The sequence below is a fragment of the Oncorhynchus tshawytscha genome, linkage group LG33 (genome assembly GCF_018296145.1).
Source record: "Oncorhynchus tshawytscha isolate Ot180627B linkage group LG33, Otsh_v2.0, whole genome shotgun sequence".
Classification (NCBI taxonomy): domain Eukaryota; kingdom Metazoa; phylum Chordata; class Actinopteri; order Salmoniformes; family Salmonidae; genus Oncorhynchus; species Oncorhynchus tshawytscha.
Window position 1 is genome coordinate 34,802,693 of NC_056461.1, and position 144,179 is coordinate 34,946,871.

Here is a 144,179-nt window from a genome sequence, read left to right on the forward strand (position 1 = left end):
ACAGAAACTTAGCTCTGGGGTTTTTAGATAAGACAGTGAGTGCATTCCTAGGTTCTGTCAATTAGAACTGTCAGCTCAGTGGTGATCGATAATGTTGAGGGGTCAAAAGTTACCTGGGAGTGTGTTAGTAAGTTAGAATGAACTTTTCACCTCACTTTGTCCCGGTCGAGAGGAGGGGATTCTGTTAAAGCAATGAAATGACGTCATGATCTGTATATAAACTGTTGCTCGTGGTTAAGTGTCAGCGCGCTCCGAGAATAAATTCTGTTACCTATTATTGAAAGACTGCTCTGCGTCTATTTTATGCAAACAAGAATATTATAAAATCTCATAAAATAGATTAAGGGTTTTCAATTGATGAAAGCACATTGGCATAATTAAATTACAGTAACAGATTCTAGATTTAATTTTGGATTGGAGATGCTTAATGTGAATCTGGAAAGGGATTTTACAGTCTAACCAGACACCTAGGTATTTGTAGTTGTCCACATATTCTAAGTCAGAACCATCCAGAGTAGTGACGCTAGACAGGCGGGTGGGTGCGGGAAGTGATCGGTTGAAGAGCATGCATTTAGTTTTACTTACATTTAAGAGCAGTTGGAGGCCACGGAAGGAGTGTTGTATAGCATTGAAGCTCATCTGGATGTGTGTTAACACAGTGTCCAAAGAAGGGCCAGAAGTATACAGAATGGTGTTGTTTACTTAGAGGTGGATCAGAGAATCACCAGCAGCAAGAGTGACATCATTAATGTCTACAGAGAAAAGAGTCAGCCCGAGAATTGAACCCTGTGGCACCCCAATAGAGACTGCCAGAGGTGCAGGGAACAGGCCCGCCGATTTGACACACTAAACTCTATCTGAGAAGTAGTTGGTGAACCAGGCGGGGCAGTCATTTGAGAATCCAAGGCTGTTGCGTCTGCCGATAAGAATACGGTGATTGACAGAGTTGAAAGCCTTGGCCAGGTCGATGAAGACGGCTGCACAGTATTGTCTTTTATTTATGGCAGTTATGATATTGTTTAGGACCTTGAGCTTGGCTGCGAAGATGAACCAATGACCACCTAGGAAACCAGATTGCACAGCGGAGAAGCTACGGTGAGATTCAAAATGGTTGGTGATCTGTTTGTTAACTTGGCTTTAGAAGACTTTAGAAAGGCAGGGTAGGATAGATAGGTCTAACAGTTGGGTCTAGAGTGTCTCCCCCTTTGAAGAGGGGGATGACCGCGGCAGCTTTCCAATCTTTAGGGATCTCAGACGATATGAAAGAAAGAGGGGTTGCAACAATTGCGGCGGATAATTTTAGAAAGATGGTCCGGATTGTCTAGCCCAGCTGATTTGATAGGGGTCCAGATTTTGCAGCTCTTTCAGAACATCAGCTATCTGAATTTGGGTGAAGGGGAAATGGGGGAGGCTTGGGCAAGTTGCTGTGGGGGGTGCAGAGCTGTTGACCGGGGTAGGGGTAGCCAGGTGGAAAGCATGCCCAGCCATAGAAAAATGCTTATTGAAATTCTCGATTATCATAGATTTATTGGTGGTGACTGTGTTTCCTAGCCTCAGTGCAGTGGGCAGCTGGGAGGAGGTGCTCTTATTCTCCATGGACTTTACAGTGTGTCAGAACTTTTTGGAGTTTGTGCTACAGGATGCAAATTTCTGTTTGAAAAAGCTAGCCTTTGCTTTCCTAACTGCCTGTGTATATTGGTTCCTAACTTCCCTGAAAAGCTGCATATCGCGGAGGCTATTCGATGCTAATGCAGTACAGCACAGGATGTTTTTGTGCTGGTCAAGGGCAGTTAGGTCTGGAGTGAACCAAGTGCAGTATCTGTTCTTAGTTCTACATTTTTTGAATGGGGCATGCTTATTTAAGATGGTGAGGAAAGCACTTAAAGAATAACCAGGCAACCTTTACTGATGGAATGAGGTCAATATCCTTCCAGGAAAGCCGGGCCAGGTCGATTAGAAAGGCCTGCTCGCTGAAGTGTTTTAGGGAGAGTTTGACAGTGATGAGGGGTGGTCATTTGACCGTGGACCCATTACGGACGCATGCAATGAGGCAGTGATCGCTGAGATCCTGGTTGAAGAGAGCAGAGGTGTATTTAGAGGGCAGGTTGGTCAGGATGATATCTATGAGCGTGTCCGTGTTTACGGATTTAGGGTTGTGCCTGGTAGGTTCCTTGATAATATGTGTGAGATTGAGGGCATCTAGCTTAGATTTTAGGACGGCCGGGGTGTTAAGCATATCCCAGTTTAGATCACCTAACAGTACAAACTCGGAAGATAAATCGGACGCAATTAATACACATATGGTGTCCAGGGCACAGCTGGGGGCTGAGGGGAGTCTATAACAGGCGGCAACAGTGAGAGACTTATTCCTGGAGAGGTGGATTTTTAAAAGTAGAAGGTCAAACTGTTTGGGCACAGACCTGGGTAGCAAGACAGAACTCTGCAGGCTGTCTCTGCAGTAGATTGCAACTCCACCCCCTTTGGCAGTTCTATCTTGGTGGAAAATGTTGTAGTTGGGGATGGAAATTTCTGAATTTCTGGTGGCCTCCCTAAGCCAGGATTCAGACATGGCTAGGACGTCCGGGTTGGCGGAGTGTGCTAAAGCAGTGAATTAAAAACTCTTAGGGAGGAGGCTTCGGATGTTAACATGCATGAAACCAAGGCTTTTACAGTTACAGAAGTCAACAAAAGATAGCGCCTGGGTAATAGGAGTGGAACGGGGGCTACAGGGCCTGGGTTAACCTCTACAACACCAGAGGAACAGAGGATAAGGGTACGGCTAAAGGCTATAAGAACTGGTCGTCTAGTGCGTTGGGGACAGAGAATAAAAGATTTCTGGGCATGGTAGAATATATTCAGGGCATACTATACAGATAATAGTATGGTAGGATGCAAGTACAGTGAAGGTAAACCTAGGCGTTGAGTGACGATGAGAGGTTTCGTCTCTGGAGGCACCAGTTAAGCCAGGTGAGGTCTGCGCATGTGTGTGGGGTGGGACAAAAAGAGCTAAGGCATTTTGAGCAGGACTGAGGGCTCTCAGTGAAATAAAACAGAACTAGCCAAGACAGCAGTAGACAAGGCATATTGACATTAGACATAAAGCAAACACAGGTGTTGATCAGAAGATCTAAGACAACAATGGGTAAATGGCGATGAATAGGCAGAGCGGGTTAGTGAGGTACATACAAAACCTGAGTTCAAGGCCAACAGGTAAACAAAATGAGGTACTGTGTTATTGAAACAGTCCAGGGGGCGTCAGCTGTGTAGCCGAGTGATTATAGGGTCAAAAGAGCAGCAATGGGTGAGCCAGGGTGCTGTTCGGTAGTCACTACTACGCTAGACGAGCAGGGGACACAGCGTTCAAAAAAGCTAGCTGGCCGGGGCTAGTAGATGGTTCTTCGGCGACATCGTAACAGAATAGCCTGTTGAGACCCTCTCGGACGGTTACGTCGTGATGGATCGGCGGGGCTCCGTGTCGGCAGTTAAAGGGTCCAGGCCAATTGGCAAAATAGGTATTGTAGCTCAAGAATTGGCTGAAGGACCTCTTCGGCTAGCCGGGAGATGGGCCTAGCTCCAGGCAAACTGGTGCTTGATTCGGGACAGAGACGTTAGCCAGGAGAAGCCACTCGGATAGCAGCTAGCTAGCTGCGATGATCCGGTGTAAAGGTTCAGAGCTTGCGGTAGGAATCCAGAGATGTGGTAGAGAAAGCAGTCTGATATGTTCTGGGTTGATATCACGCTGTGCAGAGTGGCAGGAATTGACCAGGCTGAGGCTGGCTAATGTCCGAGTTAACGGTGATGACCTCTAGCAGTGACTAATTGACTACTAGCTAGTTAGCTGGCTAGATTCTGATAAAGTGTAAAAAATAGCAGATCCATACCACATTGGGGGTTGCAGGAGAGTATGTTCAGTTCGTAGATGGAAATTGAGATTAAAAATATATGAAGAAAAATTATATATACACAGGACGGTACAAGACAAATAGACGTCTGCACAAACACACCGTCTCTGGACCAGACAGGACTGGTAAAAAGTGCTCTTCACTGACAAGTCGCGGTTGTGTCACCAGGAGTGATGGTCAGATTTGCGTTTATCGTCAAAGGAATGAGCGTTACAACGAGGCCTGTACTCTGGAGTGGGATCAATTGAGGTGGACGGTCCGTCATGGTCTGGGGCGGTGTGTCACAGCATCATCGGACTGAGCTTGTCATCATTGCAGGCAAAGTTGTGCGTTACAGGGAAGATATCCTCCTCCCTCATGTGGTACCCCTCCTGCAGGCTCTTCCTGACATGACCCTCCAGCATTACAATGCCACCAGCCGTACTGATCGTTCTGTGCGTGATTTCCTGCAAGACAGGAATGTCAGTGTCCTGCCATGACCAGCGAAGAACCCGGATCTACATGAACACATCTAGGACCTGTTGGATCGAAGGGTGAGGGAGATTCACCCCCCCCCCCCCAAAAAAAAAAAAAATGTCCCGGAACTTGCAGGTGCCTTGGAAGTGGGGTAACATCTCAACAAGAACTGGCAAATCTGGTGCAGTACATGAGATGCACTGCAGTACTTAATGCAGCTGGTGGCCAGATACTTTTGACCCCTCCCCCTTTGTTCAGGGACACATTATTCCATTTGTTAGTCACATGTTTTGTGGAACTTGTTCAGTTGTTGAATCTAAGATTTGTGCCAATATTTAAACAGGTTAAGTTTGCTGAAAAGAAACAGTTGACAGTGAGAGGATGTTTCTTTTTTTGCTGAGTTTAGAATAGAATGAGAAGTTTAAGAAAGTTCTTAGCTGTGAGTTGGCCAAGGATTTTAAAACTTGAGGCAAGATAACTACCATCCAATTTATCTAAGTCGGAAAGATCTCCTTTGTGTAGAGGGGGGACATGCTGCTTTCCAGATCTTAGGGAGAACACCCGAAACAATTGTGAAGTTAGGGAATATAGGTGAATGATTCTGCAATAAGTGGGACAGAGATGCACTTAGTACATCATAGATATAAAATGTTTGAAATTAAATGTTTGAAATTAAAATGAGAATGTGCATCTGGGAGCGCATCATTCTCTAGTCCGTTTCGAGGTGGATAAAGGACTCCTACTGGAATTAGAGGAATTTCCAGAAACTTATTTCAAATAGATGGCCAGTTGAGGCAATGAAATAAAGACATTTCAGCAACATGTCATTGTAAGAGCAACAATGTGTACTTAGTCACCATGGACTGGCCACATGGTACCATACCTCTCAAGCGCTCTGAAACAGCAATCACTCCAAATACAAAACACATCTTTATAGGTATAGATGAGAAGCATAGTTTTATAAAACATGACTTCACAACACCATCCAACACATTTAATGTTAACAGGCTTGGCAATTCTATGCAAAGGACTTAAGATACATTCAACTTCATACAATGGCATCAAACTAATACAAACAATTACTTCAGTATAATTTGTGATTTAAAATACATGTAGTAAGTAAACAAAATGGGTATAAAGAGCTGTGGCATTTTTTTAAAGGATATACTGTGTAACTTAATGCCTGGAGTCTTACATTGCATAAACAGTTTGGCAAGACTATTTAATATTGTATTGAGCAACATTAAGTTGAACACATCAGTACGTAAGAGATCAATATCAGTATACATATCAATATTACTGTCTTGAACATGATAATGGTTATTTACTGTCTCTTCCTAATTTTTTTGTGCATAAGGGAGTGTGGGTGCGTAGGAGCGTGTGTGTTAATCACCTGTGTAACTTCTATGTCTTCATGGTTTGTGTGCCCCCAGGTAATGCTTGCAAAGGCTACTACTTGTTCCTTGTTTTATTGGGAAAAGGATCACAAGCAGTGAGTCCTTTGGAGTATTCCATCAGTTTGTGCAGGGGACAGAAATGCATTGTTTTCCCCTCTCTGCCTTTACACCTAAGAGAGAGTAGATTAAGATTTGCAATGATTCTTCACCAGTCTTTCAGTGTTAGCCATGTGGATTGTGTGTGTGTTTACTCACTTTGTCCAGAGTGCCAGGCCACACAGAGACAGGACCACCATGGAGATGATGACCACGATGACCAGCGCACAGACAACCACAGCATCTGACACAAAACCAGGAGGTTGCTCTATAGCAAGGGAAAAAGAGATCGGTTCAAATATCCATTCTTACAGGGGGGTCCAAACATGGAAGAAAGTGCATTGATCCAGTAATTAGTATGAGTTTTGTTATGTAAAAGTGAGGCATTTGCATGGAAGAGGAACAGGCAACTCTATAAATTGCATTTAAGGATATCATTTCTGTATGGAGAAATGTTTTACCACAATGTTACCTGGGTGACAGAACCAACGACTCCAATCACTCCAGAAGCCTCTGTCAGCACAGTAGTGGTGCACCCTGGACCTGACCCGGAAGCAGTGGGCTCCATCCATTGAGAGGAAAGTGAGGGTCATCTCCCTGGTTACATTCCTCTGCTTCTGGTGACAGGAACAGTATCAGATTTTAGGAAAAACTTCAGAAAGTTTGTTCTCTAACCAATAACAATAGAATTTGCTTCTTCAAAGCGTCATCTAAGTACCTATCAATTATTCAATAATGTTATGCGTCAAAACATTAAAAGGTGTGAAAAAAATGTATATTTCTATATGAAGTTAATCCATGCATGTCATAAATACAGGGCGCGGTAAGGGCATACCAACAACTGCTGCCCGCCTACACCCTCGCTGGTTTCCACCTCATACTCCAGGCAGTGGCTGGGGATACTTTCATGGGGTAAGTCCCAGTGCACCTGGAGCCTCCTGTCTAAACCAGCCTCCAGATGCACTACCTCTATGGCTGCAGGCTTCACTGCAGAGTACACACAAAGGAGTCATGTTTTCTCAAAGAAAATTGAAAATGTCATCACCAGTATCGTGCACTGAGAAAAAACAGTTAGTAGGAAAAACAGTTACGCAAGCCTCTTAAGGGAAGGCAACACCCTGTTACACTCAACTCCCCGTGGAGTGAAAGAGGTATGTGATTGTAGGTGCGGGTAAGGATGGCAGAGAATATGACTTTTTCCTGGGAATTTATTTCCTTAACATGGTAATTGTGGGGAAAAGGGGCTGGATGGAACCAAATAAATTAAAAGTTAAGAGTCCCCACTCCTACCTATTTTAACACCACCTGGCACGCTATCCAAAATACACGGGGTGATCCACCCAGGTCTTACCTAGTGTGCATAGACAGAGTACATACTATGGGTATATGTATGCCCGCAGGCCTCTTGCCTAAGCACACCCAAGGTGCCTTCCCCCCTGGGAACAAATAAAACAGAATAATACAAACTTAAAGTGAACAGTTTCAATAATGAAAAACACTGAGTCCTATTGGCACACACCTTAGAAGTAGCAGCTACAAAACACTTTAAACAAGACTCTGAGCAACAACCAACACAGGACATCCAAGAAACACTCTTCCTCAAAGGAACACTGGCTTTTCAAGCTATGAAGGAGTCGGTAATTGCCGACAGCTGTATCCCCTAACAAGAGTGCGGGATCAGAGCTCCAATCTGCAATGGGGCTAACCAATCAGCTGTTTGGAAATATCCAGGAAGCCATTTCCTGAAATATACATATACACAAACAAACCCAAAAACACAGAAACTGGGGAACGTAACACGCTCACTGCAAAATCTGCAAACTCCCAGTTTGCAACAATAAAAAGCAACGCGCATCCCCAGTTAATAAAGTAGATGATATCTGTTTGGATATGTTAACACTGATTAAAAGACGTTATGGAAAGGAACTGTATGGGCAGTTGGACAATGTTTATGGAAAATAGCAAATATCCAAACAATAGCAGTATTGCATTGAAAAGGTGAGGCATATCATGGCCTGATGTGAGTGTTACCGTGGTTCTGAACTTGCAGGGAGAAGAACGCCGACCTCAAAGCCACCTTGGGGGAGGAGCTGTTCACACATATGTTGAAAGCACTAAATTCTGGGATAGATTCCCTGGTGAATGTGCAGCCAGTCCTGACCCCATTGGAGTGGATGTACTGAGGGCACTCCTCAGCCTGCGCCATCTCCCGATGCCTGGAGAAGCACACAGACACCCACAGAATGCAATTTAGGGCAGCATTCACAGAGATTATATTAATCCAGTGAAACCAGTATACACAGGTACAGACATGTAGGTAGTTTATATGGCAGGAGATATGTTATGATGTACATAATGTTATGATAGGGTGACATACCAAAAGTACAGACTGTGCTTGGAGTGGGCTGGCTCCTCTAATCTCACATCCCAGGTGCACTCCATGACCTCCTTCTGGTAGAACACGCAGCCAAATCCCTGGACCCTGGAGTCAACTGGACCTGGTAGGAATTCAAAAGAGATGAAGGGATTCATAGATTATCATGATGGTGCCTGTAGAGAATTCCATCCCTATCATTGATAATTTTCTATATATATATAGGATAATGAGAGGAAAGAAGTCTCTCCCTCTTTCTGTCAGGTTATCGGTGTCATTTAATCCGAACCAAACAACTCCATATTTACAAAAGAATATTGTCCTCCTGACCTCACCTGTGTTATTGGGTGGCAGGACCATCTTTGTGAAAGAGCTCTTTAGCTCAGTGCCGTTAGTGCAGGCTCCCCTCAGTACGGTTGAGATCCGTACCCTGACCTCCTTCTCCAGGTCAAACTGAGCACGGTACCATGTCCGTACAGTCCTGATCACCTATTCATACACAGACAATATTACATTCATGTTATTCATACCTCAGGAACTTGGTCACCACTCTGGTGTAATAGCTATAGACACAGATCATATTGAAAAGATTTGGAAAATCTGAAAATGTATTCATGATTCTCTCATGAACACAACAGTATAATTTAATGGAAGCTAAATGCGGTTATGTCTAAGCAACCACAAATCTAAACAGAGCCAAAGGATAACATTGTAGGGAAATATTCCACCATCATCACAGGCACACTTTGATCCACCCCTCTTCCCTGGCTCCATGTCCTGGCAAATATTACTCCCCCCACATATCCGGAGACGCCAAACTACCCACAGAATGATTGGAAAGGTCCAAAACGCCCCACAACTGCTGCTCCATAAGACCTCCTCAACCCATCAAAAATATGCCTCCCATTAAGTAAGCCAATCTGGGAACACCCACCCAATGACGACTTCAACACATATCTGACCTGGACACAATAATGGGAGTTAATGGACCTGACAGATAAGCACCTCATCACTATCCCCACACAACATCAGTCTGGTTTCACCCACCCCAGGAAGGAATAGTCCACCTTCAATATTTTCAGGACTGGCCCATGCGTCGCCAACCTCCACCGACGGAACATTAAAGAAAGCCCCCAATGTGCCGGTAGGGTGGAGAAAACCATGCGCCACATTGTTGAAGTCTGTCCAATTTACAAACTCAGCAGAGGCCTACTCGCCCTCAACACAGCAGGACCGGAAGCAATTGCTTGGCTAAGGGACTCTGCCTTCTCTAAATAAAATACAGTGCCTTGCAAAGGTATTCATCCCCCTTGGCATTTTTCCTATTTTGTTGCATCACAACCTGTAATTTGAATGGATTTTTATTTGGATTTCATGTAATGGACTTACACAAAACAGTCCAAATTGGTGAAGTGAAATAAAAAATTAATTAAAAAATGTAAGAAAAAATATATATTTTTAAGAAAAGTGGTGCATGCAATATGTATTCACCCCATTTGCTATGAAGCCCCTAAATAAGATCTGGTGCAACCAATTACCTTCAGAAGTCACATAATTAGTTGAATAAAGTCCACCTGTGTGCAATCTAAGTTTCACATGATCTGTCATATCTCAGTATATATACACCTGTTCTGAAAAGCCCCAGAGTCTGCAACACCACTAAGCAAGTGGCACCACCAGGCAAGTGGCACCATGAAGACCAAGGAGCTCTCCAAACAGGTCAGGGACAAAGTTGTGGAGAAGTACAGATCAGGGTTGGGCTATAAAAAAATATCAGAAACTTTGAACATCCCACGGAGCCACATTAAAGCCATTATTATAAATTGGAAAGATTATGGCACCACAACAAACCTGCCAAGAGAGGGTCACCCACCTAAACTCACGGACAAAAAAATAATCCTGAAGGAGCTGTAAAGCTCCACAGCGGAGATTGGAGTATCTGTCCATAGGAGCGCTTTAAGCCGTACACTCCACAGAGCTGGTGTTCGCCAAAAGGCATGTGGGAGTCTCCCCAAACATATGGAAGAAGGTACTCTGGTCAGGTGAGACTAAAATTTAGCTTTTTGGCCATCAAGGAAAAAGCTATGTCTAGCGCAAAACCCAACACCTCTCATCACTCCGAGAACACCATCCCCACAGTGAAGCATGGTGGTGGCAGCATCATGCTGTGGGGATGTTTTTCCATTGGCAGGGACTGGGAAACTGGTCAGAATTGAAGGAATGATGGATGGCGCTAAATACAGAGAAATTCTTGGGGGAAACCCGTTCCAGTCTTCCAGAGATCTGAGACTGGGATGGAGGTTCACCTTCCAGCAGGACAATGACCCTAAGCATACTGCTAAAGCAACACTCGAGTGGTTTAAGGGGAAACCACTCTGGGAAACCACCATTTTTGTCTTATTTCTTGTTTGTTTCACAATAAAACATATATTGCATCTTCAAGGTGTTAGGCATGTTGGATTATTACAATATACAACCCCCCACCCCCAATTTTTTTAATTTTAAATTCCAGGTTGTAAGGCAACAAAATAGGAAAAATGCCAAGGTGGGTGAATACTTTCGCAACCCACTGTAAATGGGGAAATATTAACATTACTGGTCTTGGCAGGCTGTTTATGGATGGTGTACCACATTTTTAAAAATATTATTCTGTGTATAAGAACATAGTGTCCTTGGCCAGGGCCTCAGTGGCCTTAGGACACACAGTCCTGACAGACAGGCAACACTGTACAAGTGTTTCTAGAATAACCCTCCAGTGTGTCAGGTACACATTTGGCAATGTCTAGTTATGTGTCCAGTGACTTACAGTCCATCTGTTCTGGTATGTGTTGAAGTATTCCAGGTGGTATCTCATTGAGCAGTCAGTCACGTTGGTCAGGCTGACAGGAGACGTCCAGTGGATGTCGAGCTGCCCAAGGTGGCCAAGGTCATCAACCCCAACGTTCTCAGGAGGATCCACTGAAAGTCAATGAGATACACAGTATTTCCAGGTCAAAGGTTTATAGAGCAAAGGCACTAAGCTTGCGGTAAGCATTAAAGGGGCAATTGGTACATACATTTCTTGACATTTAAATTATTTTTTCTTTATTTTTACTATTTTCTACATTGCAGAATAATAATGAAGACATCAAAATGATGAAATAACAATTATGTAATCATGTATAATATTTTAAAATGTGTTAAAAGTGTTGTTTTTCAAGAAACAAACATGAAACCCGGTATAAAGACTTGACATCTAGTGGAAGCTATAAGTACTGCAATCTGGGAGGGATTTTCATATATAGACCCATAGACTTGCATTGGAAAGGCTTGTGACCTCCCCAAAACAATTTCCAGATGGATTTACCTTGGGTTTTCGCCTGCCATATCAATTCTGTTATACCCACAGACATTATTTTAACAGTTTTAGAAACTTCAAAGTGTTTTCTATCGAATTCTACCAATTATATGCATATCCTAGCTTCTGGGCCTGAATAACAGGCAGTTTACTTTGGGCAAGTTAGTCAGGCGGAAATTCAGGATACAAGTTAATAAATGGATCACTAGTCACTTTAAATAATGCCACTTTAATAATGTTTACATCGTATACCATCTATTGCATCTTGCCTATGCCTCTTGGTCATCGCTCATCCATATATTTATATGTACATATTATTATTCCATCTCTTTAGTTTTGTGTGTATTAGGTAGTTGTTGTGGAATTGTTATATTACTTGAAAGATATTGATGCACTGAACTAGAAGCACAAGCATTTCGCTACACTCGCATTAACATCTGCTAACCATGTGTAAAATTTGATTTGATTTGCTGAGCACTTGTTGGCTGGTTTCCTTCACTCTGCAGTCCAATTCATTCCAAACCATCTCAATTGGGTTGAGGTTGGGTGATTGTGGAGGCCAGGTCATCTGATACAGCACTCAATCAATCTCCTTCTTGGTAAAATAGCCCTTACACAGCCTGGAGGTGTGTTGGGTCATTGTCCTGTTGAAAAACAAATTATAGTCCCACTAAAGGCAAACCAGATGGGATGGCAAAGTGCTGCAGAATGCTGTGGTAGCCATGCTGGTTAAGTGTGCCATGAATTCTAAATAATTCACTGACAGAGTCACCAGCAAAGCACCATCACACCTCCTCCTCCATGCTTCACAGTGGGAACCACACATGTGGAGATCATCCGTTCACCTACTCTGCATCTCACAAAGACATGGCGGTTGGAACCAAAAATCTCACATTTGGACTCATCAGACCAAAGGACAGATTTCCACCGATCTAATGTTCATTGCTCGTGTTTCTTGGCCCAAAATTTGAATTTCGACCATGAAGGCCTGATTCTCACACAGTCTCCTCTGAAAAGTTGATGTTGAGATGTGTCTGTTAATTGAACTCTGTGAATAATTTATTTGGGCTGCAATCTGAGGTGCAATTAACTCTAAAGAACATATCCTCTGCAGCAGAGGTAACTCTGGGTCTTCCTTACCTGCTGCGGTCCTCATGAGAGCCAGTTTCATCATAGCGCTTGATTATTTTTGCGACTGCACCTTCATGTCTTAAAGTAATGATGTACTGTCACTAGCCTGCTATTCGGTGTAGTGGCTGTGTGGTCCCAAATTTGGGATTACGGGGCTTTTTTCCAAGTTTAAAATTATAAACAATCAACATTGGCCATGGTGTCAATGAAGCATGATTTGTGCCGCGGTCATAACAACTCGGAACTGCAACAACTTCAGTGAGTTCAAGACACACCTCTCCGCGGCATCGCCGGACAGAGCTGGGGCTCTGCGCCTATTGTGGCCAAGAGGGACACCAGCTTCAGTGGTGCCCAGGGTGTCCTAACCTGGGGTGCACTAGAGCAGAGTGGCGGCCCGTGACCTTCTGTCTCCCAGTGTAGGCATGAGTATTCCATCATCATTTTCCGCCAAATCCTTTCTGGTGTCAATTTCACTGGCTGGCTATCCCCCATGGATCTCCACTTTCTGATGGATTTACCACTATTCTGGTTGTTGTTGACAGATTCTCAAAATGATTCCTCTCTCTGGTCTACCTACAGCTCTCTAGTTCGCTGAGGCACTATTCCAGCAAGTCTTCTGGCACTAGGACCTTCCGGAGGACGTTGGTTCCGACCCTGGTCCTCAATTCACATTTCGGGTCTGGAAAGTCTTCATGAAGAAGCTGGGGGCCACGGTTAGCCTCACATCTGGGTACTGGCCTCAGTCTAACACGCAGGCGGAGAGGACCAACCAAGAGCTGGGGAGGTTCCTAAGGAGTCACTGCCAGGACCGGCAGGGGAAGTGGGCCCGGTTCTGTCCCTGGGCAGAATACGCCCAGAACGCACTTCGTCACTCCTCCACTGGGCTGACTCCCTTCCAGTGCATCCTGGGATATCAACTGGCCTTGGCTACGTGGACTCCGAGCCAGACCGAGGCCTCTGCAGTTGACGAGTGGTTCTTGCTTGCAGAGGATTTCACGTAAGGCTCCAGCACACTGTCCACCATCAGAAGGATCAGGCGGATGGCACCACAGTAAGTTTACCGTGTTTCATCCTGGTGATCGCGTCTGGCTCTCCACCAGGAACCTCCTACTCCACCTGCCCTGCCGGTTGCTGCGTACTCAACACAGGGAAGGAATCGGGCCCATTCCCCCTGCTGGTCCTGGCAATGGCTCCTCAGGAACCTCCCCAGCTCCTGGTTCATCCTCTCCACCTGCCCGTTAGACTGAGGCCTATACCCGGAAGTGAGGCTGACCGTGACCCCAAGCTTCTCCATACCCGTCATCTGAATTGGGGTCCACGGTCGAAGACAATGTCCTCTGGAAGACCATAATGCCGGAAGACTTGCTGGAACAGTGCCTCTGCGACCTGTAGAGCAGTAGGGAGACCAGAGAGAGGGCTGAAACGACAGGATTTGGAGAATATATCCACAACCATGAAAATGGTGGTGAACCTCCGGCGCCGACAGAGATGGCCGCCTCGCTTCGCGTTCCTAGGAAACTATGCAGTTTTATTTATTTTTTTAGGTGCTATTTCTTACATTGGTACCCCAGGTCATCTTAGGTTTCACTACATACAGTCGAGAAGAACTACTGAACATAAGAGCAGCGTCAACTCACCATCAGTACGACCAAGAATATGACTTTCGCGAAGCGGATCCTGTGTTCTGCCTTTCAACCAGGACAACGGAATGGATCCCAGCTGGTGACCCAAAAAAACTACTTCGTAAAAGGGGGAAACGGAGCGGTCTTCTGGTCAGACTCCGGAGACGGGCACATCGTGCACCACTCCCTAGCATTCTTCTCGCCAATGTCCAGTCTCTTGACAACAAGGTTGATGAAATCCGAGCAAGGGTAGCATTCCAGAGGGACATCAGAGACTGTAACGTTCTTTGCTTCACGGAAACATGGCTCACTGGAGAGACGCTATCGGAGTCGGTGCAGCCAACTGGTTTCTCCACGCATCGCGCAGACAGAAACAAACATCTTTCTGGTAAGAAGAGGGGCGGGGGCGTATGCTTCATGGTTAACGTGACGTGGTGTGATCATAACAACATACAAGTACTCAAGTCCTTCTGTTCACCTGATTTAGAATTCCTCACAATCAAATGTCGACCGCATTATCTACCAAGGGAATTCTCTTCGATTATAATCACAGCCGTATATATTCCCCCCCAAGCAGACACATCGATGGCTCTGAACGAACTTTATTTGACTCTTTGCAAACTGGAATCCATTTATCCGGAGGCTGCTTTCATTGTAGCTGGGGATTTTAACAAGGCTCACCGCCTGGTACGGCTTTAACTGAAAACACTCCCTAAATTTTATCAGCATATCGATTGCGCAACCAGGGCTGGAAAAACCTTGGATCACTGCTATTCTAACTTCCGCGACGCATATAAGTCCCTGCCCCGCCCTCCTTTCGGAAAAGCTGACCACGACTCCATTTTGTTGATCCCTGCCTGCAGACAGAAACTAAAACAAGAAGCTCCCGCGCTGAGGTCTGTTCAACGCTGGTCCGACCAATCTGATTCCACACTCCAAGACTGCTTCCATCACGTGGACTGGGATATGTTTCGTATTGCGTCAGACAACAACATTGATGAATACGCTGATTCGGTGAGCGAATTCATTAGAACGTGCATTCCCATAGCAACGATTAAAACATTCCCAAACCAGAAACCGTGGATTGATGGCAGCATTCGCGTGAAACTGAAAGCCCGAACCACTGCTTTTAATCAGGGCAAGGTGACCGGAAACATGACAGAATACAAACAGTGTAACTATTCCCTCCGCAAGGCAATCAAACAAGCTAAGCGTCAGTATAGAGACAAAGTAGAATCTCAATTCAACGGCTCAGACACAAGAGGTATGTGGCAGGGTCTACAGTCAATCACGGATTACAAAAAGAAAACCAGCCCTGTCACGGACCAGGATGTCTTGCTCCCAGGCAGACTAAATAACTTTTTTGCCAGCTTTGAGGACAATACAGTGCCACTGACACGGCCCGCAACTAAAACATGCGGACTCTCCTTCACTGCAGCCGACGTGAGGAAAACGTTTAAACGTGTCAACCCTCGCAAGGCTGCAGGCCCAGACAGCATCCCCAGCCGCGCCCTCAGAGCATGCGCAGACCAGCTGGCTGGTGTGTTTACGGACATATTCAATCAATCCCTATCCCAGTCTGTTGTTCCCACATGCTTCAAGAGGGCCACCATTGTTCCTGTTTCCAAGAAAGCTAAGGTAACTGAGCTAAACGACTACCGCCCCGTAGCACTCACTTCGGTCATCATGAAGTGCTTTGAGAGACTAGTCAAGGACCATATCACCTCCACCCTACCTGACACCCTAGACCCACTCCAATTTGCTTACCGCCCAAATAGGTCCGCAGACGATGCAATCTCAACCACACTGCACACTGCCCCAACCCATCTGGACAAGAGGAATACCTATGTGAGAATGCTGTTCATCGACTACAGCTCGGCATTCAACACCATAGTACCCTCCAAGCTCGTCATCAAGCTCGAGACCCTGGGTCTCGACCCCGCCCTGTGCAACTGGGTACTGGACTTCCTGACGGGCCGCCCCCAGGTGGTGAGGGTAGGCAACAACATTTCCACCCCGCTGATCCTCAACACTGGGGCCCCACAAGGGCGAGTTCTGAGCCCTCTCCTGTACTCCCTGTTCACCCACGACTGCGTGGCCACGCACGCCTCCAACTCAATCATCAAGTTTGCGGACGACACAACAGTGGTAGGCTTGATTACCAACAACGACGAGACGGCCTACAGGGAGGAGGTGAGGGCCCTCGGAGTGTGGTGTCAGGAAAATAACCTCACACTCAACGTCAACAAAACTAAGGAGATGATTGTGGACTTCAGGAAACAGCAGAGGGAACACCCCCCTATCCACATCGATGGAACAGTAGTGGAGAGGGTAGTAAGTTTTAAGTTCCTCGGCGTACACATCACAGACAAACTGAATTGGTCCACCCACACAGACAGCATCGTGAAGAAGGCGCAGCAGCGCCTCTTCAACCTCAGGAGGCTGAAGAAATTCGGCTTGTCACCAAAAGCACTCACAAACTTCTACAGATGCACAATTGAGAGCATCCTGTCAGGCTGTATCACCGCCTGGTACGGCAACTGCTCCGCCCACAACCGTAAGGCTCTCCAGAGGGTAGTGAGGTCTGCACAACGCATCACCGGGGGCAAACTACCTGCCCTCCAGGACACCTACACCACCCGATGTCACAGGAAGGCCATAAAGATCATCAAGGACAACAACCACCCGAGCCACTGCCTGTTTACCCCGCTATCATCCAGAAGGCGAGGTCAGTACAGGTGCATCAAAGCTGGGACCGAGAGACTGAAAAACAGCTTCTATCTCAAGGCCATCAGACTGTTTCAACAGCCACCACTAACATTGAGTGGCTGCTGCCAACACACTGACTCAACTCCAGCCACTTTAATAATGGGAATTGATGGGAATTGATGTAAAATATATCACTAGCCACTTTAAACAATGCTACCTAATATAATGTTTACATACCCTACATTATTCATCTCAAATGTATATGTATATACTGTACTCTATCATCTACTGCATCTTTATGTAATACATGTATCACTAGCCACTTTAACTATGCCACTTTGTTTACATACTCATCTCATATGTATATACTGCACTCAATACCATCTAATGTATCTTGCCTATGCCGCTCTGTACCATCACTCATTCATATATCTTTATGTACATATTCTTTATCCCCTTACACTTGTGTCTATAAGGTAGTAGTTTTGGAATTGTTAGCTAGATTACTTGTTGGTTATTACTGCATTGTCGGAACTAGAAGCACAAGCATTTCGCTACACTCGCATTAACATCTGCTCACCATGTGTATGTGACAAATACAATTTGATTTGATTTATGATTTGATTTTGATTTGAAACCGTCAGTGGAGGGGAGATCAGTGACAAAGTCAATGGATGGATGAGACCAGGGACGCTGGAAGGAGTTTCCCTGCTGGAGCGTGCCGAAGGGACTTAGTTTGGGCACACACAGAACAGGAGTTGACGTAGCGAATAACGTCCTGCGCCAAGGTGTGCCACCAATACCTTTTGGAGAGCGATTGTATAGTACGGGTGATCCCAGGATGTCCAGCGACGAGAGATGTGTTTGCCCAGGTCAACAGCCGCTCCCTTATCCCCATGGGAACGTAGGTACGCTCAGGAGGACAGGTAGAGGGTGCGGGTTCCCTCTCCAGAGCCTGGCAAATATCCAAATCTACGTTGCAGACCACAGGGGCTATGATTCGAGAAGGAACAGGAAAACAGGTCCTCCGGCATTTGGGTGACCAGTCCGTGATTCTCATCCTCGACCATGAGATGGTGGGGTTATGGCGTTGCAGCCATGGGAAGCCGAGAATGATCTGGTGAGCTGGTGGCCTAATGATGAAGAAGGGAATGTTTTCCTGATGAATGGGCTCCACGGTGAGGATTTTTTTACCTTTATTTAACTAGGCAAGTGAGTTAAGAACAAATTCTTATTTTCAATGATGGCCTAGGAACAGTGGTTTAACTGCCTGTTCAGGGGCAGAACGACAGATTTGTACCTTGTCAGCTCTGGGATTTAAACTTGCTACCTTTCGGTCACTAGTTCAACACTCTAACCACTAGGCTACCCTGCCGCCCCTAGTGGTGTGGTGATGTGTGATGGTTCTGGATCCTAGTGGCTTATTATCAACGGCTTGAACCAGAAACAAAGAGGAGAGTGGGTATGAGGTGATGTTCAGAGACGAGACCTGGTCAATATATATATATATGGTCAATAATGTTCCCCGCAGCACCGGAATCCACTAGCGCTGTAGAAACAGAGGGACAGCCAGCTATTGTGATCAACACTAAAAAGTGTTTGGCAGAAAATGATGAAGATGGGATACTCACACCTGCCCCAGGAGATGGAAGATCACATGACCGTCCCTCTGCTCTCGTGGATCCCGAGTTGGGACGTACCGGACATTGCTGAAGCTGGTGCCCCCTTGACCACAATAGAGACAGAGCCCCAGCTGTCTCCGTCTACATCGGATGCTGCTACTGTCCAGAAGGTGAGCGTGTACTGGGCAGTGGTCTAGTCATCCTGCTGTAGTTGGAGTAGGCGCTCACCCCTCTCTCTGCCCTCCGGTGGATGATCAAAGATACCTCTGAACAGAGCCATGAACCCCTCATATGAAGCCAGCTCCTCCTCTCCTCTCTCCCAGATGCCTGCCGTCAGCAGAGAAATAATCGTGGCAACCTTGGACCTCTTGGTGGTGGGGAATCCCATCTGGTGCGCAGAATAGAGGGAGCACTGGAATAGGAAGCCACAGCATTTAGATAAAATTCAGTCATATTTATCCCAGAGGGACAAATGGGCATCACTGACCTGGGCAGACAGCTGAATGGACTGGTGTGTTTGCTCGCTGGGTCGACTGGTGGCAGAGTATCCTACGCTAGAAGAAGGCAACGCTACTCAGGTATGTTTGAGACTCGGTCTCAACCTTTAAGTCTTTACTGAAGACTCATCTCTTCAGTAGGTCATGTGATTGAGTGTAGTCTGGCCCAGGAGTGTGAAGGTGAACGGAAAGGCTCTGGAGCAACAAACCGCCCTTGCTGTCTCTGCCTGGCCGGTTCCCCTCTCTCCACTGGGATTCTCTGCCTCTAACCCTATTACAGTGGCTGAGTCACTGGCTTACTGGTGCTCTTCCATGCTGTCCCTAGGAGGGGTGCGTCACTTGAATGGGTTGAGTCGCTGACGTGGTCTTCCTGTCTGGGTTGGCGCCCCCGCTTGGGTTGTGCCGTGGCGGAGATCTTTGTGGGCTATACTTGGCCTTGTCTCAGGATGGTAAGTTGGTGGTTGAAGGTATCCCTCTAGTGGTGTGGGGGCTGTGCTTTGGCAAAGTGGGTGGGGTTATATCCTGCCTGTTTGGCCCTGTCCTGGGGTATCATCGGATGGGGGCACAGTGTCTCCTGACCCCTCCTGACCCCTCCTGTCTCAGCCTCCAGTATTTATGCTGCAGTAGTTTATGTGTCGGGGGGCTAGGGTCAGTCATTATCTGGAGTATTTCTCCTGTCTTATCCAGTGTCCTGAGTGAATTTAAGTATGCTCTCTCTAATTCTCTCTTTCTTTCTTTCTTTCTCTCCCTCGGAGGACCTGAGCCCTAGGACCATGCCTCAGGACTACCTGGCTACAATGCCACTTAATATAATGTTTACATACCCTACATTACTCATCTCATATGTGTATGTATATATATATACTGTACTCATTTAAACTGCTGCATCTTGCTGCATCTTGCCATCTTTATGTAATACATGTATCACTAGCCACTTTAAACTATGCCACTTTATGTTTATATACCCTACATTACTCATCTCATATGTATATACTCTACTCTATACCATCTACTGCATCTTGCCTATGCTGCTCTGTACTATCACTCATTCATACTGTATATCTTTATGTACATATTCTTTATCCCTTTACACTTGTGTGTATAAGGTAGCAGTTGTGGAATTGTTAGGTTAGATTACTTGTTGGTTATTACTGCGTTGTCAGAACTAGAAGCACAAGCATTTCGCTACACTCGCATTAACATCTGCTAACCATGTGTATGTGACTAATACAATTTGATTTGATTTGCTGTATGTCACCTTGATTACTCAAAATTCTCTCAACCTGTGCGCCTACATTGTAAACTTTCATTCACAGGCTAAGTTGTAGCAACCTCATGATGGGTATAGGAAAATGTGAGTATCATGTAGTAGGCTAAATCTATCAATGTTACATTGAGCTGGGTGAATGGAATATGAATGACAGTCATCCAATATGCTGTAATATAAATAAGGTAATGTTCATTAAAAAAAGTACAATCTTCCCTCATCTTAAGCAACACCGACCGCCACTGATTTATTGCCACAGGGGCCCACCTCTTGCCTTCAGAAAGCATTTATACCCCTTGACTTATTGCACATTTTGTTGTGTTACAGCCTGAACTCAATATTGATTAAAAAAATAATAATAATTCACCCATCTACGCACAAGTGAAAACATGTTTTTAGAAATGTTTGCAAATTTATTGAAAATAAAATGCATAAATATCTCATTTACATAGGTTTTCACACTCCTGAGTCAATACTTTGTAGAAGCACCTTTGGCAGCAATTACAGTGGTGAGTCTTACCCAGAAAGTCTCCAAGAGCTTTCCACACCTGGACATTTGCCCATTATTCTTTTCAAGATTCTTCAAGCTCTGTCAAATTGAATTGTTGATACACCATCCAAAGTGTAATTAATAACTTCACCATGCTCAAAGGAATATTAAATGTCTTTTTTTTCTTCTTTTCTTTTTTTACCCATCTACCAATAGGTGCCCTTCTTTGCGAGCGGTTGGAAATCTTCCCTGGTCTTTGTGGTTGAAACTGTGTTTGAAATTCACTGCTCGACTGAGGGACCTTATAGATAATTGTATGTTTGGGGTAAAGAGATGAGGTAGTCATTCAAAAATCATGTTAAACACTATTATTGCACACAGAGTGAGTCCATGTAACTTATTAAGCAAATGTTTACTCCTGAACTTATTTAGGCTTGCCATAACAAAGGGGTTGAATACTTTTTGACTCAAGTTGTTTCAGCTTTTCATTTTTAATTCATTTGTAAACATTTTTAATAACATAATTCCAATTTGGCACTGTGGGGTATTGTGTGTAGGCCAGTGGAAAAAACATCTCAATTTAATTCATTTTAAATTCAGGCTGTAACACAACAAAATGTGGAAAAAGTCAATGGGGTGTGAAAACTTTCTGAAGGTATTGCTGATAACGGGAGGAGTTGATACTCAAAGTAAAGTACATGGGAGGGATCTGAAATAATCTAGTAAATGTCTGTTAAAAAATAGTCTGCATGCAGGGATTCTGTCTCACATCCATGACCTTCACAACAATTTATTTGGGACCAGCTTTTGTTTTAGATCAATCTGATGTAGAATGGAAATCTGCCTGTGATTACAAGTTATTACAGTAAGACAGTGATGAATGAATAGAAAAATACACCTGTAGAGACTAACCTGTCATTTCTTGTGGCTTGATGCACTGACTCCAGTCAGATATAAGCATTAATATGGCTGTCAGCCACCACCCTTTTCTACTCTTCAGCATTCTCTTAACTGGCCCCTGGAACATCATGAGAATTGAATTGTACAATTTAGTATTGATAAATCAATCACATATATCTTATCATGAATTATACTCTCAGCAAACACCAGTATAGTACAGTACAGTACAGTAAAGTATGGCATCTGAAGGGTATGGAATGATCCTGATAAACACAATATTATGTAGATGAAAACAAAAACATGCATTATTTCAAATAAATGTGTAATTGTCTTGATATAAACCTCAGGTACAGTGCCTTCAGAAAGTATTCATAACCCTTGACTTATTCCACATTTTGTTGTGGGATTAAAATTTATTTCACTGTAATTTGTCAACCATCTACACAAAATACTCTAATGTCAAAGTGGAAGAAATCTCCTTTACTTTCTGAAGGCACTGTACCTTTTAAGTCTTAATAATGTGAAGAAAATACATGATAATAATCTATTGGACTGAATGCCATTGAATTCTCTATAGAATATCAATATAAATATACTGTTGTTAATGTACAAAGTAAATGTTTTCAAGCATGTACAGTAGAGAATGCTTACACTATACAGTGAACACAGGCTTTTACATTAAAGCATGTGTTTACAAAAGCAACCCACAACTTGTATGTTTGCTTTATATCAACAGTTTAGCAGAATATAAAAATGCTATAATTTGGATCCAATACAGAGAGAACAGAGAAGATAAAAGTGCATAGCCACAGACAAGGAGTACTTACTGTGAATTGAGTGAGAGAGCTCCTGTGTAGATGTTTGACAGCCTGCACCATCTAATCAGGGCTGTGCGAAGTGCCTGCTTTTGTATTCTCTGGTGAACTACAGCGCAGCAGAAGCAGCAGGGAAAGACTACAGTCTGTCTCAGGGGTCATGTATTGATGTCTCAGGGGTCATATACTGTACTCTGTAAGTCTGGATTCTCTACCAAACAAGGACACTCATATTTAGTGTGAGTCTGCAGTTTTATCAGATTCCTGATGAACAGATGTATAAATAGAATGCGAAAGCCCTGTCAGCCTATCTACCCAGCCTGTGAGTGTGGTCATGGATGTGGTTCTGTGGAAGGGGAGTCATGCTGTTGCTCTGACCTGGATGGGTGGGGGTTGCAGGCTGAAGGTCTCTCATACTAACGGATGTTTTGTTTCCCTTTTCCCTTTTCCCAGGAATCATATATATATATATACACACACTCTAAGTGGCGATATCAAAAATATACAGTATACAGTCAAAGTTTGGACACATTTACTCATTCAAGTTTTTTCAATGTTTTTCTTTATTTGTACTATTTTCTACATTGTAGAATAATAGTGAAGACATCAAAACTACGAAATAACTCATGGAATCATGTAGTAACCAAAAAAAGTGTTAAATAAAAAAATATATAGATGTATATTTGAGATTCTTCAAAGTAGCCACCATTTTCCTTGATGACAGCTTTGCACGTGCTTGGCATTCTCTCAACCAGCTTCATGAGGTATGAGGTCACCTGGAATGCATTTCAATTAACAGGTATGTCTTGTTAAAAGTTCATTTGTGGAATTTATTTGATTCTTAATGCGTTTGATCAATCAGTTGTGTTGTGACAAGGTAGGGGTGGTTTACAGAAGATAGCCCTAGTCCATATTATGGCAAGAACAGCTCAAATAAGCAAAGAGAAACGACAGTCCATCATTCCTTTAAGACATGAAGGTCAGTCAATGCGGAACATTTCAAGAAAGTTTCTTCAAGTGCAGTCACAAAACCCATCAAGTGCTATGATGAAACTGACTCTCATGAGGACCGCCACAAGAAGGAAGACCCAGAGCTATCTCTGCTGCAGAGGATAAGTTCATTAGAGTTACCACCCTCAGAAATTTCAGCCCAAATAAATGCTTCACAGAGTTCAAGTAACAGACACATATCAACATCAACTGTTCATAGGAGACTGCATAAATCAGGCCTTCATGGTCAAATTGCTGCAGAGAAACCACTACTAAAGCACACCAATAATAATAAGAGACTTGCTTGGGCCAAGAAACACGAGCAATGGACATTAGACCGGTGGAAATCTGTCCTTTGGTCTGTTGAGTCCAAATTTAAGATTTTTGGTTCCAATCCCTGTGTCTTTGTGAGACGCAGAGTAGGTGAATGGATGATCTCTGCATCTGTGGTTCACACCGTGAAGCATGGAGGAGGTGTGATGGTGTGGGGGTGCTTTGCTGGTGACACTGTCAGTGATTTATTTAGAATTCAAAGCACACTTAACCAGCATGCTACCACAGCATTCTGCAGCAATACGCCGTCCCATCTGGTTTGCGCTGAGTGGGTCTATCATATGTTTTTCAACAGGACAATGACCCAACACACCTCCAGGCGGTGTAAGGGCTATTTTACCAAGAAAGAGATTGATTGAGTGCTGCATCAGATGACCTGGCCTCCACAATCACCCGACCTCAACCCAGTTGAGATGGTTTGGGATGAGTTGGTCCGCAGAGTGAGGGAAAAGCAGCCAACAAATGCTCAGTATAGGTGGGAACTCCTTCAAGACTGTTGGAAAAGCATTCCAGGTGAAGCTCGTTCAGAGAATGCAAAGTGTGCAAAGCTGTCATCAAGGAAAAGGCTGGCTACTTTGAATCATCTAAAATAAAAAATATATTTTGATTTGTTTAACGCTTTTTTTGGTGACTATAATGATTCCATTGTGTTATTTCATAGTTTTGATGTCTTCACTATTATTATACAATGTAGCAAATGGTAAAAATAAAGAACAACTCTTCAATGAGTAGCTGTGTCCAAACTTTTGACTGGTGCTGTATGTATGCATGACTGTGTCCAAACTTTTGTCTGGTGCTGTATGTATGCATAACTGTGTCCAAACCTTTGACTGGTGCTGTATGTATGCATGACTGTGTCCAAACTTTTGTCTGGTGCTGTATGTATGCATAACTGTGTCCAAACTTTTGACTGGTGCTGTATGTATGCATGACTGTGTCCAAACTTTTGACTGGTGCTGTATGTATGCATGACTGTGTCCAAACTTTTGACTGGTGCTGTATGTATGCATGACTGTGTCCAAACTTTTGACTGGTGCTGTATGTATGCATGACTGTGTCCAAACTTTTGACTGGTGCTGTATGTATGCATGACTGTGTCCAAACTTTTGACTGGTGCTGTATGTATGCATGATGTCCAAACTTTTGACTGGTGCCAATGACTTCCAAACTTTTGACTGGTGCTGTATGTATGCATGACTGTGTCCAAACTTTTGACTGGTGCCAATGACTCCAAACTTTTGACTGGTGCTGTATGTATGCATGACTGTGTCCAAACTTTTGACTGGTGCTGCATGACTGTGTCCAAACTTTTGACTGGTGCTGTATGTATGACTGTGTCCAAACTTTTGACTGGTGCTGTATGTATGCATGACTGTGTCCAAACTTTTGACTGGTGCTGTATGTATGCATGACTGTGTCCAAACTTTTGACTGGTGCTGTCCAAATGTATGCATGACTGTGTCCAAACTTTTGACTGGTGCTGTATGTATGCATGACTGTAATCCAAACTTTTGACTGGTGCTGTATGTATGCATGACTTATCCAAACTTTTCAAATGTATGCATGACTGTGTCCAAACTTTTGACTGGTGCTGTATGTATGCATGACTGTAATAAAGTTAGACAATTATTTCAAAGAAAAAACTCGAAAGTTCGAAAGAATTTCACTTTATTTTCCTTTGCCCTTGAAACAATGTTTCTATTTCCTTTATATAAAAAGAGAAACACTCCACAATTTATAGAGGATATATATTTACATATGAGGTTCAGTCATCTGGGATCATTGCATGCATTTAGTTTCTTTAAAATACAAAACTTGTATGTACAGAATACATCAGAATGTTTCCTCGGCAGTATAACGTGTAGATGATACTTCATGTTCTTTTAATCAAAGATTGAAAGTTTAAAACAGCATGAGCGATGTAGATGTGAGAGACTTGGGAAAGCCGACTGACCTTGTAATGTGGTTGGATGGGGGGGGCAGGAAATAGCTGCAGGGTTTATCTCACATACAGTACACCATGACACAAAGCTTGTACTAATGTTCGGACATGGAAACCACTAGGAAATGACCAATTCATTTGCTATCAGGCTTACAGAAGTATAAGGCTTGTTTGAAAATTGTTTTATGTAAAGGATAAGGAACAATAGCTGATATGTTCTGTCAATAAACAATTGTACATGTTTGTGTCTTGTGTCAGGATATGTTATCAAAAAAGCTCAGAGAATGGATTGTTGTCTCCCAAAAACCACTTGTACAGTTTTGTCATATTGACATTTTGTCACATTTACATTGACTATGAGTTGGCTACTTGATGCCTATAATTACAAGTATGCCTTGTTGAAGTGTTGCCAGATTTTCTTGGCACTTGTCAGTAGACGAAGGGATTGGCTGTTGTTACATGTTTCTGGAATGAGAATAGAGATAGCAAAATGGCAACACAGTCACCTGTTTTTGAGTCAGAGACATCAACAGCTCTGGTTATGATGATGTCAATGCAGTGGGGTGTGGTGGGCGGTCACAGACAGGTGAATGGCCTTCTAAACAGGGGAGGCAACAAAACTTAATACATTACAGAAACCACCAATCACCACATCATAGAAAATAAACTATACAAAGGAAATTGAAATACATCAGAGATTAATTCCCATAAACCTGTCAGAGCAGGGTTCTGTGGCCAGCTCAAATTTCAGTGTGTATTTCTGTATAAGCACTTTGTGCTGATGTAAAAAGGGCTTTATAAATAAATGTGATTGATTGATCCAAGCATGTTCTAATTGACAGACACAAAGCTAACTAAAACAATGCAATGTTCTATATTTGACATGTAATGTACTATATATAGTTCCAGCTTCATGTCATTAGTAAAATACTTGGTACATTAAAAACCAGTGATAACATTCATGAGTTGTACAGGCACTACTAATAAGAGATATGTTTCACTGACAAAGTTACATAAAAAACAGACATCCACACGGGAGTGGACACAACAGAAACACCAGCAACATAAACTGTAGCAGGTGTGTTTGTGTATGAGGAACACAAATATAAATGCAGTGAAGCTCAAATCTATCATTTGGCTCTATACTCAAGCATTTTGGATTGGAGATAAAAATGGATCATATGAGGCAACATTAAATCATTTCACCTTTTATTTGAAAGTATTTTCATACATATCGGTTTTACCGTTTAGAAATGAAAAGTACTTTATGCATCTAGTCCCCTCATTTGAAGGTGTCATAAGTACACTGAACAAAAATATAAACTCAACATGCAAAGTGTCGGTCCCATGTTTCATCAGCTGAAATAAAAGATCACAGAAAATGTTCCACACGCACAAAAAGCTTATTTCTCTCCAATAGTGGGCACACATTTGTTTACATCCCTGTTAGTGAGTATTTCTCCTTTGTCAAGATAATCCATTCACCTGACAGGTGTGACATATCAAGAAGCTGATTAACCAGCAGGATCATTCATTACATAGATGCACCTTGTGCTGGGGACAATAAAAGGAAACTCTAAAATGTGCAGTTTTGTCACACAACACAATGCCACAGATGTCTCAATTTTGAGGGAGCGTGCACCAGAGCTCTTGCCAGAGAATTTAATGTTCATTTCTCTACCATAGGACACCTCCAATGTTGTTTTAGAGAATTTGGCAGTACGTCCAACCGCAGACCATGTGTATGGCGTCGTGTGGGCAAGCGGTTTGCTGACATTGTGAACAGAGTGCCCCATGGTGGCGGATGGGTTAGGCTATGGGCAGGCATAAGATACGGACAATTGCATTTTATTGATGACAATTTGTGGCCCGTTTCAAGAAACTATGTCTTGTCACACATCACTACTTCACGTGAGGGATTTACAAAAAAAATCAAAAAAGTTTTTTTTTGTTGTCAGAAATGCCTTCTGGAGCATTCATTTGCCTTAATAACCCACTTGTATGCAATCTGTAAATACATTTTTTTTTTTAAATAACGAGCCTAGTTGGTTTAGCCACAGAAAAATACAGGAACTTTCCCTTTAGCCATGATTGGCTGAGATAATGGATGGGCTGGACATGCCGAGAGATGAGTTTGAATTGTTCTGCCATGTAGCATGCTTCTGTCTATAAGTATGTGTGGATAATCCTGTCTACCGCTGCTTTTTTTGAAAGATATCATGAACCGAAAAGGTTTTGCTACTGCTCTTAGCATTGCTGCCCTGAAGTTAATAGCGCTATCAACAAAGCTCAGTGGGAAAATGTTGTGATAGACTACTTTCTGGAGGATGATCGTGCCATGCTGACTCTGACTCTGAAAATGAATCAGACACTGAGGAAATCCCTGATTTCGGTAAAAACATTTTCATTGAACCAGACAGTGTAGTCTTCTGATGACAAAGGTGGGGAAGAAAGGGTGTAATTGTGACGGAAGAAGTTGTCCGAGTTTTGAAATCAGTGGAATGCCCGGTGGAATCAAAGAGATGATTGCCAAATGGTAGGGAGTCCAAAAAGAGAACACAGAAAGAAGGCTGTTGTATAAAACACCTCCCTCCAGATTACATCTTCAAACTAAGCGCAACCATAGCATCTATGACAAAGGCAGAAGGGTTCATCCACGTATACGGGTATATGTCTAGCTACATTTTCAGATATTATACATTTCTAATTTTGTCAGAAAGTCAGTTTCAATGCAAATTAAAGCATACTGTTAGCTGGCTCGCTAGCTAATGTTAGCTGGCTCGCTAGCTAACATTACGTGTATGATCTGTGCAGGAGCTCTAGAAAGAGGCCCGAGTTCAAGAGTTGGAATTCCGAGTTGGATGACCATTCAACTGGATTTTTCCCCGTCTGAGTTTTTTTTAGTTCCCAGTTGTTTTGAACGCGGCAATATAATTTGGATTATGGTTTATTGTTTAGCTAGCTAGCTACATGTCTAAACCAAAGACTCCACGATGGATGTAACCATTTCGCTCTAACCGTTTACACCTTCTGTATCCTGTGCATGTGACAAATAAACGTAGGCTTTATTTGATATTGTGTGGGTTTACCAGAGACGGTAATGTGAAGAACAACATGACCTGCACCAAAGTCAGATTAGGATATAGGCCAAGGACTAGATAGTTTATTTCTACTATTACTTTTTGCTACTACACTCACCACTTTTAGTCTTGAAATCTTTGGTTGTTTACTACACAGTGAATCCTTATAGAGATGGGTGGGGCTAAGGCTTAGGAGGGTGTTAATGATGGTAAATGGTTGTAGTCAAAGAAGACCCCTACAGTAGGTGTACCAAAAATATTCACAGACCATTTCCTCAAAAATGGGGTTACAAGTTTATCAACTTTCAAAGCAGAATCATTTTCTCACTGTTCCTCAACAGCAGTGTATGATATACCATTTCCTAGCTCGGAGTCTCTACTTCTATCTCAAAAACATAATTTCAAATTTTGCTACATAGGACTGAATCCAGGTGGTGGGTCACATTTGAATGCATAGAGATACCGCGACAAGAGCCCATAGTCGTGCCATTCATATGCCACTATCACCTCATGTTTCAGCATGATAATAAATGTCCCCATGTCACAAGGATCTGTACACAATTCCTGGAAGCTGAAAATGTCCCAGTTCTTCCATGGCCTTCACACTCACCAGACATGTCACCCATTGAGCATATTTGAGATGCACTGGATCGACATTTACAACAGTGTGTTCCAGTTCCCGCCAATATCCAGCAAATGGGACAACATTCCACAGGCCACAATAGACAGTCTGGTCAACTTTATGTGAAGGAGATGTGTCACGCTGCATTAGGCAAATGGTGGTCACACCAGATACGAACTGGTTTTTTGATCCACACTGCTACTTTTTTTCTTTTTAAGGTTTTTCTTTTTAAGGTGACCAACAGATGCATCATAGATTAGGGCCTAATGAATTTATTTAAATTGACTGATTTCCTTATATGAACTGTAACTAATTGTTGCATGTTGTGTTAATATTTTTGTTCAGTATAAATATTTATCAGTGAGCAACACTGATTCAATCAAACAGACATTGCAGACAAAAATACCATTGTTCCTGTACCACACAAAAATACCATTGTTCCTGTACCACACAAAAGCATATTTGAAGTATGTGCAAAACTAAGTCTACTTTTACTGACAGAAACAAAATGAAACTCCTTTAAGTGAAACTGCATCTGGAACAATTGTTCAGATTTCCTGCAATGTGAGGTTAATTGAATCAGACTTTTTGAGACAATGAACATGTCAACTGTGGCCAAGAACAAACACGAAAGCTTAAAGCAGGAAAATATCACCAGTTTGGAGCTGCAAACTCCTGTCACATAACTTAAGGGGTCGTCAGGGGTGAAAAACAAACAAACAAAGCATATAAATAGAAAACATAAATAGATAAATCATTTTCCTGATTAAATGAGTTCAGTGGTCCGGATTCATCTATGGCAGTGTTTCCCAACTCCAGTCCTCAAGTACCCTCAACAGTATATCTTTTTGTTGTAGTCCCAGACTAATCACCTGATTCAACTCATTGAGGGCTTGCTGATTAGTTGACAAATTGAATCAAGTGTGTTGGTCCAGGGTTACAACAAAAATATGTACTGTGAACTGGAGGACTGGAGTGATGAACGATGATCTATGGGATTTCCTCATTATTTCTGTTGTGTTCCTTACTTTACGTTTTGCAGTTGTGAATCCAACTAGAGGAGCGAGTTATAAATGTAAAGAATAAATATGTCAACATTAAAAGAGAACTGTTTCACTACATCAAATTACCAAGATACAATCTCAGCATTATAAGTGTATATGGTACAATATCCAAACTAAATAACCATGTGCTTTCAACAAGTCCTATTCAAATAAGCACATGTGGTATGATCAAAGCAGTGGGATGGCAGTGGGATGGCTCTCTCGTATACCGTACAGGGGTGAGCTACTAATACCACATCTCAAGTACCTCAGAGCAGCCTCCCTTCACCACAGATGTGCTGCAGTAGAAAATCGGAATCATGGATACCATGCTTTTAAAAGTAAGCTTAGCATTCTTCCCTCGAATGGCACTGTTATTGGTAGTACAATAATTATTCTCAAATGCAGACTGTAAGAAGTGTGTATACCTGTGCTTGGCTACTGCTGGCTCCTCTGAGGTAAAGCACCACTTAGGATGTCCCAAGCTTTACCTCTGGGATATCATAGGTATATTGTGATATAACACAATGATCTTTACAAATATATCCCCTTTGAAAACTAATTTGTTCTAAAAAGAAAAGTCAGGGTGTCAGGACCACTTGAGTGATGTGGTGTGGCTGGTTCGGCCAGCATGCAGTTCAGTTCTCTGAGTGAAAGAGTGAGCACATGCCTTTAAATCTGCTATCACTTCACTACCAATGTCTTCAATACTGAGTGTTGAAAACCCAGTGAATTCAGTGTTCGCACCACTAGGTTCAAAAGTGTCTGAGCATGGGCCAATCAATATCACCATGGGGACAGACAGGTCTTCATCTTCACTGTGATTCATTCCTTAGTCTGACCTCTGATCTGGCTTTGGGTTCACCAGCTCTCATAAAGTCCACACTGTGCAGGTCACACAGGTCACACAGACAGCCACACTGGTACGCTACACACACAGTACAGTAGGGTCCCCTGGGGGAGGACATGACAGTAGCTAACAATCCAATGTATGGGAGGCGGGTCCCAGCTGACATCATATAGGAAGGGTGGGAGGATCTTAGTTAACCCCTCCCTCTCTTGGCTCAGTCAGCTGGCAATGGACTCCCTGCAGCCCCCAGCCCTCGCCCCCCTAAGGGGTCCCTGGTCCCCGGTGATGAGCGGAGCAGGCTGGAAGCCCCCTCCTCTGTGGGGTGAAGGGCTGGGTTGTGGAAGGCTGGACTGGGCTGGGTGGGGGGTTGAGGCAGTGTCCAGGCTGCTGTTAGACAGCAGACAGCTGGGTGGGCTTGGAGGCCGGCAGCTCCAGTAGAGCCTGCACGGTCACACCCACCTTCACCAGCCCACGCTCCTCTAGGATATGGTGGGGTAAACACAGCTTGTCCTGCCAGGGCAGAAACACAACACACAGTCACCACCGGTCCTTTCAAAACGCTTTCAGGTCAGTACAAGTGAATTGACGTTTGGATGCCAGTCTGTTTCTTTGTTAAAATACATTGTCAGCAAGACAACAATAAGGCAGTTGTATCAACCAAAAACAGTGGCACCCAAGCTCAACCTATCCTCTTGAGGTTTCCACATTAGGTTCAGGACTCAGAGAGAAGTTTATCTACAAATGGTTCTCTGTAGATCTTCTCCTGATAAGGGACTGCGCCATAACTGGGAAAAGAGGAGTATCAGATTTCTTGCTGGTAACTGAGAGGACTGATAGACCATGGTGATTTGGTGATGTGTGTTTACCTGTGACACGCCCAGCTTCTTACAGGCATCCAGGAAGTTCTCCACATTCCTGCGGCACTTGGCCATGCTAAGCTTTGGCTGTAGAACAGAATTCGTCAAAAGTTACATGGAAAATTTTACTTTTTTTTTATCCTTATTTGTTCAAAATATTTTTGCCTTTTTTTTCTTCTTGGCAGGTGGTTTGCTTCAGGCCTTAGGGATTTAAAACAACAAGTTTTCAACAGGTACTTACCACTGCTGGGGAGGGTACATGGATGCTGGCCACTGACCGAGGACGAATGTGATTGGCCAGATGGCACAGGACAACGCCATCCATCAGAGCAGCTCCGACATCGTCCGGCAGCAAGACCTTTAGTCTGGACTCCAGGTTCTGAGAGGAGTCACAGAAATAACACACTCAACATGGATCCTGTAGAATAGATCACTGTGGAATATTGTACAACAACTATTGAAACCACTAAGGTAAGATGTATGAACAGTCCACTATAGGAGGTGTTTGGAAATAATATATATTAACAATATAGCAGACACTTCTTTCCAAAGTGACTTACAGACTTAGGCATGACATGCCAACAACAAATTCTGAACCTAGACATCCATGTATAACTGACCAAATTATGAAAGACAGGCATTGTAATTTTGTATTCCGTGAAGTGAATGTGGAAGTGGTGAAAAAAGTGTGGTTGTCTACCAACAATTACAAGCCACCTTGGCCTGACAACTTGGATGAAAAATGACTGAGGATTTTCCTAAAGGAAAGTATGTGCCCTCAGGCCTGAAGGGAAGCAAATGTAATTCCGCTCCCCAAGAATAGCAAAGCACCCTTCACAGGCTCAAACAGCCGACCAATCAGCCAGTTACCAACCCTTAGTAAACTTTTGAGAAGAATTGTGTTTGAACACATACAATGTTATTTCAGAGTAAACAAATTGACAACTGATTTTCAGCATGATTTAATGGAAGGGCATTCAACATGTACGGCACTGACACAAATGTCGACTGAGAGAAATTGATAAAAAGTCAAAAGACACAGTGGCAGAAACATTATTCACCGTGCGCTGCCACTTTAAGAGTGCATCAGCAGTCAGGAATGAGGAAATAAGATAGCTCTTCCAGAGTAATAGCAACATTGTTGCGAAAATTTGAAAAACAAACCATCAGCTGTATCAGAGGGACAGACAGTGTAACTGCAAGCCTGAAGTCAACAGCTAAGACCCCCCCCCCTCTCATTTTCCCTCTATCGTTCCAGTGTGTTTCACTGCAGCAGACTTCATTTTTCCCCTATGTGCTCCTTTTGATGTTCGGTGTCGTCTGACTATTAGTCCCCTGACAGTTGTATTTGGTGTGACATTTTAGCTAAAGGGAGTTTGCATGAGTTATTATTTATTGTTGTTTGAACTGTATGGATTTTCTGTCGGACTATTTGCATTTGGCCGAGAAGATTCTAGGACATTTTAAGGCCTTTGTTTTGTCTATAAACAACCCCCCCCCCATACACACACAAACCCATTCATACCCCCTGCACTCCTAATACAGATGTCATGACTGTCCACGAGAATCCAAACAGGTCAGATCAAGTTTGCAATGAATAACTTCAATAAGGCCCCCTCTCACCCTAGAGGGGGAAGGAAAGAACTAGTGGGGGTTAACAACTCAAGCCCTGTTGTAAATCAAGGGAGAAGATTCAGGCCTGCGCTCTCAAGATTCACCAAAGGAATGTTCTTTGTTTCAACAAACTGGCAGCTTCATTAAATAGTACCCGCAAAACAACAGTTTCAACGCCAACAGTGAAGAGGAGACTCCGGGATGCTGGCCTTCTAGAGAGAATGGGGGAAAAAAGCCATATCTCAGACTGGCCAATAAAAAGAAAAGATTAAGATGGGCAAAAGAACACATTCACTGGACGGAGGAACTCTGCCTAGAAGGCCAGCATCCCAGAGCCGCCTCTTCATTGTTGACGTTGAGACTGGTGTTTTGCTGGTACTATTTAACGAAGCTGCCAGTTGAGGACTTGTGAGGCTTCTGTTTCTCAAACCAGACACTCTAATGTACTTGTCCTCTTGCTCAGTTGTGCACCGGGGCCTCCCACTCCTCTTTCTATTCTGGTTAGAGACAGTTTTAGCTGTTCTGTGAAGTGAGTAGTACACAGCGTTGTACGAGATCTTCAGTTTCTTGGCAATTTCTCGCATGGAATAGTCTTCATTTCTCAGAACAAGAATAGACTGATGAGTTTCAGTATAAAGTTATTTGTTTCTGGCCATTTTGAGCCTGTTGTAATCGAACCCACAAATGCTGACGCTCCAGATACTCAACTAGTCTAAAGAAGGCCAGTATTATGTGTTCCCATTTAATTAGCTAGTAAATAAATAATTAAACCAATTTGTGTCGTACTGAATCATAAGTAAGACTCTGGTTTTTGCAGATGCAAGGAGGTTACGTCTGTTCAGAATTATGATATGATACGAGGTTATGATTAATAAATTGACTGTTTATAGATGTGATAGGTAAAGATCTTTTAGAGTTTCATTTGGGAGATGGTAACTCTTTAAAGAACCGCTCTCGTGGTGCCCCTTATCCTAATTAGTTAATTGTTGCATGATTAAGTTAAATCGGGTAACAATTAAACATACTTAGTTAATTAGATAAATAACAGTCTTAAGATTAATGTTAAAGTGTCACGCCCTGGCCATAGAAAGGCGTTTATTCTCTATTTTGGTTAGGCCAGGGTGTGACTAGGGTGGGCATTCTATGTTCATTTTCTATGTTTTGTATTTCTTTGTTGTTTGGCCGGGTGTGGTTCTCAATCAGAGGCAGCTGTCTATTGTTGTCTCTGATTGAGAACCATACTTAGGTAGCTTTTTCCCACTGGGTTTTTGTGGGTAGTTGTATTTCTGTTAAGTGTTTGTTTCACCTTGCAGGACTGTTTCAGGTTTTCCTTTAGTTATTTTTGTATTCAGTGTTCAGTTCCTTATAATAAAGATGAACACGTATCCCGTTGCATTTTGGTCTGACAACTCCTCTTCTTCCGATGAAAGCCGTTACATAAAGTCAAATCACAACACAGACTATTGCAAATACTCTCATGTTGATGACTGGGATCTTTCTTGTCAATTGTTTCTATGAAGTTGCCGTTAAATTGCTATTGTATGAGGTATTATTGGTTGGGTTACCCTTGTGCTGTGACGTGTGTTTTATATGTTGTGTCTTGTCTTTTCTTTCCACTTGCAATCTGGCCGACAGACTACACTGTAGGCAGTCTATTCTGCTGATGTGTGTGTGTGTGTGTCTGGTAGCCCTACTGTCACATCTTCTTCTGCTCCTCCCCTCTGGCGTACGACATCGCCAGAATACTAGCCACCGGTCCTGGGATTCATCGTTACGCACACTTGGCACCTATCATTACACTCACCTGTTAATTATTATGATTCACACTTGGACTTCATTATCTTCATCATTTCCTCCCATTTATATGTCACTCCCTTATGTTTTGTCACGACTTCCGCCGAAGTCGGTCCCTTTCCTTGTTCGGGCAGCATTCGGCTGTCGACGTCACTGGCTTTCTTGCCACCGCCGATCCACTTTTCATTTTCCATTTGTTCTGTCTTTGTCTTATCACACCTGGCTTCACTTATCCAATTACTTGTTTATTATTTAACCCCCTGTTCTACATGTTGTATTTGTGAGTGATTGTTTGTTGTACTGTGGTCCGTGTTGTGTGGCCGTGTATATTACGTGTTATGTTTGAATTTTTTTGTAAAGTATTTTATTACTCATATCTGATGTCCTGCGCCTGACTCATCTCACCAGCCACACACAGACGCCTTTACAGAATCACTCACCAGAAGAATGGAGTCAGCAGGAGCAGACACACTCCCAGCTGCAGTGGAGGAGCGCGTTCAGCAGCACGTGACCATGTTGCAATGTCTGGGCACAGCCATGGATCGCGTGCTGCAAACGATGAATCGTTGGGAGAGAGGAGGAGGTTATCCAGCGCCTCCACCAGCTCCACTACAACAGGTCCCACTGTCCACCCCTCTTCCACCTGGTCCCAGCGGGATTCGACTCACGCTCCTGAGGGAGTATGATGGGACGGCTGCCGGATGCCAGGGGTTTCTACTACAGCTGGTGCTTTACCTGGCGACCGTCCACCCGGCTCCTTCGGGGCGTGAGAGTGTGTCCGCCCTCGTCTCCTGCCTCTCAGGCAAAGCCCTGGAGTGGGCCAATGCTGTATGGAGTGAGGGAGACGCGGCGTTGGACCATTATGCAGAGTTCACCCGCCGCTTTCTGGATCATCCAAATTCTCTCTAGCAAACTTCAGACGGGCCTGGACATGTACTGGCTTAAGCAGGGGGACACGTCTGGCACTGCAGGATTTGTGTCCCTGGCGGCGTAGTGTGTTACTGATGGTAGGCTTTGTTACTTTGGTCCCAGCTCTCTGCGGGTCATTCACTAGGTCCCCCCGTGTGGTTCTGGGATTTTTGCTCACCGTTTTTGTGATCATTTTGACCCCACGGGGTGAGATCTTGCGTGGAGCCCCAGATCGAGGGAGATTATCAGTGGTCTTGTATGTCTTCCATTTCCTAATAACTGCTCCCACAGTTGATTTCTTCAAACCAAGCTGCTTACCTATTGCAGATTCAGTCTTCCCAGCCTGGTGCAGGTCTACAATTTTGTTTCTGGTGTCCTTTGACAGTTCTTTGGTCTTGGCCATAGTGGAGTTTGGAGTGTGACTGTTTGAGGTTGTGGACATGTGTCTTTTATACTGATAACAAGTTCAAACAGGTGCCATTAATACAGGTAACGAGTGGAGGACAGAGGAGCCTCTTAAAGAAGAAGTTACAGGTCTGTGAAAGCCAGAAATCTTGCTTGTTTGTAGGTGACCAAATACTTATTTTCCACCATATTTTGCAAATAAATTCATTAAAAATCCTACAATGTGATTTTCTGGATTTTTTCCCCCTCATTTTGTCTGTCATAGTACCTATGATGAAAATTACAGGTCTCTCTCGTCTTAAGTGGGAGAACTTGCACAATTGGTGGCTAACTAAATACTTTTTTGCCCCACTGTATATGCAACAGTTTGTGCCGCCTAATTTGCCAGAATTTAATGTAATTATGACATAACATTGAAGGTTATGGCCAGGTGCTCCACTATGCTGGAAAAGGCATTGTTCATCACCAAACTGTTCCTGGATGGTTGGGAGAAGTTGCTCTCGGAGGATGTGTTGGTACCATTCTTTATTCATGGCTGTGTTCTTAGGCAAAATTGTGAGTGAGCCCACTCCCTTGGCTGAGAAGCAACCCCACACATGAATGGTCTCAGGATGCTTTACTGTTGGCATGAAACGGGACTGATGGTAGTGCTCACCTTGTCTTCTCCGGACAAGCTTTTTTCTGGATGCCCCAAACAATCGGAAAGGGGATTCATCAGAGAAAATGACTTTACCCCAGTCCTCAGCAGTCCAATCCCTGTACCTTTTGCAAAATATCAGTCTGTCCCTGGTGTTTTTCCTGGAGAGGTGGCTTCTTTGCTGCCCTTCTTGACACCCTGCCATCCTCCAAAAGTTTTCGCCTCACTGTGTGTGCAGATGCACTCACACCTGCCTGCTGCCATTCCTGAGCAAGCTCTGTACTGGTGGTGCCCTGATCCCGCAGCTGAATCAACTTTAGGAGACAGTCCTGGCGCTTGCTGGGGTGCCCTGAAGCCTTCTTCACAACAATTGAACCGCTCTCCTTGAAGTTCTTGATGATCCGATAAATGGTTGATTTAGGTGCAATCTTAACTGGCAGCAATATCCTTGCCCGTGAAACCCTTTTTGTGCAAAGCAATGATGATGGTACGTGTTTCCTTGCAGGTAACCATGGTTGACAGAGGAAGAACAATGATTCCAAGCACCACCCTCCTTTTGAAGCTTCCAGTCTGTTATTCAAACTCAATCAGCATGACAGTGATCTCCAGCCTTGTCTTTGTCAACACTCACACCTGTGTTAACGTGAGAATCACTGACATGATGTCAGCTGGTCCTTTTGTGGCAAGGCTGAAATGCAGTGGAAATGTTTTTTGGGGATTCAGTTCATTTGCATGGCAAAGAGGGACTTTGCAATTAATTGCAATTCATCTGATCACTCCTCATAACATTCTGGAGTATATGCAAATTGCCATCATACAAACTGAGGCAGCAGACTTTGTGAAAATTAACATTTGTGTCATTCTCAAAACTTTTGGCCACGACTTTATGTAAACTTCTGACTTCAACTGTATAACAGATATATTTAATTTAAACTATTTCACTCCACAGCTACATATAAATGTGGGCATGCAATGTGCATGCTTCTTGGGGAGCCCTGAGGGACCCACTGGGATGCTGTCGAAAGCCCAACGCTAACTGTAGCTGTCTGGAAGAACAAGTAGTGACACGTCGAGAATTCTGAGGAAAACATGAAATAGCCCATTCAAGTCTCATCAAATGAGGAAAACATCTTAGAATTAGAGTAATACATTCTCCTGTCAACTCTGCCAATACAAGAGACATTTGTTCACACCTGATGAATAACTGCTGATTGTCCTTAAAACTCTTGAAATATTTTATAAAGGATTCAGTAAATTTAGTGGAGAATGAAAAGGACTGTTGCAAGTCTAATCGGATTACTCAAGGTTAGAGCATTGGGCCAGTAAACAAAAGGTTGCTGGTTCGAATACCGGAGCCAACAAGGTAAAAAGTCTGCCGGTGTGCCCTTGAGCAAGGCACTTAACCCTAATTGCTCCAGGGGCGCTCTACAATGGCGAGCCTGGCCGTGACCCCATTCCCTGCGGGTGCCTCAGGGGGAGTTGAGATATGCAAAAATTAAAATGTAAAAAATCCATTACACACACGTGTATAACAGGACAAATATAAGCACCCCCCCTCCCCAAATGATTATTATTTGTTTTGATCTTAGTCATTGTCATCTGGTGTTTTCGGGGTGTCCTGACCTGCCGTAAGACGCCAATCTGCTCCATCTCCTCTCTCAGGTGTTCCATCTTCCTCCTCATGGTGAAACTGGGGTCTGACAACTCTTGACGGCTGCTTCGACAGAATGCTACACCAACACATAAGAAACATAAAGGTTGTGACCTACAGAAATCACTGAAATTACACATTTAGGGAACTTTCAAACAATGGACCTCTGGGAATACCATTGAGCCCTGCAGAGATGAGATCAGAGTCTAGACCTTTTACTGACCATACTCACAGTCTTCCTTCCAACAATAATTGTAACTTTGGAATGTTCAGACTAGGGCTGTGATGGTCATGGAATTTTGACAAGAATATGGGAAACCCTGTTTAAAAACAGTTGTGACAGTTATTTTCATGACTGTTTTCATCCATAACCATCAGTTACACGGGATATGGTAGTAGGTGCCAGGCGTACTGGTTTGTGTAAAGAACTGCAACACTGCTGGGATTTTCACACAACAGTTTCCTGTCTGTGTCAAGAATGGTCCACCACCCAAAGGACATCCAACCAACTTGACACAACTGTGGGAAGCATTGGAGTCAACATGGGCCAGCATCCCTGTGCAGCGCTTTCGACACCTTGTAGATAGATTCCATGCCCCAACGATTTGAACTGTTCTGAGGAAAAAAGTTGGTGTAACTCAATATTAGGAAGGTTTTCTTAATGTTTTGCAGTGGTGTAAAGTACTTAAGTAAAAATACTTTAAAGTACTACTTAACCCGTTTTTCAGGGTATCTGTACTTAACTTTTTATATTTTTGACAACTTTTACTTTTACTTCACTACATTCCTAAAGAAAGTAATGTACTTTTTGCTCCATACATTTTCCCTGACACCTAAAAGTACTAGTTACATTTTGAACGCTAAAGGTAAAATAAAATTTAAAAAAGCAGTACTGGAAAATGGTCCAATTCATGCCCTTATCAAGAGAACATCCCTGGTCATCATATTGCCTCTGACCTGGTGGACTCAATAAACACACATGCTTCTTTTGTAAATTATTTCTGATTGCTGGAGTGTGCCACTGGCTATCCACACATTAAAATAACAAGAAAATGGTGCTGTCTGGTTTGCTTAATAAGGAATTTGAAATTATTTTACTTTTGATACTTAACTAAATTTTAGCAATAACATTTACTTTTGATACTTAGGTATATTTAAAACAAAATACTTTTAGATTTAATAAAGTAGTATTTTTACAGGATGACTTTTACTTTTACTTGAGTCATTTTCTATTAAGGTGTCTTTACATTTAGTGAAGTATGACAATTGGGTACTTTTTCCACCACTAATGTTTTGTATACTCAGTGTGTAGCATTATGTACTAATTATACTATAACTACTTCTAAGGAAATCTCCTTACATGCTGACCACACTGCTCGATAGTGTGCGCCATTAAGCACATGTTGATTTTGTCCACCCACACCAGATGCGATCAGAACACACAGGTTGAAATATCAAAATGAACTCTGAACAAACTATATTAATTTAGCTAGCTAGATTGCTGTTGCTAGCTAATTTGTCCTGGGATATAAACGTTGAGTTGTTATTTTACCTGAAATGCACAAGGTCCTCTACTCCGACAATTAATCCACACATAAAAGGGTAAACCGAGTTAGTTTCTAGTCATCTCTCCTTCAGGCTTCTTCTTCTTCTTTGGAATATATGTTGGCAACCAACTTTAAGGTGTATTTCCACCATCGACTGGACTGGAGTGTGAACCTCAGTTCATCTTTCAATCACGCACATGAGTATGTGCTCCTAAGAACCAATGAGGAGATGGGAGAGGCGGGACTTGCAGCGCGTCAAGCATCACAAATAGAACCAAGTTCTATGCAGACGCTCATTGATGCGCGCGAGCAGTGTGGGTGCAATGATTGAATAACATGTTGTATACATATATTTATATATATATTTATTTTGCAACGCTCGCGCACACGACACGGGCGGTGTGGTCAGCATGTTAGTGTCCTTTCTGTGGGTTCAACACCACATTGCTTGGATTTTGTAAACCATTTATTAATAGTGAAATACCATGAAAATTCCGCTGAACTCCACCATTTTTCTTGGAAGGAAAGTTGAGAAGGTCGTCTCACACATCATTGTTATCATGGCAACAGAGACAAAGTAATCAGGAACTAAGGTCAAAGGTCCAGTGATTGACCGGGAGTGCAGGACAGATTGCAACTCTGACAGGGACACCGTTTTCCTGTTTGTTGAATATCTATGACACCCATTAATAGTTTGTCTTCTCTATTTTATATTTTGTTAAAAGGGAAATCTGCGATTCAAACAAAGCAGTCACCCTGCCACTGAATTGGTAAACAGCTGAAGGATGGGGCTAGAGAAATGTAACTACTCTCAAATTCATAGACAGAGCTATGGATGCAAGGACTGACAATGAGATCAAAATGATAGTTTTAACCATGTTTTGAGGCTATACAGTGTTTGTTTACGATGACATTGTTTACAAACAATGGAGTAAAAAAGCAAATACGACAGTAGAACTAAGCTCATGAAGCATTTATACATTATTCTTCAAGAATGAATGGGTATACACTGAGTGAAACAAACAGGAACACCTTCCTAATATTTGCACCCCCGCCCTCAGAACAGCCTCAATTTGTCGGGGCACAAGTTAAGTAGTACTTTAAAGTACTTTACACCACTGCAAAACATTAAGAAAACCTTCCTAATATTGAGTTGCACCAACTTTTTTCCTCAGAACAGTTCAAATCGTTGGGGCATGGAATCTATCTACAAGGTGTCGAAAGCGCTGCACAGGGATGCTGGCCCATGTTGACTCCAATGCTTCCCACAGTTGTGTCAAGTTGGCTGGATGTCCTTTGGGTGGTGGACCATTCTTGATACACACAAGAAACCGATGAGTGTGAAAATCCCAGCAGCGTTGCAGTTCTTGACACAAACCAGTGCGCCTGGCACCTGCTACCAAACCTTGTTCAAAGGCCCTTACATCGTTTGTCTTGCCTATTCACCCTCTGAATGACACACATACACAATCCATTTTCCAATTGTCTCAAAGCTTCAAAATCCTTCTCTAACCTGTCCTCGCCTTCATCTACACTGATTGAAGAGGATTTAACAAGTGACATCAATAAGGGATCATAGCATTCCCCTGGAAAAGTCCAAAAATGTACGTAGCAATCACAGATTGCATTTTTAAACAGAGCCTCCCACAAGAAAATTAAACCTCTAGCACTGAGGCACATGCTTGACACACAGTTGACATTGTAGAGTGCCTTCATAAAGTATTCAGACCCCTTGACTCATTCCACATTTTGTTGTGTTACTGAATTAAAAATTGATTAAATATATTTTTTCTCATCCATCTACACACAATACCCCAAAATGACAAAGTGAAAACATGTCTTTAGACATTTTTGAAAATGTATTAAATGAAATACAGAACTGTATAATTTACATAAGTATTTACACCCCTGAGTCAATACATGTCTTTCTGGGTAAGTCTCTAAGAGCTTTGCACACCTGGATTGTACAATATTTGCACATTATTATTATTTTAATTCTTCAAGCTCTGTCAAGTTGGTTGCTGATCCTTGCGAAACAGCCATTTTGAAGTATTGTCCTGCTGAAAGATGAATTTGTCTCCCAGTGTCTGTTGGAAAGCACAATGAGCCAGGTTTTCCTCTAGGATTTTGCATGTGCTTAGCTCTATTCTGTTTATTTTTATCCCCAAAAAACTCCCTAGTCCTTGCTGATTGCAAGCATACGCATAACATGATGCAGCCTCCATCGTGCTTGAAAATATAAAGGATGCTACTCAGTGATGTGTTGTGTTTGCCCCAAACACTGTAACTGTTTTAAATCCCTGAGTGGTTTCGTTCCTCCACCGCGAGTTAGGAAGGATGCCTGTATCTTTGTCATGATTGGGTGTATTGATAAACCATCCAAAGACTAAATAACCTTGTAAGGATACCATTTCAAAGGAAACACTTTGAAGTTTGTGGAAATGTGAAAGGAATGTAGTAGAATATAACACAATAGATCTGGTAAAAGATAATACAAAGAAAAAAACAACTGTTTGTTTGTTGTACCATCATCTATGAAATCAAATCAAATGTATTTATATAGCCCTTCTTACATCAGCTGATATCTCAAAGTGCTATACAGAAACCCAGCCTAAAACCCCATACAGCAAGCAATGCAGGGTGGCTAGGAAAAACTCCCTAGAAAGGCCAAAACCTAGGAAGAAACCTATAGAGGAACCAGGCTATGAGGGGTGGCCAGTCCTCTTCTGGCTTTGCCGGGTGGAGATTATAACAGAACATGGCCAAGATGTTCAAATGTTCATAAATTACCAGCATGGTCAAATAATAATGCAAAAGAAAAGCAATAATGTATTATTCAAGCCCAGTTGTAATTTAGATTTTGGGCACTAGATGGCATGTGGTATGGTATGTGCAAAGTTTTAGACTGATCTGATAAACCATTGCATTTCTGTTCAAATATTTGTATCAAGACTGCCCAAATGTGCATAATTTTGTTTATTAATAACTTTTCATGTTCAAAATTGTGCACTCTCTCCAATAGCATGGCATTATTTCACTGTAATAGCTACTGTAAATTCGACAGTGTAATTAGATTAACAAGAATTTAAGCTTTCTGCCAATATCAGATATGTCTATGTCCTGGGAAATGTTCTTGTTACTTACAACCTCATGCTAATCGCATTAGCCTACGTTAGCTCAACCGTCCCGTGGAAGGGACACCGATTTCAAAGAAGTTTTAATAACTTCACCATGCTCAAAGGGATATTCAATGTCTGCTTTTTATATTCTTACCCATCTACCAATAGGTGCCCTTCTTTGCAAGGCATTGGAAAACCTCCCTTGTTTTTGTGGTTGAATCTGTGCTTGGAATTCACTGCTCAACTGAGGGACCTTACAGATAATTGTATTTTTGGGATACAGAGATTAGATATTTATTTATGACCATGTTAAACACTATTATTGCACACTGACTGAGTCCATGCAACTTATTAAGAACATTTATACTCCTGAACTTATTTAGGCTTGCCATGACATTGTGGTTGAATATTTATTGACTGAAGACATCACAGCTTTTCATTTTTTATTAATTTTTAAAACACTTTAAAAACATAATTCCACTTTGATATTATGGGGTATATAGGCCAGTGACACAAAATCTCAATTTAATCAATTCAGGCTATAATATAACATTTGGAAAAAGTCAAGGGGTGTGCCTGGGACAAGCTGTAACAGGTCCATACTTACACAGAATCCCTCTATTGCTTTCTAGAATGCCATTAATAATATACCCCGCCTCATACTTGCACAACATGTTCAAGCTCATTGCTCCATATTATCTGTTTTAAACTTATTTAACGAGTTAAATACCTTAACTTGAAGACATTAAAATGTGTTAATTGTATGTGCGCCACTTAATAAATAAAAGCCAGATAAGGAATGACTGTAACCGCTGAAAGATTTTATTAATTCAGGCTTACCTGATCTTGGCTTCAGACCAAACACTGTGAGGGTACTGCTGAAATCAGCATTCCGCATCCCCTCCTGCAGACAAAACACATGACAAGTTTATCAGAAAGATAGATCAGACAATTTAGATATTTGCTTAAGTATGTGCTAGTATAATTTGGATGAATGCGATTTTACTGTGCATTTGATTGAATAGCAATTCACACCTCACACTCGTCATTCCCACTGGAGTTTCTTCGGGCACTCTGGCACTTGTACTGTAAGAGAAGACACATCAAGACCGATATTTACTCCATGATCTAGCCTAGAACCTAGTGTAGGCTACTAGCTGAATCCTCTGATATATACTGAACAAAAGTATAAACACAATATGCAAACATTTCAAAGATTTTACTGAGTTACAGTTCATAGAAGGAAATCAGTCAATTGAAATAAATAAATTAGGCCCTAATTTATGGATTTCATGGGTGGGCCTGTGATGGCATAGGCCCACCAGCTGGGGAGCCAGGCCCAGCCAATCAGAATGAATTTCCCCCCTTCTTTCATTTCAGCTCATGAAACATTGGACCAACACTGTACATGTTGCGTTTATATTTTTGTTCAGTATAGTAGAACACAGCCCTTTGTCGTCTACCTCCCTGGACAGTCTGGGATGTATTTGTTCCAGCCTATGAAAGAAAAGTTGTTAATTTCATACAGTGGGGAAAATGAAACCTTGAGTAATATGTCCAGCCATGTAGCAGCCATATTGAGGTATGCATGGGGTAAACACTTGAGCTTGCTCTTGGCATAAGTGCTGCGTCTAAAACAGGGATCATTAAGATTCGGCCCCGGGACAATTTGTTCTTGAGCAGATGGTCAGGTGGCCAGAACACAATTACAGATCATTTGTAGACTAAAAATTAACCACAAGAAGCCCAAACTGATATATTTTTTTCACTAAAACATAATAATTTCAAACCTTGCTTACATTTTTATACAATCACATATCTCTCTAAATGCGTAGAACAGATTTCCAAAACTAAAATCACTTGGAATTATTTCTACAGTCTTGTATGTCCAACAATAAAACAAATTCAACTTCTTTAGGCAGTCTCACTAAAAATAATTTTTTTTATCACCCAGTACCTAGTATGCTATAAAGCTGCTATTGATGGCCAAGGCCTCAAGCAAGTAAGACTGCATTGTGAAAGTCATGGTTTCATACCTTAAGATAATCTTTCCTCAGATACTTGTTCCTCCTGCGTTCCTCGTTCTGGTTGAGTACGGGTGGAACCTCTGGCCATTTTGGCTCTGTGTCAGACTCTGACTTTAGACTGCCATCGAAAGAGCAGGAAGAGGACGGCTGAAGAAAGACAAAGTTGAAAGGCCAAAGTACTGGACACTGTACTGATCAAATGTCAATGCAATAATGGACAAAAAAACACTTGGCTTAAGCAGCACAAGCCTTCAATATAAATAGATGAAGACTAAAGCCTCCCCTTACATCACTAAAGGTAACAAGGTCACATGCACACCAGTGGAGGCTGCTGAGGGGAGAACAGCTCTTAAGAATGGAGCAAATGGAATGGCATCAAACACCTGGAAACCAATTGATACCATTCCACTGATTCCGCTCCAGTCATTACCAAAAGTCCGTTCTCCCCAATTAAGGTGCCACCAACCTCCTGTGGTATACACAGACACATCATCACATGCATGATGATGAGGGTGAGAAAACAAAGGCATGAATGAAATGGGTGACCTCAGAGAAAGCTGTGTCATCGTCTGTGAAGTCAGGGTCCTTTTCGGAGAAAGACAGAGAGAAAGAAAATAGGAGTGAAACTGACACCTAAACCAAACACCAAACACACACACACGCACCCGCACACACGCACACACTTTAAAAGTGAAACTGAAAATATGACTGTAAATTTGGCAGATGAGATTAATGAGTGAAAAGAAGGAAATGATTGCTAGTATTACATACCTTAAGGGAACATTTTGACACTTGCCATATGGTTAGTGAGAAAGTCCACATTGCAAATGTACGGTCCCTTACTAGACGTCCGACAACGTTTCTAAAATTCGCGGACGGCGTCGGGCCGTGCAGCAGGGCCGGATCTTCCAGGAAGTCATCAAACGAACTCTCTCGGACATTTGGTTTCTGTTTTATAACATTTTCAAATTTTGGTAAATCCCACAAGAGGGCGAATGGAATCATATTGCAAATGTACAAAACATCACCAATCACGACGTGGCCTTATCTCCTAAACGGAAAAGATTTCGAAGACGAAACTTGATGAGCATAGATTTGGCGTAATGGGCAGTTGGCCCTGAACAAGATGGCGTCTAGGCCTCAACGGTTTTTGAGTTATGGCCATTTTTCTGGGATTAAAGGTCAAAAATGAAAATAGAGCAATAATTTTTCCGCTTCACGTCAAAGTAAATGATCCTACGGTGTCTATTGTAATTTAAGAGAAATCGTACAATGTAAAATTGTTGATGTTCTAAAATAGTTATTTTTATTTTTATTTAAGTTACAGATCCAGTTGCAGCGTGTTCAGACAAATCTTTTTAAAGTGTGCTTCGGGGGTCTGCGAGATTCCTGTGATTTTCTGAAATAACACACACTCACTAAACCCTCCGTAAATAAGTCAGTTCTTAACGTAAAGACTTAAAACTCAAAATTCTATAAGTGCCTACCCCAAGGAGGATATGTGTTCACTTTCAGCTTCCTGTGCCAACCGGAAGTACCTTTAATTGGGGTCATAGGTGCTGTTTTGAAGGGTTAAAAAGGTCTGATCTTTTCAAAACGTTATATGTGTTATTAGGCAACCCTCATGAACTGTAAATCAGTACTTTTTCCCAACAGATGTCAAAGAAAAGCTCTTTCTCACACACACACACACACACACACACAGCAAGGATGGAGTGACAAAGTGTGGTGCTTAAAGACACTCAGAGCCTGCAATGGCATTACCAGAATCTCTAGGCTGTGCCGAGTTCAACGAGATGCCACGCTTGACCGTAGCTCGCTCGGTCTAAACACAGCGACCATGAGAAAAAGTAGGCCCAAAATTAAGCCTGGCCCTAAATGTAATTTGCTTTTGGGTGACAGTGAGAGAACCGTTAAGGTGAGAAGCACAATTCGACCTCAGGTACGTTCCTGAGGTCCTCCCGATCTGTGCAAGCCTAACCTTGACCGCGTAGCATTAACCCTTAACAGTTAAAAGAAGGTGTCTACATCAAACAGTTTTCACTGACTTCTCTCCCCATAGGAATACATTGCCTGCACCCCTAAATTCAACATGAAGCCTATGTGGGTTATGAATGCCGTATGAACCTGTCTTCAATGACAATCCATCAGGCCACTATGAGGTCTACCTGTGTTGATTCTAAGCTTCCTGAAGCAACCGGGAAGTGATTAAATTCACCCTAAAAGTGTTTTGATATACATAACCTGCAATTATGAAAATCACTGCATTCAACCTTGTGTAGATCAGTCAATTATAAACATAAAGACTTAAAACTCAGGATTCTGTAAGAGCCTACCCCAAACAAGATATGTGTTTACTTATAGCTTCCTGTGCCAACCAGAAGTGCCTTAAACTGGTGTCATAGGTGCTGTTTTTAAAACTTCATATGTGTGATTAGGCAACCCTCATGAACTGTAAATCAGTCATTTTTCCCAACAGATGTCAAAGAAAAGCTCTCTCACTCACACACACACACACACACAGCAAGGATGGAGTGACAAAGTGCGGTGCATAAAGACACACAGAGCCTGCAATTTCATTTCCATATTCTCAAGGCTGTGCCGAGTTCAATGAGATGCCCCGCTTGACCGTAGCTCGCTCTGAGTGCAGCGACTGTGAAAAAAGTAGGCCCAAAATGAAGCCTGGCCCTAAATTTAATTCGCTTTTGGGTGACAGTGAGAGAACTGTTAGGGTGAGAAGCACAATTCGACCTCAGGTACGTTCCTGAGGTCCTCCCGATCAGTGCAAGCCTAACCTTGACCGTGTGGCATTAATCCTTAACAGTAAATCAGGGTTTTTTGATCTCACATATTACAATGACATCTCTCCTTATAGGAATACATTGCCTGCTCCCCTAAATTCAACCTAGAGCCTATGTGGGTTAATATTGCCTTATGAACCTGTCTTCGATGACAATCCATCAGGCCACTATGAGGTCTACCTGTGTTGATTCTAAGCTTCCTGAAGCAACCGGAAGTGGTTAAAATCACACTAAAAGGGTTTTTCCATACCCAAACTGATGTTTGATAAAAATAGTGAATTCAACCCTGTGTAAATCAGTCAGTTCTTAACGTATAGACTTAAAACTCAGGATTCTGTAAAAGCATACTTTTACTTTTAGCTTCCTGTGCCAACTTGAAGTGCCATAAATGTTGTCATAGGGGCTGTTGCAAAGGGTTAAAAAAGTCAGATCTTTCCAAAACTTCACATGTGCGATTAGGCAACCCTCATGAACTGTAAAGCAGTCATTTCACCCACAAAATTTCCAAGAAAAACTCTCTCACACACACACACACAGAGCTTGGACAGAGGGACACAGTGTGGTGCGTAGAGACAGACAGTGCCTGCAATAGTTACCTTTGTTCAAACTATTAAAGAACCGTCAGACCTAGAGTTCTGAAACTTTAGGAACCTGTTCTAGAGCTCAGAAGGTTCTCGGACCGAGAAACAGCCTCATACATTTGCAATGACTTCAATTCATTTTGACCATTACGAAAATGACGACATTTAGAAAAGTCCCAGAGTCGCAAGACTAGGTGCATTGAAACCGGCTCGGCCCATAGAGAAGGACCCCAACGTTTCTGTCCGATAGCTCATTCAAGGACCCCGTAGCAAGGCATGGAAAAAAGTGGATTTTCAGCACCAATTAAGGTCTTGCTCGGGTACCGAATGACCTATCGAGCCGAAACTTCGCCTCAGCTAGGCCTACACATAATGTCAGAACTGGACCTGCAGCTAGAACGTAACTATGTGTTTTACGTTTTTGTTATGGTTTGAACAGAAGTCGATGTGAATTTTGGGCCTGCTCTGAAATATGTGATAGTTGGCTTCTAAACGAGTTGGAAAAAGTGGGTGTGGTGTCAGTTTGTATCAGTTTGGTGTCAGAATGACATCTAATTGACTAATGGACGGTGACTTGCTGGCTGACTTTTGTCCATTTGCAATATGTTTAAACAGTGAGGTACCATCACCAATATGACATTCTGAAATCAACTCCAACGATCGATGGAGAGGAACCAGAAACACTGCCCGGCCATCCTGAGTTCATCGGGCCAGTCAATTTTGCATTCCTGCAGGATTTTTGAGCATGACAAATTTGTGATGGTAAATGCCCATTGAAACATATTGCAAATGCACAGTACATTTGCAATATGATTCAACAGTGAAAAACATCCCCAAATGGACATGATGAAATCAACACAACGAGCGATGGAGAGGAACCACTATCACTGCCCGGCCATCCTGAGTTCATCAGGCCAGTCAATTTTGCATTTCTGCAGTATTTTTGAGCATGACAAATTCGTGATGGTAAATGCACATTGAAACATACTGCAAATGCACAGCCATGCACCTGGTGATTGGAACGGGTTACCAGGAGCACATTTAAAAAAAAGGTTTTTAATGCCATTACAGGGTAGAAAGGGTTCCATGGTTGGGTAGGGAGCACCCCCCACACGTTCCCAGCCTCTTGTCATTTTGGACGTTTTTCAAAAAATCATAAAAAAACAACAGTCCCACTTCCCCCTCATCATACATGACAAATAGAGCATCTAGGTTGATTCATGGCTTAACATAGTGCTATATATCATTTTGGCAGTATAAATGCCTTTTGGACATGGTTCACTGACTTTTGGGTTTGTAAACTGACTGCCATTGATCGTACATGGCAAATGGGCATAACATCCTGATTTGGCAATTTCAAATCTTTCATATTGCATTTGGACATTTCTTATGGCATTTGCCCCCCCCCCGCCCCCCACATGCCTTATGGACAAGTTTAAAAAAAATTGTGATAATCAAATATGACAAAAGTATGTTCATACAGTTCTTACACATGTGTAATTGACTAAAAATCAAAAGAATTTCAGAAAAGGGGGTGATAAGTTGTTCATAAGAAAAATTGTTCACATTTTCGACTTTTGACTTCCTATGAAATCATATTGCAAATGGACAAAACATATGCCTTAAGCACAAGTATAATATTTTATTTTTATTTTTATTATGATCATAAAATATGACTAAAGTATGTTGATACAGTTCTTATACATGTGTAATTGACACAAAAAATTGAAAGAATTTCAAAAAATGGTCCAGAAAGCACTTTTTTAAGGGGGTGATACGTTTTTTAAAATGTTTGGCTATTTTTAACTTTTGACTTCATATGAAATCATATTGCAAATGGACAAAACATATGCCTTATGCACAAGTAAAACAATTTTTTTTAAATGATGATAATAAAATATGACTAAAGTATGTTGATACAGTTCTTATACATGTGTAATTGACACAAAAATCGAAAGAATTTCGAAAAACGGTCCAGAAAGCACTTTTTTAGGGGGGTGATAAGTTTTCAAACTTTTTGCTATTTTTGACTTTTGACTTCCTAGGAAATCATATTGCAAATGGACAAAACATATGCCTCATGCACAAGTAAAAAAAATAATAATAAAACTTGACAAAAGTATATTCATACAGTTCTTACACATGTGTAATTGACTAAAAAAATCGAAAGAATTTCGAAAAACGGTCCAGAAAGCACTTTTTTAGGGGGTGATGAGTTTTTTCTAATTTTTTTCTATTTTTGACTTCCTATGAAATCATATTGCAAATGGACAAAACATATGCCTCATGCACAAGTAAAAACATATATTTAAAAAAAATAATAAAATAAAACTTGACAAAAGTATATTCATACAGTTCTTACACGTGTAATTTGACAAAAAAAATCAAAAGAATTTTGAAAAACGGCCCAGAAAGCACTTTTTTTAGGAGGTGATATGTTTTTGAAAAGATGTTCAGTTTTTCAAAATTGTACTTTTGTGTCTTGACTTGTGTTATATTTGCAATATGAAAAATCACGGTGGAGCGCACTCGCCATCTGTTGGATTTTTGGAGTGTTACACTTGGCATTTGCCATATTGCATTTGCAATCAACTTTGAATGAAACGACGCCAAATTGAGTGGTATTGGACACCGTGTATATGTTTCGTACAGTGCCAATGACTTCCCATTCATTTTTCTACATTTCAGGGAGGTGTTCCCTTACTTGCACAAATGGAAATAATGAGTTCCTTACCTGCCCACTCAGCACTGACGGTCCACTGCTCCCTTCATCCAGAGAGGCACTGCGAGGGAGACAGGAAAACACACCGACTCACTCTGTGTCACACATACAAACTTATATTCATGTAAGCCTTATTTACAGTTTACTGGAGAAATTGGCTCATCATTAGAAGGCAGCCAACAATAAATAACACCAGACAGACACAATGGATTTTTTAAACTTTAAACACCTTACTCATCATCATCATACAGTATGATTTGTGCCTACTCATATTCTTTTAATTACTGATCGTAATAACTACACTATGACAACATCCTATAACATCAGTCATGGGGCCAGTTTCAACAGAGCATGAATGGACCATGCTTTTTAGTCCATGACTAAACTTGGTTAGTTTTATGCAACCGAACCATGGTCTCGTTGATACGGTATACAGTAGTCACCTGTCAGAGCAGAGTGAGGGGCAGAAGTCATGTGTTTAGGCAGAGCTGTGCTGTACGTACGTACCTGCGGATGGCCTGGCAGGGGGACCTCTGTTTGCTGCTGGAGCTGCCAGAGTGACTGAGGAACCTGGACAGGTAAACAGAGGATGCAATAAGGCCAGAGGAGGTGTGGTATATGGTCAATATACCACGGCTAAGGGCTGTTCTTAAGCACGATGCAAAGTGGTGCCTGGACACAGCCCTTAGCTGTGGTATATTACCACAACTCCCTAGGTGCCTTATTGCTATTATAAACTGCTTACCAAAGTAATTAGAGCCATAAGACTCCTGAACACCTAATCAAATGGCTACCCAGACTATTTGCACCCCCCCCCCCTCTTTTACACCGCTGCTACTCTCTGTTGTTATCATCTATGCATAGATAACTCTACCTACATGTACATATTACCTCAACTAACAGGTGCCCCCGCACATAGACTCTGTACCGGTAACCCCCTGTATATAGTCTCACTATTGTTATTTTACTGCTGCGCATTAATTACTTGTTACTTTTATTTATTATTCTTATCCATATTTTTTTTAAACTGCATTGTTGGTTAGGGGCTCGTAAGTAAGTATTTCACTGTAAGGTCCACCTACATCTGTTGTATTCGGCGCATGTGACTAATAACATTTGATTTGATTTGAATAACTGTTGTCATACCCGTGGTATACGCAGTGGTGGAAAAATAACTCAATTGTCATACTTACTCAATTGTCATAACTTAAAGATACCTTAATGGAAAATTACTCAAGTAAAAGTGAGTCACCCAGTAAAATACTACTTGAGTAAAAGTCCAAGTATTTGGTTTAAAATATATTTTAGTCTCAAAAGTCAATCAAATTGCTAAAATGTACTTAAGTACCAAAAGTATAAACCATTTCAAATTCCTTATATTAGCAAACTAGATGGCACAATTTTCTTTCTTTTGTTTATTGACGGATAGCCAGGGGCACATTCCAACAGTCAGACATCATTTACAAACATAGTATTTGTGTTTAGTGCGTCTGCCAGATCAGAGGCAGTAGGGATCCCCAGGGATGTTCTCTTGATGAGTGTGTGAATTTGACAATTTTCCTGTCAAAATGTAACAGGTACTTTTGGGTGTCAGGGAAAATGTATGGAGTAAAAAGCACATCATTTTCATGAGAAATGTAGTGAAATAAAAGTAAAATTTGGCAAAAATATAAATAGTTAAGTAATGTACAGATACCCCCAAAAAACAACTTAAGAGGTAATTTAAAGTATTTTACTTAAGTACTTTACACCACTGGGTATACAGTCTGATATACCAACTGTGGTATATCAGACTGTATACCCAGTGTATTCTCTTTTTTTTTTGCAGGCACAATGTGTTCAGACGGTCATGGTATGGTATGGGTTCAGGTGGATTTAAGACCTGGAGACCAACAAATAATATCTCTAATGCAGTATTTCTTCATTTTGGTCCTGTTTTTGCCTTATTACTACACACCTGGTTCAAGTAAATCAAAACTTGACTTCATGACTGAGGTGATCCTTTGAATCAGCTGTGTAGTGCTAGGGCAAAAACTAAAATGTGTGTCTGCAGGACCGTAATTAATAAACACTGCTCTAATGGTGTGCATACATGTCATCTCACAATAAGACAAAAATGTGTTGTTTCAGGCACAGAAACATTTCAAAACAATTTAACACGCACCACCTGAGTCTTGCATACTGTACATATATCCCCCTCCTTTAGCTTTCAAAATCTCACTCTGTCACACATACAGTACCAGTCAAATGTTTGGACACACCAACTCATTCAAGGGTTTTTCTTTACTTGTACTATTTTCTACATTGTTGAATAGTAGTGAAGATATCAAAACTATGAAATAACACATATGGAATCATGTAGTAACCAAAAAAGTGTTAAACAAATCTAAATATATTTTAGATTTTAGATTCTTCAAAGTAGTCACCCTTTGCTTTGATGACAGCTTTGCACACTCTTGGCATTCTCTCAACCATCTTCATGAGGTAGTCACCTGGAATGAATTTCAATTAACAGATGTGTCTTGTTAAAAGTTATTTTGTGGAATTTCCTTCTTCCTGTGTTGTGACAAGGTAGGGGTGGTATACAGAAAATAGCCCTATTTGGTAAAAGACCAAGTCCATATTATGGCAAAAACAGCTCAAATAAGCAAAGAGAAAAGACAGTCTATCATTACTTTAAGACATGAAAGTCAGTCAATGCGGAACATTTCAAGAACTTTGGAAGTTTCTTCATGAGCAGTCACAAAAACCATGAAGCGCTCTGATGAAACTGGCTCTCGTGAGGACCGCCACAGGAAAGGAAGACCCAGAGTTACCTCTGCTGCAGAATATACGTTCATTAGAGTTACCAGCCTCAGAAAATGCAGCCCAAATAAATGCTTCACAGAGTTCAAGTAACAAACACATCAACTGTTCAGAGGAGACTGCGTGAATCAGGCCTTCATGGTTGAATTGCTGCAAAGAAACCACTACTGAAGGACACCAATAAGAAGAGACTTGCTTGGGTCAAGAAACACAAGCAATGGACATTAGACCAGTGGAAATCTGTCCTTTGGTCTGATGAGTCCAAATCCAACCTCTGTGTCTTTGAGAGATGTGAGTAGGTCAACTGATGATCTCTGCATGTGTGGTTCCCACCATTAAGAATGGAGGATGAGGTGTGATGGTGTGGGGGTGCTTTGCTGGTGACACTGTCAGTGATTTATTTAGAATTCAAGGCACACTTAACCAGCATGGCTACCACAGCATCCTGCAGCAATACGCCATCCCATCTGTTTTGCGCTTAGTGGGACTATTATTTGTTTTGCAATAGAACAATGACCCAACACACCTCCAGGCTGTGTAAGGGCTATTTGACCAAGAAGGAGAGTGATGGAGTGCTGCATCAGATGACCTGTCCTCCACAATCACCTGAACTCAACCCAATTGAGATGGTTTGGTATGAGTTGGACTGCAGAGTGAAGGAAAAGCAGCCAACAAGTGCTCAGGATATGTAGGAACTCCTTCAGGGAAAAAGCATTCCAGATGAAGCTGGTTAAGAGAATGCCAAAAGTGTGCAAAGCTGTCATCAAGGCAAAAGGTAGCTGGGAATACTTTGAAGAATGTCAAATATAAAATATAGTTTGATTTGTTTAACACCTTTTTGGTTACTACATGATTCCATGTGTTATTTCATAGTTTTGATGTCTTCACTATTATTCAACAATGTAGAAAATAGTTTTAAAAAATAAAGAAAAACCCTTGAATGAGTAGATGTGTCCAAACTTTTGACGGGTACTGTATCTCTCTCTCTACCTGTGTGCTCGGCCGGCAACCCTCCTTCGATGAATTAGACTCTCTGCTCTACAAATTAAGGACCGTCGTCTAGTAGCCACACATCATGTGTGCATCAATCAGGTCCAAGGAAGTGGCGAGGTTGGGGAGCAGGAGATGGATGAAGCAGGGAGGGAAGAAGAGGAGAGAATGGGGGAACAAATGACGGGGAGGGTTGTTAAATGCAGAGTGAGAAGAGAGATAGTTAGAGCGTGGTGATGGAGTAACTTCAGGAGAGAAAGGAGCAGTAAAATTTCTGGAAATCACCTAAGGTCTGCCTATACAATGGACAAAATGCAGAGAATATAGAATAACCCAATACAAAATAAATTATAACATGTACTTTTCACATTTCACCTGCTGTCTACAACAGCTATGGCTGGCTCTCACTGACTACTGGTTGTAAGTAAGCTACACTGAACAAAAATATCAAATGCAACATTAAACAATTTCAAAGATTTTACCAAGTTACAGTTCATTTAAGGAAATCAGTCTACTGAAATAAATTCATTAGGCCATAATCTATGGACTTCACATGACTGGGAATACAGATATGCATTCGATGGTCACAGATATCTTTAAAAAAGTAGGGCCGTGGATCAGAAAAAAACAGTCAGTATCTGGTGTGACCACCATTTGCCTCATGCAGCACATCTCCTTTGCATAAAGTTGATCAGGCTGTTGATTGTCCCACTCCTCTTCAATGGCTGTGCAAAGTTGTTGGATATTGACGGGAACTGGAACACAATGTCGTAAACAATCAAGAGCACCCCAAACATACTCAATGGGTGACATGTCTAGTGAGTATGCGAGCCATGGAAGAACTGGGACATTTTCAACTTCCAGGAATTGTGTACAGATCCTTACGCTATGGGGCTGTGCATTATCATGCTGAAGCATGAGTTGATGGCGGCAGATGAATGGCACGACTATGGGCCTCAGGATCTCGTCACAGTATCTCTGTGTATTCAAATTTCCATCGATAAAATGCAATTGCGTTCGTTGTCCGTAGCTTATGCCTGACCATACCATAACCCCACCACCGCCATGGGGCACTCTGTTCACAACACTGACATCAGCAAACCGCTCGCCCACACGACGCCATCTGACCGGTACAGTTGAAACCAGGACTCAGCAGTCAAGAGCACACATCTCCAGCATGCCAGTGACCATTGAAGGTGAGCATTTGTCCACTGAAGCCGCACTGCAGTCTGGTCAAGACCATACATGTATACATGTGGTCTGCGGTTGTGACGCCGGTTGGATGTACTGCCAAATTCCTTAAAATTACGTTGGAGGCGGCTTATGGTAGAAAAATTTACATTCAGTTCTCTGGCAACAGCTCCGGTGGACATTCCTGCAGCCAGCATGCCAATTGCATGCTCCCTCATGGGACCAACACTTTACATGTTGCATTTATATTTTTTGTTCAGTATACAATGCATTTGGAAAGTATTCAGACCCCTTGACTTTTTACACATTTTGTTACGTTACAGCCTTATTCTAAAATGAATTAAATAATTTTCCCCCTCATCAATCTACACACAATACCCAATAATGACAAAGCAAAAACAGTTGTTTTTTTACATTTTTGAAGATTTATTACAAATTAAAAACTGAAATATGACATTTACATAAGTATTCAGACCCTTTACTCAGTACAGCCTCGAGTCTTCTTGGGTATGACGCTACAAGCTTGGCACACCTGTATTGCAAACTAGTGAGGGTCCAAAAAGGTGACACTTTTTTTGCTAGGGGGAAATGCAGGTTAACTAATTAAACTAATTAAACAAAGAATATGATCTACATGATCACATAATCAGTCTGTGTGTAAAATAAAGTGTTTAAGCTAACTTGCAGCTAAAAAATGAAAATAAAGCAATCCAATGTTATTTGTTGCCTAGACTTTATTGCAAATGACACTCAAGTCTTGAGAAAAAAACAATACACTAATATTGCAGTTAGCCATGACAGCATTTATAATAGACCGCTTGTGACCACACACATCCAAATATTGCACTTGGGAAAAAAACATCTTAAAGTAGAAATAGAATGAAACAAACAGGCATTCTATTTTTGCTCTATTATAGTGGCCACTATAGTCGACATAGATCAAGCGCACAAGGCTGCATGTGTGCAAAAATAACGTTCACCGGATAAAAATAATAATATTCCCCCTCACTCATACACAAGTGTTACTGTCAAATTCAACACAACAAAAGCAGTATCTTTGGGCTACACATTATTATATTGTACACTTTCTGCCTGTGGACATCGGTTCTACAACGTGCCAGTAGAGCATGATACCCTTTTGTTGGCATAATTGATCACTTTCAGGCAGAGAGTATACCTGGCATAATCCTTTTTATATCCACTGTAATGAAAAAGTTAGAAAGAGGGAAAGTGTGTGGCGTTCCTTTCACCTCTACGGTGACATCCAGCTTAAACCAGGCCCAGCTCCACTTCATCCCTGTATCCACTTGCTTAATACTGTAATGACCTTACTAGATCATAATGGAACAATTGTCCAGACAGAGGATTGTGTTTTACGAATTGACTGTTTATTAACCCAACTTCACACAGGCTACTGTTTGGCTGTAGCCCACGCCAAATAAACAAAGGATACTCCACAAACCAACCGTGAGCTTCTCTTGTGGAGCCCAGACGTAAGAGAAAGAACAATGGCTAAACCTGGTCTTAACTTCCAATGCTCCAACCCCCCTCCATGCCACTCCGCCAACCACCAGGATGCCCGGCATCAGAACATTCCAGGCATTCCCATGATTGGCAGATAGCAGGTTGATTGGCATGTCGGACACCGCGAACACTGGGTACTGGTAAGTACAACACAACCAACTAATTGCCTAAACCATAACACTGTGCGGGTTGCTACAATACTTAATTAATAACCTCTTTGGGCTGAGATCCCGCTAACGGGATCGATATGACAACAGCCAGTGAAAGTGCAGGGCGCCAAATACAAAACAGAAATTCCATAATTAAAATTCCTCAAACGTACAAGAATTTTACACCATTTTAAAGATACCATTCTTGTTAATCCCATCACAGTGTCCGATTTCAAAAAGGCATTACGACGAAAGCAAACCAAACGATTATGTTAGGTCAGAGCCAAGTCACAGAAAAACACAGCCATTTTTCCAGCCAAAGAGAGGAGTCACAAAAAGCAGAAATAGAGATAAATTAATCACTAACCTTTGATGATCTTCATCAGATGACACTCATATGACTTCATGTTACACAATACATGTATGTTTTGTTCGATAAAGTTCATATTTATATAAAAAAATCTCAGTATATATTGGCGCGTTACGTTCAGTAGTTCCAAAACATCCGGTGATTTTGCAGAGAGCCACATCAATTTACAGAAATACTCATAATAAACATTGATAAAAGATACATCTATTATACACGGAATTATAGATACACTTCTCCTTAATGCAACCGCTGTCAGATTTCAAAAAAGCTTTACCAAAAAAGCACACCATGCAATTATCTGAGTACGGCGCTCAGAGACCAAAACAACCCAAACAGATATCCGCCATGTTGTGTAGTCAACAGAAGTCAGAAATAGCATTATAAATATTCACTTACCTTTGATGATCTTCATCAGAATGCACTCCCAGGAATCCCAGTTCCACAATAAATGTTTGTTTTGTTCGATAATGTCCATCATTTATGTCCAAATACCTCCTTTTTGTTTGCACGTTTAGCCCAGTAATCCAAATTCATGACGCGTGATCACTAGAAGCAGAAGAAAAGTCAAAAAGTACCGTTACAGTCCGTAGAAACATGTCAAGCGATGTATAGAATCAATCTGTAGGATGTTTTTAACATAAATCTTCAATAATGTTCCAACCGGAGAATTCCTTTGTCTTCAGAAATGCAATGGAACTCAAGCTAACTCTCACGTGAATGAGCGTGGCCAGCATGTGGCTCTCTGGCAGACCTCTGACTCATTCCCCTCTCATTTGCCCCCACTTCACAGTAGATGCATCAAACAAGGTTCTAAAGACTGTTGACGTCTAGTGGAAGCCTTAGGAAGTGCAATTTGACCCCATAGACACTGTGCATTCGATAGGGAATGAGTTGAAAAACTACAAACCTCAGATTTCCCACTTCCTGGTTGGATTTTTCCTCAGGTTTTGGCCTGCCATATGAGTTCTGTTATACTCACAGACATCATTCAAACAGTTTTAGAAACTTCAGAGTGTTTTCTATCCATATCTACTAATACTATGCATGCAACTGGACAAATAGCAACTGGGCCTGAGTAGCAGACAGTTTACTCCGGGCACCTTATTCATCCAAGCTACTCAATACTTCCCCCAGCCATAACAAGTTTTTAACAAGCAACGCCTCATTTTCACCTAATTCTCTCATTCTGAAAATTAACCACAGACCATAGAGGGAAAACATCAGTTCACAGATAGCAGTTATTTCTTTAGCTAGTTAACATTTCACACAGATTGCCAGGGTCCAGTAAACAACTAACGTAATGCGTTATAACTTGAGGAACGGCAAGGAGTCGTACACCAGTTAATACTATAGCGAATTGGTTAGGTTAACGTTACTAACGTTAGCACATCGGATGTTGTAGCTGTCTGACTTCATTAGCCAGCTAACTTTCACACCATGAACTCAATTATTTGATCAGTTATGTTGGCTAACGTTGCTCAATATTTCTCTGGTTAGCTAACGGAGAATTCAATCTAGCTAGCAAGATACTTAACAATGCTAACAATACTTGTTCCACCACACTTTCCACCTCACCTCAAACTTTCCAAATGCCAGTTGTTTTTAGGTTACAGCTCATTAAGTACGCTTCATCACCTTCTCGTCCCCGTCTCCGTGGTCAGGCTTCTCACCTACCTCTTCATTATCTTTCAGGGGACCCGCTGCTGTAACTGGCAAACTGCCATTCCACTCTCCTGCTGTCTTCCCAGAGTGCCCGCTGATGCTGTAACTAGCAATTTGGTTGTCTCTTCTCTCTTCAGTCGCGTGCTGCATTCTGTTGTTATGTGGACGATTGGCTGAGCTTTGGATACAGCCAGCATTGCTCCAAACGCATATAACTCCCAAACTTTTCTCAACGTATCTACACAAATCACGTAGGTCACCTATTTTGGATTCAAAACAGCGAATTTTGCTGAAAGGTGACTAGTTTGCATCCCTGGTATCTGGGGAGTTCATCCCATTCTTCTCTGCAGATCCTCTCAAGCTCTATCAGGTTGGATGGGGAGCGTCGCTGCACAGATATTTTCAGGTCTCTCCATAGATGTTAAATCGGGTTTGAGTCCAGGCTCTGGCTGGGCCACTCAAGGACATTCAGAGACATGTCCCGAAGCAACTCCTGCGTTGTCTTGGCTGTGAGCTTAGGGTCGTTGTTCCGTTGGAAGGTAAAGCTTCGCCGCAGTTTGAGGTCCTGAGCGCTCTGCAGCAGGTTATCATCAAGGATTTCTCTATACTTTGCTCCGTTCATCTTTCCCTCGATCCTGACTAGTCTCCCAGTCCCTGCCACTGAAAAACATCCACACTGCAGGGATGGTGTCACGTTTCCTCCAGACGTGATGCTTGGCATTCAGGCCAAAGAGTTCAATCTTGGTTTCTTCAGACCAGAGAATCTTGTTTCTCATGGTCTGAGAGTCCTTTAGGTACCTTCTGGAAAACTCTAAGCGGACTGTCATGTGCCTTTTACTGAGGAGTGGCTTCTGTCTGGCAACTCTACCATAAATGCCTGATCGGTGGAGTGATGCAGAGATGGTTGTCCTTCTGGAAGGTTCTCCCATCTCCACAGAGAAACTCTGGAGCTCTGTCAGAGTGATCATCGGGTTCTTGGTGACCTCGGTGACCATGGCCCTTCTCCCCCGATTGCTAAGTTTGGCCGGATGGCCAGCTCTAGGAATAGTCTTGGTGGTTTCAAACTTCTTCCATTTAAGAATGATGGAGGCCACTGTGTTCTTGGGGATCTTCAATGCTGCAGAAATGTTTTGGTACCCTTCACCAGATCTGTACCTTGACACAATCCTGTCTCTGAGCTCTATGAATAATACCTTCGACATCATGGCTTGGTTTTTGCTCTGACATGCACTGTTAACTGTGGGACGTTATATAGACCAGTGTGTGCCTTTCCAAATCATGTCCAATCAATTGAATTTACCACAGGTGGACTCCAATCAAGTTGTAGAAACATCTCAAGGATGACCAATGGAAACAGGATACACCTGAGTTCAATTTCGAGTCTAATAGCAAAGGGTTTGAATACTTATGTAAATAAGGTATTTCTGTTTTTGCTTTGTCATTATGGGGTATTGTGTGTAGATTGATGCAAAAAAAACAATAATTTAATCCATTTTATAATATGGCTGTAATGTAACAAAATGGGGAAAAAGTCAAGGGGCCTGGAAACTTTACGAATGCACTGTAATAACTGTGGTTAGAGCCCAACAATTAGTCAGAAACTCATAACTGTCAGGGGTTGTAAATCAAGTCCTTATTGTCACTGCCTAACATTCTGGGAAACTGAAAAGAAGAGTCCCTCCCCTTCCCAACCCTCTCCTCCAAGAACATCCCAGGACCTTCCTGCCTTTGCAGTGAAGATAGGTCAAGGGTAGAGAGAGGGAGCAGAGGTGGGATGGGGAAGCTGTGCTCAGCAGTGGTGTGGAGGACATAGAGATATGGGGCTAGGGGCAGGGCAGAGCTAAGCAGTGGTGTGGAGGACATAGAGATATGGGGCTAGGGGCAGGGCAGAGCTAAGCAGTGGTGTGGAGGACATAGAGATATGGGGCTAGGGGCAGGGCAGAGCTAAGCAGTAGTGTGGAGGACATAAAGATATGGGGCTAGGGGCAGGGCAGGCCAGTAGTGTGGAGGACATAAAGATGGGGCTAGGGCCAGGGCAGAGCTAAGCAGTAGTGTGGAGGACATAGAGATATGGGGCTAGGGCCAGGGCAGAGCTAAGCAGTGGTGTGGAAGACAGAAGTTGTCTACACTTGACACTTAAATGAGACTTCTGTCAGAATACGAAGCTTGCATTGAAAACACGAGTCTAGACGCACAAAAGTCACTTTGTGGTCTGATTGTGTTCAGATCTGTCTGAACACTTGGTCAGGGATGCATTGTGTGCTGATTTCTCCTCAGCCTGGATGCAAGAGAGATACAGTATGGGGCTAGGGTAGGGTAGAGCTCAGGGTGAGGTGATGTCAGAGAGGAGTGGCCATGGCAGGGGTCAGAGCTCAGCCTCTTACCTGTTCTGTTGCTCCTGCTGCAGGAGCTGGACAGCGATCTTCCTCAGGTCCAGCACTTCCTTCAGCTCATCCTCATCCTCCTCAACTAGCTGATCTTTTTCAGAGCTGCAGGAAACAGGGACATGGCAATTCAGTTTGAAGCCAAAACCTATGCCAACTATGCTACCTATAATAGCATTAACTAAGTGTGTGACCCTACTATAGTGGCATCTATCCAACAACATAACCTTCTCAGCATGTCTATTGTCTGGGCCTGTTATTATATTATGTCACTTCTGCTATCATCTACAGCTGCTAATTATCAACTACAGTACATTAACTAGTGTTGTAAATGAGTTATTTAAGGAGACAGATAGATCAATATGATTTCAGTTCAAACTTATAGAAGTTAAAAGGTGAATTTTCTTCCGTTCCTCCTTTCTTCTGTCTATTCAAGTGTAGTGAAGACTTACCCAGACTCCTCTTTCCAGTTCTCCTTATCTTTGCTTTGGTGTGACTTGTTAAGAACCTTCTCCAATTCCTGACACACAGAACAAAAAGTAAACTCAATAAAATCATGTTATTTTTATTTAACCTTTATTTAACTAGGCAAGTCAGTTAAGAACAAATTCTTATTTACAATGACGGCCTAACCCAACCAAACCCTAACCCGGACGATGCTGGGCTGCCGCCCTATGTGACTCCCAATCACGGCCGGTTGTGATACAGCCTGGAATCGAACCAGGGTCTGTAGTGACGCCTCTAGCACTGAGATGCAGTGCCTTAGACCGCTGCGACACTCAGGAGCCCATAAACAGATATGTAAAAGTAAAATCCCCACACTCTTATCCAAGTTCAATTACAACACATTTCATTTGAACTTCAAGCTGTGTGCTTTGGCTGATTCCACAGGTTTCCAGCCCCCCAAAAAACTAACGAGACGATCTGTTGGCTTTATTCAATCAAATTTATGGCATTTGAAGCTTTTGACTCAATGAAAGATAAGAGTAGTTTAAAGCTTGTACCAAAACCTCCCACCTAGAGCTGTCGTTAGATAGCTAGCTATCTTCAGAGCTAACAGTGGAAAAGAACAGGCACTAATTGGACACACTAGCTCACCCAGGGATAGCTCAACAGTGGAAGACTAGTGTAGTTAATGGTGTACTGTAGTGGTCATACAGCTCTCTATGGATCCCTGTTGATGTACCTTTATACATGAGATGTAGGGTCCACTCTGCTGCCCGTCTGACAGGGCAGCATCTTCCTCTGCGTTGGGCTCGATGAAGTCAAAGGGTACCTGATCTACGGGAGCAACACACCAGGTTGAACCTCAGACTAATGTGCTTGTTGTCAGTTGAGCCCATCAATGCTCAAACCGTTTTTTTTTTTCAAACAGTCAAATCCACTGCATCCAAACAGGTCTTACCTTTGCCTGAGTCCATCTTGGTGAAGAGAGAAAGGGCGTCGGTGCGGGCCGTCTCTGAGACCTGAGAGTGCAGGCTGATGGTATCATCGTCAGAGGGCTAGAGGAAGAGAGGGAGAAGAAAGAGGAGGAAGCTCAGTGTTAAAGTGAGCATAAAGCATAGAGTTCAGGTCTACTGAACATGTCTGCAGAAGAACTGCAGTGTCAGGATCAACGAGCAATGGTTGAACGCACAACAGTCCTCAGTACAATCTAGGCCTCAGTTCAGCCTGACTACAGTGGGTGAACTCTGACCTCTGTCGCAGACAGTCTTTTATCCCCGTTGTCACTGCCGATACCAGAGTCAGGAGCATGGTTCTTACTGGGGTAAAAATCCTCCATGCTGCAGAGACATATAAAGGGATAGTCAGTAATAAACAGTCAGACAGTTTTGATTCAGACACATTCATGACAATTTCGTAAGCACATCAAAATATGTAGAGACCTGTGTCATTAATCTTCAAATATGTCATACCAGTTGTCATTACAGTTTTATGGCACATACTGCATATTCATGTCATTCATGATGCATATGGTCAATGGTCTTGTCTGTAGTATACTTAAGCAATGAGGCCAGAGGGGGTATGGTATATGACCAATATACCACAGCCAAGGGATGTTGTTAGGCACGAAGCAATGCGGAGTGCCTGGATACAGCCCTTAGTCGTGGAATATTGGCCATATACCACAAACCCCAGAGGTGCCTTATTGCTATTATAAACTGGTTACCAACATAATTAGAGTAGTAAAAATAAATGTTTTGTCATACCTGTGTTATTGGTTGTCAGCCGATTGGCATTCAGGGCTCAAATCACCCAGTTTATAAATATAATTATGATATGATATAAGAGTGTGTACCTGTCTGTGAGAGGCTGGGGAAGGCAGCGTTTGCCCAGAGAAGGGAGGTCCAGAGAGTCAGGCTTCTTATCCATCCTACAAGCCTGGATGTTCAGGTACTTAAAGATGTGCACCTTGCCCTTCAGGCAGATCTGAAACACACAAATACAAAGTGCATGAAGTATATATCCAAGTGCTGAAATGAAGTGCCCAAGTGTTCATTCAAGCAGAAATTAAATCATGCTGCCCACTAGATGGTGCAACTGTTCCTCAGAGACCATTATGTGTGTATCTTGGTATATCATGAAAACTGTCACAGCTAGGGGGAGTTGTTTCTAGGCATGATGCCAAGCTGAGGTTAACCTGTGTTAAATCGTCGGCACCCCATACCTGATACACATCGAGATGGCTGTGGATAATCCCATGCAGTGCCAAAATGGCATTTACAGCATAAACTACCACAGATGTTGCCACACACTCTCACTCACACACACTCACTCACACACTCTCACTCACACACTCTCACTCACACACTCTCACTCACACACTCTCACTCACACATACCTGTGCAGGTGGGGACTGCATAGGGTTGTTGTCGAGGATGATGTGCTGCAGCTGCCTGAGTCTCCTGTAGACAGGAGGGATCTCTGTGATTTTATTGCAGGAGAAGTCCAATCTGATGAGTGGCAGGTCAGCCAGCTCTGGGGAGAGACAAAGAAAGAAAGCACAAGAGGCATGGGTTTGGATATAGAATAAGGAGAGAGATTACCCTCAGACCAGGGGAGAGGACATAGACAGCTACCTACCCTCAGACCAGGGGAGAGGACATAGACAGCTACCTACCCTCAGACCAGGGGAGACGACATAGACAGCTACCTACCCTCAGACCAGGGGAGAGGACGTAGACAGCTACCTACCCTCAGACCAGGGGAGAGGACATAGACAGCTACCTACCCTCAGACCAGGGGAGAGGACATAGACAGCTACCTACCCTCAGACCAGGGGAGAGGACATAGACAGCTACCTACCCTTCAGACCAGGGGAGAGGACATAGACAGCTACCTACCCTCAGACCAGGGGAGAGGACATAGACAGCTACCTACCCTCAGACCAGGGAGAGGACATAGACAGCTACCTATCCTCAGACCAGGGAGAGGACATAGACAGCTACCTACCCTCAGACCAGGGGAGAGGACATAGACAGCTACCTACCCTCAGACCAGGGGAGAGGACAGACAGCTACCTACCCTCAGACCAGGGAGAGGACATAGACAGCTACCTACCCTCAGACCAGGGGAGAGGACATAGACAGCTACCTACCCTCAGACCAGGGGAGAGGACGTAGACAGCTACCTACCCTCAGACCAGGGAGATGACATAGACAGCTACCTACCCTCAGACCAGGGGAGAGGACATAGACAGCTCTCTACCCTCAGACCAGGGAGATGACATAGACAGCTCCTACCATCAGACCAGGGAGAGGACTTAGACAGCTATCTACCCTCAGACCAGGGGAGAGGACATAGACAGCTACCTACCTTCAGACCAGGGGAGAGGACATAACAATACCTACCCTCAGACCAGGTTTGTTTATGACAGCTACCTACCCTTAGTTCCAGGGGAGAGGACTTTAGACAGCTACCTACCCTCAGACTCTGGGACAGACATAGACAGCTACCTACCCTCAGACCACCAGACAGCTTTCAGACCAGGGAGAGGTTGAACAGCTACCTACCCTCAGACCAGGGGAGAGGACATAGACAGTTTCAGACCATAGAGGACACAAAGCTACCACCCTCAGACCAAGAGGACATAGACAGCTACCTACCTTCAGACCATGGGGAAGGACATAGACAGCTACCTACCGTTTCAGACCTGGGAAGGATAACAGCTACCTACCCTTAGACCAGGGAGAGGACATGACAGCTACCTACCTCAGACCAGGGAGAGGACATAGACAGCTACCTACCCTCAGACCAGGGGAGAGGACATAGACAGCTACCTACCCTCAGACCAGGTTTACACAGGCAGCTACCTACCCTCAGACCAGGGAGAGGACATAACAGCTACCTTTTTTCAGACCCCTTTACCTACCCTCAGATTGGGAGATGACATAGACAGCTACCTACCCTCAGACCAGGGGAGAGGACATAGTCAGCTCTCTACCCTCAGACCAGGGAGAGGACATGACAGCTCTCTACCATCAGACCAGGGAGAGGACAAGACAGCTACCTACCCTCAGACCAGGGGAGAGGACATAGACAGCTACCTACCCTCAGACCAGGGGAGCTGACAGCTACCTACCCTCAGACCAGGGGACAGCACAGCTACCTACCCTCAGACCAGGGGAGAGGACGTAGACAGCTACCTACCCTCAGACCAGGGAGAGGACATAGACAGCTACCTACCCTCAGACCAGGGAGAGGACATAGACAGTTACCAAGCCCCTCAGACCAGGGGAAGGCTAGACAGCTACCTACCCTCAGACCAGGGGAGAGGACATAGACAGCTACCTACCCTCAGACCAGGGAGGCATAGACAGCTACCGAACATAGACAGCTACCTACCCTCAGACCAGGGAGAGGACATAGACAGCTACCTACCCTCAGACCAGGGGAGAGCCTTAGACAGCTACCTACCCTCAGACCAGGGGAGAGGACATAGACAGCTACCTACCCTCAGACCAGGGGAGAGTTATTTGACAGCTACCTACCCTCAGACCAGGGGAGAGGACATAGACAGCTACCTACCCTCAGACCGGGGAGAGGACATAGACAGCTACCTACCCCCAGACCAGGGGAGAGGACATAGACAGCTACCTACCCTCAGACCAGGGGAGAGGACGTAGACAGCTACCTACCCTCAGACCAGGGGAGAGGACATAGACAGCTACCTACCCTCAGACCAGGAGAGAGGACATAGACAGCTACCTACCCTCAGACCAGGGGAGAGGACATAGACAGCTACCTACCTCAGACCAGGGGAGAGGACATAGACAGCTACCTACCCTCAGGCAGCATGTGAAGACAGTTCCTCCTGATGTTGAGTTCCCGTAATGAACGGAGCCTCCCCACCTGAGGGGGCAGCACCTGGATCTCATTACAGCTGATGTCCTACATGGGAAGACAGAAAGCAGGCTGTCACACACAGACACACCAGTAACAATATAGCTGCAGTGTTTTTTTATGTGCTCACCAGTTCCATCAGTTCTTTGGCCTTCCCAATCTCCTCTGGGACAGACAGTAGCTTGTTGTTGCTCACCACCAGCACTTTGAGAGGGAGGTTGAACAGGTATTTTGGCAATGTTGAGAGAAGGTTTCGGCTATAGAAACACAAAATACACATGTACAATATAGGCAGTATGAAATGGGGAAGGGCATTTCCTAGACGTTTTATCCTGTGTGCAAGGATAACATTAGGAAAAGATCAAGCAATGAATGTCTCCTCAATGGATTAACAAAATGTTAGTGAAACAGAGGAGACTGATATCCATGGCTGTGTTTACACAGGCAGTCCAATTCAGATTATTTTAACACTAAATTGGTCTTTTTTTTAAACCCCCTTTTTCTCCCCATTGTTTGTGCGCCGCCCCATGGGCCTCCTGGTCGCGGCCGGCTGCGACAGAGCCTGGGCTCGAACCCAGACTCTCTGTTGGCACAGCTAGCACTGCGATGCAGTGCCTTAGACCACTGAGCCACCCGGGAGGCCACTAAATCAAATCAAATCAAATCAAATGTTATTTGTCACATACACATGGTTAGCAGATGTTAATGCGAGTGTAGCGAAATGCTTGTAGTGTAGTGAAATGCTTGTCACTAATTGGTCTTTTGACGAATCAGATCAGCTCTTTCGCCAATAATTAGAAACAAGCTCAAATTGGGGTTGCCTTTATAAATGCAGCCTAACTGTGTCTAGGAAATGAACCGTTCAAAACAACATCACATAGTGTAGACCTCTTTCTTCCACTGTGTCTAGGAAATGAACTGTTCAAAACAACATCACATAGTGTAGACCTCTTTCTTCCACTGTGTCTAGGAAATGAACTGTTCAAAACAACATCACATAGTGTAGACCTCTTTCTTCCACTGTGTATAGGAAATGAACTGTTCAAAACAACATCACATAGTGTAGACCTCTTTCTCCCACTGTGTCTAGGAAATGAACTGTTCAAAACAACATCACATAGTGTAGACCTCTTTCTCCCACTGTGTCTAGGAAATGAACTGTTCAAAACAACATCACATAGTGTAGACCTCTTTCTCCCACTGTGTCTAGGAAATGAACTGTTCAAAACAACATCACATAGTGTAGACCTCTTTCTCCCACTGTGTCTAGGAAATGAACTGTTCAAAACAACATCACATATTGTAGCCTCTTTCTTTCACTGTGTCTAGGAAATGAACTGTTCAAAACAACATCACATAGTGTAGACCTCTTTCTCCCACTGTGTCTAGGAAATGAACCATTCAAAACAACATCACATAGTGTAGACCTCTTTCTCCCACTGTGTCTAGGAAATGAACTGTTCAAAACAACATCACATAGTGTAGCCCTCTTTCTCCCACTGTGTCTAGGAAATGAACTGTTCAAAACAACATCACATAGTGTAGACCTCTTTCTCCCACTGTGTCTAGGAAATGAACTGTTCAAAACAACATCACATAGTGTAGACCTCTTTCTCCCACTGTGTCTAGGAAATGAACTGTTCAAAACAACATCACATAGTGTAGACCTCTTTCTTCCACTGTGTCTAGGAAATGAACTGTTCAAAACAACATCACATAGTGTAGACCTCTTTCTCCCACTGTGTCTAGGAAATGAACTGTTCAAAACAACATCACATAGTGTAGACCTCGTTCTCCCACTGTGAAAGAGGGAATGGTCTGGCTACCTGATCCTGTGAATCCCCTGAAAGGAGAACTCCATACTGAGATAGAGCAGAACAAAAGTGAACATGGGCCCTTGTATTTCCTCTAGCCTGGTGATATCATGGTTGTACTATCTTATGATGCTTCTTAGATCGAGGACTCCACACACTTACAATAACATTACAGGAATGCACCTTGTGTAAGCTACCTGAGGCTTTTTTGAGCACGGTTATATTACAGACATTTAAAGGGCTACGGATAGCAGAAAGAACATTTGATATTGAGTCAATACTGCCATAATACTTAACTATACCAGGTCACTACAATGCTGATATCATGTTACAGTATGAGGTCATTGGGTCAACAGATCACGCCACATACTTCCATGAGTCATCACTGACCTTATGTTTAGATAGGTCAGCATCTGCAAGTTGATGATGGCTTCAGGGATGCATTTGATGCAGTTGTGGTAGAGGTTGAGAGACTCAAGGGGGGCGAACAGACACACCTCTGGAGGGATCTCTGTGAGCCTGTTCTTCGACAGATCTGGGGGAGGGAGAGACAAGAGACAGACAGCAGGTGAGGGTCATGGGTACACAGGGACTACATCCTGTCATACATGTATGGTCAAATTCTTCATCAAGTAGCACAGATCAGGTGTTGGCTACTGTATGTATCAGGATGTAATGTAAGAAAGGATCCAAACAGTCTCTCCAGAAGCTGCTGGACATTCTTAGAAAAAGGGGTTCTTAGGCTGACCCAATAGGAGAACCCTTTTTGGTTCCATGTAGAACCCTTTTGGGTTTTAAATGGAACCCAAAAGGGTTCTACCTGGAACCAAAAATATTCTTCACAGGGTTCTCCTATGGGGACAGCCGAAAAACCCTTTTAGATTCTAGATAGCACCTTTTTTTCCTAAGAGTGTCGGTTGGGTCGTAAGTAAACCTCTGGGAGAGTAAATTGATTCCACGCAGTCTTGACTGGTCAATATGTCTGAATGAGTGATCAATGGGAACATGGCATGTTTCTCAAAGACAGCTGAAATTATACTAGGCCTGAGCACAGTTCTATTACACACAGACTCTAGCACACAGTCATATCCATTTCCAGATCCAGTCACAGTCTTTCCCATATCGATATATCGATTCAATGAGAGCAGTCTGGCCAACTCCTCTGCTTGTGTCTGTGTAATAGCTGTTGACCCATACTCTTTCAAATTCTGCATCAAACCAAAATGAACCTATAGGTCCTTTGGTGTTTCGTGGACATTTGTGGTGCTGTTGCAGTGGATACTTTTATCAAGTAGATGCCAGGAATTTACTAGCCACAGGTTGGTGAACCGGAGACAGTTAATCAGTCAGAGTTCAGTCCTCATCATGAATGGCACATTATAATACCTTATAGGCTTCAATGACAGGTAATACTCTGCTAAGATGAGAGGTTAAGGCAGGGGTTCTCAAACTTTTTGGGGCCGGGGACCACTTTTGTGTTAGCAAATTCATCAGGGACCCCCTCATAATCACAACGCAACACGAGTGAGATAAGAATAGCCTACTAGGAGTTTTATTATGAATAGCCCACTAGGAGTTTTATTATGACTAGCCTACTAGGAGTTTTATTATGACTAGCCTACTATGAGTTGTATTATGACTAGCCTACTAGGAGTTTTATTATGACTAGCCTACTAGGAGTTTTATTATGACTAGTTAGGAGTTTTATTATGACTAGCCTACCTAGCCTACTAGGAGTTGTATTATGACTAGCCTACTAGGAGTTTTATTATGACTAGCCTACTAGGAGTTTTATTATGACTAGCCTACTAGGAGTTTTATTATGACTAGCCTACTAGGAGTTTTATTATGACTAGCCTACTAGGAGTTTTATTATGACTAGCCTACTAGGAGTTTTATTATGACTAGCCTACTAGGAGTTTTATTATGACTAGCCTACTAGGAGTTTTATTATGACTAGCCTACTAGGAGTTGTATTATGACTAGCCTACTAGGAGTTGTATTATGACTAGCCTACTAGGAGTTTTATTATGACTAGCCTACTATGAGTTGTATTATGACTAGCCTACTAGGAGTTTTATTATGAATAGCCCACTAGGAGTTTTATTAAGAATAGCCTACTAGGAGTTTTATTATGACTAGCCTACTAGGAGTTTTATTATGACTAGCCTACTAGGAGTTTTATTATGACTAGCCTACTAGGAGTTGTATTATGACTAGCCTACTAGGAGTTGTATTATGACGTCTGCAGTACATGACTAGACAAACCAAGCCTCGGGCCCGGGGAAAGTACATACATTGTAGGTTAATAATATTACATTGTATTGTAATACACAATTTAAACGCATTCTATGGATCCCTTGGCAAAAAAGTAGTTACATCTGTTGGTGGTAAAATGTAATATATATACAGTACCAGTCAAAAGTTTGGACACACCTACTCATTCAAGGGGTTTTCTTTATTTGTGCTATTTTCTACATTGTAGAATAATAGTGAAGACATCAAAACTGTGAAATAACACATGGCGTTTGTACTTGTGTACTATTGTGTGTACAGATGAACATGGTACCTTCAGGCATTTGGAAATTGCTCCCAAGGAGGACCTTTTTCTGAGGTCTTGGCTGATCTTTTTTGTTTTTCCCATGATGGCAAGCAAAGAGGCACTTCAAGAGTTTGAAGGTACACCTCCAATTGACTCAAATGAGCTTCTAAAGCCATGACATCATTTTCTGGAATTTTCCAAGCTGTTTAAAGACACAGTCAATTTAGTGAATGTAAACTTCTGACCCACTGGAATTATGATACAGTGAATTATAAGTAAAATAGTTTGTCTGCAAACAATTGTTGGAAAAAGACTTGTATCAGGCACAAAGTAGATGTCCTAACCGACAAACTATAGTTTGTTAACAAGACATTGGTGGAGTGGTTGAAAAACGAGCTTTAATGACTGCAACCTAAGTGTATGTAAACTTCCAACTTCAACTGTGTATATATATATATATATATATATATTTATAGATCTGCACCCCCTGCAGTACCGCTGACCCCACTTTGAGAACCCCTGGTGTAAAGAGACTATAATTATGTTGCCCTCGTTCACAGTAATATTTTGCTGAATTAATTAGACTCACAGGGCTTACTCATTTCATGGGTCATGAAACGGTGCGTAATGAGAAGAATGATTGATAAAGAGAGGTGAAGAGAACAGAATCGAGACAGACAGCCGTGAAGAACACGTCACTGCCCCTTTCAGATAAGATTGTATGGTTGTGATGCAGTAGGCCCATCCCTCTGTCCAATAATTGATGTGATGGCGAGTGGAGTGCCTGGCACATTGTACTGTGCCCCTCCTCAGCCTCCGCTCTAGCCTCAGCTCGATCCCCAGCTGTGCTATCTGGCAGCCACCACTGCCTCTCGGAGAACCAATAATGTCTGGAGGAAGAGCCTCCTCCTCCACCCCCTGGAACAGACTCACTGCAGCTCCTCCATTCACAAATGACACGGTCTGCAATACAGCTACTGTACCTACCTACTGCACCACTCTCCATTCACAACAAGCTGCCTACTCTAGTTTACCACCTCCTCAATTCCTCACACACTATTCTACCACAACCACACTGTGCGTTACAAACAACTGATATTCCGTCACATGGTTCATGCACAATGTGGCATGATCACTATAGCTATGTTCACTGTCCATTCTGTCTATTCTAACAACGTCTACATACAGTATCTCCCTGTGAACGTAACTGTAATGTAAGAGGCCTATCAGGGTCTGATCCCATACATGAGTAGTCTAGGCTCTGCATGTGTCCCTCACTCTATGAAGGAGAGTTCTGCAGTGCTCCGTGAAGGAACTGTGAAGGCCCTGGCTACCGATACCATGGCAACCACACGCAGAGAGGAGGGGAGCGGCAAGCAACTGAATCTGCAAGACGCTCACATGAGGGGACGTGTCTATATGCCTTGATATGCATGTCTGTGTTTGCTTCAGTAGTGCATGCTTGCAGGCAAAGGAGGAAAGGAGGTTGTGCTGATGCAACTGATTTCTAAATGAAACTAAAACAAAGGTCCTCAAACACAGAGGGAGTTGGTTCCTGAGCAATCTAACAAACTGGTCTCAGCCCTATGCCTGTATGTAGGAGTGAGTGTTCAGCATGGTGAGTAGGAGGGTGTTGTCTGCCAAAACAATGCTGGCTATTTAATTAGAGGGCAGAGACGGCAGGGCTAAAGCTTTATCTCTAGGCCAATCACAGGTCTTGGCAGACTACTTGATATTATGGCCTTGTTTTTCTCTCAACACTAATCTCAAAGCCAAGACTGCATAAAGATGCCCAACGGATCCATGCATTTAAACAAGCTCAAATCCAGATATTTGATTGTCTTTCTGTACATTCTTAACCTGCAAAAGCCCAACCAGGATAAATTCCAATTGCATCTCCTCCACTCATGAGAGACATATTCCTTTCTTTCAGTTTTTCTGGGAATTACTAGTCAGGGAAATGATAATAGGAACCTGGGGCTACCATCCAGTCAGATCTCACATGGCAGAGACAAGACATCAAAGGAAAAGTGGGATCACAACAAGCATCAATGCTAGTCAGACCCCACTGCTTATCACACACATTGTAGCACAGTATTGTAGCTCTGTTCAGAGAGAAAGAGCTGTTTTGGACGAACATAAGGGGGCCATCTCTGAGGAAGCCTGTTACAAATTGCAGCATTTACTGTGTGGGAGACATTTCCATAATGAAGTGTTTGTGTTTAACTCCGTTCCTGAGGCAGAGTTCTGAGGCGGGAAGATGGATACATCATTCCTCCATCACACAGCTAATGAAATGTGACAAAAACTCCAAGAACCTCCTCAGAGTTAGGGCTGGCACAATTACCATATAACCGCCGGTTATGGATGTAGACGGTCATGAAATAAAATAACAGTCTTAACTGTATAAAAATACAGTTTAAAAATAGAAAAATCCTTTGACCTCATGGCTTGGTTTTTGCTCTGACATGCACTGTCAACTGGGTGTGTGCCTTTCCAAATCATGTCCACTCAATTGAATTTACAACAGGTGGACTCCAATCAAGTTGTATAAACATCAAGAATGATCAATGGAAACAGGATGCACCTGAGCTCAATTTCGAGTCTCATAGCAAAGGGTCTGAATACTTATGTAAAGTTATTCCTGTTTTTTATTTATTGACAAAAAAATCTAAAAACATGTTTTCTCTTTGTCATTATGGGGTATTGTGTGTAGATTAATGAGGGGGGGAAATTATTTTATACATTTTAGAATAACGCTGTAACAAAATGTGGAAAAAATGAAGGGGTCTGAATACCTTACGAATGCACTGTAATAAGTCAGTGTCCTCACAAATGGTGTAGAATAATGCTAATTACCTTGACAGGTGAACAGATTACTGACCATTTCGAATGCCACCATACCTTCTCCGCTATGCAATCTGGGTCCAGAGCTGGTCATGGGTGCACCTCAGCCACGTTCAAGGTTCTAAACGACATCATAACCGCCATCGATAAGAGACATTACTGTGCAGCCGTATTCATCGACCTGGCCAAGGCTTTCGACTCTGTCAATCACAACATTCTTATTGGCAGACTCGACATCCTTGGTTTCTCAAATGATTACCTTGCTTGGTTCACCAACTACTTCTCTGATAGAGTTCAGTGTGTCAAATCGGAGGGCCTGTTGTCCGGACCTCTGACTGTCTCTATGGGTGTGCCACAGGGTTCAATTCTCGGGCTGACTCTCTTTTCTGTATACATCAATGATGTTGCTCATGCTGCTGGGGATTCTCTGATCCACCTCTACGCAGATGACACCATTCTGTATACTTCTGGCCCCTCCTTGGACACTGTGTTAACTAGCCTATCTATCACAGTGCCATCCGTTTTGTCACCAAAGCCCCATACACTACCCACCATTGCGACCTGTACGCTCTCGTTGGTTGGCCCTCGCTTCATACTCGTCGCCAAACCTACTGGCTACAGGTTATCTACAAGACTCTGCTAGGTAAAGCCCCGCCTTATCTCAGCTCACTGGTCACCATAGCAGCACCCACTCGTAGCACGCGCTCCAGCAGGTATATCTCACTGGTCACCCCCAAAGCCAATTCCTCTTTTGGTCATCTTTCCTTCCAGTTCTCTGCTGCCCATGACTGGAATGAATTGCAAAAATCTCTGAAGCTGGAGACTCACATCTCCCTCACTAGCTTTAAGCACCAGCTGTCAGAGCAGGTTACAGATCACTGCACCTGTACATAGCCCATCTGTAAACAGCCCATCTATCTACCTACCTCATCCCCATACTGGTATTTATTTATTTATTTATTTTGCTCCTTTGCACCCCAGTATCTCTACCTGCACATGCATCTTCTGCCGATCTACCATTCCAGTGTTTAATTGCTATATTGTAATTACTTCGCCACCATGACCTATTTATTTCCTTATCTTACCTCATTTGCCCTCACTGTGTATAGACTTTTTGTTTTCTTTTGTTCTACTGTATTATTGACTGTATGTTTTGTTTATTCCATGTGTAACTCTGTGTTGTTGTATGTGTCGAATTGCTACGCTTTATCTTGGCCAGGTCGCAGTTGCAAATGAGAACTTGTTCTCAACTAGCCTACCTGGTTAAATAAAGGTGAAATAAAATAAAAACAAATAAAAAAATAGATCCACTTCATCAGTGAGAAGGAATGCCAGTTAATCAGCTAGGGTGTAATTAGTGATTACCATAATAGTGAGGAGTCTTTTCCTGCCTCTCACCAGTCAGCCACCAAACCCACAGCAGTACCAGCCCTGTTCCTCTCCTCCCGCCTGCAGGAAACCTGGGGACCTCATTAAATATTCAGATGGCAGCACATTCAGTGATGTCAGAATACAATTGGAATGCATATGAGAGACAGAGTGATAGACAGGAAGAGTGTGAAAGAGTGAGAAAGGGCTATAGGAAGAATGTGAGAGAGAGAAAAAGAAACAGAAAGAGGAAGAGAGAGAGACGGAGAAAAGCAAGTGAAAGAGAGAGAAACAGAGAGAGAGCAGGCCTAGATTCCAGCCCATCTTGGATAGAGAGTGGAGCCAGCCCCCACACATCATCATGACAGGTGGGAAAGGGGGTGTCCCCACACCAAACTGTATTACCCACCACTCCTGCTCCCCATTCTATATGTATATGTGAAATCCCCTTCCTGCATGCTCCATGTCCCATTGATTTTCTCCGCACCCTATCCATCAACATGGCTGTGGACATTTAGAGCACAACAGCAAGAGGAATCATTCAGAGCAACACAGGAGAAGCAGACAACAGTTCTTCAACCTAAGATAATGCAAATGCACAAGCCCCATTCTTTTCACGGACAGAAATGAATGATCTAGTAATGATATAATGCATGTTCGTTAGTGATAATCATTTTAACAAGGATCAAAGCAGAAGTGTCCTAGACCTGGCAACGCAGTCCTCGGCTTTGGCATGTGACGTGACAAAGCAAATTCGACAGACATGTCATAATGTTCCTCATACAGACAGGCAGACTTGCAGCATGGAGAGGCAGTGATGGGAACCCCATGTGACAGTGACATCTCTCATCCTCAACCTCCTGTCCCTCACTGCACAGCCAGAGAGAAGGGGCCCGTGATGCCTTAGAGGACTGCTGTATAACCCTGGTCTGCCTGGCTACATCACAGAGAGCTAGCCAGGCAAATACACCAATATCTTATACCAAGCCTAATGGTGGTGGGCTAAGGCACAAACACATCAACCCCTGTTACTGCCAGTAATTTAGCTTGTAGAGAAGTCACAGTGCCCTATTTCACAGTGCCTTTCAGGTGGAGGGCTGTGTGGAGGGGCTGATGATGGAGGGGGCAGGGGGGAAACCTATCGTCTCAGCTGTGTACCAGAGGGGGTATAATCCCCCCGCCCCATGTCACTCCTCCAGGGACCTCTCTATCCACAGCAGGGTCACCCTCTCAGTGGAAGATGGGGAGAGGAGAGGGAGAGGGGGTTGGCATATATCACTCTATATCACACTATATCACTCCCACTCACAACCTGAGGATGTATCATTACAACTCCCCAGAGACCGAGCTGCAAATGGATGCTTGTAGGTCTCCTCCATTACTCCATCAGCCAGAGAGGACAAAAAGGCCCACGGTATTGCTTTGGGGCAGTAGACCCCAACAGAGATACAACCCCCTCCCCTTGTTATTCACCCCAACCTTGGGCTACGTCCTTTATTTTGAGGTGATTTAGTCTGTATGAAAAATACTCCTGACCAAGGTCAGAAGATAATGTAAAGATAATGTAAAGATAATGTTTGACCTTGCGCCCAAATCGCATCAACATTTTGAAGATTGCGAGTCGATTCACTCTGACAACTGTGATGAATTAGGCCTGGTCACACACAGTTAAGAAAGATTAACATTTTCTAAAGAAACAGTGTGTTGATTCACACAAACATTCCCATATACTCATGCCTTAAACACACACATGCACTCTGATGTGTGTGTGTGTCACATTCTGACCTTTATTCCTTTGTTTTGTCTTTATTTAGTATGGTCAGGGAGTGAGTTGGGGTGGGCAGTCTATGTTAGTTTTTCTATATTTTCTATTTCTGTGTTTGGCCTGATATGGTTCTCAATCAGAAGCAGTTGTCTATCGTTGTCCCTGATTGAGAACCATATTTAGGTAGCCTGTTTTCCGGGTGGTTATTTTCAGTCTTTGTGTGTCTGCACCAGATAGAACTGTTTCGGTTGACACTTTGTTGTTTTGTATTTTTGAAGTGTTCAGGTTCTTATTAAAAAGATGAACACTTACCACGCTGCGCTTTGGTCCGATCCTTCTTCCACCTATGAATGCCATTACAGTGTGTGTGTGATGGGGATGTGTTTCTGCTGATGCAGGTTTAATTGGCCCATTTGAGCCTGTGTGTGATGGAGCCTGAGCTCTGGATAATCATGGGCTAACACAGTAATTACAGACCTGTGTGAGGAGCTGTACAGCCCCTGGTAAAGACACACACACACAGACATACACAGCCCAGCTCAATTATGACATATTACTTACGATTACAGCAGCTCCATCAGCACCAATTAAACTATTTAGCAACACATTCATACGAGTCCATAGCTATTGGGAAGTACTGTATGTAGAGTCACACATGGATTCAGGAACATACACATATTGATCTCTGTTCTCTCACACACGAACACATAGTCTCCTGTCTTTATCTCTGTCTCTCACACACAAACACATACACATCTAGACAGACAAAAGTGCTCTCACACACACACACACACACACACACACACACACACACACACACACACACACACACACACACACACACACACACACACACACACACACACACACACACACACACACACACACACACACCCTAATGTGAGGCTTAAGGCACAGCTTCAGCAGCCAATAAAGGCTTTGCTGCCAATTCTGTGCTGAAAGCTAGTCTTCCAACATGCATCATTCATGTTGTACAGTGTAGGTGAGCCTTGATTTCAAATACATGTGTCTACCCATGTAACCGGCTCATCCCTATTCTGTGATGTCGGAGCGCTGTATGGGAGCGGTGAGAGAGCAGCCCCCCAGCACACAAGACCAAGCTCCCCTAACTCTGACTTTCAGCAGAACAACAAATCCCAGACAGACACATGAATCTGAGGGCCCACAGACACAGACTTGGAGACAGACAGACTATAGAGTGGAGGAGACAGACTGGCCAGACAGACATGAGGGAGAGGTGAGGAGACAGACTGGCCAGACAGACATGAGGGAGAGGTGAGGAGACAGACTGGCCAGACAGACATGAGGGAGAGGTGAGGAGACAGACTGGCCAGACAGACATGAGGGAGAGGTGAGGAGAGAGACTGACTATAGAGTGGAGGAGACAGACTGGCCAGACAGACATGAGGGAGAGGTGAGGAGAGAGACTGACTCAGGCAGCTCTCTTTTGATGATATGTGCAGGAAGACAACAGTTGGTGGATGTGCTGTGAATCTAAAGGCTCATCTCTCCCATTAAATCAACCAAACTGACAGACACGTTCAAAGTCTAAACATTGTCAGCCCTTCTCATATGTTGCCTGAAGCAGTAGTTGACTATTCCCCTTTCCCCCTGAGGGGAAGACCAGGGTTGGCCCAGGCCCACTTCTAGACTTAGACCTGGAGGTTATGAAGGGGACCCCCTGCTGGACTCAACAAAGGTCTGGCCACTCGTGTTTGGGGAACATTTGAAGCACACGGGTTGATGGGGAAGGGGGTGGGGAGAAGGGTGATGCTTTGCTTTTGTGATGCTGTCCATTTGTCTGTCTCCATCCTTGCCTCTGACCAAACGCCATCTGTGGCATAAGTAGGCAGCCATGCAGACATACAGGCAGACATCTGTTAAGGCCCAAAGAGCTCAAGCAGAACAGGGCCGGCAAGGCTGACTACCCTCCAACCAAACCACTAGGCTGACTACCCTCCAGCCAAACCACTAGGCTGACTACCCTCCAGCCAAACCACTAGGCTGACTACCCTCCAGCCAAACCAATAGGCTGACTACCCTCCAGCCAAACCACTAGGCTGACTACCCTCTAGCCAAACCACTAGGCTGACTACCCTCCAGCCAAACCACTAGGCTGACTACCCTCCAGCCAAACCACTAGGCTGACTACCCTCCAGCCAAACCACTAGGCTGACTACCCTCCAGCCAAACCACTAGGCTGACTACCCTCCAGCCAAACCACTAGGCTGACTACCCTCCAGCCAAACCACTAGGCTGACTACCCTCTAGCCAAACCACTAGGCTGACTACCCTCCAGCCAAACCACCAGTATGACTACCTTCCAGCCAAACCACTAGGCTGACTACCCTCCAGCCAAACCACTAGGCTGACTACCCTCCAGCCAAACCACTAGGCTGACTACCCTCCAGCCAATCCACCAGTATGACTACCCCCAGGCAAACCACCAAGCTGACTGACTACCCCCCAGGCAAACCACCAAGCTGACTGACTACCCCCAGGCAAACCACCAGGCTTGACTACACCCCAGTCTAACCACCAGGCTTGACTACACCCCAGTCTAACCACCAGGCTTGACTACACCCCAGTCAAACCACCAGGCTTGACTACACCCCAGCCAAACCACCAGGCTGACTACCCCCAGCCAAACCACCAGGCTTGACTACACCCCAGCCAAACCACCAGGCTGACTACCCCCCAGCCAAACCACCAGGCTGAAGCCTCTTCATCAAGTCAGGAAAGGACATTCAAAGTCTAACCACTAGGCAGGTAGCCAGCTGGTGGTTAGAGCGTTGGACTAGTAACCGAAAGATTGCTAGATCGAATCACCGAGCTGACAAGGTAAAAATCTATTGTCCTGCCCCTGAACAATGCAGTTAACCCACTGTTCCTAGGCCGTCATTGTAAATAAGAATTTGATGACTTGCCTAGTTAAATAAAGGTTAAGAATAAATAAAAATCTAGTGGAAATGACTCAGTCCTGCCTCCAGGACAAAACTCATCCCAATAAACATCAACCTGCGGACTAACATTGAGTAGTATCACTTAATACGAAGCAGCATAGAATGTATACAATCATTTGTTTTGAACTGACAATATTCTGTGACTGTCAAAGTACAATCTTAATTTAGAGAGTAGTAGTGATGGGGGTGGATAAATCGATACTGTAACATATTGGGACATTATTTCCTATAATATGTCGTATTGTTTTGACAATATCAGAATATTGTTTTTGCGCTAGTTGGCTGTACCTGCACTAAAACTCAATTTTAAATAGAGAGACAATTAGTTTTCAGCATTTCTATTTCCATGACTGATCAAAACTCTCATGGCTCACTCTACAGCAGACATATGGGGAACAATATGTTTGGAACATTGAAACATAAAATCACAGTATCGAATCACAATACATATAGAATCACAATACATATAGAATCACAATACATATAGAATCGTGAGTATCACAATACATATAGAATCATTATAATCACAATACATATAGAATCATTATAATCACAATACATATAGAATCATTATAATCACAATACATATAGAATCATTATAATCACAATACATATAGAATCACAATACATATAGAATCGTGAGTATCACAATACATATAGAATCACAATACATATAGAATCACAATACATATAGAATCATTATAATCACAATACATATAGAATCATTATAATCACAATACATATAGAATCATTATAATCACAATACATATAGAATCACAATACATATAGAATCGTGAGTATCACAATACATATAGAATCATTATAATCACAATACATATAGAATCGTGAGAATCAGAATACATATAGAATCATTATAATCACAATACATATAGAATCACAATACATATAGAATCGTGAGAATCAGAATACATATAGAATCATTATAATCACAATACATATAGAATCGTGATAATCACAACACATGGAATCCTGAGAATCACAACACATATAGAATCGTGAACATCACAACACATATAGAATCGTGAACATCACAACACATATAGAATCGTGAACATCACAATACATATAGAATCGTGAGAATCACAATACATATAGAATCGTGATAATCACAATACATATAGAATCGTGATAATCACAATACATATAGAATCGTGATAATCACAATACATATGGAATCATGAGAATCACAATACATATGGAATCGTGAGAATCACAACACATATAGAATCGTGAGAATCACAATACATATAGAATCGTGAGAATCACAATACATATAGAATTGTAACGGTTTTCTAGTGGTGATGAAGGAGAGTCGGACCAAACTGCAGCGTGTCGATTGCGATCCATATTTATTAAACAAAACGTAAACACGACTAAACACTAAACACTACAAAACAATAAACGTAATGAAAACCGAAAACAGCCTATCTAGTGCAAACTAACAGAGAGTACAAGTAAGACACTAAGGACAATCACCCACGACAAACTCAAAGAATATGACTGCCTAAATATGGTTCCCAATCAGAGACAACGATAAGCACCTGCCTCTGATTGAGAACCACTCCAGACAGCCATAGACTTTGCTAGACAACCCACTAAGCTACAATCCCAATACCACCACCAAAACCCCAAGACAAACACACCACAATTACAAAAACCCCATGCCACACCCTGGCCTGACCAAATACATAAAGATAAACACAAAATACTTTGACCAGGGCGTGACAGAACCCCCCCCCTAAGGTGCGGACTCCCGAACGCACCTCAAAACAATAGGGAGGGTCCGGGTGGGCGTCTGTCCATGGTGGCGGCTCCGGCGCGGGACGTGGACCCCACTCATTTAATGTCTTAGTCCCCTCTCCCTTCGTCCCTGGATAGTCCACCCTCGCCGCCGACCATGGCCTAGTAGTCCTCACCCAGAACCCCACTGGACTGAGGAGCAGATCGGGACTGAAGGACAGCTCGGGACCGAGGCAGCTCGGGACTGAGGGGAAGCTCAGGAGTGAGAGAAAGCTCAGGAGTGAGAGAAAGCTCAGGAGTGAGAGGAAGCTCAGGAGTGAGAGGAAGCTCAGGAGTGAGAGGAAGCTCAGGAGTGAGAGGAAGCTCGGGAGTGAGAGGAAGCTCGGGAGTGAGAGGAAGCTCAGGAGTGAGAGGAAGCTCAGGAGTGAGAGGAAGCTCAGGCAGGTAGATAGATCTACCAGCTCCTGGCTGGCTGGTGGTTTCAGCAGATCCTGGCTGACTGGCAGATCCTGGCTGACTGGCAGATCCTGGCTGACTGGCAGATCTGGAAGAGTCTGGTTGACTGGCAGATCTGGAAGAGTCTGGTTGACTGGCAGATCTGGAAGAGTCTGGTTGACTGGCAGATCTGGAAGAGTCTGGTTGACTGGCAGATCTGGAAGAGTCGGGTTGACTGGTAGATCTGGAAGAGTCTGATTGACTGGCAGATCTGGAAGAGTCTGATTGACTGGCAGATCTGGAAGAGTCTGGCTGACTGGCAGATCTGGAAGAGTCTGGCTGACTGGCAGATCTGGAAGAGTCTGGCTGACTGGCAGATCTGGCGGCGCTGGGCAGACTGGCGGCACTGGGCAGACTGGCGGCGCTGGGCAGACTGGCGGCGCTGGGCAGACTGGCGATGCTGGGCAGACTGGCGGCGCTGGGCAGACTGGCGGCGCTGGGCAGACTGGCGGTGCTGTGCAGACTGACGACGCTGGGCAGACTGACGACGCTGGGCAGACTGACGACGCTGGGCAGACTGGCGGTGCTGGGCAGACTGGCGGCTCCGTGCAGACTGGCGATGCTGGGCAGACTGGCGATGCTGGGCAGACTGGCGACGCTGGGCAGACTGGCGACGCTGGGCAGACTGGGGGCACTGGCGGCGCTGGGCAGACTGGCGGCACTAGCTGCTCCATATAGGCTGACAGCTCTGGCGGCTTCTTACAGACTGACCGCTCTGGCGGCTCCGTGCTGACTGGCAGCTCCTTGCAGACTGGCAGCTCCTTACAGACTGACAGCTCCGTGCAGACTGACAGCTCCGTGCAGACTGACAGCTCCTTGCAGACTGGCAGCTCCATGCAGACTGGCAGCTCCATGCAGACTGGCAGCTCCATGCAGACTGGCTGCTCTATGCAGACTGACAGCTCTGGCTGCTTCATGCAGACTGACATCTCTGGCTGCTCCATGTAGACTGGCTGCTTCATGCAGACTGGCAGCTCGGGCTGCTTCATGTAGACTGACAGCTCTGGCTGCTCCATGCGGACTGACAGCTCTGGCTGCTCCATGTAGACTGACTGCTTCATGCAGACTGGCAGCTCGGGCTGCTTCATGTAGACTGACAGCTCTGGCTGCTCCATGCAGACTGGCAGCTCTGGCTGCTCCATGTAGACTGGCTGCTTCATGCAGACTGGCAGCTCGGGCTGCTTCATGTAGACTGACAGCTCTGGCTGCTCCATGCGGACTGACAGCTCTGGCTGCTCCATGTAGACTGACTGCTTCATGCAGACTGGCAGCTCGGGCTGCTTCATGTAGACTGACAGCTCTGGCTGCTCCATGCAGACTGACAGCTCTGACTGTTCTGAACAGGCGGGAGACTCCGGCAGCGTAGGAGAGGAGAAAGGCTCTGGCTGCGCTAAACAGGCGGGAGGCTCCGGCAGCGCTGTAGAGGAGAAAGGCTCTGGCTGCGCTAAACAGGCGGGAGACTCCGGCAGCGCTGGAGATGAGGAAAGCTCTAACAGCGCTAGATAGGCGGGAGACTCCGGCAGCGCAGGAGAGGAGAAAGGCTCTGGCTGCGCTAAACAGGCGGGAGGCTCCGGCAGCGCTGTAGAGGAGGAAGGCTCTGGCTGCGCTGAACAGGCGGGAGGCTCCGGCAGCGCTGTAGAGGAGAAAGGCTCTGGCTCTGCTAAACAGGCGAGGCACACTGAAGGCCTGGTGCGTGGTGCTGGAACTGGTGGTACTGGATCGAGGACACGCACAGGAAGCCTGGTGCGGGGAGCTGCTACCGGAGAGCTGGGGTGTGGAGGTGGTACTGGATAGACCGGACCGTGCAGGCGCACTGGAGCTCTTGAGCACCGAGCCTGCCCAACCTTACCTGGTTGAATGCTCTCGGTTGCCCTGCCAGTGCGGCGAGGTGGAATAGCCTGCACTGGGCTATGCAGGCGAACCGGAGACACCGAGCGCAAGGCTGGTGCCATGTAAGCCGGCCCAAGGAGACGCACTGGGGACCAGATGCGTAGAGCCGGCTTCATGGCATTTGGCTCGACGCTCAATCTAGCCCGGCCGATACGCGGAGCTGGAATATACCGAACCGGGCTGTGCACCCGTACTGGAGACACCGTGCGCTCCACAGCATAACACGGTGCCTGCCCGGTCTCTCCAGCCCCCCGGTAAGCACAGGGAGTTTGCGCAGGTCTCCTACCTGGCATAGCCATACTCCCTGTAAGCCCCCCCCCAAGAAATTTTTGGGGCTGACTCTCGGGCTTCGCTCTGCGCCGCCGTGTTTTCCTTTTCGACTCCATTCGCCTATAGCCTTCTTCGCACTGCTCAAGCGAATCCCATGCGGGCTCCTGCACTCTCTCTGGGTCGGCCGCCCACCTGTCGATTTCTTCCCACGTCGTATACTCCATGCCATTGCTGTCCATAACGTCCTCCTTTGTCCATTTCTCCAGGTGGTGCAACCTCTCCCACTGTAGCTGCTGCTGCTCCTGCTGCTGCTGCCTCTGTTGCCTCTTCTCCTGTTGCACCTTTGGGCGGCTACACTCCCCTGGTTTAGCCCAGGGTCCTCTCCCGTCGAGGATTTCCTCCCATGTCCAGAAATCCTTATTTAGCATCTCCCTCTTCGGCTTCTCCTGCCTGTTGACACGCCGCTTGGTCCGTTGGTGGTGGGTGATTCTGTAACGGTTTTCTAGTGGTGATGAAGGAGAGTCGGACCAAACTGCAGCGTGTCGATTGCGATCCATATTTATTAAACAAAACGTAAACACGACTAAACACTACAAAACAATAAACGTAATGAAAACCGAAAACAGCCTATCTAGTGCAAACTAACAGAGAGTACAAGTAAGACACTAAGGACAATCACCCACGACAAACTCAAAGAATATGACTGCCTAAATATGGTTCCCAATCAGAGACAACGATAAGCACCTGCCTCTGATTGAGAACCACTCCAGACAGCCATAGACTTTGCTAGACAACCCACTAAGCTACAATCCCAATACCACCACCAAAACCCCAAGACAAACACACCACAATTACAAAAACCCCATGCCACACCCTGGCCTGACCAAATACATAAAGATAAACACAAAATACTTTGACCAGGGCGTGACAAGAATCATGATAATCACAATACATATAGAATCGTGATAATCACAATACATATAGAATCATTATAATCACAATACATATAGAATCGTGAGAATCACAATACATATAGAATCGTGAGAATCACAATACATATAGAATCATGATAATCACAATACATATAGAATCGTGAGAATCACAATACATATAGAATCGTGAGAATCACAATACATATAGAATCATGATAATCACAATACATATAGAATCGTGAGAATCACAATACATATAGAATCGTGAGAATCACAATACATATAGAATCATGATAATCACAATACATATAGAATCGTGAGAATCACAATACGTACACGGAGACTTGATGAACAAAATATCCAACAATAGAACTCCAAGTGCAGACAAACATCCTGATCTGGCTGGGATGTGTTCAGACTTTTTTTTCTCTTTTTTTCAGGCAAGCATACAGTGGGGAGAACAAGTATTTGATACACTGCCGATTATGCAGGTTTTCACATTGTATGATTTTTAAGTAATTCATTTGCATTTTATTGCATGACATAAGTATTTGATCACCTACCAACCAGTAAGAATTCTGGCTCTCACAGACCTGTTAGTTTTTCTTTAAGAAGCCTCCTGTTTTCCACTCATTACCTGTATTAACTGCACCTGTTTGAACTCCTTACCTGTATAAAAGACACCTGTCCACACACTTAATCAAACAGCCTCCAACCTCTCCACAATGGCCAAGACCAGAGAGCTGTGTAAGGACATCAGGGATACAATTGTAGACCTGCACAAGGCTGGGATGGGTTACAGGACAATAGGCAAGCAGCTTGGTGAGACGGCAACAACTGTTGGCGCAATTATTAGAAAATGGAAGAAGTTCAAGATGACGGTCAATCATCCTCGGTCTGGGGCTCCATGCAAGATCTCACCTCGTGGGGCATCAATGATCATGAGGAAGGTGAGGGATCAGCCCAAAACTACACGGCAGGACCTGGTCAATGACCTGAAGAGAGCTGGGACCACAGTCTCAAAGAAAACCATTAGTAACACACTACGCTGTCATGGATTAAAATCCTGCAGCGCACGCAAGGTCCCCCTGCTCAAGCCAGCGCATGTCCAGGCCCGTCTGAAGTTTGCCAATGACCATCTGGATGATGTAGAGGAGGAATGGGAGAAAGTCATGTGGTCTGATGAGACAAAAATTGAGCTTTTTGGTCTAAACTCCACTCACTGTGTTTGGAGGAAGAAGAAGGATGAGTACAACCCCAAGAACACCATCCCAACCATGCAGCATGGAGGTGGAAACATCATTCTTTGGGGATGCTTTTCTGCAAAGGGGACAGGACGACTGCACCGTATTGAGGGGAGGATGGATGGGGCCATGTATCGCGAGATCTTGGCCAACAACCTCATTCCCTCAGTAAGAGCATTGAAGATGGGTCGTGGCTGGGTCTTCCAGCATGACAATGACCTGAAACACACAGCCAGGGCAACTAAGGAGTGGCTCCGTAAGAAGCATCTCAAGGTCCTGGAGTGGCCTAGCCAGTCTCCAGACTTGAACCCAATAGAAAATCTTTGGAGGGAGCTGAATGTCCGTATTGCCCAGCGACAGCCCCGAAACCTGAAGGATCTGGAGAAGGTCTGTATGGAGGAGTGAGCCAAAATCCCTGCTGCAGTGTGTGCAACCCTGGTCAAGAACTACAGGAAACGTATGATCTCTGTAATTGCAAACAAAGGTTTCTGTACCAAATATTAAGTTCTGGTTTTCTGATGTATCAAATACTTACGTCATGCAATAAAATGCAAATTAATTACTTAAAAATGATATCAATATGATTTTGTGGATTTTTGTTTTGTTCATATTTCATAGTTGAAGTGTAACAATGATAAAAATCACAGACCTCTACATGCTTTGTAAGTGGGAAAACCTTCAAAATCGGCAGTGTATTAAATACTTGTTCTCCCCACTGTATCTAAAAAGGATCATACACAAACACAGTTTCCAAACAAGTCCCTGGTTTCAGAGGAACTGAGAGTCTTCCTTTGCGGAACAAAGTCAAAGTAGCATGGGTGTTAAGTGTGGATCAGCCTGTTTAGAAACCTCATGGTCATTTGACACAGGGGTGTCTGTCTGGACTCCCCAACTTTAACGGTTAAGCATTGATTTCCTCACCCACTGTGTCTGTCTGCCCATCTTCACCCAGGGAGATAGGATTGAGGTGAGGGAGCCACGGAGGCTTGGTTGGAATGCTGCCTGTACAGGGTGACCAGGATCTCTCCCGATAGCACTGTGTGGTTTCAAGTTACAAAGTTGATTCGCCACATGCACAGGATACAAAAGGTGTAAAACAGTATCCTTAAATTCTTTCTTGAGAGCTCTTTTCCAACAATACAGTGAAAATAATAACAACAATAATAATAAATATAGATAATAAAAGGAAAAACACACAAAGTATGATATAAGTTAAAGAATGCAAGTATATACAGGTCTGTATCTTATTCAATATTCAGGGATACTGGAGTGGTTGAGGTGGGTTTATACATAAGAATGTACTGGTAGTAGATGGCGCCGAAGACCATGGCTGACGTTTTACATTCTCCCAACCAATGGTGCAATTTTGTTATTTTGTTTGCGTTTTGTATAACTTATTTTTGTACTTATTGTGTACATAATGTTGTTGCTACCGTCTCTTATGACCGAAAATAACTTCTGTACGTCAGAAAAGCGATTACTAACCACAGACTGGAAGAAACATTTTCCTGTAACGAGTCCGACGAGAAGGATATCCTGCTTTCACTGGAACAGGCCCTTTTGCGTGAAGAAAAGATGCCGGAAAAGGGGACGCAGATTGGGGATCCTTCTGAGAATCCGGAGGCGAGCTCGTAAACTCCCAATGCCTTCTATTCTTCTTGCTAACGTGCAATCGTTAGAAAATACAATTGATAACATAATATTAAGATTATCCTACCAACGGGACATTAAAAACTGCAACATCTTATGTTTCACCGAGAAGTGGCCGAAAGAAGAAACTAACAATACCCCTGCACCGGCAGAACAGAGATGCTACCTCTGGTAAGACGAGGGGTGGGGGTGTGTGTCTTTTTATCAATAACAGCTGGTGCGCGATGTCTAATATTAAAGAAGTCTTGGGGTATTGCTCTCCTGAGGTAGAGTACATTATGATAAGCTGTCGACCGCATCTACCAAGAGAGTTCTCATCTGTATTATTCATAGCCGTCTATTTACCACCACAAAGCGAAGATGGCACTAAGACCGCTCTCAACCAACTCTATAAGGCCATAAACAAAGAAGAAAATGCTCACCCAGAAGCTGCACTCCTAGTGGCCGGGGTCTCTAATGCAGGGAAACTTAAATCAGTTTGACCAAATGTTAACCTGCATGTCACATGTGCAACCAGGGGGGAAAATCCGCACACAGAGATGCATACAAAGCTCTCCCCCACCCTCCATTTGGCAAATCTGACCATAATTCTATCCTCCTGATTCCTGCTTACAAGGAAAAACTAAAGCAGGAAGTACCAGTGACTCGCTCAATACGGAAGTGGTCAGATGACGCGGATGCTACACTACAGGACTGTTTTGCTAGCACAGACCGGAATATGTTTCGGGATTCAAGAATAACACCGCATTGAAGAATAACACCACCTCAGTCATCGGCTTCATCAATAAGTGCATCGATGACGACGTCCCCAAAGTGACTGTACGTACAGTTGAAGTCGGAAGTTTACATACACTTAGGTTGGAGTCATTAAAACTCATTTTTCAACCACTCCAAAAATGTCTTGTTAACAAACTATAGTTTTGGCAAGTTGGTTAGGACATCGACTTAGTAATTTTTCCAACAATTGTTTACAGACAGATTATTTAACTTATAATTCACTTTATCACAATTCCAGTGGGTCAGAAGTTTACATACACTAAGTTGACTTTGCCTTTAAACAGCTTGGAAAATTCCAGAAAATTATGTCATGGCTTTAGAAGCTTCAGATAGGCTAATTGACATAATTTGAGTCAATTGGAGGTGTGCCTGCGGATGTATTTCAAGGCCTACCTTCAAACTCAGTGCCTCTTTGCTTGACATCATGGGAAAATCAAAGGAAATCAGCCAAGACCTCTGAAAAAATATTGTAGACCTCCACAAGTCTTGTTCATCCTTGGGAGCAATTTCCAAACACCTGAAGGTACCACGTTCATCTGTATACACAATAGTACGCAAGTACAAACACCATGGGACCACGCAGCTGTCATACCACACAGGAAGGAGATGTGTTCTGTCTCTTAGAGATTAACGTACTTTGGCGCGAAAAGTGCAAATCAACCCCAGAACAACAGCAAAGGACCTTGTGAAGATGCTGGAGGAGACAGGTACAAAAATATCTATATCCACAGTAAAAACGAGTCCTATATCGACATAACCAGAAATGCCATTCAGCAAGGAGGAAGCCACTGCTCCAAAACCGCTATAAAAAAGCCAGACTACGGTTTGCAACTGCACATGGGGACAAAGATTGTACTTTTTGGAGAAATGTCCCCCGGTCTGATTAAACAAAAATAGAACTGTTTGGCCATGATGACCATTGTTATGTTTGGAGGAAAAAGGGGGATGCTTGCAAGCCAAAGAACACCATCCCAACCGTGAAGCACAGGGGTGGCAGCATCATGTTGTGGGTTTGCTTTGCTGCAGGAGGAACTGGTGCACTTCACAAAATAGATGGCATCATGAGGGAGAAAAATTATGTGGATATATTGAAACAAGACATTAGTCAGGAAGTTAAAGCTTGGTCGCTTGAAAATGTGTGGGCAGAACTGAAAAGGCATGTGCGAGCAAGGAGGCCTACAAACCTGATTCAGTTACACCAGCTCTGTCAGATGGAGTGAGATAAAATTCACCCAACATATTGTGGGAAGCTTGTGGAAGGCTACCCAAAACTTTTGACCCAAGTTAAACAATTTAAAGGCAATGCTACCAAATATGAATTGAGTTTATGTAAACTTCTGACCCACTAGGAATGTGATGAAAAAAAAAGAAGCTAAAATAAATGACTCTCTACTATTATTCTGACATTTCACATTCATACATGTGATCAGGGCTGAAAAGTAACTGGTAGCAGGAATTTATAAACACTCATGGTAATGTACTAATGGTAATACACTGAGTGTACAAAACATTAGAAACATCTGCTCTTTCCACGACATAGACTGACCAGGTGAAAGATGAAGGGATGAAGGGGAGGTGAAGGGATGAAGGTAGATGAAGGGGAGGAGACCGGTTAAACTTTGAGACAATTGAGACATGGAGAGCTAGTTGATTGTGTATGTGTGCGATTCAGGGGGTGAATGGGCAAGACAAAATATGTATGTGCCTATGAATGGGGTATGGTAGTAGGTGCCAGGCGCACATTTTGTGTGTGTCAAGAACTGCAACGCTGCTGGGTTTTTCACACTCAACAGTTTCCTGTGTATATCAAGAATGGTCCACCACCCAAAGGACATCCAGCCAACTTGAGACAACTGTAGGAAGCAATGGCGTCAACATGGGCCAGCATCCACTTGACACCTTGTAGAGTTCAATGCCCTGACAAATTGAGGCTGTTCTGAGGGCAAAAGGGGGCGCAACTCAATATTAGGAAGGTGTTCTTAATGTTTTGTCCACTCAGTGTAAAAACACATGTAAACAGGTGTAATAGTGACCAGCAGATAGATATGGATGGTAATGCAAATGAATAATCAATGAACAGCAGCAGAATGGTAGTAATAAATCTAATCAATAATCATTTTAGAAGCACCGTAGGTGTAAGGGGCGTGTGGCGTCAGTAATGAATATGAGGGTGTATGCGAGTGTGTGTGTGTGTGTGTGTGTGTGTGTGTGTGTGTGTGTGTGTGTGTGTGTGTGTGTGTGTGTGTGTGTGTGTGTGTGTGTGTGTGTGTGTGTGTGTGTGTGTGCGTGTGCGTGTGTGCGTGTGCGTGCGTGCGTGCGTGCGTGCGTGTGTGTGTGTGTGTGTTAGTAAGAGTTGAGATCAGGTGTAGACCTTACTGTGAAATGCTTACTTACAAGCCCTTAACCAACAATGCAGTTCAAGAAATAGAGTTAAAATATTTACTAAATAAACTAAAGTAAAAAAATAAATATACAGTGGGGAGAACAAGTATTTGATACACTGCAATAAAATGGTAATTAATTACTTAAAGATATTACAATGTGATTTTGGTTTTTTTTATTTTAGATTCCGTCTCTCACAGATGAAGTGTACCTATGATAAAAATTACAGACCTCTACTTGCTCTGTAAGTGGGAAAACCTGCAAAATTGGCAGTGTATCAAATACTTGTTCTCCCACTGTACTTTAAAAAAAAGTTACACAAGAAAATGACATAACAATAATGAAGGTAAGGTGAGGGTAGGGTGTCTGAGTTGGTAGAGACCTGTGGATGAGCATAAAGTCCAGGCTAGTCACGAGAAAGAGCCGTCGATTTCAGACATTTGAAAAGGCCCTGAGGACGTTGATATCTGCCTTAGCAGGTGCTCACCAAAAAGAAACTATGGCAAAACACTGGGCTCAAACTCACAAGGCTCAAAGCCAGAGCGTGCTGCTTAGACCAATGCACCATGGAAGTTCACAATTCTCTTGCAAGCAAGGAGAGTACTTGATGATGCTTAAAAGGAAACTTTGTTTTTTAAATTATTTTGTTTCAAACCTTTCCCAGACCATAGCTCGAACCTTACCCACTCAAAATGATTACTTAACCCTTTGAGTTATTTCTGTTTTAACCCTGTAAACACCCAGAATTAACCCCGTAACCACGCAGAATTAATGGGTAAAACTATGAAATCGGGTTGTAGGGCCTCCCGAGTGTCGCAGCAGTCCAAGGCACTGCATCGCTGTGCTTGAGGCGTCACTACAGACCCATGAGGTGACGTACGATTGGCCCAGCGTCGTCAGGGTTAGGGGAGGGTTTGGGTCGGCCGGGATGTCCTTGTCCCATCGCACTCTAGCGACTCCTGTGGCGGGCCGGGCGTATGCACGCTGACACAGTCTCCAGTTGGACAGTGTTTCCTCCGACACATTAGCTTCTGGGTTAAACGAGCAGTGTGGCTTTGCAGGGTCGTGTTTCGGGGATGCACAGCTCTCTACCTCCGTATGGGAGTTGCAGGAATGGGAAAAGGCTATAACTACCAATTGGATATCACGAAATTGGGGAGAAAAGGGGGTAAAAGTACCAAAAATAAAAAATAAGATCAGGTTGTAGAGTCAGAGTGGATAGTCTGTGGGAGAGGGAGAGCAGTAGTTGTTAGCCATTTACCAGTCTTATGGCCAGGGAATAGAAGCTGTTTAGTAGTCTGTTGGTCTGAACCTTGATGCATCGGTACCACCTGCCGGATGGGAGCATGGAGAACAGTCTATTTCTCAGGTGACTGGAATCTTTGGTAATTCTTTGGACCTTTCTCAGACACCGGCTGGCATGTAAGTCGTGGATGGCTGGGAGCTCGCTTGGGCCATCCGCATCATCCTCTGTAGGGCCTTGAGGTCGAGGTCGGTACAGTTGACATTCCAGGCGGTGATACAACAAGTCAGGATGCTCTCGATGGTGCAAAAGTAAAAGTTGTAAAAGTTCCTGAGGATCTGATGGGCCATGCCAAATTATTTCAGCCTCCTGAGGGAAATAGGTGCTGCAGAGCCTTCTTCACAACTGTGCTTGTGTGAGAGGACCATGTCCTCAGTGATGTGGACACTGAAGCTCTTGACCATCTCTACTGTGGCTCCGTCGATGTGGATGGTGGTGTGCAACCCTCCCCTGGTTTCTGTCGTCCACAATCAGCTCATTGGTCTTGCTGACGTTGAAGGGAGAGGTTGTTGTCCTGGAACCACACTTCCAGGTCTCGGACCTCCTCCCTGTAGGCTGTCTCATCGTCATTGGTGAACAGGCCAACTACCATTGTGGCATCAACAAAACTTGATGATGGAGTTAGAATCGTGCGTGGCCACATAGACGTGGGTAAACAGAGAGTACAGGAGAGTTGAGGACCAGCGTGGCAGAGGTGTTGCTGCCTATCCCCACCACCTAGGGTCGGCCGGTCAGGAAGTCCAGCATCCAGTTGCAAAAGGAGGGGTTTAGTCCCAGAGACCCAAGCTTGGTGACAGGCTTGGAGGGCACTATGGTGTTGAGCTGTAGTGGATGAATAGAATTATCACATAGGTATCCCGCTTGTCTACTGGTTAGAGCCTGTAAGTAAGCATTTCACTGTAATGTCTACACCTGTTGTATTCGGCGCACGTGACAAATAAACATTTGATTTGATTTGAGTGGGCTTCGTCTTTAGATCTGTTGGGGTGGTATGCAAATTGAAGTGGTTCTACGGTGCCTGGGTTGATAGACTTGATGTGTGCCATGAGTGGTGCAGTCGCCTTCGGGGAAAATCACAAATCAGAATGCAAAGAGTGTGGCAGCTTCATGTGTGTATGAGCGTTTACGCAAAATGGGAATGAGAAAGTGTTAGTATTCCGGAGCCAGCGGAGTGTGTCTTCATACAGTGCATTCAGAAAGCATTCAGCCCACTTGACTTTTTCCACATTTTGTTACGTTATAGCATTATTCTAAAATGTATCAAATTGTTTGTTTTCCTCATCAATTTACACACAATACCTTAAAATGACAAAGCAAAAACAGGATTTTAGAATTTTTTGAAAACTGAAATATCACATTTACATAAGTATTCAGACCCTTTACTCAGTACTTTGTTGAAGCACCTTTAGCAGCGATTACAGCCTTGAGTCTTCTTGGGAATGAAGCTACAAGCTTGGCACGCCTGTATTTGAGGAGTTTTTCCCATTCTGCCCTGCTGATCGTCTCAAGCTCTGTAAGGTTGGATGGGGAGCGTCGCTGCACAGCTATTTTCAGGTCTCTCCAGAGATGTTAGATCGGGTTCAAGTCTGGGCTCTGGCTGGGCCACTCAGGGCCACTCCTGTGCTGTCTTGGCTGTGTGCTTAGGGTTGTTGTGCTGTTGGAAGGTGAACCTTCACCCCAGTCTGGAGGTCCTGAGTGCTCTGGAGCAGGTTGTCATCAATGATCTCTTTGTACTTTGCTCCGTTCATCTTTCCCTTGATCCTGACTAGTCTCCCAGTCCCTGCCGCTGAAAAACATACCCACAGCATGATGCTACCACCACCATGCTTCACCGTGGGGATGGTGTCAGGTTTCCTCCAGACGTGGTGCTTGGCCTTCAGGCCAAAGACTTCAATGTTGGTTTCATCAGACCAGAGAATCTTGTTTCTCATTGTGTCCTTTAGGTGCCTTTTGGTTAACTCCAAGCGGGCTGTCATGTGCCTTTTACTGAGGAGTGGCTTCCATCTGGCCACTGTACCATAAATGCCTGATTGGTGGAGTGCTGCAGAGATGGTTGTCCTTCTGGAAGGTTCTCCCATCTTCACAGAGGAACTCTGGAGCTCTGTCAGAGTGACCATCGGGATCTTGGTCACCTCCCTGACCAAGGCCCTTCTCCCTTGATTGCTCAGTTTGACCGTGCGGCCAGCTCTAGGAAGAGTCTTGGTGGTTCCAAACTTCTTCCATTTAAGAATTATGGAGGCCACTGTGTTCTTGGGGACTTTTAATGCTGCAGACATTTTTTTGGTAGCCTTCCCCAGATCTGTGCCTGGACACAATCCTGTCTCAGAGCTCTTCGGACAATTCCTTTGACCTCATGGCTTGGTTTTTGCTCTGACATGCACTGTCAACTGTGGGACCTTATATTGACAGGTGTGTGCCTTTCAAAATCATGTCCAATCAATTAAATTTACCACAGGTGGACTCCAATCAAGTTGTAGAAACATCTCAAGGATGATCAATGGAAACAAAATGTACCTGAGCTCAATTTCGAGTCTCATAGCAAAGGGTCTGAATACTTATGTAAATAAGGTATTTAAAAAGGGAGAGAAAAAATTGACATTTGCAAAAATGTCTAAAAACCTATTTTCACTGTCATTAAGGGGTATTGTGTGTAGATTTATGAGGGAAAAACATATATTTAATCCATTTTAGAATAGGGATGTAATGTGACAAAATCTGAAAAAAGTGAAGGGGTCTGAATACTTTCCGAATGCACTGTATGTGTGACGGTGGGAGTGGTGGGTTGTGCAATTAGGTTGGCTGGGAAAATTCAAGAGTGTTTACATGTGTATGTGGAGGAGGTGTTGGTGTGTGTGGGAGAGAGGTGGTAGTGGAGAGGACTGCTTAATTACCAATTTATAAAGATACCATGTTTTTGGGGGGGGTTTGTCAGTAGGGCTGTGACGGTCACGAAATTTCGTCATACGGTGATTGTCAAGCAAATAATTGTCGGTCTCACGACAATTGACCACTAATTAACATAAACACATTAAGCATCTCTCGGCTACCACACCACCTCTAATAAATCGAATATATTAATAAATGTAATATATCCTACACCTTCACAATAAATCCATTATTTATTTTAGACAGGTCTAAAGAAACATGATATGAGGAAAATGTAGTCTATTTCAGAAGAAAAGAATAGCATACTCTGAGTAGTCCTTATGTTAGGTCCTGATGTGGCTATGCCAAATGGCTGTGGGCTACACTAGTTCATTTAGCAGACAAGATTTGCTTATAATTCCATGGTATTATTTCATATTATTTTATGGTATGAAGAATACAATTGAACAAACCTGAATAAAATATAAATATTTTCTACAAATGATTTGAGGGAGTTCACACACGCGACAATTCTGTGTTGAGTATTTAAAAAATAAATAGGTATTCCTATATGCTTAATTTAGAGTTATTAATGTGACTTTAGTTGTTCTGCAAATGTTGGGCTATCCGTATGTTTTGATTTTTAATACATTGTAAAGCTGCATGATGAGACTCTAATGACGATTTGAAAAAAGTCACTTGAAAAGGCATGAGCTCTGCTTTGTGTTTTGAGCAGGCTGTACATACTCCAATAGTCTTTCATTCACAATTTGACAAGCAAAGCAAAAATCCGATGCGCCTCCCACTGACACGGCTCTCCGTCAAGTGATCAGGTCTTTCTCAAAGGCTACAAGTGAAGACAGACAGATCGGGGATGCAGCTGTGCGTGTCGTTATCCAATTCCGAGGAGCATATTGAAGATATTGGAAGAACAGTCCACTTGTACTTTTTGTCAGCCAACAAGATGAGTAGGCCTAACGAACAGCAAAAGCAATATCGCTGACACAACAGATTTAGCGTAAAATATTGATAAACTATTCGGCTAGTTCTTCACATTATAACCACAGCAATGTGCACATGGTAGTAGGCTATAAGTGCAACATTTCCATTAGCGTAAAACACCATTATCAAAAGTGACTGCAAATGCAATTATGCACGTAATGCTCTACACCCCTTGCAAAGCAGATTAATGTGCTTCATTTTAAGAAGTTATTTGGCCACTTTAGTTGTGATACAAACCTTATTAAAACATATAGGCCTCTGGGCTAGGCTACATGAGATGTTTTTTTAATTAAAAATAATTGACCATTATCATTCACCTGTATCGAAACAGGGGCAGCGGGAAAAAAATACATGTCACCTATGCACTTAAATAGCGAATGGAGAACACTTTCCCCGTGGTTTATTTTCATGTCAGTCAGGTAGGCTATACACCTGTTGTAAATATAAGCAATGTGCTTAATATTAGGAAAGTTGAGCAATAAATATAGTAGTCCTAGCCTATAGAAAGCTGATGGGATCCTCGTCTTTTTATTAGAGGCCATCACTCTGTTTTCTCATGCAATTGCATAGCCTAAAGAAATGTTGTGCAACATGAGCTCTCATGAAGTGTTTGATTAGATTTTCTATTACATTTGAATCGATGTCAGAGTGATTAGAGGGGCAATAGTGTGCTGAGTACCAGGCAGTTAGCAAGTTTGGTAGGCTACTAATGAAAGAAATATGCATATTTTTAACCTTTATTTAACTCATGACCAGCAGTAGCATCAGAGCTTGGAGAAGCCTAATTACTGTGACTAAACGGTCATGTGGAATTTGACTGCCTTCATGACTCGTGACCGCAGGTGTGGTGGTAATAAGGTCACCGCAACAGCCCTAGTTGTCATTCAGGGATCACTTGGCAGAACATCAAGCCACACCACTGCAGCCAAACATCAACTGCCAGTGAAATATTATAGTGCTCAGGAGTTACGACACAACCAAACACACAATCACAGGACTAAATGTTCATGTTAAAAATATAGTGTACGGTATGGTATGGTAGAGTAGTGTACGGTATGGTACGGTAGAGTAGTGTACGGTAGAGTACCATATGGTACGGTAGAGTAGTGTATGGTATGGTACGGTAGAGTAGTGTACGGTAGAGTACCATATGGTATGGTAGAGTAGTGTACGGTATGGTACGGTAGAATAGTGTACGGTAGAGTACAATTTGGTATGGTAGAGTAGTGTACGGTATGGTATGGTAGAGTAGAGTAGTGTACGGTATGGTACGGTAGAGTAGTGTACGGTAGAGTACCATATGGTATGGTAGAGTAGTGTATGGTATGGTACGGTAGAGTAGTGTACGGTAGAGTACCATATGGTACGGTAGAGTAGTGTATGGTATGGTACGGTAGAGTAGTGTACGGTAGAGTACCATATGGTATGGTAGAGTAGTGTACGGTATGGTACGGTAGAATAGTGTACGGTAGAGTACAATTTGGTATGGTAGAGTAGTGTACGGTATGGTATGGTAGAGTAGTGTACGGTAGAGTACCATATGGTATGGTAGAGTAGCGTACGGTATGTACGGTAGGGTACGGTAGAGTAGGGTATGGTACGGTAGAGTAGTGTACGGTATGTACGGTAGGGTACGGTAGAGTAGGGTATGGTACTGTAGAGTAGTGTACGTATGTACGGTACGGTATGGTAGAGTAGGGTACGGTATGGTACGGTAGAGTAGGGTAGTGTACGATAGAGTAGGGTATGGTAGAGTAGGGTAGAGTAGAGCAGGATACGGTACGGTAGGGTACTGTAGAGTAGGGTACTGTATGGTAGAGTAGGGTACTGTATGGTAGAGTAGGGTAGGGTGCGGAAGAGAAGGGTACGGTAGAGTAGGGTACGGTGGAGTAGCGTACGGTACGGTAGTGTCGGGTATGGTAGAGTAGGGTATGGAAGGGTAGGGTTTGGTAGAGTAGGGTACGGTAGAGTAGGGTATGGTAGAGTAGTGTACGGTACGGTAGAGTCGGGTATGGTAGAGTAGGGTATGGAAGGGTAGGGTTTGGTAGAGTAGGGTACGGTACGGTACGGTAGAGTAGGGTATGGTAAAGTAGGGTGCGGTAGAGTAGGGTATGGTAGGGTAGGGTAGAGTAGGGTACTGTATGGTACGGTAGAGTAGGGTACGGTAGCGTAGTGTATGGTACGTTAGAGTAGGGTACGGTATGGTACGGTAGAGTATGGTATGGTACGTTAGAGTAGGGTCTGGTACGGTAGAGTAGTGTATGGTATGGTACGGTAGAGTATGGTATGGTACGGTAGAGTATGGTATGGTACGGTAGAGTAAAGTACGGTACAGTAGGGTACGGTACAGTAGGGTACGGAACAGTAGGGTAGGGTACGGTACAGTAAAGTACAGTACAGTAGGGTACGGTTCAGTAGGGTACGGTACAGTAGAGTACGGTACAGTAGGGTAGGGTACAGTAGCGTAGGGTACAGTACGGTACAGTAGGGTAGGGTACAGTACAGTAGGGTACGGTACAGTAGAGTAAAGTACAGTAAAGTAGCGTGCGGTACAGTAGGCTACAGTACAGTAGGGTACGGTACAGTAGGGTAGAGTACGGTAGGGTAGGGTACGGTAGAGTAAAGTACAATAAAGTAGAGTGCGGTACAGTAGGCTACAGTACAGTAGGGTACGGGACAGTAGGGTAGAGTACGGTAGGGTAGAGTACGGTAGAGTAAAGTACAGTAAAGTAGAGTGCGGTACAGTAGGCTACAGTACAGTAGGGTACGGTACAGTAGGGTAGAGTACGGTAGGGTAGGGTACGGTAGAGTAAAGTACAGTACAGTAGCGTGCAGTGCAGTAGGGTACGGAACAGTAGGGTACTGTACAGTAGGGTACGGTAAAGTAGCGTAGGGGAATGCAGCAGCAATGCTGGCCTGTTGGCTCCAACATCTGGCCAGCTTGGGTCTCTGCTCTCCAGCCTCTCTCCAAGGTCAGGGCATCGGCTTACAGCTCTCACACATTCCCATTGGAAAAATAACTGACTGGCGACAAACTGTCAACAGCATACTGCAAACATGCACCTTTGTGTCAGTTTACCTTCCTCTGTCTTTGTATCCGTCTTACGTAAACAATACACACACAAAGACACATGCGCTCTCTCTGGTTCACTTATCAGGATGATGCAACTTTCATTGCTTGAACACATGGGAAGAGTGTTGCTTGAACACATGGCATAGGACTATGTTGACAGCTCCTGCAATGACCCAACATACTAGAGAATAATATAATAGGGATTTTATCTAACACTTTTAGAAACTCTATCTTGCTGTGTTAAAAGTTTTTCAGCATTCCGAAAGTATTCTTCAAAGGGAATTCATTGAACTCTGATTGTATTCTGTCTAGTGGTTCGATGTTCCAGAATTCTATCTTCATTGATTCTATTTGAGAGTTCCGATCTGTTCAGAGGATTCCATCTGAGAGAATTCTGTCTGGAACTAGAGTGAGAGGGTTCGGTCTGAGAAGGCTCTATCCACTGAGTATACTCTATACACGGTTCTGTCATCACGGATTCTGTCAGAGAAAAATTCTGTCTGGAAAAGTTTGGTTTCGAAGGGTTCTGTTTTAGAAGGTTCTGTCTGGAAGGGTTCCGCTTGAGGGTTTAAGGAAATGTGATCTACTATTGAGTTCATGTCTTCTTATAGCATTGTATAAGCAAGAGTATTGCATAGGACAAGGCAAAACAAAACAAAGTGAGATTTTGCATTATGAAGATATCCTCCACTGAAAAGAGTGAAGTTCCTGTCCTTGCTTGCCCAAACCATCCATTTGTAATATGTCATCTCGCCAAAACCAGATAGGGCATGTTTTTTCTGGAGTAATGTTTCATTTTGACTGTGTGCTGTAAAACAGTGGAGGCTGTTGAGGGGAGGACGGCTCATAATAATGGCTGGAACGGAGGGAATGGCATCAAACACATGAAAATCATGTATGTGATGTATTTGATACCATTCCACTGATTCCGCTCCAGCCATTACCACGAGCCCGTCCTCCCCAATTAAGGTGACACTAACCTCCAGTGCTGTACAAGAATTTGTTACTAGCTTACAATATCAACAATAAGTCATCATCATTAAAACCTTTTCTTTAGATGATCTGTCAAGTGTTTTTCCAAGTAACTACTGATTCTTTCTTCCTAAAACTAAAATAGACCCGTTTCTCTTTCTGAACTAGTAATCATGTACTTGAAATAGAACACTATTCATGCAACTGATGCATTTCTCCTTTCATCCCACCAGTGATCTCTGAACAGGACTATCTCCATCTGTCGGTTGAATTTAGGTTGAGGATTTGATGATGCCAGCTTAAAGAAGATATGCCTTCAATTTCTTTTTAAGGGTTTTTCTCAGAGATGACAAAGTCACCATCAAGAGGAATCCCTTGTGAAAATGTCAAAAATAAGTTTAAAAAAAATACTCAGCATATTCCCTTCCTGCAAAATAGTTTTCTTCGCATTCTACACTATAATGTGTGAATGGAAATACACCTGCTATAAAATAAAACAGCCTTCTTTATCCATCTGAAAGGGACTGCTTGTCCTCCCTTTATTTATCTGCACTAGTCTGCAGCATATATTTCCTTTTATAGAGACAGAGAAGAGAAAAAAGTAAATGCAGTAGCACTGATCAAACACACCAGGCCTATAGATAGGCCCATAGATAGGCCCATAGATAGGCCCATAGATAGGCCCATAGCAGTGTATTTAGCCAACTGTCTTCTGGCCTTATATCACTTCTGCAACATCACTCTAAATTACAATCAACACTGCATGCATTCAATCTCAACATGGAAGGCAACTATCTGGTCTTTCACCGGTCCTCCCTATCCCCACATTGAAATAACTTGTCAAGTATCTTCTCGCCGGCAGGTCTTGCCTTTGATAGTGCCAATGACGAGATCATCACATCCCACCTGATTCATCACACAACAAGCCTGCTCTCTCACCAATACACACACTCAAACTTCCTGTCGTCTTCACAACTTCTCAAGACTAGTTCGGTATCATGCATTTTTTTTTTTTACACATTGCTCTGTTATACAGTATACACTTCACACAACACTGTTATCATTATGTGCTGAACCCAACGCACACTGCAGTCATGTCACAAAAGTCAAGTCAGTCCGATCACTTGAGGAACTGATGAACTGTGAAATAAGTATGTTTGTATGCAGTAGCTAACAAATGCATCTCGTTCCAAAAATAGACATCAAGTAGCTCGTTAATTAGGCTGAGGGAGCATTCCATGTATAATTCAGCCACAGCACTTCAAAGTAAGCTTGAATAAATCAACATCTCTGATGCAGTTCGGTAAGCCTACTGTATGTCCCTCCTATCTAAGTAGAGGGGACTCTTGCATTTAGGACCCAATTCCTTACCTAAAAAGGTACACAATAAATCCTTTATTACTCAGTATGCATTTTTAACTAAGACCTTAGGGCATTGATTAAATCAGGTTGCACAAACATCACAGGCTAGTATCTATCTGCAATCTGAGCCAGAGGCTGCTGTCTAGGCTGGTGTTTTTCATTTCTCCAAACATCAGGCACACTGGCCTATGTGAACTTCTCAGTGTTTGAATTTGCCAAATAGTTGCCTATCGGAGTAGCCTACATTGCCTTGCCTGGCTACCAAAACTCCTTGCTCCCTCCAAGCTATGCCACACTCACGGACGTTAGTTTCTTCTCCGCAATGAGCCTGGATCGGAGTACCTCCCCGACAATTTCCAGAATGGAAATACATTCTAGACTGTCTGATTGGTCCCAGAAACCGATGGGTTGGGCCAGAGCCAGAACATACTTGGGTAAAGAGGCATTTAGAAAATTAGTCTTTGGTTTGATACTCTGATTGGTTAGAGATTATCCAAATTGCTGATGACTGTTTTGTACAACACCTCTCATTTTGACATCACCCCAAATGACTTAAGTGATCCGTCTCAAACTGAAGTATGTAGAGAAGGAAAGAGCAGTGTTAGAATTCAGTTTGAATCGTGAGGCAATACATTGCCCACCAAGACCATGCAATGACATAAGTACAGACACCCACAAAGTGAATATAAATACACAGAAACACAAACCAACTCATATACCCTGTGACAGAAACTTCCTCATGAGTTAGACTCTGGGTCTGCAAAAGGAAGACTCAGTTCCTCATTTGGAAACTCAGTGTGTGTGTGTGTGAGTGAATTCAGGAGCTGACAGGGTTGACCCAGACACAACAGACAGTTTTGTTTTGGCACGTTGAGCACTAAATTCACATAAACACTAACTCCATCAATGAGGTGCTAAATCCATCAATGAGGCGCTAACTCCATCAAACAAATGTTTACCTTTATTTAACTAGGCAAGTCAGTTAAGAACAAATTCTTACTTTAAATGACGGCCTAGGAACAGTGGGTTAACTGCCTTGTTCAGGGTCAGAACAACAGATTTGCACCTTGTCAGCTCAGGGATTCGATCTTGCAACCTTTCGGTTACTAGTCCAATGCTCTAACCACTAGGCTACCTGCCAATGAGGCACTAACGCCATCAATGGGCCACTAACTCCATCAATGAGGCACGAACTCCATCAATGAGGCACTAACACCACATGAGGCACTAACTCCATCAATGAGGCACTAACTCCATCAATGAGGCACTAACACCGCATGAGGCACTAACACCGCATGAGGCACTAACACCTCATGAGGCACTAACACCATATGAGGCACTAACTCCATCAATGAGGCACTAACTCAATCAATGAGGCACTAGCACCATCAATGAGGCACTAGCACCATCAATGAGGCACTAACTCCATCAATGAGGCACTAACTCCATCAATGAGGAACTAGCACCACATGAGGCACTAACACCACATGAGGCACTAACTCCATCATTGAGGCACTAACTCCATCAATGAGGAACTAACACCACATGAGGCCCTAACTCCATCAATGAGGCACTAACAGCATATGAGGCACTAACTCCATCAATGAGGCACTAACACCGCATGAGGCACTAACGCCATCAATGAGGCACTAACCCCACATGAGGCACTAACTCCATCACTCAGGCACTAACTCCATTAATGAGGCACTAACTCCATCAATGAGGCACTAACTCCATCAATGAGGCACTAACCCCACATGAGGCACTAACCCCACATGAGGCACTAACCCCACATGAGGCTCTAACTCCATCAATGAGGCACTAACTCCATCAATGAGTGGTTAGAGCGTGGACTAGTAACCGGAAGGTTGCAAGTTCAAACCCCCGGGCTGACAAGGTACAAATCTGTCGTTCTGCCGTTCTGCGTTGGACTAGTAACCGGAAGGTTGCAAGTTCAAACCCCCGAGCTGACAAGGTACAAATCTGTCATTTTGCCCCTGAACAGGCAGTTAACCCACTGTTCCTAGGCCGTCATTGAAAATAAGAATTTGTTCTTAACTGACTTGCCTAGTTAAATAAAGGTAAAATAAAAAATAAAAAAAACTCCATCAATGAGGCACTAACCCCACATGAGGCACTAACTCCATCAATGAGGCACTAACTCCATCAATGAGGCACTAACTCCATCAATGAGGCACTAACTCCATCAATGAGGCACTAACTCCATCAGGCATAACTCCATCAATGAGGCACTAACCCCACATGAGGCACTAACTCCATCAATGAGGCACTAACCCCACATGAGGCACTAACTCCATCAATGAGGCACTAACTCCATCAATGAGGCACTAACTCCATCAATGAGGAACTAACCCCACATTAGGCACTAACTCCATCAATGAGGCACTAACTCCACCAATGAGGCACTAACCCCACATGAGGCACTAACTCCATCAATGAGGCACTAACTCCATCACTCCATTACTGACACAGACATTCACAGTAGCCTTGACATATTAAGCTCACTTCAGTCTCCAGGAAAAAAAGAAAAGTACAGCCTAGACCAAGCCAGGGCTCTACCGTGCAATCATTTTAATCGCATATGCGCCTAAATATATTTTACTGTGCAACCTGGAATTGTAATTTAGAATATAAAATTGAAAAATCAGCAAGATAATAATTGTTGTTTGTAATGGTTACGTCACTGTACCGAATCCCCTGAGCGCCATAGAGAATACACTGAGCTCATGTTCATGACCATCATGCTAGCACCATTACTACAAAGAAAAAGGCTTGTTACCTCAAATATTTTTCATTTTGCGCCTACATTTCGTTGTGTGCTCCTACATTTTTCAATTTAGGCTCCCTGTTCCCTGTAAAAAAAAAAGTCAGTATGTGGATCTGTTATCTGCCTCTACACCACCATCAATAATTCCACCACCTGGCTGCAGAGGCCCCACAATCAGGCACCAAATGCATGATGTACAGCCGGCTATTATATACACTACTGTGTGGGAAATCAGCAGCATCATCATTTCATATGGCAAATGAATGCTTAATTCAGCCCACCCAAAATATGCAGGCTATCTACATGGATTTAACAAAACATGTGGGCTATGGATCAATTATGCCTATAGCCTAGGCCTGCTATGTGTTCAACCACATGAATAGCCAATCATCTCAAACCGCCATCTGATATTTGGCCCCTTGAGAGAAAAAAATATACTTACTAATTTTATATTTATTTACATAAATTGGGCTATTACAATTATATCCAACATAAATTAAACGAATGGGTATGCCCAATCAAAATCTCGTATAAGAGTGAAATGCGTCCATACACCCGTTCTAGAGGCTATGGAGACGGTGGATCTTTTGTCTTGGGCTGCCGTAGACAAAATAGCCTCTCAGTGAACATGCCCCAAAAATGACATTTCATATTCATTGGGTAAGGTTCTACTATTCATCTCCCCATTCGCTGATAATTTTCTTCACCTAGTCAGGCTACTCACCATCTAAATGTAGGTTAATGTAAAGTCGCTCTATCGCCCTGACTGAGATGCGCTTATCATTTCATTCATGCATGCATATGGTCTCATCCAGAGAGCGATAGAGAAGCAGGCGACCAAGACGAGCCGTTGCCACCGCACTGCCAGCGCAATTCTAGAGGACGTGAATACTATGGCACATTTTAACACATTGAGCTCAGCTATTCTACGAAGACAATATGGTAAGAAAGAAAATGCAACACTGTGTATCTATTGCACTGTTAATAAAACAGAGCAGTTGGTGAAAACATGCAAATGGACCATAGTAATAAGGAAATGTAGTGCGCACCACGCTCAATTGTATCCATGTTGGATACTTTGTAGTATCATGCGACTATTTGTTGAACCAGCTGAGGCCAGCAAGGTCTCAAGAGCAGAGAGCGTTTCGGAAACCAACCTGCCTGTGTTGTATCAGTAAGATCATAGCTCAATCCAGGGTAGTCTCTCAGCTTCCTCCCGCTAAGATTCAACGTTCCTGAGCACACGGAATCCTCCAGAGCGCGATCTAAACTCCGGGTCGTGTGGAGATGATGCTGATGCTGGTTGATCCCTGGGTTCCAGTGAGGTCCGTTGGATAAGTGATGGTTTGAAAGAGCCGGTACAGCTCCCACACCTCCCTGACTCGACGCCATTTTCACAAGAGGAATTACAATAATAACAGTGGCCGTTTCTACACCCATGCGCAAAAGGCACACACTCCACCAGGGACGTTAGGGGAAGGGCTTCTGAGAGGGCGTGGGCGCGGAGGGGACATTTGGTATAGAGAGGTGCACGCATTTTCTTATCAGAGAGAAGTATTCACATCTGTGCAATTAAAGTGAGTTACAGACCTGTATGAAATGTTTAAATTGTAGGACCTGGAACCCCCCCAGGTCATTTTCTAAAAGTTCATACAGGTCTGTTATAACTCCGTTTATAAACAGGTAATGGCACAGATGTGATTACAGATGGGAAAACGGCTAACTTCCTGCAATTTCTATAGATTTCGCAATGGGCCAAAGAGAAGAACGTGTTTTAAAGATAATCACATGCCATTCTACACATTTTCTCAGGAGGCTGAGAAAAAACGTTGAATTTCTAAAGCTAATTTCCTGCTATTCTACACATTTTTCCATGAGGCTGAGAGAAAATATAGCCATTTTAAAGATAATTTCCTGTAATCCCCCCCAAAAAAAAAAAAAGAAATGTGTGTTCATATGCTATTTCCAGGGAGGCCTCATCCCAAAAAATAAGTTAAGGAAGAGTTACATTCATGTTTTTATTGTTAGCTACTAGCTAAGTAGCATATTATTGCTTTATTATTCAATCTTATTGAACAATATAATTATTTTCATTTGACTCATAAGTAGGCATCTTGGTCTGATATGGACCTACATCACAGGCTACATACATCAACAGACCTCAGTAAACTGATTTCTTATTCTCCTTTAGTCTTTATGTAATATGTCACTTTCATCTGTGGTGCTTATGTAGGCCTGCTATTAAAACTCCATCCTGCTGAGATCTCAGGAGATCTCATCCATTATTGTCATATTGTATTGAATAGTGCAGACATAAATGCCTCTTTAATATTGGATCCCATTAGCTCCCCTTAATAAGGTATTTTTGTTTTTTATTTTTAATACATGTGCAAACATTTCTAAAAAACTGTTTTTGCTTTGTCATTATTGGGTATTGTGTGTAGATTGATGAGGAAAACAATTAATTGAATAAAATTTTGAATAAGGCTGTAATGTAACGAAATGTGGAAAAGGTCAAGCGGTCTGAATGCACTGTACAGGGAGTATCAGTACCAGATCAATGTGCAGGGGTAAGAGATATTTGAGGTAGATATGTACATGAAGGCAGATTAAAGTGACTAGGCATCAGGATAGAAAATAAAAGGAGTAAAATTAAGAACAGTACCTACCCACTACACCTCTGCTGCGCCTCATCCATGTCCCTCTCCCTCCATCCCCAGGGCGAGCCCCCCAGTGAGTGGAGGACGGCAGACTTCCGGATGTTCTGTGGGGGCTCCATCTGGAGGCCGCCCCTCCTAAACCCCTACCTCCATGGAGATGAGGAGGCGGGGAGGAACATTTCTAAAAACCTGTTTTTGCTTTGTCATTATGGGGTATTGTGTGTAGATTGATGAGGGAAACATTTTCTTTAATCCTTTTTAGAAGAAGGTTGTAGAGTAAAATAATGTGGAAAAGGGAAAGAGGGCTGAATACTCGTCGAGTGCACTGTATGTGGACAGAAAATGACTGATTACAATTACAAAATGTGACAAAAGGTCATTGTTTTTTTACCCTAAAGAAGTAGGGCAGTTTGGAAAACGCAAACAGTTGTTCAGAGGTGCATTTGATCAACCTTACAGAGGTCCCCCAGGATCTTTAAGGACGTCAGACACAGCATGCTTTGCTTAATGCATTATCACAGCACTTTCGTAATGCATAAGATTCTCATAGATGACATGAATGACATGAATGGCTTTCATTCCCTCTGAGTGCATGGGGTTTACAGTATGTGTATAGTAAACATAGGTTTTGCACAGCAGTTATGATGTTAAAGATGCACTTCAGGAACTTATGCACAACAAATTCATAACCCTTTATCATTCATTTTTTTTAAATAAAATAATTTCCTCAGCAATCTACACAAAATACCATATAATGACAAAGTGAATACAGTTTTTTGTTTAATTTTTGCAAATGTATTAAAAACAAAAAACAGAAATACATTATTTACATAAGTGTTCAGACCCTTTGCTATGAGACTCGAAATTGAGCTCAGGTGCAACCTGTTTCCATTGATCATCCTTGAGATGTTACTACAACTTGATTGGAGTACTCCTGTGGTAAATTCAATTGATTGGACATGATTTGGAAAGTCACACCTGTCGAAATAAGGTCCCACAGTTGACAGTGCATGTCAGAGCAAATAACCAAGCCATGAAGTCGAAGGAATTGTCCGTAGAGCTCCGAGACATGATTGTGTTGAGGCACAGATCTGGGGAAAGGTACCAAAACTTCTACAGCATTGAAAGTCCCCAAGAACATAGTGGCCTGCATCATTCTTAAATGGAAGACATTTGGAACCACCAAGACTCTTCCTAGAGCTGGCCACCATTCCAAACTGAGCAATCATGGGAGAAGGGCCTTGGTTAGGGAGGTGACCAAGAACCCAATGGTCACTCTGGTAGAGCTCCAGAGTTCCTTTGTGGAGATGGGAGAACCTTCCAGAAGGACAACCATCTCTGCAGCACTCCACCAATTAGGCCTTAATGGTAGAGTTGCCAGACGGAAGCCACTCCTCAGTAAAAGGCACATGACAGCCCGATTGGAGTTTTCCAAAAGCCACCTAAGTACAGAGAGATCCTTGATGAAAACCTGCTCCAGAGCGCTCAAGACCTCAGACTGGGGAGAAGGTTTACCTTCCAACAGGACAACGACCCTAACCACACTGCCAAGACAATGCAGGAGTGGCTTCGAGACAAGTCTCTGAATGTCCTTGAGTAGCCCAGAGAGACCGGACTTTAACCCGATAGAACATCTCTGGAGAGACCTTCAAAATAGCTGCGCAGCAATGCTCCCCATCCAACCTAACAGAGCTTGAGAGGATCTGCAGAGAAGAATGGGAGAAACTCCCCAAATACAGGTGTGCCAAGCTTGTAGCGTCATACCCAAGAAGACTCAAGGCTGTAATCACAACCAAAGGTGCTTCAACAAAGTACTGAGTAAAGGGGCTGAATACTTACAGTACCAGTCAAAAGTTTAGACACACCTACTCATTCAAGGTTTTGTCTTTATTTTTACTACTTTCTACATTGTAAAATAATAGTGTTGACATCAAAACTATTAAATAATACATATGGAATCATGTAGTAACCAAAAAAGTGTTCATCAAATCAGAATATATTTTAGATTCTTCAAAGTAGCTACCCTTTGACTTAATGACAGCTTTGCACACTCTTGGCATTCTCTCAACCAGACCAACAGTCTTGAAGGAGTTCCCACATATGCAGAGCACTTGTTGGCTGCTTTTCCTTCACTCTGCGGTCCAACTCATCCTAAACCATCTCAATTGGGTTGAGGTCGGGTGATTGTGGAGGCCAGGTCATCTGATGCAGCACTCCATCACTCTCCTTGGTCAAATAGCTCTTACACAGCCTGGAGGTGTGTTTTTGGTCAGTGTCTTGTTGAAAAACAAATTATAGTCCTACTAAGCACAAACCAGATGGGATGGCGAATCGCTGCAGAATGCTGTGGTAGCCATTCTGGTTAAGTGTGCCGTCAATCCTAAATAAATCACTGTCAGTGTCACCAGCAAAGCTCCCCCACACCATCACACCTCCTCCTCCTCCATGCTTCATGGTAGAAACCACACATGCGGAGATCATCCGTTCACCTACTCTACGTCTCACAAAGACATTGCGGCTGGAACCAAGAATCTCTCATTTGGACTCATCAGTCCGAAGGACAGATTTCCACCGGTCTAATGTCCATTGCTCGTGTTTCTTGGCCCAAGCAAGTTTATTCTTCTTATTGGTGTCCTTTAGTAGTTGTTTCTTTGCAACAATTCGAACATGAAGGCCTAATTCACACAGTCTCCTCTGAACAGATGATGTTGAGATGTGTATGTTACTTGAACTCTGTGAAGCATTTATTTGCGCTGCAATCTGAGGTGCAGTTAACTCTGATGAACTTATCCTCATGAGAGCCAGTTTCATTGTAGGGTTTGATGGTTTTTGCGACTTCACTTGAAGAAACTTTCAAAGTTCTTGACATTTTCCGGATTGACTGACTTTCATGTCCTAAAGTAATGATGGACTATCATTTCTCTTTGCTTATTTGAGCTGTTCTTGCCATAATATGGACTTGGTATTTTACCAAATAGGGCTATCTTCTGTATACCACCCCTACCTTGTCACAACACAACTGATTGACTTAAACACATTAAGAAGAATAGAAATTCCACAAATTGATGGCCTGGCTAGCTGTCTAAATCACCAACCAACCTCTCCACTCACTGGACCCTTTTGATCACTCGACTAAGCATGCCTCTCCTTAATGTCAATATGTCTTGTCCATTGCTGTTCTGGTTAGTGTTTATTGGCTTATTTCACTGTAGAGCCTCTAGTCCTGCTCACTATACCTTATCCAACCTATTAGTTCCACCACCCACACATGCAATGACATCTCCTGGTTTCAATGATGTTTCTAGAGACAATATCTCTCTCTTCATCACTCAATACCTAGGTTTACCTCCACTGTATTCACATCCTACCATACATTTGTCTGTACATTATACCTTGATGCTATTTTATCGCCCCCAGAAACCTCCTTTTACTCTATGTTCCAGACGTTCTAGACGACCAATTCTCATAGCTTTTAGCCGTACCCTTATTCTACTCCTCCTATGTTCCTCTGGCGATGTAGAGGTGAATCCAGGCCCTGCAGTGCCTAGCTCCACTCCTATTCCCCAGGCGCCCTCTTTTGATGACTTCTGTGACCGTAATAGCCTTGGTTTCATGCATGTTAACATTAGAAGCCTCCTCCCTAAGTTTGTTCTATTCACTGCTTTAGCATACTCAGCCAACCCGGATGTTCTAGCTGTGTCTGAATCCTGGCTTAGGAAGACCACCAAAAATTCAGAAATTTTAATTCCAAACTACAACATTTTCAGACAAGATAGAACTGCCAAAGGGGGCGGTGTTGCAATCTACTGCAAAGATAGCCTGCAGAGTTCTGTCCTACTATCCAGGTCTGTACCCAAACAATTTGAACTTCTACTTTTAAAAATCCACTTCTCTAAAAACAAGTCTCTCACCGTTGCCACCTGCTATAGACCACCCTCTGCCCCCAGCTGTGCTCTGGACACCATATGTGAACTGATTGCCCCCCATCTATCTTCAGAGTTCGTGCTGCTAGGTGACCTAAACTGGAACATGCTTAACACCCCAGCCATCCTACAATCTAAACTTGATGCCCTCAATCTCACACAAATTATCAATGAACCTACCAGGTACCTCCCCAAAGCCTTAAACACGGGCACCCTCATAGATATCATCCTAACCAACTTCCCCTCTAAATACACCTCTGCTGTCTTCAACCAAGATCTCAGCGATCACTGCCTCATTGCCTGCATCCGTAATGGGTCAGCGGTCAAACGACCTCCACTCATCACTGTAAAACGCTCCCTGAAACACTTCTGCGAGCAGGCCTTTCTAATCGACCTGGCCGGGGTATCCTGGAAGGATATTGATCTCATCCCGTCAGTAGAGGATGCCTGGATATTTTTTAAAAATGCCTTCCTAACCATCTTAAATAAACATGCCCCATTCAAGAAATTTAGAACCAGGAACAGATATAGCCCTTGGTTCAACCCAGACCTGACTGCCCTTAACCAACACAAAAACATCCTATGGCGTTCTGCATTAGCATCGAACAGCCCCCGTGATATGCAGCTGTTCAGGGAAGCTAGAAACCATTATACACAGGCAGTTAGAAAAGCCAAGGCTAGCTTTTTCAAGCAGAAATTTGCTTCCTGCAACACTAACTCAAAAAGTTCTGGGACACTGTAAAGTCCATGGAGAATAAGAACACCTCCTCCCAGCTGCCCACTGCACTGAAGATAGGAAACACTGTCACCAATGATAAATCCACCATAATTGAGAATTTCAATAAGCATTTTTCTACGGCTGGCCATGCTTTCCACCTGGCTACTCCTACCCCGGACAACAGCACTGCACCCCCAACAGCAACTCGCCCAAGCCTTCCCCATTTCTCCTTCTCCCAAATCCATTCAGCTGATGTTCTGAAAGAGCTGCAAAATCTGGACCCCTACAAATCAGCCGGGCTAGACAATCTGGACCCTTTCTTTCTAAAATGATCTGCCGAAATTGTTGCCACCCCTATTACTAGCCTGTTCAACCTCTCTTTCGTGTCGTCTGAGATTCCCAAAGATTGGAAAGCAGCTGCGGTCATCCCCCTCTTCAAGGGGGGGGACACTCTTGACCCAAACTGCTACAGACCTATATCTATCCTACCGTGCCTTTCTAAGGTCTTCGAAAGCCAAGTCAACAAACAGATTACCGACCATTTCGAATCTCACCATACCTTCTCTGCTATGCAATCTGGTTTCAGAGCTGGTCATGGGTGCACCTCAGCCACGCTCAAGGTCCTAAACAATATCTTAACCGCCATCGATAAGAAACATTACTGTGCAGCCGTATTCATTGATCTGGCCAAGGGACTCTGTCAATCACCACATCCTCATCGGCAGACTCGACAGCCTTGGTTTCTCAAATAATTGCCTCGCCTGGTTCACCAACTACTTCCCTGATAGAGTTCAGTGTGTCAAATCGGAGGGTCTGCTGTCCGGACCTCTGGCAGTCTCTATGGGGGTGCCACAGGGTTCAATTCTTGGACCGACTCTCTTCTCTGTATACATCAATGAGGTCGCTCTTGCTGCTGGTGAGTCCCTGATCCACCTCTACGCAGACGACACCATTCTGTATACTTCCGGCCCTTCTTTGGACACTGTGTTAACAACCCTCCAGGCAAGCTTCAATGCCATACAACTCTCCTTCCGTGGCCTCCAATTGCTCTTAAATACAAGTAAAACTAAATGCATGCTCTTCAACCGATCGCTACCTGCACCTACCAGCCTGTCCAACATCACTACTCTGGACGGCTCTGACTTAGAATACGTGGACAACTACAAATACTTAGGTGTCTGGTTAGACTGTAAACTCTCCTTCCAGACCCATATCAAACATCTCCAATCCAAAGTTAAATCTAGAATTGGCTTCCTATTTCGCAACAAAGCATCCTTCACTCATGCTGCCAAACATACCCTTGTAAAACTGACCATCCTACCAGTCCTCGACTTTGGCGATGTCATTTACAAAATAGCCTCCAATACCCTACTCAACAAATTGGATGCAGTCTATCACAGTGCAATCCGTTTTATCACCAAAGCCCCATATACTACCCACCATTGCGACCTGTACGCTCTCGTTGGCTGGCCCTCGCTTCATACTCGTCGCCAAACCCACTGGCTCCATGTCATCTACAAGACCCTGCTAGGTAAAGTCCCCCTTATCTCAGCTCGCTGGTCACCATAGCATCTCCCACCTGTAGCACACGCTCCAGCAGGTATATCTCTCTAGTCACCCCCAAAACCAATTCTTTCTTTGGCCGCCTCTCCTTCCAGTTCTCTGCTGCCAATGACTGGAACGAACTACAAAAATCTCTGAAACTGGAAACACTTATCTCCCTCACTAGCTTTAAGCACCAACTGTCAGAGCAGCTCACAGATTACTGCACCTGTACATAGCCCACCTATAATTTAGCCCAAACAACTACCTCTTTCCCAACTGTATTTAATTTTTTATTTATTTTGCTCCTTTGCACCCCATTATTTTTATTTCTACTTTGCACATTCTTCCATTGCAAAACTACCATTCCAGTGTTTTACTTGCTATATTGTATTTACTTTGCCACCATGGCCTTTTTTGCCTTTACCTCCCTTCTCACCTCATTTGCTCACATTGTATATAGACTTGTTTATACTGTATTATTGACTGTATGTTTGTTTTACTCCATGTGTAACTCTGTGTCGTTGTATCTGTCAAACTGCTTTGCTTTATCTTGGCCAGGTCGCAATTGTAAATGAGAACTTGTTCTCAACTTGCCTACCTGGTTAAATAAAGGTAAAATAAAATAAATAAATAAATAAAAATTAACTGTTAACAAGGCACACCTGTTAATTGAAATGCATTCCAGGTGACTACATCATGAAGCTGGTTGAGAGAATGCCAAGAGTGTGCAATGTTGTAATCAAGGCAAAGTGTGGCTACTTTAAAGAATGTCAAATATAAAATATATTTTGATTTGTTTAACACTTTTTTGGTTACTATATGACTCCATATGTGTTATTTCATAGTTTTCATGACTTCAGTATTATTCTACAGTGTAGAAAATAGTCCAAATAAACAAAATCGCTGGAATGAGTAGGTGTGTCCAAACGTTTGACTGGTACTGTAACAAAACGTGGAGAAAGTCAATACATTCCGAAGGCACTGTATCACTTTCATGCAAACAGAGGTAATTTACAGCACGAGGAAAAGAAGGCATATTACTGGGTACTGTTCAGTTAATACTGTTTTCTTATGGTTTACAATAAATGCTCTTAGTACGATGTCTAATACCTACTAATTCATCTTAATGAATACACAGAATTATAGAAAAATAAACAATTACATGTTCATTTTTCCGGTTCCTTCTCCATTTCCTGGAGCAAATGGAAAATTGTATGAGTACCAAAAGGTTAGAAGGTGAGATGACGTAACTATGGTTGCTTGTGACAAATAAACTATTTTATATTGGCAGTATTGCTCATCGTCATCTGCTCTCATATAGCTGGAGAAAGGCGTCCTCTAGTGGTTCTACCTTGACAGTGTCACTTCCCGACTGCAAAACCAACCCAGAGCCCACAAACAGTAGTACAAACTGCAACCCTCCTTTACTGAAATGCTTTTGTGGGTTCTGTACAAAACAAAGGTATACTTGTAATTAATATGGATTCAGATAGTCTACAAAAGCTAATCCTTATCTGTCCTGTGTCTTGGTCTCTCAGGACCAAGGTTAAGGAGGCCACAGTAATGGACTGATTCAGTCCATCAGGGGCAGGGGGTGGGACGTCCATCCAGGCTAAAGGCATCCCTTTCAGATTTAACTTCAAAGCCACTGTAAATCAGGTGATATGCCATTACCTGTATTTAGAACATTTAGTACCACGACACCTGCTCGTCAAACATTTAATTCCAAAAATCATGGGCATTAATATGGAGTTGGGCCCCCCTTTGTTGCTATAACAGTCTCCACTCTTCTGTGAAGGCATTCAACTAGATTTTGGAACATTGCTGCAGGGACTTGATTCCATTCAGCCACAAGAGCATTAATGAAGTCGGGCACTGATGTTGGGTGATTAGGTCTAGTTCGCAGTCGATGTTCCAATTCATCCCAAAGGTGTTCTATGGGGTTGAGGTCAGGGCTCTGTGCAGGCCAGTCAAGTTCTTCCACACCGATCTGGATAGACCATTTCTGTATGGACCTCGCTTTGTGCTCGGGGGCATTGTCATGCTGAAACGGGAAAGGGCCTTCCCAAACTGTTGCCACAAAGTTGGAAGTACAGAATCGTCTAGAATGTCATTGTATGCTCTAGCATTAAGATTTCCTTTCCCTGGAACTAAGGAGCCTAAACTGAACCATGAAAAACAACCCCAGACCATTATTCCTCCTCCACCATTCTTTTAAGTTGGCACTATGCATTCTGACAGGTAGCGTTCTCCTGGCATCTGCCAACCCCAGATTTATCCGTCGGACTGCCAGATGGTGAATCGTGATTCATCACTCCAGATAACACGTTTCCACTGCTTGAGAGTCCAATGGCGGCAAGCTTTACACCACTTCAGCCAGCGCTTGCCATTGCGCATGGTGATCTTAGGCTTGTGTGTGGCTGTTCGGCCATGGAAACTAATTTCATGAAGCTCCTGACGAACAATTATTGTGCGGATGTTGCTTCCAGGGGAGGTTTGGAACTCGGTAATGAGTGTTACAACCGAGGACAGACAATTTTACATGCTACGCACTTCAGAACTCGGTGGTCCCATTCTGTGAGCTTGTGTGGCCTACCACTTTGCGGCTGAGCTGTTGTTGCTCCTAGATGTTTCCACTTTACAATAACAGCACTTACGGTTGACCAGGGCAGCTCTAGCACAGCAGAATTTTGAGGAACTGACTTGTTGGAACGGTGGCATCCTATGACGGTGCCATGTTGAAAGTCACTGAGCTCTTCAGTACAGGCTATTCTACTGCCAATGTTTATCTATGGAGATTTTATGGCTGTGTGCTCGATTTTATACACCTGTCAGCTACGAGTGTGGCTGAAATAGCCGAATACACTAATTTGAAGAGGTGTCCACATACTTTTGTTTCCTGGTTTTCATACAGGAGTGACCCTCAACTAGCCAATTTAAAAAATGTTTGCTTTCTCTTTACAGATTTACTGAATATCAACTTGTTTGACTGTAATCTAAAAGCACTAACGCAGTTACTGTACATGCTTTCTCATAAAGGTACAAAAAGTACATGAGTCTGAAAGTGTCAAAAAGGCAAGTCCTCAAATAGTCCAGTGGTCAAAGTTCAATGAAGTACCCAAAGATGTAGGATGTTGCCACTTTATCTTGATGTTGGTTTTAGTATGTATGGCACAGATATTCATGACATTTCTTGGCTGTTGTAATAATCAGTTACATGGAAACCCGCAAAAGCGTTTTGTAGAGCAGTTAGGCCCATCACCTGAATTAGATTTGGCAGGTCAGAGAATGTATGTGGCCGTGTTTACAAACATTTTTGACCTCTGAAGAACTCAATTAATATTAGAACTCAAAAGGACAAGTGATAAAGAACAGCTGAAGTGACAGGCTACACCTATGTTCACACTCTTCATAAAGACCCTAGACACACATGTTATTTTGGGAAATATCATGTGAGGTTTGGACAGTCACCTGAGCCTGTTACCCAAAGTATTTATAGCACTGGTCTATGCAGCTGCATGTATACAGTGGGGCAAAAAAGTATTTAGTCAGCCACCAATTGTGCAAGTTCTCCCACTTAAAATGATGAGAGAGGCCTGTAATTTTCATCATAAGTACACTTCAACTATGACAGACAAAATGAGAAAGAAAATCCAGAAAATCACATTGTAGGATTTTTAATGAATTTATTTGCAAATTATGGTGGAAATAAGTATTTGGTCACCTACAAACAAGCAAGATGTCTGGCTCTCACAGACATGTAACTTCTTCTTTAAGAGGCTCCTCTGTCCTCCACTCGTTACCTGTATTAATGGCACCTGTTTGAACTTGTTATCAGTATAAAAGACACCTGTCCACAACCTCAAACAGTCACACTCCAAACTCCACTATGTCCAAGACCAAAGAGCTGTCAAAGGACACCAGAAACAAAATTGTAGACCTGCACCAGACTGGGAAGACTGAATCTGCAATAGGTAAGCAGCTTGGTTTGAAGAAATCAACTGTGGGAGCAATTATTAGGAAATGGAAGACATACAAGACCACTGATAATCTCCCTCGATCTGGGGCTCCACGCAAGATCTCACCATGTGGGGTCAAAATGATCACAAGAACGGTGAGCAAAAATCCCAGAACCACACGGGGGGACCTAGTGAATGACCTGCAGAGAGCTGGGACCAAAGTAACAAAGCCTACCATCAGCAAGGGCATTGAATATGAAACGTGGCTGGGTCTTTCAGCATGACAATGATCCCAAACACACCGCCCGGGCAACGAAGGAGTTGCTTCGTAAGAAGCATTTTAAGGTCCTGGAATGGCCTAGCCAGTCTCCAGATCTCAACCCCATAGAAAATCTTTGGAGGGAGTTGAAAATCCGTGTTGCCCAGCAACAGTCCCAAAACATCACTGCTCTAGAGGAGATCTGCATGGAGGAATGGGCCAAAATACCAGCAACAGTGTGTGAAAACCTTGTGAAGACTTACAGAAAACGTTTGACCTCTGTCATTACCAACAAAGGGTATATAACAAAGTATTGAGATAAACTGTTGTTATTGACCAAATATTTATTTTCCACCATAATTTACAAATAAATTCATAAAAAATCCTACAATGTGATTTTTCTGGATTTTTTAAAATTCTCATATTGTCTGTCCATAGTTGAAGTGAAAATTACAGGCCTCTCTCCTCTTTTTAAGTGGGAGACTTTTTTTGCCCTTCTGTATGTAGGCCATATTACATGATGTTTATAGCAACTGCTCTGGAAATCTACTGATAAAATGTCAAACATTGATTTTAACGAGACTCATATGTTGTAAATTAAATACGAAATATACAAAAAAACGTAGGAGAATTAAATGTTTTATTTATTGGGTCATCATTACATTTGCATTACCTGTATCTACACTTACAGATGTATCGGGTAAAGATAAATTGTATTAAATGAAATTAGCTAGATTATGTAGCTAAATCACATGCATATTATGATATAATGATTTTATTATAGCCTTGGCCTACTTTTATGAAAGCCTACTGAAAGATCTGACAAACTGAAGTCATCTTTCTGGGGGGTTTATTGGTCAGAGCGTGTAGTGACATCAGTTTTTCTCTATGTCCAATTTTGTCGTATTCAAAATGGTGGAGCAATAACAAACGCATTGTAAATTTCTACGGTAAGGAATTTGCAACTTTTAGACTTAATGATTCATACTCATTGCGATGTAGATCATTCAAACCAGTCATCTATTTTATTAACTACATATTTGTCTTGCAGTAAGTTAGAAATGATCGCCGTAGCAAAGCTTTGCACCAGATCACACACAGCAAGCAAGCGAGATTTGGCCTAGCTAGCTAGCTAACGTTAGCTACACAGTGATTGAATGGGAGGGGAGGTGGGTTGGCAGGCAGGGCTCGTGTATGATCAACTGAGCTAACTAGTTTTTTTTGAAGAGTAATGGAGGAAATGATAGCTGGCTAGATATTAATAAGCAAGGTTAGGTTCGTATCTGGCGACAGAAATGTGCAGGTATGTCACAGTCAACAAATATGATGACATGTCTAGCTAGCTAATGTTGGTTGGCCGTAGCTCGCAGTAGTTAGATAGTTACAGAACTTTCCTAACTACTGTTATTTGCTCAGATTCATGCATCTGCAGTTGTAATACGTTTACATGCAATAGCATTCATTACACAACATGCGTTTGCAGAGCTGTAGCTGAAAAAAATAGAAGTGTGTGAAGAGACAGAGAAGGGTGCATTTTATTAGACTCCATTTCTTCAATATGACACAGTTTTTTTGTGTGTATAAGTATCAGCATGGCAGACAAAAATGGCAAGAAAGGGAAACCTGTAGGCGTGAAGAGAACATTGACCAAGAGAGAACAAGAAGATCTGAAGAAAAAGGTAAGAGATTTGACCATTTTATAGCTAGGCCTACACTTTGTTGCAGGTGGCTATGATTTTCAATTTTAAAACAATCCCTTTTCCAGGAAGAAGAAAAAGCAGCTGAAGTTTTTGAAGAGTTTTTAGCTTGTTTTGACAGTAACGACAAAAGTGGAGTGAAGACTTTTGTCCGTGGGGGTATCGTCAATGCAACTAAAGGTGAGCGAAACATCCTGGCTAATCCAACTTTGGTTGGGTCTGTGTTGCAGACACTATAATTTTTCATTATTTTAATATCTACACAGTTACAATTTCTATTTGATTTTTATTTGATTTTGCAGAAGAGGAGGCAGTAGAGGTTAAAAAGAGCAAGCTTTACCGACCAATCACCAAGTTTACTTCAGTGTCCCAGAACGTCTCACCGGCACACTCTTCTGAAATCAGAAGGCCTGTGAGTATCCATGTGAATCACTTACTGTGTATACAGAATGATACATTATTTTGTCCCCTTATATGGTTGTCTGGTCCACAGATTGTTAAAAAGAAGACGGAAGAGAAGAAGAAGAGCAACCTTGAACTTTTTAAAGAGGAGCTAAAGCAGTATGTTTTTGAAAGGCCGTAGTAATTCATGTTCTTTCATTATTTGACCAATTTGTTGTTTATTTTTGTGTGTAAATAATTGTGTTCTCCTAGAATACAGGAGGAGCGTGAAGAAAGGTACAAAAGAAAGACAAATGAGCCTGGGGGAGGATATGGAGAACTGGACATACCACTAACGCGACGATCAAGTAAGAGCCAAGTCTGTCCCTTGCAGTGGAATAAGAATGGTTTACTACAATAAGCCTTTGTCCAAATCAAAGATGAACCCTCTGTAGCTTTTACATGTTTAGCTACATATGAACGTCTCCCTCCAGTATTTGATGATGACCCAGCCATACCGAACACAACCAACCTGTACATTGGCTGCATTAGCCCCAAGGTAAAGAAACTATCTGCTTGGGACGTTTTGACAGGAGATAAAGATTCACAATATAGCCAGCTCTTCGTTTGTTTGGGACAAATTCAACTTACTTAAATGCGGACTGAATTTTTGTGAAACTTTGCTGATATGATACTTCTAATGTGTCAGATGAATGAAGAAATGCTTTGCAAAGAGTTTGGCAAGTATGGTCCCCTGGCGAGTGTGAAGATCATGTGGCCCCGTAGTGATGAGGAACGCACAAGGGTCACAAATAGAGGCTTTGTGGCCTTCATGACCAGGAAAGATGCAGACAGGGCCTTGGCTGCTCTAGACGGTGAGTCAATCTGTGATTAGGGAATATTGCATTCTGTTCAGTAAACGATGCCAGATGATAAATGCCCTGCTCCGTGTTCCATTAACCTTGTAGTATCATTGCTCCTTTTTGCTGCAGGTAAAACGGTTATGGGTTTTGAAATGAAGCTGGGATGGGGGAAAGCTGTTCGCATCCCTCCCCAGCCACTCTATACACCCATAGGGGTACTTAAAATGTCCACACCCCCACCCCCCTCCGGCCTGCCCTTCAACGCTCAGCCCAGAGACCGCTTCCGCAATGACTTTACCAAGCCATGGGGCAGGTCCAAGGAGGAGTTGGACAAGGTAGGTTGGCCCTTTAAAAAAAATGTTTTTTTAAAGAGTGTAGGGCAGGAGGCTCCAACCCTGTTCCTGGAGAGCTACCATCCTGTAGGTTTTCGCTCCAACCCTAATTTAACACACCTTTCTAATAATTAGCTGGTTGATAAGCTGAACCAGGTTAGTTACAACTGGGGTTGGAGAGAGAACCTACGGAAGGGTAGCTCTCCAGGAACAGGGTGAGGAGACCCCTGCTATAGTGTATGTGCATGGTTCTGTCAAGTTGTTTAAATAATTGTTTTATTTTGTTTTAAACTACAGTTAATTAGCCAATATTAGGTGTGTGTAGTAGATTTTCTATGCATGTTGATACATTTATCATAGGCCCAATCAACTGGACATTGCTTAGAATTCAGAATGGCATTTTATGCACAAAACAAAAGAGATGTGATGGCCATGTTCTGAAATAGCAGTTCCGAGTTCCATTTCCCTTTTTTAAAATCCAGTTGGTTTGTCCTGTGGTGCGTGTATAGACCTGTTATGAATCTATTCAGGATATGTTCTAAGGCAGGGGAATTTGACCCAGATGGAGTTATGAGGTAGTTACAGAACCATATGTAATTAAAATGCTACTGTAAAAGTAAGAGGGTGGGGGTATTCTATAGATAATGTACTTTGACAGTGTACCTCTCTACTGTAAAAGTATGAGGGTGGGGGTATTCTATAGATAATGTACTTTGACAGTGTACATCTCTACTGTAAAAGTAAGAGGGTGGGGGTATTCTATAGATAATGTACTTTGACAGTGTACCTGTCTCTCGAATGTGGGAACTTTTCCCCTCGATAAAATAAAGTATAGCTGTTACTGCTGTCCTCAGTTGATATGCTGTATATATCCTGCAGTGTTTCATCTGTGTATATATATACTCACTTTTTTTTATATCTTCACTATTTTATTTGACTTCACGAACAGACTCTGTCCGAAGCTGTAGTCAAAGTGGTTATCCCAACAGAAAGGTACACACTCTCTATCCATTCTTACTACTACGACTGACCAGACATTCTCACAGACAGAACCGTGTTAGAGGACAGAGGCCCTGCCCTGGTGTACTGTTCTTGTGTACGTACGTGACAGACAAGAAGCCCCAGTCCTAAGTGCTACGTCTCTATGTACATGACTAATGGGAGAGGACAGCTGAGAACATAACTGTCTCATAGTTTGTAGTAGTGTCCTGTTCTAACATTGGTCTATCTATCTTGTTGACAACATGGCCTATGTTCAGGGAATTGGTAACCCCTGCTGCTTAGGACTGGAGGCCCTATATCTAACTAGTAGGAGGGCCATGGGCCTCAGTTGAACATGGTTGAAGTGAATCATTGGCCTAGTAAGCAAAGCCCACAGTTTATTCATTCATGTCATCCTCATTAGATTAGTAAATGTCACCATTGTAATCCCCTGTCAGAAACATTGATTGTTGGAGTCAATTATATCCATTGAAACATACTGGTACTAGCTTCAGTGGCAACCTTTGTTCTTCCTACCTGTGTTGGCTGAGACACTGCAGACAGATGCAGCTAGAAAGCAAATGCATTTTAGATTAAAATCAGTTGTAGCTAATAGTAGTATTATGTTGTCACTCATATATATAATATATATATAGTCCCTCTTTTCATTTAGACACACTTACTGCTTCTTCATTTAGACACAATACTAGACACATGACAGAAACACTACTTCTGATGTAACTACACACTAGGGACAGACCGTCTCCCCCACTCACTCGTGTGTGTGCAGACCAACACACATCACACAACATATCCTCAACGTTGCTGTGATAAATGATTGCAGAGGGACAAATGTTCTAGAAGAGAGAGAGAGAGGTTAAGGGGCTCGGGGCCAGTGTTCAGTGAGAGCTTTGACATGGCCACTGGTCTGGATGAGGGGGGACAAGTCACAGCGTTTGGTCTCATCCCCTCTCCTTTTACTCCACAGGAATCTGTTAGGCCTCATCCACAGGATGATAGAGTTTGTGGTGCGTGAGGGACCCATGTTTGAAGCCATCATTATGAGCAAAGAGAAGAACAACCCTGACTTGAGGTGATCTACCATTGCTGAGCTCTCCATTTCCCTCTAGTCAAACCACTGGTCTAAAGATGTCTTTTTTAAACTCATTTTGAAATGGTTTTTATTCATGATTCCAGGTTTCTCTTTGACAACAAAAGCCAAGAGCATGTGTACTACCGCTGGAAACTCTACTCCATTCTCCAGGTAGGTCATGATCTGTCCTGGCTACAGCCCTATGACCATGAGGCCATCTCAAATCAAGTGTTATTTGTCACATGCGCTGAATACAACAGGTGTACTTGACCATGAAATGCTTTCTTACGAGCCCTTCCCAACAATGCAGAGTTAAAAAAATTATACAAATAGTAACACAATTGGAATAACATAAACAAGCATGATGCTATATGCAGGGAGTATCAGTACCAGACCAATGTGCAGAGGTATCTGAGGTAGATATGTACATGAAGGCAGGGTAAAATGACTAGGTATCAGGATAGATAATAATAATAATAAGGTATCTGAGGTAGATATGTACATGAAGGCAGGTTAAAGTGACTAGGCATCAGGATAGAAAATAAAAGGAGTAAAATTAAGAACAGTACCTACCCACTACACCTCTGCTGCGCCTCATCCATGTCCCTCTCCCTCCATCCCCAGGGCGAGCCCCCCAGTGAGTGGAGGACTGCAGACTTCCGGATGTTCCGTGGGGGCTCCATCTGGAGGCCGCCCCTCCTAAACCCCTACCTTCATGGAGATGAGGAGGTGGGAGAGGAAGAGGAGTCTCCCTCCCTGGAGGAGGAGCTGCTGAAAAAGGGCCAGCTGAAGACAGAGTGAGTGTTGCTGTACATACAGGGCAGAGAGGGAGGTTCTGAGGCAGACTGAAGATGAAGATGCATTCTCTCATGAATCTGACGTGTTACTGGAAAAACTGACTTTGGAATATGGACATTCTCAGGATAACAATGAATGCATGTTTTTATTCCAGGCACAGGGAGAGACTAGAGATGCTGCTGAGAGGACTCACCCCTCGTAGGGAGGACATTGGTGATGCTATGCTGTTCTGTCTGGAGAGAGCCGAGGCAGCGGAGGAGGTGGTGGGGTCCATCGCAGAGTCCCTGTCCCTCCTTCAGACACCACTGCAGAAAAAGGTCCCTTATCCTATGAGTCTTACACTACCAAGCACATTCACATGGCATATAGTATATAGAAAACATGTATTATCAACGGTCCCTGGAGAAATTAGGGTTAAGTGACTTGCTCAAGGCACATCGACCACTAGGTTACCTGTCGCCCAGAGTATTGCTCACAGTCATGTCTATCTTTATTCCCACAGATTGCCAGACTGTACCTTGTATCCGACATCTTGTACAACTCCTGTGCCAAAGTTGCCAATGCATCTTATTATCGCAAATAGTGAGAAAAGTCTATTTTAAATAAGTCTGTCATTACATAATACACATGTTCAGACAGAAAAACACAGTATGACCACTAACGGTTTATTGTTTCTCTGTTCCTTCAGTTTTGAAGCAAAATTGCCCCAGATATTTGGTGACATTAGTGATGCATATCGAAACATACAAGCAAGACTACAAGCTGAACAGTTCAAGGTAATGAGTGCAGTTTAAATAAATAAATAATGCTTTCTAATGTTTTCCCATGCTTGTGATCTGTTATTGCCTTGGCCAGAACAAATACATTATCACTCACCCATATGTCTTCTGTCCTCAGCAAAAGATAATGGGCTGTTTCAGGGCCTGGGAAGACTGGGCCGTATACCCAGAGTCTTACCTGATCCAGCTACAGAACATCTTCCTAGGTCTGATCAAGGCAGGAGAGGAGGTGATTGAGAGGGTAGAGGTGAGCTGGATCTCAGGACCTGTCCTGGAGAAGAGTTTTGATCAATGCCTATTTTACTGATGACACTGTTACATTCTCTGATAGTGTGTGTAAATATACAATTCAGCAACATTGGTTTATGTGGGCTGGGTATATCTCACCTCAGGTGTCGTCTCCAGACCTGGATGGAGCACCGTTGGACGGGGCGCTGTTAGACGGAGCTCCGCTGGAGAACCTCGACGGCTCGCCCCTGGCCTGGGACCCTGCCTCCCTGGATGGGGTGCCTGTTGATGACATCGACGGGGTTCCCCTGTGTGCACCCATGGAGGACATTGACGGAATGCCTTGTAAGTCAATCTGGCTGAATGTCTGTGAAAAATGGAAACCATGAAAGCGTTATAAGATGTGGACTTGATGTAAGTTTGTGTTCTGCAGTGGATGAGCTGGCCCACTCAAGAGTGGCTCTATCTAAATGGGAGAGGGTGGACGATGCTGACGCTCTCCCACAAGGTACTGTACTGTCAGCACTGTCAACCCAACAATCATATCTCTACTCCTAACCTACAGCTCACCCTGCCGCTTCCTCTTTCAGCTAACACTGAATCCAAATGGGACACTTTGGGAGAGCAAGATTTGGGGGATGACCTGAATGTCAGGTAAGAACCTGGTGCAGGCACTCTTTTCCCCATCACTGAAACCCAACTCATCACAGAGTTACTGTAATGTAGCATTTACTACTGTTGAATGGTGTTTTCCAGCTCCAGTCCTCCAGTACCCCCAACAGTACACAGTTTTGTTGTAACCCTGGACAAAAAAAGGGCTTAATGATTAATTGACAAGTAGAATCAGGTATGTTTGTATGGGGCCATAACACATATGTACTGTTGGGAGAACTGGAGTTGGGACATAGTGGCTCTTGCATTTTGCTAAGAGATTGGTTGACTGGCAAAAAAATTGTTGCTACATTTGGGGGAAACTTCATCTATTTTGTTTGGAACAAATCGTAGATTGCTTAGGGCTGACAAGATAAAGGTAAACTGCAGGCAAGGAGATTGAGTCTAAAACAAGTAACTTAACTTGGTGTGTCCCTAGATCAATCCCTTTCTTGAGACCTGATTTCTGCTCAAATTATTTCTAAAATGGCAAACAAATTTAAATGTTCATATGTTATTTGGACGTCAAAGTTAAGAAACTGCTTGTGTCATGTTGATTATTCTGCTCTGCTTGGTATAGTGGGCTATCAAAAAAGCTGAAAGAGAGTATGCAGGTCATGCAAAATAATGTTATGTATATGCTGAATGTTCCCCCTAGGACCCACATTGTTGTCAGGTATATGCTGAATGTTCCCCCTAGGACCCACAGTGTTGTCAGGTATATGCTGAATGTTCCCCCTAGGACCCACAGTGCTGTCAGGTATATGCTGAATGTTCCCCCTAGGACCCACAGTGTTGTCAGGTATATGCTGAATGTTCCCTCTAGGACCCACAGTGTTGTCAGGTACAGTGCCTTGCGAAAGTATTCGGCCCCCTTGAACTTTGCGACCTTTTGCCACATTTCAGGCTTCAAACATAAAGATATAAAACTGTATTTTTTTGTGAAGAATCAACAACAAGTGGGACACAATCATGAAGTGGAACGACATTTATTGGATATTTAAAACTTTTTTAACAAATCAAAAACTGAATAATTGGGCGTGCAAAATTATTCAGCCCCTTTACTTTCAGTGCAGCAAACTCTCTCCAGAAGTTCAGTGAGGATCTCTGAATGATCCAATGTTGACCTAAATGACTAATGATGATAAATACAATCCACCTGTGTGTAATCAAGTCTCCGTATAAATGCACCTGCACTGTGATAGTCTCAGAGGTCCGTTAAAAGCGCAGAGCGCATCATGAAGAACAAGGAACACACCAGGCAGGTCCGAGATACTGTTGTGAAGAAGTTTAAAGCCGGATTTGGATACAAAAAGATATCCCAAGGAGCACTGTGCAAGCGATAATATTGAAATGGAAGGAGTATCAGACCACTGCAAATCTACCAAGACCTGGCCGTCCCTCTAAACTTTCAGCTCATACAAGGAGAAGACTGATCAGAGAAGCAGCCAAGAGGCCCATGATCACTGGATGAACTGCAGAAATCTACAGCTGAGGTGGGAGACTCTGCCCATAGGACAACAATCAGTCGTATATTGCACAAATCTGGCCTTTATGGAAGAGTGGCAAGAAGAAAGCCATTTCTTAAAGATATCCATAAAAAGTGTTGTTTTAAAGTTTGCCACAAGCCACCTGGGAGACACACCAAACATGTGGAAGAAGGTGCTCTGGTCAGATGAAACCAAAATTGAACTTTTTGGCAACAATACAAAACGTTATGTTTGGCGTAAAAGCAACACAGCTCATCACCCTGACCACACCATCCCCACTGTCAAACATGGTGGTGGCAGCATCATGGTTTGGGCCTGCTTTTCTTCAGCAGGGACAGGGAAGATGGTTAAAATTGATGGGAAGGTGGATGGAGCCAAATACAGGACCATTCTGGAAGAAAACCTGATGGAGTCTGCAAAAGACCTGAGACTGGGACAGAGATTTGTCTTCCAACAAGACAATGATTCAAAACATAAAGCAAAATCTACAATGGAATAGTTCAAAAATAAACATATCCAGGTGTTAGAATGGCCAAGTCAAAGTCCAGACCTGAATCCAATCGAGAATCTGTGGAAAGAACTGAAAACTGCTGTTCACAAATGCTCTCCATCCAACCTCACTGAGCTCGAGCTGTTTTGCAAGGAGGAATGGGAAAAAATGTCAGTCTCTCGATGTGCAAAACTGATAGAGACATACCCCAAGCGACTTACAGCTGTAATCGCAGCAAAAGGTGGCGCTACAAAGTATTAACTTAAGGGGGCTGAATAATTTCACACCCAATTTTTCAGTTTTTGATTTGTTAAAAAAGTTTTAAATATCCAATAAATGTCGTTCCACTTCATGATTGTGTCCCACTTGTTGTTGATTCTTCACAAAAAAATACAGTTTTATATCTTTGTTTGAAGCCTGAAATGTGGCAAAAGGTCGCAAAGTTCAAGGGGGGCGAATACTTTCGCAAGGCACTGTATATGCTGAATGTTCCCCCTAGGACCCACAGTGTTGTCAGGTATATGCTGAATGTTCCCCCTAGGACCCACAGTGTTGTCAGGTATATGCTGAATGTTCCCCCTAGGACCCACAATGTTGTCAGGTATATGCTGAATGTTCCCCCTAGGACCCACAGTATCGTCAGGTATATGCTGAATGTTCCCTCTAGGATCCACATAATGTTGTCAGGTATATGCGAATGTTCCCCCTAGGACCCACAGTGTTGTCAGGTATATGCTGAATGTTCCTCCTAGGACCCACAGTGTTGTCAGGTATATGCTGAATGTTCCCTCTTGGATCCACATAATGTTGTCAGGTATATGCTGAATGTTCCCCCTAGGACCAACAGTGTTATCAGGTATATGCTGAATGTTCCCCCTAGGACACACAGTGTTGTCAGATATATGCTAAATGTCCCCCCTTGGATCCACATAGGGGTACAGGAGTTCTGGAGAAGTGGGCTTGTTACCTGTGGGCCAACTTAATCATAAGTTTGACATCTTAAATGATCGTGCCCCAGGTTACATGAAAAAGCACATTGATATGGTCTAACCAACAGTCACAATACCAGAGCTAGTATTATGTCTTGTGAAATCCCAAGAGTAAACAGTGCTGTGAGGACCACATTTTTCTATACAGGCATTTGTCTATGGAATAGCCTCCCCTTGGAGATCAAGAAAAAATAGCTTTAAAAGCAGGCAAAGATTTATTTGGACAAGGTTGTCCAAGTAAGAGAAACCACTCCACTGCCCCATGTGTCCCGTGAAATTAATATGGTTGATTAAGGTTAGGGAAAAGTGACACTTTAGGATGTCAATATACATGAATGTGTTATTGTTTTTACCATCAAGGTCCACTTTGGAAACAAGCATTTTAATGAATACTTTCAAGTGATATCCTCTGGGTCCACATTGAACATTTTGGTTGTATGTCTGTTACCCAAAATAAAATAAATTCCTCTTATCACCCCATGGTCCACAGTGCTAACATTAAGGGAGGAGATGGGAAGTCCGAGGATGACAGCAGCGATGATGACAGCCCCTCGAAGTATGACAATGCTGACTTCAAGAGCTCCCTCAGCAGTTTTGAGATGTCCGAAAGCAAGAGGAGCCGGCTGAGAGAGCTGGAGGTAAGTACAGTCAACAATGCCTACTAGGACCAAGTAACACACTGCAGCAGACCTTCTGACTCAGTCCATACCGGTCAACCGACTTATAATACATACAGGCCCTTCAGAAAGTATTTACACCCCTTCACTTATTCCACATTTTTGTTATAGCCTGAATTCAAAATGGATTTGTTTTTCTCACCCATCTACACACAAAATCAATCACATTTATTTATAAAGCCCTTTTTACAGCAGTAGATGTCAACGTGCTATACAGAAACCCAGCCTAAAACCCCAAACAAAGCAGAAGCACGGTGGCTAGGAAAAACTCCCTAGAAAGGAACCACGCTCTGAGGGGTGGCCAGTCCTCTTCTGGCTATGGGGGCTGGAAATAAGAGTACATGGCAAAGTGAACAAATTTTAAATCTCATTCAAATAAGTATTCACACCACTGAGTCAGTACTTTGTAGAATCACCTTTGGCAGAGATTACAGTGAGTCTTTCTGAATTGTGCAACATTTACCCATTTATTTTCAAAATTCTTCAAGCTCTGTCAAATTGGTTGTTGATCATTACTAGACAACCATTTTCAGTTCTTGCTGTAGATTTGTCAAAACTAACTCAGCCACTGTCTTCTTGGTAAGCTACTCCAGTGTAGGACAGATATCTATTGGCAGAAAGCTTAAATTCTTGTTAATCTAACTGCACTGTCCAATTTACAGTAGCTATTGTTTGAGGAGTGCAATTTAACAGTTATTACTAAAACCATTTGGGCAGTCTTGATGCATTGCTGTTAAATTTTGTAATGGTTCATTGGATCAGTCAAACTTTGCATATACACCGCTGCCATCTAGTGGCAAATCTAAATTGCACCTGGGCTGGAAAAATACATGAGCCTTTTTCTTGCATTTCAAAGATGATAAAAAATAACTTTTTTTTTCTTTGGATTACGTTATTTTGAAATGGTACCAAGAATATGCACATCCTTGCTACAGGCAGTTAGATTTGGGTGTCATTTTAGGAAAATTGAAAAAGGGGCGGATCCTTGTTTATTAGAGTAAATTCTTAATTGTGGTTAACGACAGATTTTTACTTTGTCAGCTCTGGGACAAGGTAAACGTTACACTATTGCACACAGAGTTCAACTTACATGACTTGTTATACACATTAACCCTGAACTTATTTAGGCTTGCCATAAAAAAGGGGTTGAATACTTGACTCAAGACATTTCAGCTTTTCATTCATTTGTAACCCCCCCCCCGGAAATTATCACTTAAATTCAGGCGATAAAATGTGGGAAAAGTAAAGCGGTCTGAAGGCAAAACCCGAATACGCTCAGCAGTTTGTTCGATTTACATTCATTTATGCAACAATTGGACCCACTGTCCAAACAGTACGAGTGTATGTCTCTTATATTTACTCAATGTGTCTCTGCTGCAGGTGAAGGTGATGAAGTTCCAGGATGAGCTGGAGTCTGGGAAGAAGCCCAGGAAGTCGGGGTTAAACATGCAGAAACAGGTGGCACACTACAGGAACAAGCTATTGCAAAAGGTGGGTTTCTAGTGTACTTTTTCATAAGTCCGGCAGTAAGGGAAACTGTCCAGATACCATGAAGTTGCAGGTTTAAATGTGACTTTAAAAAAAACTTAACCGGTTGCAATGGCTCCACATGTTCTGTTTACATCAGGAGTTTGATAAGGATGACAAGGAGAAGAGAGAGAGATCCATTCCGAAATCAAAAGAGCGATCAAAGAAGGATGAGCGGAGAGACAAGGCGGAGGAGACCAGTAAAGGACGGGACAAGGAGAAGAGTAAAAGGAGTCAAGACCGGGACAGGGGACGGAGTAGAGACACAGAGGAGCGGACACAGAAACACAGAGGACATTCTCCCGCAAAGTAAGGCCTATGTGAAACCATTGTTCCGTTTAATTTGTGTTCAGCATTCAATATTTTTGCTGACTCACCCCTATCCCATCCTTCCAACAGAATCAAGTCAAAGTCTCCCAAGAAGTCCAAGCGGTCGCGGTCGCCCTCGCCAGTCAGGAAGACGTGGAGGAGGTCTAGCTCCCGGTCGCCCTCGCCGGTCAGGAAGACGTGGAGGAGGTCTAGCTCCCGGTCGCCACACCGCTCCCACAAAAAGACTAAGAAGAGCAAACACTGATCCTGAGGCCTATGCCTCTCCCCCTGAAGCAGCTAGGCGGCTTTCATGGACTGCCCTGCTCTGCCAGTGCTGACCATGCCACGGCACCACACGCTTCTTTCCCACAATGCCTCTGAACTGCCTCTGCAGTGAAAATTTGGCCATTTTTTTGTAAGATGAACATTGTTTGTACAGTTCTGTTTTCCCATCAGGTTGTTTTTAAACCCCATTCAGATTGCGACTAGTTCCTGAGACAATAAATCACTCTTGGCAATGTGTCTGTGTTGTCATCCATGCTCCAGGATGGTGAATGGATTAGCTGAGGGTACCACGTCATGTCATTTAGCCTTTCTAAACAGCATTGGAAACTAATCTTATCTCCATGGAAAAAAATGGAATGAGAGCACTATCCTTAAAAAGTGGTTCCATTTTATTTTTCATAACATAAGACACAGATGTAACCGAAATGATTAGAGTTGGTTTTAATTTTAAGACTGACATTCCTGGCAAGGAGGAGAGGGTACTAGAAAAGCAGTGAAGTTCAGAGTAAGACAGTGCCCGTTAAAACTGACAAAAAAAATTTACATAACCGTCCACACTGCACTTGTTTAACCAAATTCTGGTCCTACTATACGATCTGATCCAGTCTCACAAACCTGCTTTACTTTAAACACAGCGTACTTGTGCTTTGTGACAGGACATCTGGGAGCCACCTTCCCATCATCATCCTCTACTTTAGGGTCCCTGTTCTCCGGAGGGTAACTCCTCCCTCCCGGAGCACTCACCAGTAGGAAATTGTCCAGTTTTAGAAGCATTGGCAGGGCAGCGGGTTGCTCTGCCTCCATGGTAGGACTGCACACTGACAAGAGTTCAGTATATGCTCAGGGTGAAGCCTTTAAGGCAGAAGTGCTCAGTATTTTTTTTACATTGATGAAAACTTTAATGGCGCCGGTGAAGTCAGCAGAGAGCAGAACCTCTGTATGATCGGCCTTCAGAGCCCCTGTGGACAAGAAATACCATGTTAAGCATACAAGTGTTTTACTATCCACTCAACACATCAGTTTATGGTAATCCCTCTGATTAGTCTAAGCATATCGAAACCGGCATGCTATACCTGATGGAATGGTCTCGGAATCAGTGGAGTCCACGCTCTTACACTCTGCATCGGCCCCAGCCCCCGCTTTCTCTGCCCCCGCCTCCTGGGGGACGATCAGGTTAGGATGGGGGGCGAAAATGGCCGATGTCACTACTGCATTGTGGGCTGAAAGACAAGACTAGACTTAGCGGAGGGATACTACAACCAAACCAACCAGACAGTCATGTTAACAGTAAAGACCTGAGCACCACAACAGTATCTAGGTACCTTTAATTCCCTCCCAGAAGTCATTGCGGTCTCGTCGTACGGAGGTAAACTTGCTCAGATCATGGTAGGTGCTCCAGATGTACACGTACTTGTCTTCTGAGCCACTCACAATGAACGAATAGTCATGGCTGGAAAATAAAGAGCGTCGCAGTTCCTCACGATTTGTTGATTGGCAACACTGAACAACATGGCGGACTGAGGTGGAGTTGTTCTCACCTGAAGCTGGCTTTGATCTGACTACTGCTGTTGACATAACCCTTGTACTTCATGGACAGAGACAGGTCCCGCAGGTCATACAGGCGGATCCTGCAGTCATTGGAGGTTACCAGAATCTAATAATAAAATAAAAAGAGACTTAGCTAACGGACAATTTGATCATAAGGTAGGCCTACCAGAGTGGCTTACCGTCAAAAACAATAGAGAAAATGCATCTCATAACATTTTAACATGATAGCAGTTTATCATTCAGCCTACTGTAGCAGCCTTTGTGTGGTGTTCAATGTAGGCCTGCATTCCATGAGACTTTTGAAAAAAAACATGCAGGGCTTGACAACCTGTTTATCCACTTGTCCGTCAGACAAGGAGGTGACTGAAAATGTTGTTTGAGGCAAGAAACCACTTTACAAAATAAAATGCATTATTATTATTCCCCAACCATTATTAGAATCAGACAAATGATACTACCCGCTGCCTATTGGCTACTTAGCTTATTCAAGCCTGTCTCAAAATACCCCATTAACACAAAAAAAAAACTCTTTATCCAACTCACTTTTCAAGAGGTCTAGAAATGTACTAATTTTGTGCTCTTATAGGAAGCAATCACATCCATTGCAATCACTCCCCCAAATTATCTATAAAATGGGCTAATAACTCACTAACTAGCAAAGGATTTGAACAAATGTGCATATGCGGCTACATGCAGCTCTTGCTTTGATCTCAGAACAAGCGCATCTACTCACGACCACTCACCCTGGACACAGTCCATTTCAAAGTGAATGGCACAGATCCATACAGTGCATTTGGAAAGTATTCAGACCCCTTGACTTTTTCCACATTTTGTTACGTTACAGCCTTATTCTGAAATGGATTTAATCATTTTTTGCCCCTCATCAAGGGGCTCCCGAGTGGCGCAGTGGTCTAAGGCACTGCATCTCAGCGCTAGAGGAGTCACTACAGACCCTGGTTTGATTCCAGGCTTTATCACAACCGTCCGTGATTGGGAGTTCCATAGGGCGGTGCACAATTGGCCCAGGGTCATCCAGGTTAGGGTTTGGCAGTCATTGTAAATTAGAATTGGTTCTTAACTGACTTGCCTAGTTAAGGTAAATATATAACACACACACCCACACCTCCCCCCATAATGACAATGTAAAAACAGGTGTATAGCCATTTTTAGACAAATTTACTTTGTCATTATGGGGTATTGTGTGTATATTGAGGATTTTTATTGAATTGATTTTAGAATACAGCTGTAACATAACAAAAAACAAGTGACGGGGTCTGAATACTTTCCAATTGTCTATTTGCATATAGGCCTCCTGCAGCTCTGATTACACAAACCGTTGCAGCGTGACCAGAGTATGGGCTGAGTCGTGCGTGACAATAAAATGGAATCCTACGCCGATGCATTCTGCCTACCTACAACAAAATCTCTTGCACAGTTAGTTTCGGTATGTTGCATTGAAAGTGGATAATAATGTGTTGACTAGATCACAATTCCCACAGTAAAGGGAAATGTTAATAGTGTTAACTAAGGGGGAAAACTAGAGAAAGTTGATTTGATGTTCAATCTTGTGTTTCTCTGCGTGGGCTGATATTTCTTCTGCGCCGGCAGTCCCGGGGAGCTGCACGCCCACAAACGCGTGCAGCTTAGTGGGAACATTGGTCACTAGTAGGTCATCTCCAGAGAGGCATGTCTATGGCAAGTTCATCAGAGCATGGCCATACCTTGTTCTCTCCAGGCAGAGGCTCGATGCCTGTGATTTTCCGTCCCACTCGGTTCCTGCCTCGGGTTGACCGTACATGGATCTGGGTGTGGTATTTAAGGCGCTGAAAAAAGAACCAACTTAGAAATGGTGTACCATTTCCTGTGTTCCTCATTTTCATAATTATGTTCAGCCATTGTAATGCTCAAAGAATCAAACATTGGCTGAAATAATGATTCTTCAAACTTGAGGAACAGTGTATAATTCTCCCTCCACCGTACCTCTGTGTCGTAGAAGATGCAGCGGCCATCGTAGGTGCCAATGACGGCGTACTTCCCATTCTGGCAGAAGTTGGCAGCAGTGATGAGGCGTGTTTGTCCATCCACCTCATTCCACAGAGCCACCTTCTTGTCTGGGATGTTCCACAGACGCAGTTTCCCATCCAGAGAGCCACTCAGAAAGTACCTGTCATCCTAGGAGAAATAACAGATAATTAGTCTGGCTATCAGAGTCAGAACACAAATATAGCCAACTCACTCTGCACTTAAAAAAGGGCCATACTTAAACCTAAACACGCACTAACAAAGGCTCACAGAGGCCCACTTACTCTGGGATGGAAAGCGATGGCTGTGACAAAGTCAATATGCTGAAAGCAACATAGACACTCTCTCCTGGATATGTGCCACAGTCGGACGGTCTTATCCATCGACGAGGAAAGCAGGAAGTAGTTCTGGAAACAAAACACAGGGAATATTAGGACACAGTGTACAGTCATTTGGGAGTGTTGTATTTCTTTAAAGGGGGAGGAGGAAAGGGATTTGGAGTATCACCTTTGACCAGGACAGGTCAAGCAGGTCAGCTGTATGACCCTTGTACTTGCAGAACGGGACTTGGCGGAAGGGGAGATTCTTGTCCTCAGCGTCTTCAGGAACACTGCTAATCTGGGAACAGAAGACACTGAGGTCTGAATGGTAACACCGGTTGAGTTAGACCTTCTGGACAACTGGGTGTGATTGAGCTATTACTACCTCCTTTAGTAGTTTGAGTTAACACAAATAAACCATGCATCTGATTATATCACATATGGGTTCTAACCTTACTCACCCCACCGTCCGTGTCTGATTTGGAGGAACACAGGCTTTCCTGAGAGGGAGAGGGAGACACACGACCTGGTTGACAACATAAAGGGAGGAACCATGAGAAACCCACCAAACAAGCCTTACATTTTCCAAAGCTGTGGTAGAGAGAGAAACTAAACTACTCACGGTCTACCTACCTTCAGTGTTGTACTTTGCCCTCATGTTGTTGAAGTAGTCAAAGGAATTTTTCAGAACCCAGATTCGCACCACGTTGTCCTGGCCTGCTGTCGCCAACAGCCTCCCGCAGTGGGAGAACTTCATGGTCCACACTGCACCCTGAGGGAACCACGGAACAAGGGTTTGGTAAAATATACATATACTCACGTTTTACATCTACATTCATGGTAACATATGCTTCAGTCACGGCAGTAAGTCAATTGTTTAATGAAATGAAAGCACTGACACATTAACACACAATCTTACCATGTGCTCCCCGCTCAGGTCCTGGACCACCTTAACCTGATCAAAGTCGAAGGGACCCTTGAAGCTGTGGGCTGCCTTGAACTTGACAGGCCGGGTGTAGGGCATCCCCTCATCGTCACTGGACGACGGGTCATCCTGGTCGTTATGGAAAACTGAGACAACCACGCAGTGAGACTAAACAGGAGCAAAACTACTGACCAACTGATGAAGAGCAAATACAAAAATATGTCCATCATGAAAACAAGCAGGCATGTGATTGGGGTGGGGCTGTGGGGTTTGGCATACCTTCATCACGGACACTCTTCACCTTGTTGACGGCCTTCTCCCCATACTCCTCAGCCAGATGCTTGGCCCTCTTCACAGACTTGCCCAGGAACTTCTTCAGCCGAGTGCTAGGGGAGTGAAGACAGAGGAGACAAAACTCCATGAACTTTATCACAGGCTCTGTCACAGCAGCAGAAAGGAAAGACTAACCACAGCAAGAGGCAGGGCACTGTTCCAAGTCTTACGTTTTCTGTTTCAGCTTCCCTCCGTCTGTGTCAGTCAGCGGAGCCTGGCCTCTGTCATCATCGTCGGACTGTGCTGCGTCATTCCTGACAGGAAAAAAAGGAACAACCGGTGATATCCTCTTCTGTATTGCTGCATGTGAGTGCTACTCACTATATCCTTACCAAAGCAATCTGTTAGCACAGGGGAATGATTATATAGCTGTATGTTTTTTAACCATATACCAGGGATTGGTGTGAGCCCATGAGATATTAGAATAGTTTAAGTAACAGGAGCAGTTCTTACGTGATGTACTCCTTGGTCCTCCTCATGATGTGTAATGTGAGTGGGTTGATCCCTGTAGGAAGCTTCTCCTCTGCCTGGATCAGAGGAATCTCCTCCCCAGTGTCCAGATTCTTGATCATCACACTCGCCAGGATCTCCTATTACAGAGACAGCACACCCAATCAATTAATTGGAAATACACACTCAAAAAAGGTATGTGTAGACAGAAGCAAACCTGTACAAAAGGAGCTGAAGGCTGAATGAGTGGAAGACACAGAGACGACGATATGTACCTCATCAGTCAGCTCTCTGCCAGAGTTGGAGCGTGGGCGCTGAGGACCTAGAGAGTCATCAATGGGACCGGATGCCTGCTCATCCTCATTCTCCTGTGGGAACACACACTAGGTGTTAACTAACAGGTATTCAAAAGTGTTAAAGGCTGTTGAAAGAGGACAACATAGAACTAAAAGTAAATCCACACACTGGTATGCCGCTCTTAAAGTGTTTAATCAGAAAAGGACTGGGTCTCCGTCAGTAAAGTGTTCACCAGGTGCAGAAGAATATATACAGAGCATTCAGAGAGTATTCAAACCATCTCCCTTTTCCCTAATTTTGTTACATTACAGCCTTATTCTAAAATGTATTGTTTTTCCCCCCTCAATCAATTTACACACAATACCCAATAATGACAAAGCAAAAACAGGTTTAGACATTTTTGCAAATGTATTAAAAATAAACTGAAATATCACATTTACATAAGTATTCAGACACTTTACGCAGTACTTTGTTGAAGCACCTTTGGCAGCGATTACAACCTCGAGTCTTCTTGGGTATGACGGTACAAGCTTGGCACACCTGCATTTGGGGAACTTCTCCCATTCTTCCCTGCAGATCCTCTCAAGCTCAGTCAGGTTGGATGGGGATTGTCACTGCACAGCTATTTTCAGGTCACTCCAGAGATGTTAGATCAGATTCAAGTGCGGGCCACTCAAGGACATTGAGACTTGTCCCGAAGCCACTCCTGCATTGTCTTGGCTGTGTGCTTAGGGTTGTTGTCCTGTTGGAAGGTGAACCTTCACCCCAGTCTGAGGTCCTGAGCGCTCTGGAGCAGGTTTTCATCAAGGATCTCTCTATACTGGGCTTCATATATATTTCACTCAATCCTGACTAGTCTCCCAGTCCCTGCTGCTGAAAAGCATCCCCACAGCATGATGCTGCCACCATCATGCTTCACCATAGGGATGGAAACAGGTTTCCTCCAGATGTGACGCTTGGCATTCAGGACAAACAATTAAATCTTGGTTTCATCAGAACAGAGAACCTTGTTTATCGTGATCAGAGGTCCTTTAGGTGCCTTTCGGCAAACTCCAAGCGGGCTGTCATGTGCCTTTTACTGAAGAGTGGCTTCCGTCTGGCCACTCGAACATAAAGGCTTGATTGGTGGAGTGCTGCAGAGATGGTTGTCCTTCTAGAAGGTTCTCCCATCTCCACTTTGAGGCTCTGTCAGACTGACCATCGGGGTTACCTCCCTGACCAAGGCCCTTCTCCCCCGACTGCTAATAGAATGTAATACATTTTAGAATAAGGCTGTAACGTAACAAAATGTGAAAAAGGGAAGTGGTCTGAATACTTCCCGAATGCACTGTACTTCTTGGGCAACAATTAGTGGACCTGTGTCCTGTGCCAATGGAACGCATGGGAAACAAATACCAACTGACCTGTGCTGTGACCACCTTGTCCCCGCTGGTGGCACTGGCCAAGTCCAGAGAGTGCTGCAGATCCTTGGTGATGCCTCTCACTGTGCTGCTGGGAGACACCAGGCCACACGGCTCTTCTGGCTCCACTGCACACAAAGGCCAATCACACAGCAGACACGCAGGGTCAAAGGTCAACACAGTAACCTTGTCTCCATTGTTAAACAATTAATTTTAATAGAAATTATAAGTAGAGGTGTGGGGACAGAAGTGAACATTTATGAGAGGTCAATGTATTTACGCCCTGTAGGAAAATTTTTAATTGACATGCATATCAGCATTCAGTCTATTGACCTTATGCAATTGGGTGTGTGGAGAAACAAGTACAGCGTTATTTACCATCCAGTCCTGTGGGCCTCATACACTCCTGGGACTTCTTGCTGAGGGGTAGAGCAGGTCGGGATGGGGGAGGTGGTCGTGGAGGAGGAGCTCCGCTGGGAGGAGGGGGGCGTGAGGGCAGAGGCTTCTTGGTGCTGGCCACAATGTCAGGCTCTACAGTGAACTGCCGTGGGGGTTTAGAAGGCCCAGGGTCGGTGGAGTCACATAGCTTCTTGTCTGTGAGGGGGACCTGGTCTAGGATGTCTGCAGGTCTCTGCTCCCTGTCCTCTGCAGACACCCGGGGTAGGTCAGGGAGGTCCGGCGGGAGGTCTGGTTGACTCTGGCCCTGACCCAGGGTGCTGGTGATGTCTGGGGGCTGGACATGCTCCTGTGACCCAACTGACGGGCCGGGGATGTCTGGGAGAACCATGGCACACGCTCCCTGCTGTTCCTGAGGCTGCTCTGATCTCTCAACCACAGGCTGAGGTTCCACAGCAGGATGCTCTGGTTCTACAGGGGCCTTATTCTCCTTCTTCACCACTGACACCGCCCTCGTCTCAACGTCCCTCTCTCCCATCAACAGAGCCTCCTCCACCACAATTCCCTTCTGGCTCTCCTCAATGATGCTGTCGATGATCTAGGAGGAACAAGACATCACAGATGAAGACATCATCATCCAAAGGGAAGTTCTCATAACAAGATGTTCCTCTAATGAAGAGTTTGTTCTTGTATTGAGTCACGGTGAAAGAGGGGTGTGGAGAAGGATTAGACAGACAAATGTTGAGGGGCTGTGTGCATTGATTTTAAAGAGCGACTGCCACTAAAAAACAACTAATCCCTTTGAAAATGGCATGTGGCATCGAGTCAAATATTTATTATAGTGTCAAAATTGACTAGTGTAAATAGGATAATTTTGAGAAACAGAAACTCAGCAAAAAGAAACTCACTGTCAACTTCAGCAAACGTAACATGTGTAAATATTTGTATGAACATAAGATTCAACAACGGAGACAAACTGAACAAGTTCCATAAGACATGTGACTAACATAAATGGAATAATGTGTCCCTGAACAAAGGGAGAGGTCAAAATCAAAAGTAACAGTCAGTATCTGGTGTGGCCACTAGCTGCATTAATTACTGCAGAGCATCTCCTCCTCATGGACAGCACCAGATTTGCCAGTTATTGCTGTGTGATGTTACCCCACTCTTCCACCAGGGCACCTGCAAGTTCCCTGACATTTCTGGGGGGGAATGGCCCTAGCCCTCACCCAGATGTGCTCAATGGGATTAACTGTGCCCTTAATTGCCTACCGTCTGTAAGCCGTTAATGTCTTAACGACCGTTCCACAGGTGCATGTTCATTAATAATTTATGGTTCATTGAACAAGCATGGGAAACAGTTTTTAAACCTTTTTACAATGAAGATCTGTGAAGTTATTTGGATATTTACTAATTATCTTTGAAAGACAGGGTCCTGAAAAAGAGATGTTTCTTGTTTTGCTGAGTTTGCATATATTTTCCTAAAATAAATGTTAGAATTTAACTCGTTTTCATTGAGAAGGCAGATAAAACGTCTTTACCAAAAGCAATCACTTTTGCATGTGAATACACTGAATCCTCCTCCCTCCGCGTGTTTGTTTGCGTCACTTTTGTTTTGAGATGACTTTGTTGTCGGCCATAGCGGGGCAACTGGCTCTCGCCGGGCCTCGGTGACTGTTTACAGAGCATTCAGAAAGTGTTCACACCCCTTGACTTTATCCACATTAAATTGTGTTACAGCCTGAAATTAAAATGGATTACATTGAGATGTTGTGTCACTGGCCTACACACAATACCCAATCATTTCAAAGTGGAATAATGCTTTTCAAAATTGTACAAATAAATAAAAAATTAAAAGCTGAAATGTCTTCAGTCAATAAGTATTTTGTTATGGCAAGCCTAAATACGTTCAGGAGTAACAAGTCACTTATGTTGCATGGACTATGTGTAATAAAAGTTTTGAACATGCATTTTGAATGACTACCTCATCTCTGTACCCCACATACAACTACCAGGGAGGTTTTCCAATGCTTCGCATAGAGCACACATTGGTAGATGTGTAAAAATAAATAAACATTGAATGCATCGTGAAGTTATTAATTACACTTTGGATGGTATCAATACACCCAGTCACTACAAAGATAGACATCCTTCCTAACTCAGTTGCCAGAGAGGAAGTAAACCAATCAGGGATTTCACCATGAGGCCAATGGTGACTTCAAAACCATTACATAGTTTAAGTCATTAGTCATTGGACTAGTAACCGGAAGGTTGCAAGTTCAAACCCCCGAGCTGACAAGGTTTAAATCTGTCGTTCTGCCCCCGAACAGGCAGTTAACCCATTGTTCCTAGGCCATCATTGAAAAATAAGAATTTGTTCTTAACCGACTTGCCTAGTTAAATAAAGGTCAAATAAAAAAAAATGTCATTACTCCACAATACTAAGCTAAATGAGAGAGTGAAATGAAGGAATCCTGTTTTGGAGTATTTTTATTTTTTGCCTTGTTTACAAAAAGGCACTAAAGTAACACTGCAAAAAAATTGGCAAAGCAGTATTTTTGGGGGTCCTGAATAAAGTGTTATTTGGGTATGCTTTGCTGGCTGTTAGAAACAGACTGGGGAGTTTTCAGGATAAAAAAAATAAACGGAATGGAGCTAAACACTGATCAACAACCAATTTGAATGTGGAATAAGTCAAGGGTCATGAATACTTTCTGAAAACACCGTATGTGTTCAGATGCATGAGATGCAGGAGAGACCTGGCACTCAACACCTCCACAATGAGGTGATTACTAATAATAAAGTACAGCACAAATGTCCAGTAATAGCAACACCCTTTTCTTTCCATGTATCACTGATGAACTCTGCCTATTTCCACTGATGGACTGGAGATGCTTTTGCCAAACGGCAGACTCAGTCATTTGATGAGGAGACCATAGTAGGGTAGGTTTTATCTGACCTGTTCAAATTTCCACATAGTACCGGTTTGTATGTCAGATATGACCCATCCTAACTGCCATTGGTAATAGTCACTGTTCTATGTGTGTATGTGTTCACAGAAACATGTATGGAGCCAGCACATGGAGACGTGATGTTTCAGACTAAGAGACAGGCTTGATACTGATGTCTCTGAATGGAGAGAGACCTGGCACTCGGCGTTAAAATGTGCCAAGGTAGCCCCCCTTAACACCAACAGGCACAGTATCTGTAT

General features: G+C 43.3%; 4 protein-coding genes across 15 annotated transcripts in view; 1 reads left to right on the forward strand and 3 right to left on the reverse strand.

The window, feature by feature from the left end:
• Positions 1-5,269: 5,269 nt before the first annotated feature.
• Positions 5,270-22,941, reverse strand: LOC112231279 (interleukin-13 receptor subunit alpha-2). 2 transcript variants are annotated; one of them, XM_024397947.2, is made up of 10 exons: positions 22,628-22,941; positions 21,813-21,918; positions 11,032-11,183; positions 8,561-8,714; positions 8,229-8,349; positions 7,883-8,067; positions 6,687-6,838; positions 6,324-6,465; positions 6,011-6,119; positions 5,270-5,925 (listed from the first exon to the last, which is right to left on the reverse strand). In XM_024397947.2, exons 1-10 carry the CDS (start codon positions 22,676-22,678, stop codon positions 5,811-5,813), a joined length of 1,287 nt encoding a protein of 428 aa, XP_024253715.1. In that variant the 5' UTR covers positions 22,679-22,941; the 3' UTR covers positions 5,270-5,810. The 2 variants fall into 2 exon arrangements, with proteins under 2 accessions (XP_024253715.1, XP_024253714.1); XM_024397946.2 differs by having other exon boundaries at positions 6,324-6,468; positions 22,628-22,940.
• A 4,669-nt stretch (positions 22,942-27,610) lies between these two features.
• Positions 27,611-108,063, reverse strand: LOC112231284 (leucine-rich repeat and calponin homology domain-containing protein 2). 5 transcript variants are annotated; one of them, XM_024397958.2, is made up of 22 exons: positions 107,801-108,063; positions 70,762-70,906; positions 68,688-68,814; positions 68,500-68,605; positions 66,057-66,193; positions 65,514-65,644; positions 64,911-64,998; positions 64,620-64,716; positions 64,401-64,495; positions 63,667-63,734; positions 63,215-63,319; positions 55,935-56,003; positions 52,647-52,709; positions 52,152-52,200; positions 46,582-46,620; positions 46,045-46,182; positions 45,044-45,094; positions 44,849-44,912; positions 39,315-39,421; positions 32,574-32,711; positions 32,342-32,419; positions 27,611-31,985 (listed from the first exon to the last, which is right to left on the reverse strand). In XM_024397958.2, the coding sequence occupies exons 1-22, from the start codon at positions 108,033-108,035 to the stop codon at positions 31,866-31,868; spliced, it is 2,250 nt and encodes a 749-aa protein (XP_024253726.1). In that variant the 5' UTR covers positions 108,036-108,063; the 3' UTR covers positions 27,611-31,865. The 5 variants fall into 5 exon arrangements, with proteins under 5 accessions (XP_024253726.1, XP_024253729.1, XP_024253728.1 ...); XM_024397961.2 differs by lacking the exon at positions 107,801-108,063 and adding an exon at positions 77,126-78,893; XM_024397960.2 differs by lacking the exon at positions 55,935-56,003.
• Positions 108,064-120,552: 12,489 nt separating this feature from the next.
• Positions 120,553-133,514, forward strand: LOC112231280 (U2 snRNP-associated SURP motif-containing protein). Of its 4 annotated transcripts, none has more exons than XM_024397950.2 (24): positions 120,553-120,657; positions 121,293-121,386; positions 121,473-121,584; positions 121,707-121,816; positions 121,898-121,965; positions 122,059-122,153; positions 122,241-122,344; positions 122,495-122,660; positions 122,778-122,983; positions 123,930-123,973; positions 124,950-125,054; positions 125,159-125,225; positions 125,679-125,851; positions 126,007-126,169; positions 126,355-126,434; positions 126,541-126,628; positions 126,750-126,878; positions 127,024-127,204; positions 127,293-127,367; positions 127,450-127,513; positions 130,970-131,117; positions 132,537-132,647; positions 132,784-132,992; positions 133,083-133,514. In XM_024397950.2, exons 2-24 carry the CDS (start codon positions 121,300-121,302, stop codon positions 133,255-133,257), a joined length of 2,760 nt encoding a protein of 919 aa, XP_024253718.1. In that variant the 5' UTR covers positions 120,553-120,657; positions 121,293-121,299; the 3' UTR covers positions 133,258-133,514. The 4 variants fall into 4 exon arrangements, with proteins under 4 accessions (XP_024253718.1, XP_024253719.1, XP_024253716.1 ...); XM_024397951.2 differs by having other exon boundaries at positions 122,280-122,344; XM_024397948.2 differs by having other exon boundaries at positions 121,707-121,965.
• Positions 133,515-133,645: 131 nt separating this feature from the next.
• Positions 133,646-144,179, reverse strand: part of LOC112231282 (WD repeat-containing protein 44) — a 15,019-nt gene continuing 4,485 nt past the window's right edge. For 3 of the 4 annotated variants that reach the window (XM_024397952.1, XM_024397954.2, XM_024397955.2), the window contains exons 4-20: positions 140,951-141,566; positions 140,576-140,700; positions 139,151-139,243; positions 138,879-139,015; positions 138,596-138,679; positions 138,372-138,478; positions 138,087-138,238; positions 137,801-137,939; positions 137,620-137,693; positions 137,355-137,465; positions 137,132-137,254; positions 136,806-136,997; positions 136,547-136,648; positions 134,816-134,931; positions 134,600-134,727; positions 134,351-134,497; positions 133,646-134,236 (exon numbers count right to left, since the gene is read on the reverse strand). In XM_024397952.1, coding sequence (XP_024253720.1) covers positions 134,118-134,236; positions 134,351-134,497; positions 134,600-134,727; positions 134,816-134,931; positions 136,547-136,648; positions 136,806-136,997; positions 137,132-137,254; positions 137,355-137,465; positions 137,620-137,693; positions 137,801-137,939; positions 138,087-138,238; positions 138,372-138,478; positions 138,596-138,679; positions 138,879-139,015; positions 139,151-139,243; positions 140,576-140,700; positions 140,951-141,566 — 2,565 coding nt within the window. In that variant the 3' untranslated portion in view covers positions 133,646-134,117. The remainder of the gene's footprint in view (positions 134,237-134,350; positions 134,498-134,599; positions 134,728-134,815; positions 134,932-136,546; positions 136,649-136,805; positions 136,998-137,131; positions 137,255-137,354; positions 137,466-137,619; positions 137,694-137,800; positions 137,940-138,086; positions 138,239-138,371; positions 138,479-138,595; positions 138,680-138,878; positions 139,016-139,150; positions 139,244-140,575; positions 140,701-140,950; positions 141,567-144,179) is intronic. The other variant, XM_024397953.1, reaches the window with a different exon arrangement.

What these genes read in the sequence shown, in the direction of transcription:
- LOC112231279 (XM_024397946.2), bottom strand. Translation starts at nt 22,678, where the DNA reads ATGGTGCAGGCTGTCAAACATCTACACAGGAGCTCTCTCACTCAATTC. An exon ending in AAGCACAGTCTGTACTTTTG is followed by an intron (nt 8,068 to 8,228) that starts GTATGTCACCCT and finishes GTGCTTCTCCAG; the next exon opens with GCATCGGGAGATGGCGCAGG. An exon ending in TCGTTGGTTCTGTCACCCAG is followed by an intron (nt 6,120 to 6,323) that starts GTAACATTGTGG and finishes CCCTTGCTATAG; the next exon opens with AGCAACCTCCTGGTTTTGTG.
- LOC112231284 (XM_024397958.2), bottom strand. Translation starts at nt 108,035, where the DNA reads ATGGCGTCGAGTCAGGGAGGTGTGGGAGCTGTACCGGCTCTTTCAAAC. An exon ending in CAGCAGGAGCAACAGAACAG is followed by an intron (nt 56,004 to 63,214) that starts GTAAGAGGCTGA and finishes TGTGGCTACTAG; the next exon opens with ACGACGGTCCTTAATTTGTA. An exon ending in AGAAGCTGGGCGTGTCACAG is followed by an intron (nt 31,986 to 32,341) that starts GTAAACACACAT and finishes CTGCCCTGGCAG; the next exon opens with GACAAGCTGTGTTTACCCCA.
- LOC112231280 (XM_024397948.2), top strand. Translation starts at nt 121,300, where the DNA reads ATGGCAGACAAAAATGGCAAGAAAGGGAAACCTGTAGGCGTGAAGAGA. An exon ending in AAGGGCCAGCTGAAGACAGA is followed by an intron (nt 125,852 to 126,006) that starts GTGAGTGTTGCT and finishes TTTTTATTCCAG; the next exon opens with GCACAGGGAGAGACTAGAGA. An exon ending in GGACATTGACGGAATGCCTT is followed by an intron (nt 127,205 to 127,292) that starts GTAAGTCAATCT and finishes TGTGTTCTGCAG; the next exon opens with TGGATGAGCTGGCCCACTCA.